Below are 144179 nucleotides of genomic sequence, written 5' to 3' on the forward strand. Positions count from 1 at the left end.
TCCATATAGCCCTCAAGACACATTTAGTGGTCACACCCTTATCCATGGGAATGTACATAATTTCTGTTTAAATTTGATGTACAAAATTTAGATATTTGTACCACTGATGTGGTTCTGCTATGGTACCCTTGAGCTAGTGCCTTGCTCAAGGGTACCATAGCAGTTCCCTCCTGAAAATAAATTCCTCAACCTTAGGGACACTGGGACATTCGGTCAATGCCCCTCAGTAATTGTATGTTGCCCCCGTCTTTCCTTATAAGTAGTGGCTTTGGGGGTGGGGAGTGGGTCTGCCGAGTCGAATCTGCTGGGACCGCATCCCACTCAGCATAGCTTAAGAGCCTCTGAAGGGACTGTGTTTGGATGTGACTGAACATGACAACCTTGCTGAGGCCTTCAAGCTCTGGGGGGTGTTTGAGGAGCCTTTCTTCCCTGTCTGTTTAGAAAGTCATTTGCTCAGGGACCAGAGCAATGCAGCACGGAATGCGTGTATGCTCACCTTTGTTAAACTGATGTTTGAGACGCTGACAAAAATCACATAATGAGACAAGCTGTACATTTCCTTGCTTGCTCATGAACAATGAGCTTTTGCTTCTTGCCCATCGGTTTGTGTTCAGATTGATGCTCAATAATGCCCTGCAAAAGGCAGGAATCCTGTTCTGGGGATGTGCTTTAAGGGGATTTCAAGGCCCAGAACCCAGGATAAGCTTCTACCCAATTGGCTCATACTTGTTGTGAAAACCCCCTCCAAATGATGGAACTAAGAGAAGACAAACAGAGCTCATTTAATTATTATTTTTCACCAAATAGGTTGGTTTGATGTGAGTGCCATTTACAGCACTGATTAGATGGACATTGTGATTACAGGGCAGCAGTGTAGCATAGTGGTTGAGGAGCAGGACTCCGAAAGGTTGCCAGTTCGATTCCCCTCTGGGGCAATGCTCCTGTACCCTCGCCTCAGTAAATATCTAGCTGTGTAAATGGATAACATTGGAAAAAAATGTAACTGATGTAAGTCGCACTGGATAAGAGCATCTACTAAATGCCAATATTGTAATGTAACGTACAGGTTTGAATGTTTGTTGATGCAATGCACCCAGCTGAGTTTGAGAGCCAACTTTGTGTGGGAGTCTGTGCTTTTCTCATGTAAGTATTGATGTAACATTAAGAACCTCCAACACAGCATATCAGTGTAATCCATGGAGTGCAATCAGTTGTTGTTGCTCTTGCCTGTAGCTACCTCAGGCTTAAGTGAAAAATACAATACAGTAGATGTCTTGTACAGTTCGTTAGGCCCCAGTAATGGTTATGCAACTATCGCTGAAAATTTTCAGTAAACCTTGGATTAAAACGGCACTGCCATATTGCCACAGTTTTTGTGAAAGTCCTGGGACTCCCTGGGTCCAAGTGCTGCTCCCTGCACTGCCGATGAGGCAGTCAGATCACGCGGTGGATTTGGGAGAATTACCTTTCTGGAATGTCCAGTTTCATTTTATTAATAAGACGTCAATTCTTTTAACATGCCCACCACAGTTTCAGCAAGGGTGCCTAATGTGATACGATTAAACGGAGGTAGTGACTTGAGAATGATGAATGGCTCAGTTTTATGAACAAAATGTGAGATTATATTTGTGAATTTATACAGTGAAATAGAGATATACTGCCTCAAGATATCACAGATCTATAACTTTTGACTGCAGACAGATGCAAGACAGAAAATGTGCTTTCTGGCATCTTAAAAGAATGGTGGTGAGAGAAAAACAGGATGTTATTTTAAATTGCCACAAAAATGTGAAACATGCCATTACAATTGTAATACATATCTGCATGCACTTGAGAACTACATTTACTTAAAGATTATATTAAAGATTTCAGAGGGAATTGATGTTTTCAAACAAGGTCATCAGTGACTTAAAATGCAAGACAGAGAACAAAAATCCACAGAGTTGACAAGTTATTTAGTATTCAGTTTGTATTCACTCAGTCTATGCAGTCCAAGGATAATATCACACTTGGTTCATTTTTTGCAGTTTTGTGTTTTTACTTTTTATTTTGATTTAACTCAGGTTGTTTAATTTTTCATACAGTGATACAGGCTCCAGATGCACTCACATCCTTCAGAATTTTAATTGAAACAAACTCTGATTATTCCCCTAGGAGGTCTTAGATGAACTCAGTGAGGGACCACACCCTTGTGTGAATTGCCTTTTTTCCAACAGCATGTGATAGTGGTTCATCCGCTGGTGTATGTAGTGATGCAGTCAGAGGAAAAACATTTTGGGTACAATAAAAGTATTTTATATAAGTGCAATACAACAAGAGGTTTGTGTTGTTGGTTTATTCAAAAAACATTATGGACACAAGGCTCTAAAACTGGAGTTTTGAGTGAGCATTCACAAGAAGACCTTAACAAAAAAATCACAAAAATAGTTCTCTATTGTTGATGGAAAATGCTGGTTTTGGCTTTTTTTTTTTCCACTGATGAGTGGTTCAATGTTTGCTTTTTATACCAGATATGTAGAAAGTCATTTCGGCAGAAGGATTACATCCACTACTTTTGATAATTCTGAATGAAATCTATTTGAACTGAAATGGCTTTCACTGAGAATGTGTGTCTTTTTTTATTACTTGAGATATACGCTTTCACTACATAGCTTGTGTTATAATTTTCTTCATTCATTTTCCTTCATTCTTCTTACTGGGTCCAGCAGATGACTAATAACCCTAATAATTAAACATCTGAGCTGTGTCAGTTAACCACGGCATGGATGTGATTTTGTGGTTGATTTCAGATAAAGCAAAAAGTACGTTCCCTCCACCCCCCACATGGTGAACATGGTGTGCTGCCTTTCCTGTCCCTTTTCCTATGTGGCAACATCAGCTTGGGATCAAAGATGAATGTTGTAACCAATGATTCTTCCCGTATTCCTCTGCCTCTTTGTCATTATGCAATTTACTTTTATTTGCCCATCTTAAACTACTAACTGGTTCTGGGATGTTAAATACATGTTGAGTCGATTGCCTTCAGATTATACTGTGGAACAGAAAGCCTTGTAATGCTTTTACTTCTTTCAGACAGTAGAATATAACTAATTTCACAGGCTGCTGTGTGCCATAGTCCAGTGAAAGTTATGCACAGTAAATGTATACCACATCAAATGCTAAATGTTATCAGCTATGTATAATACTATGTATTAATATACATTTACACATACATATGTCTGGATATGTGTATCTATATGGATATTTTATGTATAGAAACATGGACAAGATGGAAAAATGACAGAATGATCTTTTTTTCTTCTTTTTAAAATACTGTACTGTACTTAACTTTAAAATAGTGTGCTATGTTAATAGCATTGCACAGAGCAAAGTCATATCATTCATAGATAATATCTTTTTTATCCCAGAGAACATAGGGTCAAATATACTTATATCCCTCCTAGTAACAGACGTTTTTGTAAATTTTTCTCTGGATTACACTGACAGGATGTTTACTGTCAACTGTCATTGGGGGTCTGGCATTTTTTGATAATTGCTCTAGGCAGAATTGTTCCAGGTCCTTAAGATCTTCTAGTTTTCAATTATAAACTGCTTTCCTGAGTTTGAGCCACATATGATTTATTGGATTGAGTCCTAGAGACAGAGATGGCCAGTTCAGAACATTTATTTTGTCCTCAGGTATCATTGTTTCATAGATCATTTCCATGCTGGAATTGGTGGGGGGGTGGGGGGGGCAGAAAAAGCCCTTATACATGGTGAAGTTCATGGCTCCCTCTGTCTGGTTTTTTATACCAAACATAACCCAGATGAACGGTCAAAAAGCTACAATTCCATGTCATAGGAATATAAGATATACTTCCAATTATTGTTCAAATGCAGGGTGACAAATTCAAGTCACCTCTGTTGTGGCTTGGCTTCAGAAGAGGCATTTTCCTTGGAGCCTGTCCATGAATTTTATGTTCATGCATTCTGAAGATACCAGTTTGTTTTGTTTCCCTCAGACTTGCCTTTAGCATTACATTTGTCTCCTGAACCACCTCTTGGAGTCTGTGGTAGGAAAACACACTTACATCCTCCTCTTAGCAGTGGAGACCATTGGCACGGTCAAAGAGCATTTTTATGCAGTCTGACCTTAACCAGAGCTTTGATCTTTACCATGAGAAAGCATGCTACTAATCGATCTCTTTTACATTTTACATTTTTGTCATTTAGCAGACACTCTTACACAGAGTAACTTACAAGATGTGAACATATTTATATTGACTTCTAACATGCAGCAGATGTACAAGCTGTGAGAACATTTACATTTTGACATCCAAAACAACTGCCAAAGTTACAAACTGCACATCCAGCCCACCGCACAAGTGTGAGATATACTTGACCGAAGGAGTTACCATTCCAGTTTTCCTTGATGTAAAACTTCCACATATAATGGATGGGACTCATTGCACATAGTTAACTATGTTAATTAATAATTAACTTGTTAACTAACAATTAGATCCCTGCAACGGGATTGGGTTGCTGCAGATCCCACGGCATCCAACACAAATGCTGTGGGTGCCACGGGACATTTTTACTCTGTTGAGGGTAGGAGCCAGTGGTCAGAGATCAAGACCACAGGACAAGTTTCGGAAGAAATCAATCAATATGACATTTTATAGCTCTCAGAAAGACATAATCTTCTAGGCTGCAAACAGCATTTATCATGAAATCTGACCGCAAAAAATTCCAAATATTCATCCTTGTATTAAACGTTACATTCGTGTAAATGAGATTTTACCAGACATCAATAGAAAACATAGAGGTTCATAATCTCCACAGCAGCATGACAGAATGGTCACAGGAGTGTGGCTAGCCTTTGTCTGAAATGCAGGCAGGAGCTGGATTGCGAAAAAAACAGTCACATGCAGAGCATATACACATGCATATGAATGACAAAAGTATATTATTCCATCTTGTCAATGGTATTATTGTTGTAGTTATTATTATTTTGCAGTTTCTTAGGCGTATAGTCATTGATTCCACTTTTAAGGTGTTTTTTATGGTTTTGTTTGTCTAAGTGGGAATATAACTAGAACAATTTGCTCACAGCTTGTTAAAGTGTAGTATTGCACACACTGATGACTTGGGGATGTTTTTAATACTTATGTATTTTCTTCCCAATTTACATATTAATGCTCTTGTTATACCTACCTTCTATTTCCTTGTTTGTGTTGGTGCCCTTGTCTGCCACAGCTCTCCGAATGGATATGAGTTTTCGGCCCATTACTCAAATGAGGACAGGTCCAGAAGGACTTGACAGGCTGAAATGGATTTATTCAAAGCAGTGATTATTTTTCCAGTGAAAACCCCCCCATTTTCATGGAGTAATCTATTCCCAAAGAGTCCTGCAACTTTTGAAGGCTCTTCCATGGATATAATTGATTTTATGTAGAGAGAGGGTGCTCTTTTCATCAGCTTCCTGGAGAGAGGTGAGGAAAGATTACCCTCATTTTCCTTTTCCACTAGTGTGCCATGGGATACCCAGGCAATTTCAAGGCGAGCAGGAAACCAAGGAAAGCCTACCCTGTTTAGCACCGCAGGTACATGCGTCTCCTTTGTAGGTCTTAGGACCGAGGACCCGGGAGGAGTTAGGGAAATGAAGACTCAGACACAGAAAGTGCTCTGAACATAGAGGGCTTGGAAGCTTTTCACCATGTTTGTGCTTTTTGTTGGAAAAAAAAAACGTTGCTGCTTGTGTGGACTGCCATAGATCTGCATGGGGACACAGGAAAACATTCTGTTGTACGCTTGAATTTGTTGCAATGAGGGTTAGTTTAGTTGATTAGCTCCCTTCACAACATTGCCCCACAGACTATGATTGGCTGTCATGTTGCTGCTGCGACACACTGTGACATTGTTGATATGATTTGTTTTAATCATGTCAAGTTGTAGGAGGCCAGAATGTTGTTTGCGTCATTTTTTGGGCTATGATAAAACCTCAAACATTCAACAACGATGTAAAATGTTGTTTGTCATTTTTTTTTACTGGAGCATCTTCTCCATTGCTTTGCTTTATATTTGTAGAATTACATAATGTCCAACATCACATACACAGTGACACAGGGGCTTCAGATCAGGGCCAAAGGTCTGAAGCGTCATCTTTCCAAGTGTTTACGTTGACATTATTATTCTGCCCTCATTGCTGAATCCCCATCCTCAAGGTCAGATTAGCTTCCTATCAATAGCAAATTTGAATTTAGGGAACAACCAAGCACAGGAAGGACACCAAGCAAGGAGAAGCCAGTTGGTATACATCTGCAAGCTCTTTCAACCTCAGACTCGTTCCAGGCTCCCTTCCCATTGAGGATTTATATTTGCTTGATATTCAAGCATGACTAAAGTGATGTTGCTCTCTTCAATATTTTTCCTCATTAGCTAATATTTATTTTCAAAAAATGTGGTATTTTTCTGCATTCTAATGGAGCCCCCTAAGCTTTGTGTCTCTTTTAACCACCACGTGTTCCTCATAATTATTCCTGCCTTTATACTGCACCCCCACTCCCACCCCCACCCATAAAGCCTTTACTCCGTATGTGGTGGCCCCAATAAATCTCCACCACTTTAATTTGACCCCCATTAACCATATAGCCCCCTCTACTTTAAGTCACTGTGAACCAATTACCCTCCTCACTTTGACCCCCATTGAATCTCTATCCCCTTTATTTTGATTCCCCATTAACTCTCCTGCCCCCTTTTCTGTAAGGCAGCATTAATTGTTTATCCTGTCTGTTCTGACCCCCCCTGTCCACACTTTACTTTGAGCTTCCCTTCATCTGGAAGTTGTTGAAAGTCATTCATTGTGATTCCACAAACACAACCAGTTGCAGAGTGAAAAAACTTTTACACCCCATTTATAAGGGGTCAAGAATGGCCACTGCACAGTGGTTTCAGTAGGAAAATGTTTGCTCCTGAAAGCTAAATATGATGATCAACATGTATTAATCCTATACATGTGCCAGCTTTTGCAGAATCACCCTTAAAATAACAAATAGCTTATTGTCACTTTGTCATTTGTCATTTTCATTACTTACCCGTTTCAGCAACAAAATATAAATTTGTCTTGGAAACGTTGCTGTTACAGCTTTATTGCTTTATGTGTCAGCACAGAATTTGTCTATTTATCTATCTGCCGCACCTTTGATTTTTACACCAACAGTGCATATTTATGTACACTACTGTTGATGATACACCACAATATCACTTGTGAATTGAGATCTCCCATAAAGATCACAGTGGCGAGTGTGAATCTGGCGTCTGCAATACTTCCATTGCAGAGTATGACATACTTCTTTATACATTAATCGCTCATGTATTTTGCAATAGCATTCTGGCATGAGCAAGATTAAAGCATGTTAGCTTTCACTCTTCACATAAGTTACGCTCCACATGTCATCCCACTTTTAAGGTCATCAAGACCATGTCTTATTCAATTTGTCTTCAAGATCTGGAGTTTATTAGAAGGGACCACATTTACCTCCTACAAATGAATAAATCACAAATACAAATGTGTTACTTACAGTTAAATTATTCATTTGCTTTGCAAAAACCTTTTCTAGGGGTTCTCTCTCTCTCTCTCTCTCTCTCAGATTGTCCATATAAACATTACAGAACTATATATACTGAATCAATTATGATTAAGTGCCTCTCTTGGGGTCATGACAACAGTCACTTATGGATATAGATTTGAACCTTTCGGTAACTATCTTAGCATCCTACCTACCACTGACTGTAAATGTGTTGCCAATTATGCTCAATCACTAATAACCCTATTTAGTTAGATCTCTAAGTCACACACAAGAAGCAACAGATGTGTTCCTCCAAAAATTCTAACCTGTCATTGTTTTCATGCTTTAGTATCATTTTTTTTGCTGAGCAGTAACAGAGGGTTGTTGAAAGGGTTCACAATTTATAATTGCTCAGGCACTTTCAGCCATTGGGACAGTACTGTCATGTACTGGAACTGGAGTCAAATTCCTTGTATGTGTAAAAGTATGCTTGGACAATAAAGTCTGATTATGATTCTGATTCTGATGTAGACACCCCAAGATATCTGACAACTGTGACCAGTTCTTTCCTCTCAAAAAGACAATGAAAGGGCAAAGGCAAAACAAAATCTTCTGCTAAACATTGACTGAAAAGGAAATATCTGATGTCCCTTGTGTGAGCTCATGGCCAATACAAGGTGTGGTGTGACCACAAGCAAAACTAATATGTGTTTTAGAGCTTATGAGGGAACTGAGGAGAAAATGCAGCATAAATTCTACAGGTCCACTGAGTAAGCCCAGAGGCATAACTTTTTAACAAAACCTCTTTTACTTGTCTTATTTTGGCATTGCATTTAATGGCATGAATTACGGACTGTCTTCAACATTTTATTTTCATCTGAACTGTGTTAGATTCCCTAAAGATTAATTATATTTCAGATTTTTTTTTTTTATTTTGGAAAAGTAATATACAGAAAAAATACTTTCATTCTCATCTTCTGAGTTTGATTTACAGATTCGATTAAAAATTATATCTCAGTGCACAGTGTGAGCCAATCAATATGAATTTTCAATTTCTTTTTAGAAGTGGATTTTGGCAGAATTATCACAGAAAAGCACCTGTTCTAAATTATTTCTATATATTTAAGAGAGCACCTTTCTCGTTTCTTTATTGCCAGAATGACATACTTTGCTAAGTGGGTCTTTAGACTTCCGACTTAAATCCAAATCATCTCCCATAATGGAATTACTGTCATTCCAATGCATTTAATTTCCATAGTCCACAGAGTCATCAAACTAACATTGAGCAGAATGTGCAATTGAAATATTTCTTCTTGAAGAAGGACAATAATCATACTTCAGATAAATACCTAATGTACCATGCACATGTGTATATGTGAATATGTCTGGCTTTCTGGCTGTGCGACTGTGTGGTCGGTTGTTCGTCTAGCTGGCTGACTGGCAGTACAGCTGTCTTTCTAGAGGATCTACCTGCCTCTAAAAGGACAGTCACACCAGCTATATCAATTTAACAGAGCTGTACACCGACAGTATACCCCCTTCTCAGTGAAATACTAAAGGTCACACAAGATCTACCTAGGGCATGGACCGCTCGCATTTCCACAAATGATAGGCTAGCGCTGGTGAATCGCACCATCTAGTGGTTGGTAAGAGAAACATGCTATCGATAAAACAGAAAATGGGTCAGTTTGAATTGTGTGATCCATCAAAACACACCATCAACTTTTAAGATAAATTTGCATGAAAGTTTCACAGCAATACCGTTCGTAGAAAATTTTTACCTATAAACAGTGTATTATTTTGTATAAATTTCCATAAATGTTTTTCCGTTTAACAGTTTTCAATATGACGTGTATGTTTCAGTTTAACTAGAACAATCATGTTCAGTAAAAACACCATTACTTTACCCCTTAGGTCACTGGGCATCCGCAAAGTTACAGAAATAATAATAATAATGATAATAATAATAATGATAATAATAATAACGATAATAATAATAATAATAATAATCACTATCATCATCATCACCACCATATTAAAGAAAGGCAATGATCTGTACAACTAACTTCTCTTGCTCATTTACGGATTGGTACGCAGTCTGAGGTCGAGCTGTGAATTCAGCATGGTCATGTGATCAAAGGCGGAAGTGTCTCTCATGTGATTTAGTAGCCACTTCTGTTTTACCGAAGTCCTGCGTGCATCTTCTGTTCAATGAACATAGTAAAATATATGTGTGCATTTTTATAAACAAAATGGAGAGATATCCGAAAGACATTCCTGCGCCGGCCCCTGATTTTAGAGGGTAAGAAATAGGTTGGAGCAATTGAACCGCTCCTTAGCTAGACTAGACTAACAAACTATAATGTGTTATTCTGTCTTGACCAGGCCGTAATTCTTCGCTAGGTAATGCTAACTGCCAGTCTCCCTCTTCCTTTGCTGAATTACAAAGCAGGCTAACTAGCTAGCTACCAAGTAGTAGTTAGCAATTTTGCCACTCTGTGGGTAATTCACAGGCAGGCTGATGTCGCTGGAGAATGGTGACGTCGAAAGCGAGACGCTAGATAGCTAACGATAGCTAGTTAGCAACTTTTTAACTTGTTATGTAGCCTGAAGTGTGGTCTAGCTTGATGGCTTGGTCAGTATTTTATATGCTGGAACGTGTTAGTGAAAGGCACTGCTAAATCATTTTTTACTCTAAATTGTATGCACTGGTGTGCAAGTTGTGATGATGATGATAATGGTGATTATGAGATGATACGTTACTGAAATCCTTTTTCAAAGTCTTCCAAGCAAGGCGATACACTTCCATGTCTTCTCATCAACGTGAGAGTGATGGCTTTTTGGGATATAAAGACAGTAAAGTCTAACTGCAAAATTAACTAGTTGGATACGAAAATTGACATGCCGTTATATAGATCTAGCTAGCTAGATCTCTAGGCTGGGAGGAACGCTCCTCGTATTTGCACTTGGTTTAAATAAGCGTGCGTATTCAATGACTGTGGCTGTTTACTGAATGTAGGGAATGGTAAATGACGAGTAATGTTAGTAGGGGGAACTTGTAGTTGTGCAATCACGTAATGTGGCGAGACAATTACGATGAAGACGGTAAGGAAGAAAGCATAATATTCGTAGCAGTTCCGTGGTAATTCACTGTTACCTGGCTAGTCAGCTGAGTATGTGTTATAGCTTGTGATGTGGCTACCTAGGTATCATACCAGATATGACAGCATCTGTTAATCTAGTTACATCAGTCGTAGAAAATGAATATATTCAGAAGACATCATTATTTTTGACAGGATTGTTTCTGTTGTATTATTTATTTCTTAAAGGAATGAGGGGTCGTTGGTGTCAGCATTGAAGACTTTGTTGTTCTTCACTGTCCTGATGGTCACCTTACCAATTGGATTATACTTCGCATCAAAAGCATATGTTTTTGAAGGTAAAATCGCTGAGCCATCTCATGTAAAAAAACATATATAAGCTATATATAGTTTCTTTGTTTGCTTCTTTATTTTGTAATGCTGTGCCTCTGTCTCCAATGAATGGGCCATTGACTCTAAATGCTTCTGATGTGACAGTCCTGCACACAGCCGCTTGTCTATTTGCAAAAACTAGTTTAAGATTTCATGATTTTTTTATTCCAAAATAACTGCATTTCTGTCCACCATATATTTCTTCTAATTTCATAAGATTTTGCATTTGAACAATTCAGAATATTTGTGTGTGTTTTTAAGTTCAGTAAAATTGCTGTAAATATCTCAACAAAAACTGAGTTCAGAAACAATTTTTGAAAAAAGGCATACTTCTTTTTCTTAAAGCATATAGAGAAGTGTTGCTGGTTTATTTCGGTGAAACAATTTAAACATAACTTGAGCCATGCATGAATCAAACAGAAGCATGCGATAGTTATTATTATATATATGATAATATATCTTAATTGTGAATGTTCTGTCAACAGTAGGGTTTGTTTTTTCCAGCAGTGGTAGTGCCCCCTGTTTACTTCATTCAGGATAAAGCACAACACAGTGCATTACGTTATCTACATTATTGTCATTTGGCAGACACTCGTGTCCAGAGCAGTTGACAGAGTGCTCTTAATAAAGTGGTATGAAAGCCACACAAAGAAGACACCATTAACCCGACATGAATAATCATCCGTGCCAAACAGTGGATGTGTAGATCAATATGGAAGTGCAGTTCAGTATACATGACAAAGGGGCTATACCATTCCAAATACAATGCAACATAACAATGACAGGGTATGCTGGAATAGTGGCATTAACTCAGAACTAAAATGATGGAATGATGTTACAGCATCAACATGTGAAGTCAAGCTAATCCCTTTTTGCCACCTCTTTCTTTCCTAGCATCAATGGGGATGTCCAATAAGGACAGCTACTTCTATGCCGCCATTGTGGCTGTGGTGGCAGTCCATGTGGTGCTTGCGCTGTTTGTGTATGTTGCCTGGAATGAAGGCTCACGTCAGTACAGAGAAGGCAAGCAGGACTAGTTGCAGGCTTCTTGGCCTTGCAAGAGAGCGCAGGGGCAGGGTGACTGAGACCCACATAGCACCAGGGCACAACAGCAAAACAACGCCTCATGGGTAATCTCCCACAACCTGGCACTGCACAGAGCAGAGAACGAAGGATTAATGAAATTGATGGTACTGATTTGAATGGATAAAGGAAAGCAGAGGGAGATGTATATAAGAAGAAATATAACATTACCATTGTGCTGAACAAGATGAAAAGAGAACTTGTTTACACAGTACAACAGATTTCTATGGAAATTTTTATTGGATTGTTTTTTTAATAAATAGTTTAAAAGCCCTAGAGGACACAAATGCAAGAAGAATAGTACCTCTGGTGTTATTTATACTACTTATTAAAAAGTTAAAATTCGAAAAGTATTTTAAGTCTCAATGTTTTGTGTGGTTGTTGGGTTGCAGCCCAGCTCTTTTATTTATTAAATTTTTTTGCCTACAATGTGAGCCATCATGGATGAAACCGAACAAAAACACCTTGGCAATAAACTGGTTCACATGGAGAATCCCTAGAGCTGCCCATCACTGGCATTTCAGTGACAAATGATTTAACTGGCGAAAATCAGTGATATTCACAAAGATGTGCAGAAATTGGCCATCACTTCTGATGTTTCGTCCAAATGAATTCTCTTTGTTTGTTGCAAGGTTATGTGTTCAATTAAAGATGATGAATGTTTGTGGAGTAATCCAGGAAATACTGTATGATAAGGTTTTTTCTCTGAATGTGATGAAGCGATCTTTGTTTAAGGTATTTCTCTGTTAATATGATGAATAAAGGACTCAAACCTGTTACCTTTTGCGTTACTTTCAGTGTCAAATGTTTTCGTTGAAAAAGGCTGTACATTGTTGATGGTTAAGATTTATTACCACCCCCTTGCAGTGAAGTACTTGAAGAATGCTGTGTGAGTAGATTTGACGATGATCTGTTGCAACAGCAAGAATTAAAGTGCCAAATTTACATCTTCAACTTCGCCACAAACAGCAGACTCCAAAACCAGTTGCTGAAGAACTTGCTTGTACTGGTTAGCATTCAGATCTCAGGTTTCAAGTGTTCAGTGATCAGACTTGGCATTGGTAATATTAGGTTAAATTTATTGAACTGAAATAGTAATTAAACCACTGTCTCTGGAGCATACATAATTTTATGCCCCTTCTTTAGAGTGATTTAGAGGTAGTATATAAGTAACTAAGGGTTTGAGGGAAGACTATTCCTACAGGAATTCTTGTCATTTCTACTACACAAACCTGTCAGCTTGAAGCTAAGGGGGGAAACATCTGGTTAATGTTTTCCTCAGTGAATATCCCGCAGTTCTTGTTAATGTAAGATGTTTTAATTGTCACATGCCTTAATGTAGTGGGTAAAAGCAGAAGGGCAGAACAGTCACAGAGAGGTCCTTGTCTCCTTTCCATGTGTTTTCTAAAGGAAATCCCCACCCCCTTTCCCACCTCCCCTTTTTCTGGTGCTCAGTAAGGGGTAATCCAAATCAAATCATTAACAAATCCTTTACAGATAAATTTAAATAACCATTACATTGATGCGTTTCTTTCCATTCAAGACATTAAACTGATTTATAGTAAAACATACATAGAAAAGGGACAAAGCATCACATTGAATAGACTGAATGCCCCCACAGGGTTTTATACATGCCTATTATGCCTTTAACATTCTGAGCCTGTTGAGCAGAAGCCCAGCCATGAATTACAAATGAATTTGTTTCACTAATCAAACCTTGCAGATATTAAAGCAATCCCATCCAGCATTTTGCCTCTATTTGTGTATTACAGGTATGCCTGTCATATCGGTGAAAATAGATTTTCGCAGCATTAGTACTATGGCAGCACAAATCTTAAAACTGAATGACACTGCACTTACTAAGGCTGTCACAAGAGGGCAGGATAGGATCATTACTTTCATCGACAAAGACTATATGGCTGAAATTTCAGCTTTATGTAGATGACAATAAATACATGAATAAATAGCTGCAAGCATAGATTACAGGAATCAGGCACTGTGAGGAAATGACTTATCTCCATCCCATATCTCAAATCATTTCCTAAAGGTCTGTACAATAGAACATAATTCCACTGCTGTAGCTCAAACGATTTCCATTTCAAACCAGTTTCAAAACTTTGAAAATTGATTGTCTCATGGAGACCATAATCACCGTGGCCATTTTTAAAAAATATCTTTTGTAAAAGCTGTTACATGGATGTTGTTTTGAGTAAAAGTTTCCAGCCAGTCCTAACAATGGTATGGGAGAAGATACTGATTACATTTTATGGGTAATTTGGAGACAGGTTAGGACAGGTTGAAATTATCTTTCTTAATTTCAAAAATTACCATGAAATCAATATTGTGGCCATAATGTAAAGTAAACACTGAATTTGGTGTGATGACACTTCCTAAAGGTCTAAATTGTTTAGTTTTTAAATATTGAATGCTTTTAGTCAGAATGTCTGCCATCAAGATAAACCTGCATATTAATTGGTTTGTGATGGTAATTTCATATAGGAACTAGTCAAAATTACAGTAAAAATTTCAAGGCATTCCAACAAACAGCAAATAAGATTTTTACACCAACAAGAACAACAACAAGAACAATGATAAAATCAAGATTTCATTTTGTAATCTCTAAATAATTTATTCACTATAAATCATTTCATTTGGATTAATACTCTTGGATACCATAGTATTTGGCAGTACATTAATAATCAGATACCTGTACTGAGAGAAATTCTGACTACTGTCATTTGTGCCTTTTTGTTGCATATAGCATATTATCTTTTGTCTTATGTATTTCTTACAAGAAAATGGCTAAATTACGTTGCATGCAGTATCTTTAATCATACCATCATCTTGTCAAAAATTCAGGAAAATTGCACAATCAATCTACCATTTCATTTTCATACCAACAATACTGCACCTTTTAAATACTACAGAATGAGCAGACACCTCAAAGTAATGTGCTTGATTGCAGTCATTTCATACACCAAAAGCATTTGGTTCTTATTATTAAAAACATACATGACAGTGTGCTTTTGATGCTATTCACCCATCCGGGGAAAACCAATGCAAAATTCAACAACTGTTTTCTTCCTCATATGAGTCTCTGATTTTGCCTATGAAACTTTAAAGAGGACCTACATCCAGGGCATGTGTCACACATAAACAATTTTTAAATTTTCCCAGGTGAATTGAAGCACCCTAGAGTATGAATTCAATCCCCCAGGTCAGGGTTGCCAGTTGAAGAAATAAAGCAGGCATGCAATGATAGAAAATGTGTCACCTATTTGTTTGTTTTATTTGTACAGTTATACTACCATCTCTACATGTTTTTAGTACTGAACCACCTTCCACCTCACTGCCATTGTGAACCAATGTGATTCTTAGTATGTGATAATGTGTGATGTTTCAGACACATAAAAAGTGAAACACCAATAATCAGCATCTTGTTCTCACCAACATCTTTACTGTCAAGGTCCACAGGGGCCATAAACCCACTTCTCCTTCATCGAAGTGTGGAAAGTCATGATACATGAAGGTGATCTTGTCTGTGTGCATGTGTGCGTGTACGTGTACCTGTGTGTGTGTGTGTGTGTGTGTGTGTGTGTGTGTGCGCGATGGAGTACTTGGGTAATTCAGATGATTAATAAATGCTTGATTTGCGAACATCTGTAATTTTATTTGCCTGGCTTGTTTATGGGCAGCCCCCACTAGTAGGAGCTGTAGTCACATTTTCCTGCCCCCTGCCTTCTCATTCCTGGTTTGCATCTTTCAAATTTACTGTCTGCATTTTTTGACTCAAAGCACATGTTGTAGGACATGCTGAATGCATGACATACTGTAGAGTGGCCTGAAATGGTCAGGTGCTTTTCTTGGCTGTGACAGCATCTACAATTAGGGTCCTTAATATGACAAGCAAGCATGTCTGCTGCACATGGCAGTCCTGCAGCAGTGGTTGTAAGTGGGCTGATGGGTTTAGGCCTGGAACTATCTTGCACATTGGGCTGCACTGCATTCATAATGTATTGAATTGCACTATAATGATAACTTTGAGATGCTTTGCATCAGCACTGAAAACAATGTATAAAAACAATGTGAGCACTGTAGTTATCCACCAAATACTAAACACACTTAAAGAGGGTGTGTGAAATGTATGAATTTTCCCCATAAGGTGCTGTAGGGCTGCCATTCATGCCACATTGCTTTCCTGTATTAGTTGTGACCAGGAACTGGAAAGGAATTACAGCACAGGCACTGAAACAGTTTCCTAGAAGGTTGTGTAATTGTACCAGTGGCTTCATCATGTATTAAAATGGGAGTTCATTAAAAGATTTTGGGTTTCCAACATCTGTGCTGCGCTGTTGGGCCGCTATGTTCCTGATGTCTGTTTCGTATTTTAATTTTTGCAAGCACCATCTGTGTCATACTCAGAGCACCACCCCCACTCTCTCTCCCTCTCTCTTTCTCTCTCTCTCTCTCTCTCTCTCTCTCTCTCTCTCTCTCTCTCTCTCTCTCTCTCACCCTCTTCCTCTCCCTCTTTTTGAGAGATCTTGCAGCTTTTGCCGCTCGCTGAGGCAGAAATGTAGAGATTAACCCAGATTTTGCTTGGAGACTTGTCAGCAGGTCCCAGTGTCTCTAAGCCTTGCAGTTCCTTTGGTGTCAAGAAGATACCAAGACATTTCTACAACAGGACAAATTTGGGTAACAAGCTGTTCCTCAGTTGGAAATTATAGATAAACACGCACTCAATCATTGTCCAGTTTGTATCAATGAAGAAGTTAAAATATGCGAGTTTGTAGGCTACATAAGTCTCCACAGCTAAGCCAATAGATAAATAATGAACAGTTCGATGATAAAGATGTTTCTTCTTCCATGTGCAGCGGAAGTCTGTTTGCGGAGGCAGTGTGAGTGGAAAGCTGGCGTTCTGCCAGGCTGATAATAACACTTCTATTTGCAGGATCCTCCGTAGAGAGAAAATTTATTTAGGGTGTGTTTGAGACAGTCTAAGGCTGGGACAATCTTTTCTCCCTAATCAGTTGACACACTCAGGAGATGCTATCTGATACCTACTGCTCCTAAATTAAAGGAGACACCTGTAACACAGCCAGAACTTGGACTGACTGCTGGAATAACAGACTCTGCCACACCCAGCAAGATGCTCTCAGAGCTAGCTGTTCCAGAAGGGAACCAAATAGGTGAAGAGCAGCAGGATTCCAGTAGGCTCCCCTCAGGGACATCCTTCAGTATAATAGAGCAGCATTTCCCCCAGCCATTTCAACATGCCCCACTGAAAGTCTCAGAAGTTCACCCCTGTCATATTCAGAGCAGCAATTTCTAGGACTCCGTCCTCCAAGATACACAACACTCTAACCACTTAACACTAATGAATTGTAACTGCTCCTGCCTCCACACATTGAAATTTTAACAAGTCTTGCATTAGTTCTTCTCTAATGGGCATCCACACTGAAAGACCATTCACTTGTTTTACTTAATGAGAACTCTTGTAAGGTACACTAATAGCATCTGTCAGAATAAATGTAAATGAAATTAATTGCTCCACCTTTCCTCCTTTTCACATATTCAAAGTAAAAATTGCATTGTTACTTATGCATTACAGACTTGAAACACTAAGCTAAACAGTAGATATTGCTTCCCTACTGTACACTAAAGTGATGTATGTCTTATGTGACTCATTTGAATTTAAATGCATTTTGGCTTGTGCTGTCAGGCAGAGAGGGTACATCCACCTTCAGAGTGCATTCCGGGGACTTGAGGCAGAAATGAATTGAGATGATGTACATTCAGTTTCACCTAAAGCTTAACAAAATTTCATTTAAAGTAGGTTCTAGTGTTACAGAAGAGCTACCTGTACAAGCTTTAAAGGCTCATATGTAGATAAAAATTAAATCACGCGGGGCTCACAATACTTTGAGTATCTCCATGATAGTTACCATTATCATGATAATTACCATTATGTAGGCTTCAAATGATAACCTCAATCATAGATGCCTTGCTGGTTCACATTCACTTTCTTTTTCATTCTTCACAATGCTCTCCCTGCCTTTAAAACCATACTGTAGACAGTGTAGACAATGGAGTTCCAAGTTTCACAGGTTCACGTCTTTAGATGGTCACATTTTAAGTGTTTTTCACCTTCAGATTTTTTCCTGCCATGTTGGTCAGTACAAATGAATCTACCATGAATATATTTTACCTGCTAGGTGGTTTGGTAATTAATGGTGGATAATAAGTTTACTGTATTCACATTCAAAATGCTTTACTTTCACTTAGTTTGCACCACTGAATGATTTTCTGAATGAGCCCAAATTTATCATTATTAGCAGATTGCTTTATTATTATAAATGGATTTTTTAAACAGAATTAGTACAGAAATGACTCTTGGCAAGTGTGCCTGTCTATAATATGCAGTAAATTCTTATATCAGTAATTCTTTTTTGACTAAAGAGTGTATGTAATTAAATGAAGATTTGAAGCACATGGTGATGGCATATAGAATTGATAATTGAATTAAACTTAATACAAACATTGAATTATAAGCCATTGAAGTGCTCAAATCAGACAATTTGCTCATATTTTCTCTGTAGTTCTAAATTTTGTACAGCATATTAGTAAAGCTAACTCCAATGAATAGCCAAAGGGGAAAATGAAGCACTGGATAATATCTACTTACTAGTACACTGTGACATTGCATGTCTTGTTGGTTGGGAACCATCCTAACCAATTAACAGTGCAGTCTTTCTCCACAAAGCAAATTGCAATATTGAGCCCTGAGGATACAACAAGCATGTGTGGGTAATATACAGGTTGAGCTAATTCATCTTCCCTTTTGTGACTCAACTCAATCTCACACCCACAAGTCAAAAAGTGAATGTGAGTTACATAAAACACTTTGATTTCAGGAAAAAAAATTGCCTGTGTCTCATTCTCCATGTTCTGAAATATAGTTTGTTGGATGATAATTTGGGCAGCAGACGCATCTCTTTCCGAAGGAAGGGCATAGATTATGGTGGCGGCTGTATCACGATGCAAATTCTGTGCGATGAGTCAGTGACATGACATGACATGTGGTTCAGCCCTGTCCTGAAAGCACATGGGCCATTGCAAGCTCCAGTGAAAATGTCACTGCTGTTTCTCACTACTATGAATAAACCAAAAGATGCTTAGAATGTTACGAAATGAGCCCAAGACTTCATGATCTGTTTGAGGGGGAAGTGGTGGGTGGGAAAAAAATTCTACTGAGGAACAGTTTTGTGATATCACTCTCTCAGCCCAAATGAGTAACTCATTGGTCATGCAAAATAACATATGCAAAATATCTGTGATCTGCTTCAAAGGTGTGAGGTGAATGCGTAATGACTTTCACAGATGACTCGTGTAACATGAGACCAAGCTGCACACACACACTTAACACAGATACAGTATCCTTGTCAGCTGACCACTCACCTGGCTTTCATTAAGAGGATAAGTGGTGACAGGCTGACATGGATATTCTAGGTATATATTTTGCCATCATATACCACCTGTATACTCTCTTCCCCCACTTGTCTCTCTGAGAGTCTCTTCCTTTAAGGTGCATCAGGGGTATTTCTCCAGCAAATCCTAACTGGTTTACCCACCTTTTATCATTTTACATGTATGTGCTTGAGATTGTACTGAAAATTATCTGGAACTATTGAATAATAAGTAATAAGTATGAAATGAAATGAAATCCATGGAATGTCATTGTATCGATGTAGAGAATACAAGTACCTGTAGACGGCTTTAACAGGACTGATTTGTAAGTAGGAGGTATGTTATGTGACTTCAAATGCTCTTCCAAAAACATTTTTTTCCAGAGAGGTGCAGTAAAGTACATATCATGCAAGGTAATTTCCCACCACTCCCAAGACACCTCTGAGATATCAGCGAAGGCCCACCAGATATATGTGGGAAGTCAACCACTCTTTTTCTCTCATTAATCTTTTATACCAAATGTATTTATTATTTGTTTGGCAGGTACCTTTGTAAAGATGCAACTTATTTCTATTGTACATTTCACAAGCTGTCTGTTTGCACAGTGTGATATTTACTATTTTTTTGCTGTCTCTGTCTCACAGCAGTCAGATTTAGTGAAACTCCTTACCCTAGCCTGCGGCTGACAGAAAGCGAGTCTGTTCCGGTATACATTACAGTACCTGTGCAGTTTAGTTTAGCCCTGACCTACAGTAAGATTCTGAGGGAGTGGTAATAACGGCTCTCTCTCCACAGGCAATGCAGGTATTTCCTGGTTCTCTTTGATTGGACATTTAAATGTACAGTAGTCAATTGCAAACTAAGCTCTTGTTGGCCGTCTAATGCAGTCATAATTTTGATAGAAAAAGTCCCCCTGTAGAGTGTGGTGGCTATAATGTTCTGTGTATGTGCGTGCGTGTGTGTGTGTGTGTGTGTGTGTGTGTGTGTGTGTGTGTGTGTGTGTGTGTGTGAGTGTGTGTCTGTGTCTGTGTGTCTGTGGAGGGGTGGGTCATTGAACTGTATGCATGGTTATGTAAACCGCTGGGGCAAATTCTACTCACACTGTGCCATGGCACACTCCCTGTTCCTAGATAGAAATCTGTGTCACAGGGTAAACACTAACTGCTGTGCCGTGTAGATTGGAGCCAGATGGCAATGGGAACTGAAGGTAAATTTTAGAGGAACTCTTTGATGTCGGACGTCTTAGTTACTGCTATTTTTTATGCAGTCTTAATGAGTTTCCACCGGGCTTCTGTGCCAGAATTACCCCTGAGAGTGACTGCAGATTCCCCTGGGCCTGCTGTATATCTACAATAGAGGCTATTCTTTTACCAACAGTTAAAAGAACAGGCTCTCCAGGCCATCTCTTCTGTCTTTCTACATTTTACAAAATATATTTAAATGGGCCTTCTTATGCATTGGAAACAATATGAATGCACCATTTGCCATGCAGTGAAAACACTACAATATGACTTTTGTCATTACAAGAAAAACAACTGTAAAAATAATACACTGCCACTACTACTTCTAATACTACTACAACTACTACTAATAATATAAACACATTTTTAAGCCCTTTTGAGGTAATGGAAAGCAATTTAAGGTGACTATCTACACACTGATGTTTTTTTAAAAGCTATGTTTGCTGTATTTACTGTTTATCTATCCTTCCCTGTAAAAAGCCTATTTCATTCCACCAATAATTATTGCAGTACTGTGTAGTACTTGTAGTGTTTTATGAAATTAATGTAATTTCCTCTGTACGTAATGTAATGTTCCTCCTTTTACTCCTCCTGAGTAAAAATAAATTTTTGAAGATATTAGACATTAATACATTTGTAAGAAATAAAGGTGCATTCAGCAAACTGTGTTCGATGTGAAAAGTGCTCTCTCAGGATACATTATTAATGCCACATCTGCAAAGGTACATAAATAACTGCAATAATAATTCCCATCTCTATGATGCCCTAGTACAGTATCCTTACGGCAAGGCACAAAAAGGCTGTATAGTTTATTTTCAGACACACATTATTTAAGGAACAATGATCTTTGCCTCTCTAGCTAGCTGTGTTACACCTGTGATAGCAATGGTGAAAAAATACGCTTTTACTTGTGGCCAAGATGGTGGGCATTTTGTATTATACAATTAAAATTCCATGGCTGCTGAACCTACAGTTCCATCACTGAAACTCCCTTACAGCAGAACTCCCTAGGATCAACCAGGTCCAGGAAGTAATACCTAGGGCACAAAGAGCAACGGTCTCTGGTATGGACCAATAATGGAAAGGAACGGTGATTACCAGTAATAGTAGCAGTCAGGGGTGCTGGTAGGAATTTTGGGGCCCCTGAAAGGTTAATACATAATAATAATAATAAACAGCTTCTGAATCATGTTTAATTCCAAAAACTACACACCATGTGGTAAGTGCAGTATGCATGCTCTGTGAGCCATTCTCTCTCTCTATATATATATGATATTATGGGCATGTACAGTACACAGTGCATAGGTCACAAGCTTAAGTGAGCAGTGAGTGAGCAGAGTCTTTTCATCATGGAAAGACAAGACTGCAAGGTACTTCATTTGAGTACCTTATTCATTTCATGAATCTACTTTTTTATTGTTTTCTGATCAAAGATCTGATGGTGAGAGGAAATATCCCATTTACAAAATTAATTACTTTGTGAATTTGATCATATTAAATCAGAATTCATTGTCTCACCAAAAAGGCCGACTATGCATAAAATATGGGCTAACTAGAGCAAAACGCACTTTACATAATACTACACTCTTTGTTAAATGTTGCCACTCAAGCGGAGTTAAGACGTGACGCAATTTCACAGTTGAGGAACAATTGCACTAATGCACCGTAACATTAGTATGCAAAGACGCCTTACGAAACGGTTGGCGTTGTGTAACCCAATACCCGGCACACGCTGGGTCGCCAGACCTCAATCCAGCTACGATAAGCGCCCGTCACGCCGGAAAATCGGCAGCTGTCCTCGTTTCTTAATGAATATTTGACCCAGAGAGCACAGTCATTTATTAGTTTCTAATAATAAACCCTAGCTGCTTTGAAAGGCGTAGGTGGGATTTGAAACAACTTCTGCGAGCGCTCTTGATCACTAAACTGAGAAGAATCGACTTGCCAGACGCGTGCCTTTAAATTCGCAGACGACATATAACGACCCCTATTATTTCAGGTCAGAGGATTGTGACCTCTGTCATTCTTAGATCAAGTTAAAGTTACCGTTTCCGGATGCAAGGGTGTTCGCTTGCCCACGCCCCCCTTCGCTCCTTTCACTGAGCGATGACAGCTAGCCGGTGACGTAAAATGTGCGGCGTGTGGGCTGGGAGAGCGAACATCACTGAATGAAAAAGCAGTTGGAACTCACTCATTGCCCGCAGAAATTGTGCCAGTTATATAACAATATTCCATGCGAAAGAAACGGGGTGACAAGCTTCTCCGTTCCTCATATGAGATTGCCGCTCTTTATCGGAATCCGATTTTCGCTGCTTTAACTTAGGTAAGTGTGGATGTATGCTTTTTACTATCCTTTGCCGAACACCCTCATCAGCTGTGTTTCGCGCTAGGTGTCGGAGCATTAGCGTCTCCAAACTTTATTCAAGTCGTTGATACATCGAGTTGGGATAGTCCATTGATGATTTAGTATTTCATTGATGTAATGAAACGGTACGAGATCTGAAATATTCAGAGATATGTTTTCACGACAATATTTATTGCTTTAGCCTACTGTCATACGTTTGTGGGATTGCATGTTATATTTTGCTGTAAATTTTAAAATATGAACAAAGACATTGCTCTAAAGTGCATTGGGGTATTTTCTAACTATATGGAATACATCTGTATGTTTCAAGTCCAAGATACGCGTTTCTGAAAAACTTTTTTCTCTTCGGATCTTCTTGACATCTGTCGTTTTGAGGCTCGTAGAATTTCCTTACTACTTGACAATGAGAACTGATAGCTATTGAAAAAACATTGTCAACAGAGCTGAATTTTTAATAATGGGTTATTTGAAGTGACGCCATGCCTCGGATTACGTTCGAATGATTACGTTAACCATCAAGAATCGTGGTCACTCGGTGTGTGAAGTGGGTGTGTGAGTATACCCGAACCAGTATTAGGTGAGTTCCGAAATGCAAGGTGGTTTGTCATTTGTCAGTTTTCAGAATCTGTTTTCTTGTGCATAGTCTTTCTGGCTGATCATTGTATGATTTCACCAAAATGTAGACAGCAGGTGTCCCTCTGACTCTGAGTTATTGGCCTATTGCCAAGTATCATTAAGATACATTATAAATTTAGGTTATCCAGATCATTACCATTATGTGTAATAATCCTTGTGAACAGAATAAGTAGGGTTTAGATGAAAAATGATGTATTGAAAAACCTGTGCATGTTTGCTTAGATATTGTCAAGACTCTTTGAGACAGAATTACTTATAGCTAAGGACTGCCAATATGTAGACAATTTTAGAAGCTTTTTTCAATAGCATACAATGTAAATGTTGTCTATATAGGAAAGAAATCCAAGAATTGGGGAGACATGTTTTATGTGTTTTTGAAGATGAACCTAAACTTCATCTGAATAGACCTGGGGAATTATACCACAAGAGAAGGAAATGGGGCTTTCTGACTCTCTACACACCGGGTGGCATGTGCACTTTGCTCTCTGAAGTTAATTCCATTATCTGACGGAACTGCAGATTCCTTTTCTGAATGATGTCTATGCAGCTGGAATCACTGTGCATGTATAACACAGTGACTGTTCCCCTGCCTTGTCTTTTTCACTCATAGCAGGTAACAGTTTCATTGGTGTCCTCTGTCAAATCATGTGATGCCATTTGTCTGTGTGTATTTCAGTTCCACTATCTGTCCACTTCCTGTTGCACACACCTATAAATATACAGTCATATAGGAACCTGAAAACGGAATTAAGAAAATATTCGGCGCTCCATAATGCAAGGCAGCTGATATCAGTGTATGTTCATTCCATTCCAACAGTGTAAATGGAACTTGGTAAAGTCGTGTCAGCTGCGGCAACACTTGCATTCAACCACATGTTGACTCAGTAAAACCCTTTCTCATCTGGGAATCCTGCAAAGATTGGACATGCTATAGTAGTGGCCTTTTAGGATAGTCCACTCAGACATATACCAGATCACTGAAGTCAAAGACTGTTTCATTTTTATCTGTACATAATGGACTGCATGCATTCAAACTCTTTTACCAAAAGAGCATAAAAGCCCAGTGAGTATATTTTTATGTATTTTTCTAATATATTTTATATAAAATATTTATATTCTGCTGTTAACCTATCATCTTTTGAAAATTCTTGGAACCAGAAAGCATTGTTTATTATTGTATATTTATTTATTATTATATTTTATTTTTATCATTTTCGCTGTTGTGTAATTGTAGAGAATGTGCAACGGCAATAGATTGTTTAAAGGTAGTGTAAATAGCATTTACAAGCATTTTGTTTGTCAAATAACTATAATGGTTGCAGGGAAGCTTGGAATACTATTTTCAGCATTAAAGCAAAAGTAGAGTTTATATTTGGTATTTTGTAATGCAATGTTTTTTTAAACAAGTATGTACAGTCACAGAAGCACAACTTTAATTGCTATTAATGGTTTACTGTAACTTTAGTACCAGGGGAATTGTGGGTGCAGTAGCCTCAGACTCCAGAGGGCTAAACAGCAAAATCCTCAAATGTGTAAAACCAAGCCACCAATGTGCACTGTAGTTACACATAGGCAAAATCTGTTTTTCAAGAGGCAAAATACGTCCTGCACTCATGTTCTACTGCTCCATCTCCTTTTCAGCCACTGTTTTGGCCCACTGCCTGAGATGGTCAAGTCAAATTAGTGTGCGACATTGAGATGCTAAATATATCAGTATCGTGAGCTATATATTATCCACCCTACACCACAGTGGGGTCTCAAGATCAATGGAACTGAAAGAAACTTGATTTACACTCTCAAAACATGTACAGTATTCCATTCTAAAAAGCAGATAGAATTAATTCCAGTGGCTTTCTTCATGCAAATGCAGGAGTGTTTGTCAGGTATTTGTTTAAGGTTGCATCATAACTGAATACTCACATGTAAAACAGTGCTTCAGCAACAACAAAAATCGTGTGGGTCATTGCTGTGTTTTTGAGCAAGGCACACAACCCAGATTGTTTCAGTGCACATCCAGGTGTGTAAATGAAAATGTAGGGCATAGGATATCTGTATTGCGATAATACTGGGATGAGCCATAGGAAAGACCTCCTTTTATGAATGATGTCATATTATTACCCTGTGGAAGATTCCAATTATAGGCTGCCAAGTGAGCCTCCTGAAAAGTGTAGACAAGCGCAAGGTTTTTATGCTAGGAAGTACAATGGCCAATCAAAACTCCAAGACTTTACAACAGTGCAGGTCATGTCATGATCATTGCAGAAAAGCTCTTTTGAAGGGTTAGCTTACTGTGGACACAGAGATATGAGGAGACAAAAAAACATCCACAGTGTATACTCTTTGATATGAAAAATTCTACATCCATGCTATTGAAAAATCAGCTATAAAGTTAAAAAAAAAAAAAAAAAAAAAAAAAACTTGTTTAAATGACTAGGGTATAACATTCTTCAACACACCGTCAGCACATGTTGCTGATATGGTTTGACTCTACATATTCTGTTTTCATCTTTCTAGTTTCTATTTTAATGAACTGCTTTTTTTTCCTACAGTATTTTGCTTGTTGCTGGGATATTTCATGGTTGCGTATGACAGCACTTACGCACAATGTTATGTAAGTGTTCTGCTGAGCCGGAGTTATTCATTGTGTTTCCTATTAATGGAACCACACCTAACCAGCACTCCGCGGGTGTATTCTTCCTGCTGCTGGGCAGACGAAAGAGGCGTCATATCAGAGCAGAGTAGACGAGGCCCAGGGTGCTCCTAAAAATGCTGGGAATGCATTTCCTTACAGAAGAGTACAGTGAGTACACTCACCCAATCTCTGAAAGTCTGCTTTCAGTACTTCAGTGCTATCTGCAAACCTTTGCCAGGCCTACACTGCAAGATTAAACAAATACTAGAAAAGTGATTCCATACAGTGATGATGCCATGTCTGTTGGTGGCATTTTATTTAGCTGAATTGTAACTGGTTGTGTTTTCTGTGTATCTTCTTAAAACAAAAAAAAAATACTTAATGGTTACTACATTATGATACAATATGAATCGACAAGGGCTTCTTCAGTTTTCAGTAAGCAAAAGACTAAGCTTTTTGAAATTCTTATGACCAATGCTTTGGTAATTGAGGTTTCACACTAATCCAAGAATATAGTTCTTATTCAGATAGAAATAGGCTCAAACTACCTTGTCATGTCCACTGGGGATTTTGTCAATGTTAAAGGAATAACTGTCTGTTTCAGCTGAAATAGTACTAAACTTCCTTGTAAACATATAAATGAATCAGTGGTGAAACCAAAAGTAAAGTTCTATGGTTCACCGGGACACTTTAGTTCTTTTGAGGTCTGTTTCCCCTTTAAGAGAACACAAAGCATGCCTGGAAAGTAACCTTGCCTTAACCACACTAATCAACAACAAAAAATCAATTACCTAATTATCTTATGAAACAGCAGGTGTCTGTTTCTTCGCTGTATTCGATATGCTTGGTATGGGTTAATGCTCAGAGAGAAAGAGAAGGAGAGAGAGAAAGACAGTTGACCATGGTTCCATGATATCACGCATCTGTTATTGCTGCCAATCTTCCCTTCAGCAGCGCACTTCAAAGCCTGTTTATTTGGCTCTACTTGTTTAGACTGAGAAGGAAAAGGTGTATTTCCAGTCTAACCAAGCTAATGTATGGACGTCCCAGTCTTGTAATTCTGAGTCACATCTAAAGTGAAATGTTTATGTGAGAAAATGCCACATCCTACATGCCAGTCCTCTTCGAAGTTGTTATTGCAGCTGAAACCATGATACCGTGGGCTTTAAATCATAAACATTATGAATAAGCAGTGATTTGCAGGCAAAACATAGAAATCTAGAAAGTAGGGTAATGTGTCATTTGGGGAAAGAAAGCATCATTGCATGGATAGAGAAGAAATGTTATCCGTATAAGTCTGAATTCGACTTACTCACCGTGGCACATGTGTGCATATAATATATACTGCTATCTATCTATCTGTCTACCTATCTATCTATCTATCTGTCTATTTACTACATTACTATATGTTAATGTAATTGGACATTCTCCCCAATCTGGATTTAAGCAGTACAGAAAAGTTAGTAAAACATACATCTTACTCTGTGGAGGTAGCTATCCAGCTGATGAAAAGTTAAAATGCCACACAAACACCACAACAAACTCAGCTGAATGCCACACTCTCAGTACTTTCCCTTTTAAGTGCAGAAAAAGTGGTGTGGCATTAGCAAGATAGTTTTAGGTAGCTAGTTGCTAGCATCCCTTAAAAGAATGCAGGTCAAAGTGGAAATTCCTTGAAAGGTTTGTAGCAAAGCAATTAAGTATAGAATGAACTATAAACAGAAAACCAGGACTTCCTGCCCTAACAAATCTGAAGGCATGTTGTCCATCCCCCAATCCTAACCACAATCATTTAGTGTTATTTTTTCACTTCACCAAAATCACATACTAATGGCAGAAACCATACAGACACAAAGGGACTTAACCAAGGTGCCCACAGTCTGTGTTACAGATTTTGATGTAAAAAGTAATAAATATGTCAGTGTCAGCGTTTAGATGAATGCCACTGATTACATGATACACTGGGTTCTGTTCATGCTGTTTTATAAATAACAAACTCACCATCTGTCAACTTGCACGTATCCAGCACTCCAGTAAGATATGTTATTTGCTGCCAAGAGTTACTGGGGAAGTACTGGCCCAAGTGAGACCCAGTCTTGAGTGTGCTAAGTTAAAAATCTTATCAGAAGTCACCAATGAAAGGCCACACAAAGTGGATGTGGAAGGTCCATACAAGAATTTACCCTTGGATTTTTTACCTCACAGTATACCACATTAATGTAGGGCTCATCTGTTAATCAGCCTTTTCAAGAACAATCACAAGTTAATTGTTATTGTGCTGTTAAAAACCATTCTTCCCACTTTCACAGTGTCAGACACTGAGGCACTCAAATTATGTCATCCCTTGCGTAGACTTCTTTTCCTCAATGACAAAACAGAGCATGCCTTGAATTTTCATGTCAGTTTCAGTGCAACCTTCCATTTGCTTTACTTTTGAAAAATACACCATTGTAGAAGGATAACTTTAAAACCATGACGTCAGTATATTGAGGATTTTCATTTGGTATTATATCTTGCAGTTAAAGCTATTGTATGTTTGTTATAGACTGTGCATTTTTTTCCCCTCAAAGTGAGTATAGCGGGTTCTTCAGGCACAAGAAATGAGAGTCAGAGTACAGACATCACAGTGAAAGGATAGGTGCATTTTCTCTCACCCACAAGCAGAGTGCATCACTGTCGCGACTGGTGTACAGTTGGTGGAGATGAGAATCGATTTTGTCACATGTTTCCTTTCCATATCATTGTATTTAAGATAACTGCTACCAGATACAGTAGAATACTTGGTTTTAAAACAATATTTGCCTTAAAATGATCATGTTATCAGTTATCAAGTTATTGCAAACACTGTGTTCTGTGTGCTTCAGTACTGTGTGACACAGTCCAATCTGGTACCACCTTGGCTATTACAGGGTACAGCAGCTACCTGTCCCAACACTGTCCTGTTCTGTGACATGTGACAAAGGGACACAGATCCAGTGTCAGACCAACATGGACAAGACAAGTAGCACCAGCAGCACAGTCTCAGCGAAAGGTTTCTGCAGATCAGTCAAATCTGTCTTTGTTGAAGAAAAGGTTGCTATACAGTTTATTTCACAGTTCACTACCCTCACCCCATACATGCCTTTAAACAGACCAGCAGGAGGTGGGTTATGGCACCAAAGTTTCACAGTCAGTTCTCAATCAGATGAACAGAGAAATACAGTGGAATATTTGTGCAGAGCTGTACCTGGGCCAGCAAGACTAGTTTCAGCACAACAGAGGAAATTAAATTGAAATCTAACAGAGCTGGACTGGTTTAGCACCATAAAAATTCCATCTGCTGTTCCTACTGCTGTGTGTAAGGAAGCAGGTGACAGCATGACCAGGAGGGCTTGCTTGCTTATCATGCCTGGTTAAGTTTAATGGCTAAATGCAAAGATATGTTTTACCAAAGGTAATATGTCTTCCATGTGTCCCCAGAGACACAAAGTCCTCCCACAGTTTTCCTTACAGTGTTATATCAGTGGACTCGGAAGTAACTTGGCACCCTGCACACTCTGATGGAACAGGAATTGGCCTGCTTTTCACAGGGGCTTCTGATGTGGAAGCTGGCCTGCTCACCTTGAATCCAGCCTGAACTAAAAAGGCCTGTTCAGTCTGGAAGAGTCCATTCATGCCGGAATATACAGTAATAGAAACCTAACCTAACTAGGGATTAACATTAATTCAGATGTTGGTTCTTCAAATAAAAAGCTGTGGCTCCTTTTCTGTGAGAAGTCAGACCTGTACTCAGCAAAGAGCAAGCCAATGCAGGTTTGCACTCTCAAGTTTGGCAGTGGTCACTGTTACCGTAACATGAGCCACCAAGAGATGATTAGAATCTGCTTCCAGCATTACGTTTGGTTCTTGGAGCTCCCGCAGAAACTTATTTCACAGTGTGCTTTTACTTTTAGCCATGTGTCACATGGGGTTAAAGAGCCAGATTAATACCCTCAGCTCTTCAAGGGGTCAGAGTTCATGAGCTGTTGCTGTAAGTTGGTTCATTGTGAGAGGCAGGTTTCGAAGGTCAGGTTTCAGCTAAGCAGTTCTACTGTCCTCCTCCATTCTCCTGTCTCTCTCTGTCTCTCTTTCTGTCTCACTACCTTCCAATAAGAAAAGATATAGTTTTGTATATAGATATAGTAGTAATGTATTGTAACATTTATGTGTCACCTTAGCACATTAGTGTAAAACTGAACTGAGTTGGATTCTTAGCTGCAACCTGTTTTCAGGCAAGTTCTAGACATTATAAATCAGAGCAAACTAAAACCTTTTCTTTGTTAAAATATTCCCTGCACTGGCATGTGCAGAATTGATTCGGTTTCTCACGTATTCAGGATGCAGGAAAAACCTTAGGATAAAGCCTGGGTTTCCAAGGGATGGGTCCTCGATCAAAAGCCCTTCATTTGGTGGCAGGGTGTGGGATGGGTAACTCCGAATTTGTCCTCCCCCGTTCAGCAAAAAGCAGGCGTAATGTTGTTAGGTAACTGATGACACGGCAGCGCAGTCTTTAATGTTACAGAGCACAATGTTGAGAAAGTAGGTTACCAGGCCGTGTTCTGCAAGCTCCAACTGAATGCCAGGCGGAATAATTCTCCGGCAGCTCAGCGTGACTTTCCATGCAGAAATGGGAAGCACAGTGGTGCCTGGCTGGCCACAGTGCACTGTCTCTTTAAGAAAGCTCGAACATTTTTAAAGCTGACAAACTCATTGTGAATGTTCAAACACTGTAAGCTAATTCTCGTGCATATACCAGGACGCTGGTTTGCTAGAGCTTAATAGTGTAATATGAATTAAATTTGAATGAAAAACACGCATCATATTTTTCCTCTGAGATGCTGTACTTCACACTAAAAACATAAACCCTTCTAAAGCAAAAGACCAATTAAATAATTGCTATCAAAATAACTTGTTTTAAATACCCAAGTGAATGTTATAATATTTTTGCTGCTTGTTTTTGCTTTGCTTGCTTGAAAAAAATGTAAAATATTTTTGGCTTTTTAATCAATCCATGTTTATGCCAAACAGTTTTTTTTTCACTATGCATAAAGACCCCTTTTTTAAAGGGATTTTTTTTCTCTCGTGACATATGGAGGAGCCCATTGCAGAGGAACAGTGGTGATTAAATAACTGTGATTGCAGTGCCAATGCCTTTGGCTGCGCTGGAGCACCCCCTGGCAGAGCACACAGTTCAGCCAAGGTGAACCAAATCAGGCCACAGACCACTGGAGCGAACTGCTCTCGTGCGGATCAGCACTGTTCACAGCAGGGGGACATCAGTGCCCTCTACTGGAGAGAAATATACAAGTGGTTGACTTTCTTTGAAAATCAATTAAGCAACTAGGCCAGAGAACAAGCTGGAGATTCAGTGAAGATTGAAACAACTCTAAACTGTGTTTATTTTTTTATTTTTTTTTCTGATGAACAAATTGGCCCCTGCAAGGAACAAAGTAGTCCCTGTAAAAGGTTTTAACATATTTCAAAAAGAAAGCCCCGTGGCAATTGTATGAGCCTAGGCTACTTCAAAAGCTGTCCTGGTAACCATTAGAAACAGAAATGAGGAAAGTGGGCTTAGCAAGGGATTTCATGTCTCCTGGAAGGATGGTTTTTATTGGGGGTTCATACATTTATATTTTTATGTGCATCACCAAGTGGTTGTAATATTTCTCAGGACAAAGTGAAGAATGGTATCAGTATCAAGAGGGATTTAGAAAACAGTAGTGGACTATACCTGGGTACAGGGCACTGGATGCATGCCTTAAGATGTGAACTATAAATAATGTACTCAATCATATCTGACAACTAGATTCAAAGACTTCTAGGGTTTTAGATTTCTAGGTTTCAGGTTTTTAGCCTACAATAATCTGCACTGTATAATTATCCGGCATAGTTGCCAGTGTGTCTCACACACACACAGACACACACACATATACAGACTCTCAAAGCTCAGATGTCTACACCACATAAATGTGTGACAAGCAAGTCTAGTAGGCAATGCATGGTAAAAAGACAGTACAGTTGCAAAATGTTAGGCATTTGTTCATCAAGCTTTCTAGCACCATTCCAGTAATCACCTCAGGATGGTTTCGCTTGCTTGCCAAAACTGCATAACCCCTGATTGACATTTGTATGCCTGCTGTTCATGTCAACCTCTTTAACCTTATCCCTATGACAGATGATATGTTCCTCTGTAGTTACATAAGCAGGAGTATGCGCGTCATTTGTCCTGATGTCATCCTGCTTCAGGTCCTCAAGCTTTGTGCTCAACGGCCACAGACGCAAATCCACCAGGGCACGATTAAGACCCAGAATTGCTTTTCCCTTTTATATCAATTTTTTTTTTTTTTTACACAGTGTGAAAGGAAGATACATTTTTGTTCACTTGAGATTGTATATGGAGTAGACAGTGTTCAAAAGAAAGCCCATAGCTCCTTTTCCTGTAAACGCTCTGTACCAATTGTCTGTGAGGAAATGCATGTGGATCTGCATCTGCCCATTGGCCTATGCAAGTGATCACCAGACAAGAGCATGACATGCTGAAAGCACTGCTTCGTTGGCCCCTGTTGTGGTATGGGTAATGTTCTGTGAGATAGACTGATTAGTCCATCTCCTCCTGGTAGGTTAGTGTTATTATGCAGAAGTGCAACTGTAAAATTGAAGTCAACGTTAGGTGTTTCTCAAAAATATAAAATAAAAAACAGAATACAAGGGAAGTGTTTTGTTAGACATTCCAAGAAATTCAAATTATCTTACTTGGTGCATGTTTTGCTTTTCAAACCAAACACCTTCCATGGAGTGCACGTTCGAATCTATTCATTAGACTGGTCCATGAAAATTTATACTGTCCAGTGAATTGTATTGCCTTGATTGTTTGGTGGTGACAGGGTTAATAGAGTTAAAGCTTAAATTTTACTTCCTGTATATTGCTGATGTGTAGACGTGTCAGACAATATGTAAAACACATACCATTTTTTTGTATTTTCCTTATGGTTTTCCCCTTGTTACACAGTTTGAATTTGCCAGTTGGGCTACATTGGGCTCATCTCTTCACACACCCTGTATGAATGCTCATGCTGGAGCCTTGTATTGAGACAAATGCAATCCTCTGTGGCGTGCAGTCATTGCCTGTTTTTCCATGCTTCAAGTTCCACAGTGCACCACTGCAGAGTGAACACCGATTTGAGGATATCTGTATGTCTACTCATGTCATCTGAGGGAATCGCAGGCACCTCTTCAGCCCCTAGAGGGTGCCAAATCAGCAAGACAAACACACCCTGGACATCTAAACTCACCCTACCTAAGGGGGTAGAAGCCAAGCTGTGTTCATTCTTGGTGAATGACACAGCACAGATTTAGACAACGTGGAACAAGCGATTTAACTTACTGAGCCACTCAGGAATCCCCACAATCCCATACTTTATAGATTAAAACAATTCCTATTTGACTCATATTGTAACACTTGCCATGTATTATTTGCATGAATGCATTTCTGAGTACCATATTTTATTTGAAAAAGGAGGTCCAGTTGATGTCAGTCTGTCCTGCAATACTGTCAGCAATTTTGCTCTCACGGACAAGTAGAGACACTAATTGGGTGATGACCTTGACTTGTTAGCAAGGTGGCAAAGCAGTTGCTGTAGGCATTGTAAGGTTATCATGCTTGCCCCTGGACCCTATTGTTGCACATTTTGGCCAGCCTTTACAGTATAAAGTAGTAGTAAAAAGTTTTATAATATCCAATCTAAAACAAGGATCACCTTAGGCATTTAATCAGGAGTGTTCCCACCTGGTGGGAAAGGAGGGTTACTGCCCCCAAACCTACTGGTTTGAAAAGTACCATGAACTCCATCTGCTCTTCTTGTGAAAAGCTTGTGGCAGACACTGACAATTTCTGATTAGCTGGACTATTCTTTCTTTCTTTCTTCTTTTGTCCGCACCTGTCTTTCCCTGGGGCTTCAGGTCGGTAATGTTTTCTGTTCACGCTTTATCTGTGTCAACAACGGCAAAGGGCCTCATTGTGCCAGGGGCGCGGCTGCACCATTTGATCCAAGGATTTGAATTTCCTTGGTGTCAAGCAAGTCATGGCATGGTTTGGGTTTAGTGTGCAGAGTGTGCAGTGGTTTCCTCACATATCTGTAGTAATGAAAGGCCTATATACTCTCAATGAAAAATTATTTACAAAAAACTTGTGCAACTTGTTGAGGTGATGAGATTTATTTAAGGCACCTATTTAAGACTTAATACAGTTAAATAACTGCTCTTGATGGTAATAGATTAATCATTTAGCTGAGAATGGTGAGTTAGGTGTAGAGTTCTCTGTGCTTTAGACTTTGGTCTCATTGCTATAAAGCATAAGATGAAGCACAAGCTTTATTCTTCAACTGGAGTCTTTGCTGTACACCATTAAAGAGTAAACATGACAGATTTTTCAAGATAAATCATTTGTAATGCATGTAAGTATCCATACACATATGGGGTGACGTGGCTATAGTTACTGAAACAGTCAGTCATATTGTCAGTATAAATGATGCCTTGAGACTGACTAATCAACAGATCAACAGACGATATCAATCAACTGCCCCCGTCTGCCCCATGCGAGGGCAGAAAGATCTATGAATGACACACAGGCATGGCTAGTAGAGATGGCTCACTTGATGGATTTGCGCAAGAGGAAGGTATCAGAGCTAAGAACTTGCCGTCTTGTGGTTTCAACCTCACACCTTTCCTTTTTCAGTACCATGCAGTGATACCTCATACCTTCACACAGCTAATATTTGCTTAAACACACAAATAGAGGAAGCTAAAATATTTGCCCTTAAAAATGACATTGAAAACTCTTCCTATATGTATGCAGCTGTAAGGCGATCCATTAGGACATCATTTGAATTGTTTATATGAAATGTGATCAGTAGAGCATTCTGTGACAATTCTTTTGTAAAGCTCTCTGTATCTTCTCAAATACCTACATCAGCATCACTGCCAGCCCATTTTCCAGATAATAGAACTGTATTTTCTATTTAGAATTATATAGAATGAAATTTTGTACTGTTCTGAATGATAATTTCAGCAAAATATGCAGTTTTTTACTGTAGTATATGAAGTTTAATATCAAATGATAGAACTGAAACATGCAGGGTCATCTTCAGCCCCTGACCAGGAGGCTGCTTAGAATTTGGTTGTACAGTAGGTATTTAATGTAGCAAGTATTACTTTGCTTTAGATTCCTTCTACAAAAGGAATGAAGTAGGTACATCAAAAACAGATCTTTGCAAGAGAAAAAAAAAATTCATAAAACTTTGAAACCAATGGAATAATATCCAAATGTATAACATTGCTGATATATTCTGCCTAATATTTCCATTGAGTAAATGGGAAAACATTAAGTGTTTTTCTTGCTTTACATTTCATTAGAAAGAAGAAATTAAAATGCAACACCCAGTGGGCGGCAGTGTAGCATAGTGGTTAAGGAGCAGGACTCGTACCCGAAAGGTTGCCGGTTCGATCCCCGCTGGTACACTGCTGCTGTACCCTTGGGCAAGGTACTTAACCCACAATTGCCTCAGTAAATATCCAGCTGTATAAATGGATAACATTGTAAAGAACTGTAACCTATGTACGTCGCTTTGGATAAAAGCGTCTGATAAATGTAAATGTAAATATACTTGTAATTCCTCTGGCCATTTCACAAAATGGCAGCCATGGTAAGTCCTACATCACTGCAGATTCAATAGTTGTGTTTTTCTCTATAGACATAGAACCAGCTGTAAATTCCAGATCGAGGTATTCATGATTGAGTGTGTTTGAGCGTACAAAAGACTTTGTTGGTGTTGCACATTGATAATGCCCTCAGACCAATGCAGGGGAGCAGCAAGTGGATCATGTTCCTCATCTTAATAAAACGTTTGAGAGGGTATCCGTTATATTTCGATGACATTTTGAGTCTTGATGATGAAACCTAGTTCATCCTCAGTAATGCTACAAGGTGACCCCTGGTATCCTGGAATTTAAATGAAGTTCTGGGTTTAAGAGTGGGTGCCTATGGTGGCCAGCTTCATAGCCCTGATGTCACTGCCCCAGAATGGTGACCCATACATGTACAAACTCCCTCAGGCATAAAGGCACAGGCACACATTCACACGCAAGCAGGTACACACCCACCTACACAATCGGTAATAAGGTCCACTTCTCCCTCTCCTGGCCTTACCCACCCTTGCAAAGTGGTGTGTGTAACTAAGAGGACAAAAAACATTCAGATGCCTCACGCAGAATACAAGCACATGGTGCGGAAGACTGAATGTATCAGCATGACCCTTTACAGACAGAGTTGTCTTAACAAATGACATCAGCAGGGCAGGCTACTGGTGAACAAAAAATAACAGCTGTGCTTCATTGTTTTAATTTCACCACCCTGAGGGTGCGCCCTGACTTGAGATAGAATTACACCTATTTAAAATTTCTGTGAGCAATAATCGTAATTCTCATGTGAATAAGAATCTTTATGGTCTTGAGAAGATAATGTTATGACAAATGAATGATAAATCTGTTAAATCTGGGAGGTTTTTAGTTTTGTTGATTCAGACTGTATTACAGCTCTTGTTTGTGAAGTATGTTTAATTTCCAATAAAGAGCAGCTGAACTAAGGATTCTCATTGGATTAAGTGGAATCAGTCAAGCCAGATAAAAAAGGAGTGCACTTCAATCACAGTATTCATTCCTTTATGTATATACCCAAAGTAAGAAATGTTATGATCATCTGAGACAAATCTTCTGTTACTACTGAAATAATTAATCGTGCAGTCATGCTCAGCCAGTGATTGAACTGAAAAGGGCAAATCCATTAGGCTTTGTATTCTATTTTTTTTTTCCAGAGTCTTTGGCAGCATAGATTTGCTTCACAGGACTGATTCCACTTGAGAGGAAACAGGCACGTTCTCTGTGCAAGGCAGCTAAATTTGGCTGTAAGCCCCTTTTGTGCTGCTTGGTCAGGAGCCTGTACACTAAGGAGGCTGTTATTTGTGCATTACCTTAGGTGAATCATTACGGGTGCGAGCCATCATTTCAGGCAGACATAACAGGCCACTGACCTAGTAACACAATATGGCTCATACTGCTTTTTCAACTTCTCTCTCCCTCTCTCTCTTTCTTTCTCTTTCTATTCTGTCACTCACTCTTTCTGATGAAGGGGAACTAAATATTAATTTGTGGTCATGAGTGTTGTTATAACAGGTTGTTTAATTTGTGACAAATCCTTTAGAAGGAGAGATTTTGATATTTTTTACAACACATATTTTCCTGCAGTTTTTTTCACAGGTGCAAAGATGTTACATGTGAAAACTATAGTTATTCATGACGTGTTACTGCCTTTATTAATAGATTCCTGAAATCATTGCAGAACGGATGCAGGCTATGTGAATAGTAATGTATAGAAAAACTGTCACTCGAATAAGCTCCATATTCAGTATTTTTCCCCTTCCAAACACCTTTAATCCATTCATTATGCAACTGGATATTGCTTTTAGTAATTCCAGTCAGGTACTTTGCTCAAGGGTACAATATTGGTGCCATTGGGTCATTTCCCACTTTTTTCTCATGCCAGGCTTTTTGTAGTCCCTAAGACCACTCCCTTAAGACTGACTTCCACTGAATGGTGAATTACAGTAAGGGACATCTTTGTCTACAAACCCGCTTATGCCTTGCCTTCCCAGTACCACATGTTCACACAACACAGAACAAACAAATGTTTTTGTTCTGTTGTCTTGACACAGTGGTTTGTTCCTCCAACATTCCCTCATCATGCAGAACAAAACTGAATTTTTATACTTTTACTGGTGAATTCTGTGCTGAATTCTGTCTCAATGCTCCTAAGAGTGCTATGCAAATATATTTGGGTGACTGCTCTATCAATTGGTTGATTAATTTCTTGGTAATTGTTTCATAGGAATCAGATACCCTTTGGTTACAAATCCAGTCCCCATTTTCTACACCACACTGCTGCCCAATAATCACAAAGCTAGCTCCTATCCATTGGAGGACCATGACTGACTGAAGTTATGGAGGTTGTCTAATCATGGCTCTTTTATGCAGCCCAACTCATGAGCCATAAATCTAATGTCTCTGACTGCACACAGGACAACTATGGTGTTCCCTTCCTAAACCATTTGGATCCATAAAACATACAAAGAGGGTGCTTCATTTTTACTTCACCTTGTCTGAGACTCACCAGCTGAGGACTCATAAAAGCAGAAAATTCATGCCTCATAATAAAAGTTGGCCTCGAGCTTACCTCTGGATTGTTCCTTACGATGAAATATGGAAATGGCCCTTTTAATGTTTCATTTTGTTATCGGCTTTTTATTTATGCTTCCTGTAGAAGTGGTACTTAACGAAAAATGACAAATGATGAAGTAAAAACTGTAGAATTTATGAGGCTGATTTTTTTTCACCCATTTGCTGGAGGCTTTTTCATTTAAATAAACCACCCAGTTAATTAATTAATCCTGCGTATGATTAATCAAGCTTGATACATTCTACATTACCCAGGGGACAACACACACTGAACCATACTAGTGACTACAGCCACTACAGAGGATGTAACATTACAGACTAGTCACCTGCCTGCCTCTCTCCCTTTTTGGCAAAGTTGGCAACATCTTCTAGATTGTAATTAACCCAAAATGCATGTCTTTTTGAGTTAATTGAAAGTTAAAGTAAAATACTTTAATGAAAAGATATATAGACACATATATAGATGTATTAAGAAGTTATGATAGTATTCAACACTGGTTAAACAAGACCTGCAAAACATCCATGTTGCATTTGTTTTAAAATCTTGAACACACCTCCTCTGAAATGTCAGTTGAATTTGCGAACAGGAGAAACATTTGTTATCAGAATCAGTTGCAATGTTGCAATTTATGATAAAAGAATTGGTTTGCAGGCCAGGGAAGAAACTGAAACTGCTATTGTGCTCTCAGATGTCAGAGATCCCTGCAACAGATAGTGCTCATCAGCAAAGTCTACACAGTGTGCAAAAGCCGCTGCTCTGCTTCAAGCCATTGCTATCAGTACTTGTTATCATCGGACATATTAGGAAGTGGTGTGGCATAATAGTTAGGGAGCTTGACTTGAAACTAGAAGCTTCAGGTTCAGATCTTGAATGGAGTGCAGCATGTGTACCCTCTATCAAAATACACAGCCTTTGAAAGGCCCTTTAAACAGCAGTATAAATGCATAATATGTACAATATGTATAAATTGCCCCGGATTAAGGAACCTGCTAAACCAATGGACAGTAGATGCAGCTACTAGGCTAGTGTTCAAAAAATCATACACATGTCACACGCATCTCGATGCCGAAAAGATACACAAGATCAGTGGTTCCACTCTGGAATGGAAGGCAAACTTGGGGAAACTTGGGATTAGATGATAGTAGTTAGGTGGCAGCACGCTGTATCTCTGTCTCCGCTAGTGTACGCAGTGCTGTTAGCCCAAGTGGGCTGCTCAACAGTTACACCAACGCCGTGCTGGCATTTCACGGGCTCAAAAAAAAAAGAACACTCAAACTCACACGTCTTCATGAGAATAAATCCCTAAAATGACTCTAATGGGGGAAAAGGGGAAAAAAAAGGTTTCTTTCCTGATCTGACATTTGGGCTGGGAGAACGCAGCGCTCAGACGATCCCATTTTAATATGCAAATAGATCATTTATGAATGTGAGTGTCATGCCGTTATCGAGTTGCCTGACCTACATAAGGGAGAGGAGCTAATCTGCGTGTGGGTGGATGCTGAATAATGGAAGTAAATGCAGGGCTTCTTTATGAATCATACGCCATGCGTTGGACCGCTCTGAGTGAGGAGTGATTCCAGCAAGCCTGTTCTCTGTCGTTTATTTCCAAATGCCAGCGTTCTAGGAGCTTTTCCACCATGCAGTACGGAGGAATAAACGTGTAGCATAAAATATAATATGATATAAATAAAATATTACCATGTTTTCCACGTCATTCCAGGTGATTCCATGTGTAGAAAATGTATTATGTTTCTCTGCTCTTTTGTTTTTGAAGAGCAACTCGTTTATAAGATTTATTCACAAGATTTATTTATCAGATTTATATACAGTGTGTCATTACTGACTTGCCATTTTCTAGTAGTGACTTTCAGCTTTCCTATTCCTGCAGATAAATTCACTTATTATGAGCTGATGCATTATTGGCAGATGCATGATGCATGTGTGAAAGATTTTCTTTGATAAAGAACACCGTTGTGTTGTTTGCGTTCGTATCATTATGTGAACCACATAAGGACCTTTTTCATCAACGAACAATGCACTCTGAAACTGCAGTCATGAAGTGTATTCAGCATGCATAGAAAAAGTGGAATTGTGTATGTGAGCCCTAAAAAGATGCAGTGATTGGACTGGAGCCAGTCCTGAATGGACGTGAGCTTCTGTAGTGAAACAGCATGTAGAGAGAGCATGGAAAGCAGGTGGTCAGCAATGCCGAGCACTCAGGCTAACCCACTGCTCATCTGGTATCTCACAGTTCGGCGGACATCCCTTTGAGATGCTGTTGTCCTGGAGAGAAAGAGCTTCCTTTCTCTGGCAGTGGGGAGCATAATAACGCTGATATTTATAGCGTCATCATCAGAATGGAAAAAAATGATTCCATTAGGAATGGGTTTGAGTTCCAGCTGCTACTGTATGTGTGTGTGTGTGTGTGTGTGTGTGCGTGTGTGTGTGTGTGTGCGTGTGTGTGTGTGTGTTTGGAGGCAGGTTTCTAATTAAACGAGATCTCAATTGATATAATTTTTTTAAAGAGAGTATTCCAATGCTTAGTCTAAAAACTGGTCACTTCTGTTATAGTCACTGATGTTACTAAATTAGATTTAGCTGTTTGTTCCTTTGATAACACACAACAGATTATGAAGGGTCTTTAATGAACTGGATAACTTCAGCAAGCGTATAAATATGTCTGTTGCATGCAAAAAAATCAGTCCCTTGACGGGAGCTGCAGTGGAAAACACAATCCCAAAGTAATGCTCAGCATATTACAACATATTTACAACATATCCCATACATTCAAGCAAATTAGTGTACTAATAATAACACTAATAACCATTGCAATGATGATGATAACACTATTAACACATAATAATTAACTAATTAACAGTAATTAATAATAGTAGTAGTTTTATGTTAGTTCTTAAAATGAGGTTTGTATGGGTTCACCTCAGAGCTGAGTCTAAAGGAAGCAAATAATGCATGACCCTGTTTCCATGTGGATCCAGGTCAATGGGGCCAGCCCATTTTAACTCAATACATCTGTTCTCCACCTTGAATGCTACCTTGTACCCCAAGGGTTTCAGAGTAATCTCTTCCACTTACTACCTTATGAAACATGCTCTACTATATATTATGTACGAAACTATGGTTGTATGAAAAACTCATCTATGCAGCATTGACCACTGTGAAAATTAAATTGATTTACAATGAATTACAATTTACTGTTTAAATATGAGATAATTATTTCTAAAGACAGCCCTGCCAGCCATTCAAAGGAAACAAATGTGTGGACACACACACACACACACACACACACACACACACACACAGAGAGGTGGCACCATCTTTGCTACAGTGCTATATTTGTTGACTGTGTTGCCATAGAAACACAACGCAGCGAGTGTTTTTATTTTTTTCTGATCAGTCACATTTCAGTACTGCAGGGGTGATTCTGAGTTTATGTCAACAGGTCTTATTACAGTGCCTCCTGGGCAGTTTAGCAAATGCATCAATAAAGCAGCAGGCTTGTGAATAATTTATACTGGTGAATTAGGGAAACTGGTCCACCAGCAGTTCTAGTGTGTAAATCAAAGCTCCCAGTGCTTTGACTTATAGATGCTCATTTTTCTGTTCACATTTGTCGAGTTGGTGTTAAGACAATGGCATGTAAACATTTTGTGAGAATTCTACAGATACAAGCTTTTAAATGGATACAGATATGCCATGAAATTGTGAATTATGAATATTAATAACACCTTCATTAGCGGTCATTGACATTATGCTTGCTATTACTTGCGGCTTCTGTGTGACGCTGCACTGCTGGTTCCCGTCCGCAGGGCATCTGCATCCTTCTGCCATTCTTGTCTCTGTTTTGCTCAACAAGTGAATAAACGGAGACATGCACAGTGCTGGTGGGGGAGGACATGAGGGCAAGCGCAGGGCTTTTCACCCCAGGAGCTGGAAGAAGAGCCCATTCCACCAGCTCGAGTGACTTTTATGCTGACAGAATGTGACTGGCTGTGGTGGTGGTGGTGGGAGGGATTCAGGAGTGGCCTCACAGTGTTAAGGGATGAATGGATTTGTCTACCCTTATACCATAAAATAACTTCTCCGGTGTCCAGTCCATACATCAGTAACATGATCGTCTGACCAGCCAACTGAGGATTGGAGAATTGGGAATTTCACTTTGTGGTACTTTCTGCCTCTTCTCTGTCAGCTGATTAGGGTGCCTGTTCAATCTAACTGCAGTTTGCTTCATCCTTAACTTTGCACGACGGCAGAGAAAAGAGTATTTTTTTCATTGCTAAGCATTTTCATGTTCAATTCAGCATCAAGTAAACTCATGATGTCTGTGTAAGGAAGAACTAAAAATGATACTCACTTAATTTAATAAATTCAAACTTAAGGAAGAAAAGCCAAAATTGTAGCCATGCGTCTTGAAATGGAGTTAAACAAAATCATCGTCTGTTTCTGTTTTACCTCTGCTACAGGGTCTCTAGGGTCTCCTCTCCTCTCAGCACAAAAGCCAGAATGGGGCACTCCCACACCTCCACTCTAAACAAGCCGTGGGACCCCAGACTCTGGTGTTCAGAGTACAGTGCAAAATAACAACCCAGTACATGCTGGCTCATATATTTTATGTTGCATACCAACTGACGTGAACAAAACTACATTTAAAAAAACACCAAAAAAACCACCCAAGAAAACAATTAGTGTGGCCTGCAAGCATTTTACAGTGTATCCTCCCTAACCCTAATTTTGCAATGAAGAGGTTCTAAGATCTGTGAAGGACTTGAATGAGGCCCCTTCTGTGCTTTTCCTGCAGATTTATGGCTAATGGCCTGTCGGCGTGCAAACAGAAGTACCTCACACATCTGAACTATGGAGGAAGCAGTCTGAGAATGCAATACCCCGGCTTTCAGCAGTCATCCGGGTGCCTCACATCTTGCTAACTGAAGAGTAGAAGTGTGGAACTACAGGGGAGAGGCAGGGGGCAGAGTGACATGCATTCCACATTGTGTTTCAGATTTATCATTTTTGTATGACAGATTGGATGTGTCATTAATGTCTCCCATGAGACTGATGACTTACTGGGGCAGGAACCGAATATACATGAAGCAGACAGGAAGCATCATGAAGCATTCTTATATTTAACAGTGATTGCTGAATGTAATGATGAGTAGTGTGCTTTGTATTATTTAGGAGGGCTGGTTAAGCTTCAGGTTGTCAGATAGGCTTCATATTTTCCTGCCACTTTCGCCATTACTAATACAAGTGGCAGATTTACAAGGCATTTGGGCCTATCAACAAAAAAAATATATGTTGCTGGCCCTGTTCCTAGCCTTTGAGAAGTTGACTGGAAATACAGTAAGATTTAAACAAACACAGGCGTGAATATCCAGGATGGTGGATTTAGCATTTTCAGCCTAGTTTAGATGTGCCTGTGTAACCTTAAGCTGTTAAGTTTAATGTCTGGCTACTGCACACTTTAGGCAGCTACCATATAATGTTATCATGTCCAGTGTTGACATCTCGACATCCGTAGGACTGAATAACATTAATTATTTTGAATTCTATCTGCTTGGCTCTCTTAACTGTTTACTGCCTGTGCCACAGAAATACGTTACATTTCGCAGCAAAAAGAGGAAGTTTGATTGATATTTCATTTATGACCTCAGGCTGAAGTGATCTCATCATAAAGGTTTTTGCTCAAGGATTATAGCATGTCCTCTACTTTCAGAAGTTCAGGGCCTTTGCCCATTTCATTGCGGTTGATTTTGTAAATAGACTCATAGTCCTCCAGCATGTCCTTCCTCAGTCTGTCTTTGCATAGAAGATAAATGTATGCAAGTATGCCCAAATTGCTTGACTAGCAATGTTGCTGTGCATCTTGTGGGATTTGCTGGGGATAACACTGTGTGTGTCGTGCTCTGGTTAAAGTGGAATTTGTGTGCAGCAGTAGGATATGGGCTTGAAACCAGAAAATTTCAGGTTCAAAACCTTGATTAGGGCACTGCAGTTGTGTCCTTGAGTAAGTTACTTCACTATAAGTGCTCTTGTAAGTATCAAGCTTTAGAAGCTGATTATGTATAAAATGTAAACCATCTGTAAAACAAATATATAATGCAATGTAATGTGTTTGGGGGGAATATGTTAAGGTTTGAGATCTTGCCTGCCTTCTCTTATCCTCCTGTGTTTAAACTCTGCCAATTGATTCAACCCTGGTCCCTGTGACGATGCCATCATGCTGAGCCCTTCTGCCAGCCTAGTCCTGGTGCCAGTCAGCAAGCTTTTATCTCTCCTCTCCTCCACCCATTCTTTCCTCCTTCAGCTGCAGAGTCCTGCTACAGATTGATCCCACTGTCCTACTTTTTCTTTTGATATCAACAAATGTTATTTCGGAGAAAAAACCAGCTGTGAGAGCACCAGTAAACGGTTACCTAAAGCTCTGCTGACCTAGATTGCCTTTGTGTCAGAGGCTTGAAAGGGTTGTGATATGTTCAATAAAACATAAGAAATATAACATGATGCAAAGCAAGCAACAAGCAACTCCAGCAGCTCGATAATTCTCTTCTGCGTGTGTGCGTGTGTGTGCATCTTGCTGCTCTTTTGCAAAAGGTAGCAAGAGAAGGACAAATGTGCAATAACACATAAAGATGAAGCAATTCCTGAATGATACTGTTCAGAGACTGATTTCTAGTCACAGTGTAGACAATGTGAAAAGGGCAGCATTGCATCTAACTGTTGCATTCGAACTGTTTCTTTACCCCAGTGTTAAAAGAGTGCTTGCTACCATGTATTTGCATGAGAACTGTGTGCACAAACACCCTTAACCATTTTATTGTACCTGAACGGTGCCATGAGTCATATTGTTCAGTTATTGCTGCATGTTAGTGATTCTGTGTACTGAAATGGTCACATTAAAACTTGTTTGTCCCAAGAATCATTTTTCTTGCATATTTAGAGCCCCACAGCTCTTATAATAGATGGTAAAGGTGTAGTAGAGGGAGAGGAAAAGGGAAGGGTGTGACTCCCTGTTTACACAGGAGGAACAACACTGATATGAAGGACAAAGATATAGCCTCTCTCTCTGCAAAATTAAATCCTCTGTGTTTACATTAATGGCTCTGCCCCTTCAGTTTTCCTTCTACGTGAGAAACACAAAAGGTCCCTAATAAATAATATTACGGCTGTCTGCATTAATCCTGAGTCAATAATGTCTCTCTGTTACTTCACATGTATTTGAATAGCGGATACAATACCACAGCCCTGTATACTTTATAGTTTGTATAATTTATGTGTACTATTGTGTATACAGATGTTCCTATAATTTATTGTATTACACAGCATACTACCTATAAAAACAAACAAGACTCCAACACATTGTTGTACAAGCAATAGTTTGTACACACACAAACACACACATACATAGTGTGGTTTATATGGCAGGTTTATTTAAAGATTAAAAAGTCTGCAGCAGCTTGGAGTGTTTGGGTACAACAACATATTACAAAAAAAACCACGATCAGCTAATGTGTAAAAGTATATATTTTTAATGTGTTTGTGGGTGTATCTTGTCTTGTTCTTTATAAAAAGTAAGAAATGATGCTGGCTAGATGTTACTTTTTGCCGCTCGCCTCTAGGTACCTCCGGAAAAAGACACGATTGATATGTTTACAAAGTACTTGAAGTAGGTAAAATATAAGTACTTGTATTAATCAGTGAAACGGGGAACCTATCAAAACATATAAATGCAGCCGCTATAGTCCTAACATCAGTTTATTTCCACTTCGTGTTGATGTTCCTTGGAGATTTCAGCAGTCGTCAAAGGGGTTAAAAACTGAACAAAAACTGCTTGGACAGATAATGAAAAGGAAACAGAAAACACAATGGTTTATTAAATTATGACTCATAAGTAAAGTGTTTTTTTTTCTGCCTCTTCCTGTGTCTACAACTCTGAAGTGCGAGATGTAGCTACAGCCGGTTGCTAATGATCATGTCGTTAAGCAAAGAGCTGCCGAGTGACCTACTTTTCCCCAGTTCGCAGTAGCTCCAGTCAGTCCTGTTTACCAGGATCAGCAGCTGGAGAATGGTCGTGCCTAAGACAGGAGATAAGGAGAAGATACGACTGAAATACCATATATCTGAACGCATATGCATTAAAATACTTTCACTGCTACTGTCGCCGATAAATACTCAGGATCTTTTCTTCTAGCTGCCCTTTAAACCAGCTTCCTTCTGAATCGGTTGACAGATTTCTTATCGAATGTTCTTGGTGAGAAGTCAGGCTAACACTTGGTTTAATGTGGGCAGCATTACATTCTATGCTGGAAAAGGATAATCGATCAACAGTATGCGACTCAAAACCAACCAAAGAAATTAATTCAAGGTATGTCATGTTTTGTGTGTACACTGTCGTCATTTCGTAGTTTACCTGGATTGCTAAAATATGCGTTGCTAACTATTTTCCCTTTCTGGGCTAGCATGCCTGCATGCGCGGTGTCCTGCGCAACGTTAGCTAGCTTTCTAGCTAGCTCCTTGCCTTAGTTAGCTGTGTTAACTAGCTATATAGCTAACTAAATCTTGTTGAGTTCTTGCCATTTCGTTCCGTTGGCATGATGTGAAAACTCTTACAACTCTACGTTACGACGGTAAATTACTGGATAAAGTAAGCTATTGCAATGCTTCCAAGGCGGAAGGAAACTATGGAAAATTAGTTTGCTGTCATTGCAAGATAGCTGCCGTCGGGGAAAAGAATCTGCAGAAATAGAATCTGCAACGCATTCCTTTAATGCAGTTTGGCAAATTAAATGTATCATGTCTGCATTCACTAAAGGTGTAAAAAGTGTCAATTACAGTGCAGCATATTATTAGCCAAGTGAAAACTCACACAAATAGCCAATTAAAGGGGCACACGAGGTCAAAATGTTTTCTGTGTAGCTGGCTAGCTATTTATCTAATTTGCTAGTAAGCCCCTTGTTTTATAGTTAAGAAGAAACTAACATTGACGATGTGTGCCCCATAATTGCATATTGCCTATTTGGTATCTAATTAATTTTGAGTTGGAGTGCAATGACAATTATATTATTTTCTCAAAGTAACCTTATAGCCTTAACTGTCAAACGTATATAGGGTATGACCGCATTGCGTTTCAGTCTAAATTCGCTCAAAGAAAGATGCAAGCAATACAACCAGCAGAATGTTCGAAGCTGCAGATGTTTTATCTGAACGCTTATTGTGAAAGCGTTAAAAAACATAAATAATGTAAAATAAATATACATTTCAGTGCACAGTAATACTGTACACGTCTAGTAATTTTGACGATGTAAACATGTTTTTACTTTGGTCAGGTCTAATGGCAACTAAAGTAAGTGGTTAGACAAAGCAGTGTCGAGCAGTTGCGTTTTCCTTTTGTTTTAAATGCCACAGTAAGCGATGCATTAATAGGCTATACATAGTAGCTACAGTGGAAATGTATGAGTAATTACAGCTGTGACCTTCAAACGAATCTGCAGGAGGCCAAAATACAAACAATCGGAGAATAATCTGTCAGGGTCAGCTGGTTGGACTAGTTCATACACCACTGTTAGTTAGGCTATATGAGTCAAAGGTGGTCTTGAGTCTCTTTAAACTCACACCAGTAAGAGGTACTGAATACATTTTATTATTTTTTTATTTGTATATGGTGTGGTTTTAAGGTGCTTGTGTGTTGTTGGAAAGGCTACATAGCCTACATAGAGGACTGTCAAACTTTTTGTACTCTTACACTTTTCACTGTGTAAAACTATTATTTATGCTTACTTGCACAAACTAGAAAGCAAAATGTTGAATGGATTTATAAAAGTTGGGTGGAATTAACAATTCTGGTTAATCATCCAGGCAAAATTGATACATTTATATGTCCTTCTATGGTGAACCATAAAAACAGGGGACTGGCAATTTCTGTGCAATAATTTCATCATGCGGGGAGCTTTGAGAATGAAGTAAGCAGACCATGAGCCTGTTGGTAAAGGACCCAGGGTTGTTGCTCGGCATCCAGATCTGAATGAACATAGACAACATAGTTGTTTATGTTACAGTACAATGGGCCAAATGGAAGGACTTCTGTGATTTTAGTAAATAGTGGGTTAAAGACAGTGTTATTTACTGTACTGGATAGTTGATTTGGAATGTCTGCATGGTGTAGAAAAGTAGTTTTAATATATTTAGTTCAGTGTTCTTTTTCCCAAGAGGGAGGGCTGTTAAGAGTATGAGTAGAAATTACCTGACAAATGAAAAGTGTTGACATTGCACTGAGTGTGCTGAAAAGAGCTGAGGAAAATATTACAGTACTGAAAGGTTTCTGACACATTACTGCAATGCACTCACTGATGCTTGGAAATGGTTGGGGGTTTTAAAACCAGCATGCTTAAGGTATAGAGGAGTATCTGAAATGGGCTTTAGTCCCTATAATTCTGTCATCATGTCATGTTTTCGTCTGAGGAAGAAGTGAATAGAATGGAAATGAACTGCTGGGCATTGATTTAGCTTGAATTCCACTCTTCATTGTTAGTGCTTTGACTGCAGTATTTGTGTAATCGTGGTTTTAGCAGGAAATGTCAAGTTAAATGTTCTCTGCTAGACGTGATGTAGCACTGTCCTTGTACCCTGTAAGACCGGAATGAGCTCTAAGATAAGAGGGGAAGAGGAAATACACGACAACAGATAATTTGAGAAGCAAATTGCTTGAATGATGTGTCATTTCATGCTGTTTCACTTTTGTTTGAAGTCCTTCAATAAAGCCCAACTGGTAGATGCCTAGTTAAAGTGTATATTGTGTATTATATACCTAGGCTTCATGCTTAAGACCTATTTCAAAAGTCTGTGTATTCCACAAGTGAGTCATTTTCTTTTAGCAATGACTGGCCAGACACATTTGCTGCTGTAGAAGCATCTGGAATGAACTAATTATTAATCAAAATGTGACAAGTCTTGCCTCAGTATCAGTTTATCTACAGAAAAGTCATCACTTGGAACAGCCATGTTTAACTGGTGATTTGTGGAATGCTGTTTTTCCCTCAAAATCAGGTCTTGAGTTATTTAATTTGGGCCATTTATTGGATGGGAAACTGAGAGCACCTTTTGTCCCAGGTGTTAATCGGTGCTGCTTGAAAGTAATAATTTGGGGGGCTTCATGAACTCCAATATGTATAAAGCTATCATTTATCATCAATGACTTGCTGATTTAAGTAATTATTTTTTCCTTAAGATAGCAGTCTTTTGATTGGCTCGCTCTACCCAGTTTGGGGTTTATATAACGTCACTCTCCCATCAGTAATTCTAAGCAGTCCATAAAATCTTCAGTACTGGGGAACCCTAGGACCAGGAGTGGATAGCACTTAATTAAGATTACGTTCATTATTGGTTCTAAGCAGAACTCCCTGTTTCCATGAAAATTGGCAGCCAAGGAATCTTAAAAATGTTAGCGTTAAAATTGAATGGTGCCTTGAAGAATGCACACAAGTAACCTGTGATTGGATCATTTCTACATATATTCGAGTCAGCAGCCAATGCAGGTCATTGTCATGTTTTGTCACTGTCATGGGCGGCAGGGTAGCATAGTGGTAAGGTGCAGGGTTTGCAACCAAAAGGTTGCAGGTTTTGTTCCCCAGCGGGGCACTACTGCTGTACCCTTGGGCCAAATACTTAAGCCACAATTGCCTTAGTAAATATCCAGCTGTATAAGTGGATAACATGTAAAAATAGTGACATATGTAAGTTGCTCTGGATAAGAGCATCTGCTAAAAGAGAGTAATATAATGTAATATTTAGACAAGTGTTGGTAGTAGGGTCACACTCAGAAAAGGAGAAAAAAGTTCTTATTTCATTATAGGGCTGTTCAATTTATTGCAGCAACACAGGAGCAGGAGACAAAGGAAACTGACAATGAGGCTACAAAGCCTTCAATTTTCATCTTTTTTTGTTCTAAAAGGCTAGCCACTGTATGTTTCTCTTTGATTTAAGATGACACAATTGTCCCAGCGTAGGTGTATAATTGTTACTTGGCCCTTCAGTTGATCTCAGTTGACCCAAACAGGTATGTGGTTGACAATTAGCTCTATATGTCACTAGCAGCAATGAGTGAGTAGTCTCGGGCTGGGCGATATAGCCGTCGCGATATATCGAGTAGGTATTTTTAGCGCAATAACAGCTATCCCTGGTATGTGGTGTTTTTTCCCCCATTAGTCATACCTGATGCGGGAGCACACCTCCAAAGTTTAGTGAAATGCTTCCGGGGCAGAAAAATATCACTTGTATCTATATGTTAGTTAACTATTAACCAACGTATTAGCTTTGAAAAACACATAGCATATGTTTTCAGTAGGGTTGTCAAAATAATTTTAATTAATTGATTATAGAAAAAATAAGGCGTCAAAGAAATTAACACAGATTATTTGCACTCTATGATTCCCCTTGACCCCATACGTCACTATGCATTTAAGCATTTAACATACCCAACTGCAGGCTAGCTAGGTTCTTTTATATCATACACCGAAACGTAAAACCTAACGCCACACACCGGGGATAGCTGTTATTGCGCTAAAAATAGCCATTTGTTATATCGCGACTGCTATATTGCCCTGCCCTAGTGAGTACCGATACATGTCCCAAAGAGGTCCGTGACTGAAAACTTCATTCCTAACACAACTGCGCTATTAATTACAAATATAGTAGAAACCAGGGATTTGCACAGTGAAACATATTTGCATTTTTTATTGTCCTTTCCAGGATACAAACCAACCATTAGTTGTACTGATTTTTATGGTTATTCTCCCAAAAAGTTTTGAGCACAGTAGTACTTAAACCATTTTTAGTGTTGCAGTCAAATGTTTTGACCTGCTGTTAGCATTTTTATCCTTTTCTTCTTCAACATCTTTGTATCACATTTCGTTGAAAATAAAGGCCCAGCGTCAACAGTGTGTTCTCATCTGGTGGCTACTTTTCAGTAGTGTCTGTTCAGAGGAGAGGCCATTGTGCATTGTGACATGATATGTAGGGGGTTGTAATCCCGTGGAAATTGCATGCTTGAGAAGTTGAATGAGAGGTGCCACTTCAGGTTTCGTAACGGAGGGGGGATTATGGTTGCCAGATCCTTCTAGTTTTCATAACCTGATCCTGTTTGGGATAGCCTTAGCTTTTGTGAGCTTTTTAGTGACTCAACAATTAAGTCACTACTTTGTTTGTCTTTAACTGAATTGTGAGACTATACCATGTGTCAGCGGTCAGTGTAATTTAAGGAGCTGTGTAATCTTGCCTTTATGATTTTATTTTGTCAGAGGTATTGTAAGAAATTAGTGAAATAATACTGTATGTCAATGAAATACTGTTCAGTATTGTGCCATTGACAGGGACAGTTTGTCACACACTTCTGTTCCAAGAGCAGCAGAGAATTAATTCCAAGGAATTAAACTGTAAATTCACTTATTGACAAAGAGATAATTTTTTAATTTTATGGTGGGTTGTTAAATGTTTGATTTGAATACCGGAGATGTGGAAAGGCCACTGGGAGGGTTCATACCTCCTCCACTGTAATGTCTGAGGTTTTTTCAAATACCTGGAATCATTTTGGATTCAATCAGGGTGGTATTTCTCACCAAAAAGAGCTCTTTGGGCATGGCACTCAGAGCCTTATTTAACTAAAATACTGCTCTTCTTAAAATCACTCCACATTGCTCTCTTGAAGGCCCAAAAAAGGTTATGGCCTCCAGCTTACTGTTGATCAGATAAAAAAGGCTTCACTTCCAGCTCTGGTCTGATGCTGAAAGCATAGTTTTGGCCATATCGGTTTGTAGTCTCAGCATCTGAAAGCTTTCAGAATACAGGTAACCCATCAAGAAAGTTTTGAGTCTAAAGAGTGAGGCTTTGTCACGGCATTTAATGTACGTGGTCTTCTGAGACGACACAGCAAAATGTTGTGTTCTGCTTACATCTTCAGTCCCATTGAGAATGTAGCCAAAAGCAAAAGCAGATGTGGAAATCTCCCTTTAGACCTTCAAAGCTGGCACGCTTTTCGATTCATGTAAATATTTAGTACCCCTGTGCCACTTTCCCTTCCTGAATAAATGTGAATCACAGGCAGTAAATGAATCATGAGCAACTCTGGCATCAAGTACCAAGCTGGTTATGACAGATCCCCTCACAGGAGCCCAATAATGACAGCTGTAGTGTAATTTGCAAGAACTGAGTAGGTCTGTGGCCGAAACTATTACAAAGTCTAGTCGGCCTTTTCATTCATTCCTTTGATTTCACACTGTACTAATCCAAAAACAAAATCCAAATAGCCAAGGGTTTGTACTGTAGATGGTTAGATACCATCCTCAGGGTGACCCTTAACAGCAGATTAGCCTTCATAGACCACATAGTGGTAAGTTGGTAGCATGTACACATTCCCATGTATCAAAAGAATCTGCCTGTTCTTCTCTACCTACTCAACCCATCTCCTGGTCCCTGCCCTGGCCTTCTCCTGCTAAGAATCCTGCAACTCCCTCCTTGCTGGCCTCACTGCATGTGCGATGAGATCCCTGCAGTTCATCCAATATTTTGTTACTCTGTTGGTCCACAGTCTGCTCGTATTCGCCAGTGTCTCATTCCTCCTGATGGCTTGCATCCGTGTCAGAATCCTGGTATTGCCTTAGTTTCACTCCGTCATCAAAAGTTCTACACACTGGCTATGTCACCTCTTTCCACAACTCCAGGACACCTGACTATATCCTCCACTTCACAGCCACATGTTCTGGTCACATCCTCTGTTTGTCATGGCCCTGATCTGATGGAATCAGCCTTTTATTGCAGTTAGGACAGAGGAGTTGGTGGTTATCTTCCATCACAGACTGAAGACCCGCCCCTTCAGGCTGAACCTTGGCCCCCTACTCCAGCATAATGCACCTTCCTTAGTTTGTGTAGTTTCATAGTAACTCTGCTGACATTATACTGCCCTGTATGTCTAACTCTTGTGTAAGCAGTTATTACTGGCACCATGTAAGAGGTTGATGGATGTTCAAGCATGGTCAGTTGTTTTTCAGTGGTTTTTCATGCCACTTTATGAGATGCACTTTGTCCTTGCTCTTTGCACTGTGAGTTGCTCTGGATAAAACTGACCAGTCTGAAGGGGTGGGTCTTCAGTCTGTGATGGGAGATAACCACCAACTCCTCTGTCCTAACTGCAATAAAAGGCTGATTCCATCATATCAGGGCCATGACAAACAGAGGATGTGACCAGAACATGTGGCTGTGAAGTGGAGGATATAGTCAGGTGTCCTGGAGTATGTATTAACATTGACAAAATGTAAATGTGTCACAGAGTGACGATACAGTCAATAAAAATTGTTCACAGAAACAGTCAGCCAGCTTGAGTGCTTGTGTCATGACAATCATGTTCTTGGTCATTAGGAAGACCAATAACAACGTGTGTGCTCTCTGATTGGCCATCATTTTTGACATTTACACTGAAGTCCTTGTTCACTGTAGGTGTTCAGATCTTTTTTTTTTTTTTTTTTTTTGCACATAGTTGGTCCTTCCTGAATGGGGCACTTTCAGTTGATGCTGAAATTTAAACCAGCTTCATTCACAAGCTGAAAACAGAATGCCTGGCGGAGGTTGTCTCATTTTGCCAATTAATGCACCCAAATGAAAGACTGGTTATGAGCAGGTCGAAAATGATTTATTTCAGCAGAGCACACAGAAGACATTTCAGTCCAAGTTGGATGCAGATCAATACTGGTTCACAGTAGACAGGCATTGTGTGTGGAAAAATTATTCTGGATATATTCCTTTTGATCTGGCCCATTACTATTTACTGGAAAAAGATACCGGCTTACACAAAATAATTCACGTTATGCTGTTAGTAACATCTTCAAATAGAGACTTAAGAGGCTTGCACTCCTGGTTGGCATCAGCAGCAGGATGCACATGCACAAAATCATTTACAGTTTGATGCATACCTCACAATTTAGGTTATTGTTCTGTTCCTACCTCAGTACACTAAATTACAAGTTAAAAAGGTACACAGTCTGAAATCATTTTATTATAAAGACCATTATAAAATACGCCATACAGTAACTTTCATTCTTATAAAACCTCTAAAATTACATCTCCAAGCTAAATTTGAAAGGAAACTTAATGCATTTTACTGTAAGCTTCACAGCTGCAGCTTTCCAAAAATGTTTCATATAATGTTAGAAAAGTAAATGTGACCATACAGTACTCTCTTAAACGTACTCCTTTCCACTAAAAGCTACAGGGAACATTTCAAAATCAATGTTCGGTATACACTTTTGCCTAATCTATAGATTGATAGAAGGAAAGAGAATATTAAAACAATATTTTAAACAAAACAAATATCCCTGTGTTGGTATTCACATGGATAGAGATGTATTTTGCATTTGAGATAAAAAAATGCATTCACAATTAACTGTTTTCAAAAAGTCATGAATAAAGGAAAATGCAATTTTGGTATCCTAGACACTACCAGAGGCCTTAAAGGCATGGGAAAACATTTGTAGTGAAACTTGTTTGAGCCCTAAGTTATTTCTGATAATTATCTTGTTTGTTAATTTAAATACACTATCATGAGATCAAGAATTTTCTGCTTGAATTGTATTACCTCAGCACTTCATGTTTTTAATGGAAAAAAAAAGAGTATAGTATAGTATGTATTTCATTTTCACCACTGGCGTGGAACAAAGGCATAATAAAAGAAAGTGTGTTTCTGTGAAACTCTTTATGCATTGTTTGTGCTGATGGAACCAATTTAGCTACTCAGTGCTCTGAGAGTGCTAATCATAGAGCGATCTTGAAAACCTGATGGAGAGTAGCCCTTAAGCTGAGTTGGCCCAATATAGGCCATTAGGCTGTTCCAGATCTGTTTGAACTTGCAGTACAGTTGAGTGGACATGTATAGCTGCACTTGGCTCTTCCATTTCCTTAAGTGTTTTTTTCTTTTAAGCATGTGACCTGAGTATTGTATCCTGTGTGTTTTCAGGTATTGCATTGCCTGATCCTCATTACAGACAGGTTGTCCTTCAAAAAATTGTCTGTTTGCTCTGCATACCTCCAAAGTGGTTGTAATCAGGTTGGTGCAAAACATTCATGAAAACTCCTGATATCAATACACAATAGTCCAGTGTCTCTTACCAGTCTAGTAGATCAGAGAATGTTCTAGTAGATCAGGCTGTTAGTGATTACGGCACTCATCCACATCTTCTGTCCAAAAAGCACCATCTGGTAAGGTATCAACATGCCTTTTCTAATGTGAAACCATTCATTATATGAGATGGGAGTACACTTATTTGTGTCTGCTTTACTTAAGATTTTCAAAACTGTGTGAATCCTGACTTAAAATACAGTATACGTATCTATGGAAAGCACTCATAGGGCAATGTGCTGTTGCATAAAATATGCAAAGGAAACATGCAAAAAGGGCACATGTTCAAAAAGGTCACATAGGATGTCTTCCTTGCTTTGCCGCGATGCATCTGTGCCATGCGGTCTTTAGCTGCAAGTGAGCTTCCAGCTATTGATGTAATAGCAAAGTGGTATTTCAGTTGCGTTGGCAGCAAAGCCACTGTAGAACACTCTCCCTGGGTGAGAGCAGCAGTTTTTTTTTTTTTTGTCCCTTTTAGTTTGATCACTTCACACTTTGTGCAGCTAAGCTCATTATGGTAAAGATGCAGAGACTGTGGCCTCTAATCCCATGCACGATACTGTATTGTTTGTGACTAGCGCATGTCCAGCTCTCCTCCGTTGGCATGTTGGCGTTAGGCGATCCTCCATTGGAAACCTTATCAGCTCGCCCTTTCCAGCCCCATGCCAGTCAGAAAAACAAAGAGAAATATGTGGAAGACAAGCCTCACATTCGGGCCATCTGTGGCTGCTGAGTACATATAGGCGCCACCACCGCCAGTACAAAAAAAGAACCCGCCGCGGTTTTAGCCCAGTGGAAACTGGTGTAGAGACGTGATTCACCAGACATGAAACATGGAAAATGGTTACCAATTGGGCGTAATCATGTTGTCATGATTAAGGGGTTCAGGGAAATAATTCCACCACTCGAAGCGTGTCTTTTTTTTTTAAGGGGAATAATTTGGAGGTACTGTGCTGATGTTTATTTCCGTACCAATTGGAACATGTTTGGTAAAATTCCAGTATACTGCAGGACTGTTCTTGAGTCGTCATATTTTATTTATCGAATTTATCTGCACCAAAATGATTTTTTTTAAATTTAGCTAATTATGTACTGATGAAATTGAGGGGAAATACCTTGCTCAAGGGTACAGCATCAGTGCCCCCCCCCCGAACAGGAGACTGCTAACCAGCAGACTACTGCCTGTGTTCTGTATACGTGGTAATGCACCAGTGGCTGTGTGAGGCTGTACTACGATTAACGTACCTCACACCATAGTTTGTACCCTAGACAGGTCATCGATGGCTTGGACCCTGGATAATGTCACCCATATAGATTCTGTCTTGCCTTGAACCTTCTAAAAATGTTGTGAACTGAATGCGTTTGTGTTAGACCACGGCTTTCCTAGTAAGATATGGAGTGCACACAGAATAAAACTTGTATTGTGTGTCTAACTGCATGTATTAGTGAATAGCCTTGCTACACGGGAACTTTGAACACAGTTAAATTAATTCATGTGTCAATAGATACAGGAAAAGCTTATTCAATCAAGTATTCCAATCAAGTAAATGTTTGGAAAGGATGGATATGAAGTCATGAATGGAAGTGGAATTTTGAATGCAGATATGAACTGCTTTGCATATTTGTGTTCCTTGTTTGTTAGTTTGTTGTTGTGTGAATATTAAGTATATTAAAATCACATTGGTTACATGTATGATGTACCTGCTCATCCACCCACACTGTCACCTACTGATGAGATATAGTCAGATTCATTTTTGGGTCATTTAAAGACAGTCACTCATTGTGACATCTACAGGCCAGTGGAGTGTGTCACGGTTTCTGTTTGTCCTCTGCCTCTTCCACATATGTCCTGTTAAATGGATGCTGTCCTGTGAGGTACCATACGTAAATCTCTTTAAAAGGAAAATCAGTGAACTTTAAAGGTCACTATGTCAGTATGTAATTACTTAGCCATTGGGATGAGTACTTCCCTTTGATAGGATTATTAGAAAAATAGAAAGGCTTGTGTTTTGTGCTGTGCCATATTAATGGTCATGTTTGTTAGTCCTAAAGAAAGCGCACACATGTGAGGGCACTTTTTTTCTGAGGTCAATAAAATAATAAATGCAGTAATGCATAAAATATTACATTAACATTGCATCAGTGCTGATGTTGAACATGAAAGTTTACATTGTAGGGTCTGTGGAATTAAAAATTATCCTGCCTGTTAAATGATATCTTCCTGTCTCTAAGGTACATGACTGCTCTGTAGGTTTTCCAGGTCTGGACCCCCCCCCCCTCAGATACTCCACCCACTGGAGCTGGAATGCACTGTTTGTTAGGGGTGAAAGGGTTCACAGACTGGTAGCGCACATTACTCAGTTTATAGGTTAAGGTTAAGTATGTACTATGGCACACTAAGTAACAGTTGAACAACTGAAAAAAAGGTAATGAAAAATGTATTACAGTGCAAACCACTAAATAATCCATTGCTTGCCCAGGTTCTAAAACCTTGAAATAAAAAAAACTTTTAACCAAACCAGAATTGAGGTGTAATATAATAATTAATTCAAACAGACTAATTACAGATTGTTATTTTTTACTGCCATCTTCAAAATTGCAGCATCCCAAAAATGCTGTGATTTTACAGATTTTCCTGCAGAACCTGAAAGTCAACTTGAGTCCCACAAGTTAACTCCTGGGTGTGATATACTTTTGTGTGATATACAGGGTGTGACAATATATGTATTTATACAGAATAACCATACATGCCAGTTTGGCTGTTCAGCACAAAATAGTTTTCATGATCTCAAAGTGGTTTATTTCTCCTCTTTAGTGCATATTTCTGTTCTATTTCAAGATATACATACCTAGTTTACAGCTTACTTGTACTTCAAAGTTGGAAAACAATTCAAAAGACTCCGAATTCCTCAAGGTTTTGTTAATAGTTACTAACACATCCTCTGAAACAAGCCTTTGAGTGGTCCTTTGTTATACTGAAATGTAGAAGGGATATTTTGACTTTTCTTATCTGATTCCAGCAGCTTTCTAGGTCAGGTGTTTCTGCCTGGAAGATTTGCTTTGAATCAGCACTATCCCACTGGTAATTCAAGATGTTTAGCCTTGCACACTTTCTGCTTATTTTATCTTGTTCCATTTCAGAAAATGGAAATATATGAAAAACATTTTATTTGTCATTATTTGCATCTGTAATACAAGTCAACCCACGGAGTAACAAAAGTTTTGCAATCGTACATTTATGCCCAGTGTGTCACCATTCATGAATAAAGTAATTTTTCTGATAAAAAACATTATCTTTCTTTGGTCCAGATCAATGTATCACTGATAGCATTAGCTTCACTGCTTTTTCATCTGTCTTGTCTAGAGGCAAATTTATGTGCCTAATAAACTACAAATGGTCAGTTGTGTGTTAAAAAGAACTCTTTGACTTGGCTCCCCCATGCATTTTTCTTAATTGATGAAAACAGAAGCGCCTTGGTGAATTGATGTAGTCTGGGCACAGGAAATTAAATATAGGTTTTCCTAAAAATTGTGTGTGTTGTCTGCATCCATGTAACTAAGCTTAAAGCTGCTCATGCTTCTGTGACAGCAACACTGCACAAAAAGTGTTTGGTACGACTGCTTAAGAATGAATAAATCTGCCTGGCAAGGGTCATTGGTCATTGGTCATCTTTATTATATACTTGGTTTGCTCTTGGTAGGATAAATACTTTCCCTGGTTTCCTGGTTTCACTGGCACAAACACAAATGGGCTTTTTCCACCAAACGTTTGACTCATAGCATCATGATTAAGTTGGTTATTACACATTCTAGTATCAATAATTGTGTGGCAAAGCTGTTATTTTCCTTATTCAGAGAATTGTTGTAGTTGGCCTTAAAGAAGTTCCAGTCTTTACCATGCTGTGAAAAGCATACTTTCTTCAGTTGTTCGCTTGTGTCTGATCTGTGGCCGTCTCCTCTTTGCAGCTCCCGGTCTTTGTGTGTGTGGCCCGCTCCAGTGGAGGAGGTAGACCGAGGGTAGCCGCTTGGAAGCTTCGGAGGCGAGGGGGGCGGGGGCAGGCGGCCTGAATGGGACACGTCAGACTCCAGGGAGGGCCGGGACGGCAGCAGGAGTGAGGATGGACAACCTTGCCGAGTTTGAGACCCACTGCCCGTCCGGCCGGGGGGAGTGGGAGTGAGTTGTCTCCTGTGATAACCAGGAGGAATCATTACTTATTAGCAGAGGAGGTGCACCACAGAGATCCCAGTAACCATCCCTGTCTGCTCCCTGACTGATTGACCTGATTGATTTATAATTCAGAATAAACATTGGGCATCTATGTTACTTTAGATGTTTCTGTTTTTCTCCAGACATTTATGAATAAATACTCAGTTATTTGGTCATGAATATATTTGAGCATGTGTTTTTTCTACATATATTCACAGATAGTCATAAGGGCTATGTTGACAATGAGAAGATACTAATATGATTAGGCAGAGATTTTGTTTGCTTTTGTTTTAAACCTTCTAAAGCTAATGACATCCACTCTCTACTTCTCCCTGAAGCACCAGTAGCTGTGTGGACGACCTACTGGAGGAAGATGAGAAAGACCGGGCAAAAAGGTAACGCTCTCTTCAGATCTCCAGTCCAATTCATCTGATTTCATGTATATGTATGGAGTAGTCAAAGTCAAAGCATGTCAGCTTTGATGTGATGAAAAGTGACTCCTTAAGAGGTGAAAATACAGTCCATGCTTGCAAATGCAAATGTTAAGGGCTAGAGCTAAGATATGCTTACAAAAAAAAGACATCATGATAATTTACAGGGTGAGTCCTACTTTTGTAGTGAACAAGGCAGTGGTATTTACAGTAGTTATGTGTGTAAATTATGCAAGAAGGTCAGTGTTTTACTGGACATGAAACATATTATCCCAAATGGATGCTGCTCGCAGGCTTCCAGAGGAAATGTGTTCTCTGAATGGGAGGACCTTTAATCACAGTGCTGTGAATGAGGGAGGGGGGTTGAGATTCAGCCGTACCAGGTTTCCATGGCAATCACGGCTCGTGTCACAAATTGCCTCTCCTTTGCCTTTTGCCAAAAGGGCGTCGCGTAACAAATCTGAGAAGAAGAGGCGCGACCAGTTCAATGTCCTCATCAAGGAGCTGTGCACCATGCTGCAGGCCCAGGGCTACCCCCGCAAGATGGACAAGTCCACCATCCTGCAGCGGACCATCCACTTCCTGCAGAAACAGAGAGGTACAAACAGTGGAACTCCCAAAAGATGCGCAGCGGCCACACACTGTGGTCCTGCCCCAAGCGAATGCACTGGAGAGAGTCCTAGAATATTCATTTCGGTGTAAATAAGCGTTATAAGCAATGCTCTTGATTGAACCTAGCTCATTACATTACATCACATTACAGGCATTTAGCAGGCGCGCTTATCCAAAGTGACTTCCAGTACAGTAGAATGGCCTTTCCCAAACCTCTCCTGGAGGACCCCTTGTCCTGCATGTTTTAGATTTCTCCCTGCTCCAGCACAGCTGATTTAAATGATCAATGTGTTATTAAGCAGCTTCAGGAGTTCAACGGGTTGATCATTTGAATCAGCTGTGTTGGAGCAGGGAGAGATCTAAAACATGCAGGACAAGGGGTCCTCCAGGAGAGGTTTGGGAAATGCTTCAATAGAATATAAGTGTATCCATTCAAGTTAAATGAGCAACAGTGTCAGACTAGGCTAACAACACGCCAAAAGCAGAGAGTGTGAGCTTAACACCATTCAAGCCCTACCACAGTTGTGCAATCTGACAAGCCAACAGAAGCCAAGTAAACTAACATACATCAGTCACTAGAACACAGACTCCAAAATGCATCAGAATGCTACACGTAAAATAAACATCAAATGCTAGAATACTGGAGGTAGCAGGTGTTAGGGGGCGAAGACTGAGGTGGAACCGAGATGCAGTGTGAAGAAGTGAATGTAGGCACTGTAAAGTGTGCATAGGACTGTTCTCTGAAACAAATATCGTACATATAACTAGATCTTTTCTTAGAAAGATTGTCTGTGGGTAAAATGGAGAATTAACTCAAGGCAAAAGATGGCGTTGGAGGTCCCAAGTGCACAATACGTCAATGGGCATTGTCTTGTCTCTCACAGCCACGACAGAGGGTAGAGCTCTCAGCTGCCACTGGACAGTTTCACTGGCCTCTAGGGCCTGTGTCTCAGAATCTGCGGTGATTTTAACCAGTTATTCCTCTCCTCTCCTCTCCCTCCTTGTCTTTCGCAGAGATCTCAGCTCATACTGAGTCCTGTGAGATCCGACAGGACTGGAAGCCTTCCTTCCTCAGCAACGAGGAGTTCACCCAGCTGATGCTGGAGGTGCGTGAGGCTCAACATTGATACTCCCCTGCATATTATTTTTATCCTCAATCTATTTTTTATGTATTTCACAGTTTATGGTCTTGCGTCAATCAGTGTTGAAAAACTATACATTCAAATGGTCCTGTCAAAAAAAGTAATGTATGAAACATCTCTGCTGAGTGGGTGGAGCACTGAAGTTCTGACCTGTGGGTTGAGGGTTAGATGTGTGGGTGTGAAGCAGCTACTCTTAAGCAAGAAACTTAACATCACACTTCTCCAATAAATATCCATCTATAGCACATAAATAGTAATATAGGAACTTTTTGACAGTCTGTCTTGCCCATGGCTTTTGTTGTATTATGAGAATTTGTGTCATTGTGTTCCCCCCAAAGGCTTTAGATGGTTTCCTCATAGCACTTACCACGGATGGAAACATCATTTACGTATCAGACAGTGTTTCATCGCTGACTGGCCACTTGCCGGTGAGTGGGATTTTTGCCTGGTTGCTGTTAGGCGGGGTTTCGCCTCCCCTTAGAAAAGAAAGATTTGGACCTTGGACTGGATTAGGTCAATGCATAGTATGTCATAACATATCTATCACATGATTGCTGAAGTTGATGGAAATGTGTTTTTGTATCAGTCAGATATGGTGGACCAAAATATCCTCAACTTTCTCCCTGAACGTGAGCACGGGGAGATCTACAAGCTGCTGTCCTCCCACATGCTGATGACTGACCCCATCACTGCCGACTTCCTAGAGAGTGAGTGTCCACCTGGTCTCACACACACAAACACACACACGCACCTGTGATCCACCCCCAAACACCGACTGTCTCTGCAGAAGAGGGGGGCAACCTGAATCCTGCTCATATGGAAGTACTGTAATGCGAATTGATTTCAGTTTAACTGGTACTTTCTCCTGTGTTTCTTTGTAATGACAATAAATAAATAAAACGTTTGCAGTTGGAACTTTTTAGGAAATTTTCAGGATGCACATTTTCATTGGAGTAATGCGTTGCTACTTCAGGTTACCGTTGCAGTGTTACCACATTCCTACCCTATTATTGACAGTTTATGCCAAGGTTTAAAGCACAACCAGTTGGTCTTATGCAACAGTAATTACTCTGTAATTACCTCTCACTGGGCCTTCATAGCCTTGCTGTCCTTAGAAAACCCAAAAGCAGGCAACATCACTTATGAGGGCATCTAAGGCTGTTCTCTGCAGAAATGACCAGCGGTTGACCTCACAGTCTTCATTTCACATGTGTGTCTAATTGGATCTTAAACTGATTTTTATTTGGCCTTCAGTGACTGGTCACAATGGACTTTCACTGGGTTTTATTTTCACATAGAATAGCCCTAGGTGTCTCGACATTTTTGTCATGGCACACAACTCCAGAAGAATGTTAAAGGGGACTGTCAGATTGTATTAACACCTCACTTATTCAAAGGAAGGTTTTTTTTGTAAATGGCTGTGGTGTAGAAAATCACCCCCGCATAGTGATTTAGATTACTCATTTGATTTGTTTGAAGTTTACAGAAAGAGATGGGGGCATTATTCTCCAGACGATGCAGTATGTTACAGTGAAATACATTATTGCTGGTGTTAATAGGGATATTTTCCTTGTGCCGTGTTGTAGGGATTCTTTGCTTCTTTTTCTTGTTAAATGAAAAAATGTCACGAATGCGGCTGAGGTAGCCTTTTAATGCTTCTTTTGAAGCTGAATGAAGCTTTTCTTTTTTGAATTTCCTCCATGAATTATACATCAAACCCTGTAATGGCCCCAGGGAGGATACAATCCTTAAACGCAAGCCGAGATGATGTGCCAGCAAAGGGAGGAATAAATCCGCTCTGAGCCGAGGGAAATCACTTTGACGGTGTGCCACCCTCCAGAGCTATCCTGAAGTACCCTGGGCTTGTCCCAGGCGAAATTAGCTGCAATGCTCCCGCGCTACACACAAATGTCAGAGACACTAGATGGATGTCTTTTAAGGTGAAAGGCTTACGGCCTTATAAAAGCGAGCTGAATGCTCTTTTCAGGATTCCGCTGTGTGTGGTCCTGGCGGATTGCGGGCTTTCTGCACAGCTCCTATTATTAGTCCCTTAAGCTAATTGTGGTGACTTGGCATAGATGGTTCTGCCTTTTAATCACTGTTACGTTTGCTGCGGTAATCCAGAGAGGAATCTCGAGCTGTACACAGTGACCTTAATCCCGCTCCGCGGCCGAGTGCGTTTGCGGACTGTGCGCGCTATAATGCTTCCGGTAGGGTCTGTGTTCAAATCGTTCATGGGGGGCAGTTTAGGGGTAGGGGTCCTTTTCTTTCTCTTTCACTCTCTCCGCTGCATTAAAGTCCCTGCACTTTTCTTCCAAGTCTCAGTCTTAAAACTGGCACTTGCATTTTGTCTGTACTCTGCAGGTCAGGTGAGCTGAAGTGCAGCTTGAATTCATTCTGAAACCCAGGGAACAATGGGTCCAGGTGCATGAATAGGGAAGGAGCACTGTGTGTGTGTGTGTGTATGTGTGTGTGTGTGTGTGTGTGTTTAGAGAGGTAGTCAGGAGAAAACCCCAGCGGAATGTTTTATTCACGAGGCCCGAGCGGATGTGTGAGTAAACGCCTTTTTCGGCGCTGACCCTGGCCCACATCAGGGCCCTTTCATCAGGAGCCCATGCCGGCCGATGTCTCAGAGAGATGAGTCACATCCTCCCTTTAAAAATTGATCTCGTCATCTCTCGTTGGTTTAAATGCCACCGTACGGCAATTCTGCTGTTTTCCGCTCGGAAGGCCAAGACCAAAGTGGTACACGGATGTTCTGAGACGTCTCTGGAAATTGATGCAATTCTTTAGATTTTAAACTGCGGTGGACATCGCAATCCATGGTGCCTTGTTGCTAAATTTGAGATGCAAACACCGAAACAATTCTTACTATGTATGTATGTATTTATTTATTTATTTATACACTGCACTCTTCTCATGGCTTTGACAGTCCATTAATTGAACCAAAAAAATGTGCAAGAGTAAAAAATGGAAGTAATTGGATGCCTTCACTGGTTCATTTCATGCGCTCCCTCATTCACAATATTAGCCTTATTGACAGCAAATAATCATGCAGCATAAACAATGTGTTGACCTTCTCTTGCCACCACAGCCCTCTAGGTCTTTTCAGAACGTTATAGGAGCGTTAGTTCATTGTGAGCTGTTTGGAGGCGCACACTGACTAATTTTCCCTTACCCGGCCATCCTTTGTGCCTGTTCCACTGTGAGGGCGGGTCTTGCCGGTGGAAAGTTGTATGTGGAAATGGGGCGATGGAGTCCATGGTTAAGTATTCATGATGAGTGACGGCATTGGGAAGAAGGCCTGTCCCAGATTTCCTGCCGTGTAATTTTAGGCCAGAAACCTATCGGAGCCGACAGCAGGGGAAAAGGAGGAACAGAATTCATAATGGCCTAATGACTATGGTTATCTTTGTTCTTTTTGTTTACCCAGGCTAAGTGGTTTTTACTACGGCAGCAGATTTGTGGGTTTATTCAAAGAGGCTTGTTTCAATAAACACTCCGTTTTAAAAAATACAAGGCTTTTCTTAAACCTACCACTGCTTGACAACATTGACCCTGAACTCATCTACACTGTTGGGTAGGGGGTGGCATGGTTATTGTGCCCTATAAGTGTTTAGGTACAGAAATCAAAATGCAAAACAAATTAAGAAGCTTTCTTTTGTGCATTCAGTGTTGTTTTAGGTTCAGATTTGCCCTGTAAATTTAATTATTTTGCTCTTTCTTGGAATTCGTCAGATGAGACACACATTGAGTTCTGCTGCCACCTAGCCAGAGGGAACATCGACCCAAAGGAACCCCCTACATATGAATATGTGAAATTTGTTGGCGATTTCAAGTTTCATAACCATGGTAAGTGGTACTGTTGCATGTTCTTCCATATTAGAAATAAGGGGGAGAAACAGATGTATGTATGTGACAGGTTTAAAAAATAAATTGTGGTACATGTACAAGCCTTATTTTAAAATTGTGCTACGGTGAGAAATAAATAATATTCCAATATCTGGCACTCTGTGTTTCTGGAGGATACAGTCTTAGACACTAGTCATACTGACAACGTTAATTATATTTATAAACCACAATATTAATGGCTTTTTGCTTCTGGCTCACTTGTAAGTTGCTTTGGATAAAAGCATGTGCCAAATGAATAAATGTAAATGTGAATGTCAACTGCCTCATACTAGAGAAGGTTTTACATTTGTTAGTCAAAACCACCTGAACTGAGCCTGCCTGGTTCCAGTTTCACATTAAAAGCGGTGTATAGTGACCCAGCCTGGCTCCAGCTCTACAGCAGAAACAGGATATAGTGACCCAGCTTGGCTCCAGCCCAACAGTGGAAGCAGAGTATAGTGACCCAGCCTGACTCCAGCCCAACAGTGGAAACAGTATGGTGACCCAGTCTGACTCCAGTCCTACAGGGGAAACAGGGTATCGTGCTCCGTCCTGGTATTAGAAACTGACGGACAGGTACCTCTTTGTTGTTCAGTGCCTACATCCTCCTGCAATGGATTTGAACTGGCTCTACCGCGGACCCTCCAGTCTTCTCTAGAAGAACAGGTCTGCCTGGTCGCCACGGTTCGGCTCGCCACTCCACAGTTTCTAAAGGTAACTGGAAGGGGTTCACCTCTGCTATGAGTCTGCCCTATCAAGTGGAATCGTAGGATACCATACTGTTTAAAAAGCCATCAAAATACTGGCGTCATGTTACTGGAATCTCATATTTTGATTCTGTGTTTTTGCAAAAACGTTTCAAATAGAATCAAATTCAGATATTGCTAAATGCACTGTAGGTTTTTAATTTTAATCATCAAACAGCAGTAAAAAAAAAAGCATCTCTTGCTACAATGGACAAGCTCGGGAGGTGCCACCTGTGTAGTTGAGGTACTGATGAAAAGTAGAATATTTAAAGCAGTGGTGCTGAATACTAATGACACTGAAATGGAATCCCATCTGTCCACTATAAAATTAGATTAGCCACTCAACAGTGATGGTCATTGTTGAGTCCTTCAGCTGTAGTTAGCATTAGAAAAAGAACTATTTGAATAAATACACTCAGATACAGTTAATATTAAGTTGGAAAATATTTAATGTCATTATACAGTATGTTTGTTTTGTCCCTAACCCTGCTTTTCTTTTTTTCAGGATCTATGTAATATAGAAGATCCTTGTGATGAATTCACATCCAGGCACAGTCTAGAATGGAAGTTTCTGTTTTTAGATCATAGGTAAGAAATGGATCTGCAGCTTGGTGAATTCAGTCAAAGGGTTTCAGTTCTCAAACACTTTTCCTAAAGAATGTGAAATTCATTGAACTTGACACTTGTCAGTCCTTGCCGACACAGAAAAAACTTAAGTTGTTTAAAAAGTGTTCTCAAGTAACGAGTGTTTTTACTGTTACAGATCCAAAGTTCCTCTTAAAAGGACTCTTGATGTCTTTCACATTTTTGCCTGTTTGTTATTCATTCACAAAACATCTGAGCAATTTTCCTGGGTCTGTTAAAAGCTGCTCCAATAGGATATGGAATTTAGGGCCATAGGAGATAAATACATGCCTTGGGCATCAAGGGTGTGACAAGGCAATACATCTTTCAGACTTTGACAGACATTACGGGAATCATTTTCCCTCCCATTTAAGATGAGGTTGGTGAACACATAAAGCACAACAGTTTAGCTGGCACATAGACCCAAAATTTCCTTGAGGTGTGGGAGCACCTGTAAGTGTGTTTGTTCTGTGTTGTAGCATTTTGTTCATAAGTGTTCTGCTCTACTCTGTGGTGTACTCTACTCTTTCATTATATAAAATCTGGGCATTACAGCAGCTGTAAAAATGCACTCTTTGAACAGTAAAGTGTGTCACTCTTTCCGGGTGTCTTTATTTTACCGTGTTGTAAAGAGCGGCATGTCTTGCAAGCTGCTGCAGATCACATTAGGCCTTAATATAATCTTGACATTTCATGAAGAACGCAGAGTGCAGGTTCTGGTGACCTCTAAATGCGGGCATCTGTGATGCAAACGAATGTTACGGCGACTCCCTCAAGGGGCTCACCCGGTGTCTCCTGTATCTCGGACCTTTACCGTGTAACCTGATGCGTTGGAGCCGGGGCACAGCGCAAGTGTAAAGTTGGTTCATATGACAGTCAGCACCGTTCTTTGATTGCACTAACCCTTTTCCACACTCTGGTCCCTGCTACTTTTCACTGGGTCACTGGCACAGCACTTGTCACTGAGGCTTAGCCGCGGTAAAGTAGATTGCTTTTTAAGGTGTGGAAAGATGTCAGGGCTTTTCGCATGCCTTTTTGCCTCTCTGTAAATTTGTCAAGGGACAGATAATGTCTCATCTCTGTGTCATTCAAGGATGCTCCAAAGTCCACATATGCACATGCATTTCAACCACATTGCTACATAAAGATAGTCACATGAAAGAGTCTTCCAGAAGGGCCACAATCAAAGCGTGATTGCTGGTTATTCTCTGATGGCTGGGCCTGTTCACCAGTCAGATGGTCATATAATTAGTCAATCAGTAAAATTGTGTTTAGTTTTGTGCCCTTCACTATGAACCTCTTACAGTGTACTGTGCAACCTAAGTAAATGTTTCCATGGAACAAGTACACCACTGTCTCTAGATAATTAGAACAAGGAAAGCAATTTCTGAAATGAACTTACAGTCCGATGTGAAATTTGTAGTCTATGTGTGGTTTGCACATACCTCCTAACAGGCGCATAGTTACAACCCCTTTACCTACCTTTCTTATTTTACCTAGCTTTCTTATTTGCTCAATGAACTTCGTGTCACTTATTGCCATCATTTAAGATGCCTTAACCTTGGTATTGTGTGCATGTCAGGCTTGTACCTGCTTAGCTCAGCGAGAGTCATGGCTCCAGCTGTGTAAGTATGTGGAAAAGAACCTGGGCCTTTGAGATGTCCAGGAGGCCATTTGCCCAATCAGTACTCACATTTCGTGGGTCACCGTGTGTTTTTCCTTACAAGGAAGGAAGACTTGTGGTTTTGTCTTTTGTCCTGTTTTATTCTTTCTTTCATAAAGCATCTCTTATTAATGTATTACTCTGGTCAGTGGTCATTTGAAATACTGTTTTTCTTCTTGTGGGGTTGTGTTTCTGTGTTTAATTGATTATAATGAAAGAGGATATTGTATTTTTTGAAGGTGTTTATTTTCTCTCTGTGTTCCTGTCTTTTCAGAGCTTCACCTATTATAGGCTACTTGCCTTTTGAGGTCTTGGGAACATCAGGCTACGACTACTACCATGTCGATGACCTGGAGCTCATAGCACAGTGTCATAAGCAATGTGAGTGCGACTCTGTACTGACTCATGCGCTGGTAACAGCTCTCGCCTCAGACCTTGTGAGAACTGGAAGAGCGTTTCAGAAAGTGGGGCAGCCGAATCAATTTCTCTTTCTGTTCGCAAAGAAGCTGCAAAAAGGAACTGCATCTCTCAGGGAAACAGGCAGCGCTAGTTGGAAATAAAATGTGTGTTAGTTGTTAAACAGTTTCACACCACAGTAGGAAACAGACCACAGTAGGGAACAGGTTATGATGTGTTCATCTGTGGCCTCATAACTTGTTACTGTGTGTCCCTCAGTAATGCAGTTCGGGAAGGGGAAGTCCTGCTACTACCGCTTTCTCACCAAGGGCCAGCAGTGGATATGGCTACAGACCCATTACTACATCACCTACCACCAGTGGAACTCCAAGCCAGAGTTCATTGTGTGCACACACACCGTCGTCAGGTAGAGTCTCTGTCACCTTGCTGCAGCACCCCCCGCTGCTGAGAGTGTCCTGCCCAGTAACGTCCTCAGTGATTTCATACTGGCACGTGTGTGTGTGTGTGTGTGTGTGTGTGTGTGTGTGTGTGTGTGTGTGTGTGTGTGTGTGTGTGTGTGTGTGCGCATGTGTGTGTGTTCGTGTGTGCGCGCACGCGTGTGTGTGTGTGTGCATGTGAATGTTCTTGTGCATGTGTGTGAGATAATTGGGTACTAAAGATTTGAAGTTACTAATTAATCGACCCTTTCTGAAGTTTCATTCGTGAACAAACTGTGTTACTTTCTGATTAATAGTGGTCTTTCATTTACACTATAAAGCCAGCTGGTGGCAAGCTCTTTGTAATTGGCATTTGAGTCGTATGGCTTTGGGCCGGCTTATCTGGTGTATTTAGAGTCATATTACAGCTGTTTTCAGTATTCATGTGTGTGATGCTGCCCATTTGTGTGGTTCAGGCCTCATTGTCTGCATGTAGGTGTTCTGGTCGAATGGACATGACAGTCGCCCGAAGTGTACATTTACCGAGGTGGAGACTGTACTGTCCTGAGGAGAAAGGGAGCACAATGCTTAATGTCTTCCCCCCGATGCAGTTACGCAGAGGTGCGGGCGGAGAGGCGAAGAGAGCTGGGCCTGGAGGAGACGTCGTCTGAACTCGCACCTTCGTCCTCCATTAAGGTACATGCTCGCTATTCATTACATTACATTATGTCATTTAGCAGATGCTCTTACCCAGAGTGACTTCCAAATAAGGGGGGGTAGGGCTGCTTGGTGCAGTGAGAGCGCCCTACATAGTGAATGCTCCTCCGTGAGTCTGTGAGTGAGGAACTCCAGGCTCACTTAAATCAACAGTGCTGAAAACAGAATCTTTCTTTCATTCATGCCTGCTCTCTTGCTTTTTGTCATTTCTTCTTTCATTATTTCTTCCTTGTTTTATTGATTTTAATTTTTATTCTGTCTTCCCATCTCTTGTTTCTGTCTTTGTTACCACTTTGGGATTAGGTTAGGTCAGGGGAGAAGTGTCAGGGGAGATTGGGGGTAGGTGTAAATGTGGTGATGGGCATAGGGGGGAGGTACTTTAGACACCTCCAGCCATATTTAATGTTTATTGCTTTGAGATTTTATTCAGAGAGGACATTCCCTGTCATGAGCTATTTGTACCATGAGCTAACCAGCATCCTGCTGTCAGATTACTGGCTATGCCCTGAACTCTTTCTCTCTCTCCCTCTCCCTCTCTCTCTCTGTCGCTTCAGATTGACAAGGTGTACCTGGATATCTGTCAGGAGGCAGCCCAGGAAAGAATGAACGGGGCCCGGTCTGTCTCCTCCCACAGCTCCCGGAAGTCCTCCCACACTGCCATGTCTGACTCTGCGTGTAAGTGATCCCACTACACTTGTTCACTGGAAGATAATCCCTAGTTTACCTTGGTTTGCCTGTAACTTGTGTGTCTATGTGGAGCTGGAAATTCAATGTAACCGATCTTGTACAAATCGATAAATATTTGAAAATGAACACCAGGGAAATGGTTTATTTGTTCATACTGAGCTCATGACCAAGTCAGCTCTCCTTACGAGGCTGTCCTATATACAGTATGTGAGTTATGTCATAAGAAGCATGTTAGCTTGGGTTTTATCTTTCCATAGTGGCACCCTCGGTACCTTTAAAACATAGGCTTTTGATCTGAGGAAGAATCCTGCCTCTCAGGATTGGTGTAACAGGTCCTGTCTGTTAAAGTGTTTCCTCGCAGACTTGGGTGACTTCTGTCTCTGTGTCACTCCTATCTGTCCTCCAGCAAACTCCTCCATCAGATACACAGAACCCAGCACCCCGTCCCGCCAGTCCATGCCCGTGGTGCCAGAGAAGGCCCAGCCTAGGGTGCAGCCCAACAGCGCCTCCAAGGTCAGCTTACCGGCAGCTCCGCACAGTTTACACAAAACACGCTGCCGTGACGACTCATGACGGACAGAGTGACTGAGAGGAAGAGAGCGAGAGCGAGAGTGAGAGGCAGTTTGTGCAACCCGGCTGGAGACGGCTCAGAATGACCATGGCCTGTGCTCTTTTCCCTCTTCTTCCCTCCTTTAGACCCTGCTACAGAGTCCAACCTCCAGCAGCCTCCTCCCCCAGCCCAGCACCCCCATCTCTCCCCCCTCCAGCCAACAGTCCTCCATGGTTTGTTATTTCACTGTATTAATACCAAAAAGTTCAAGGTTCAGATCCCAGGAGGGGCACTTCTGTCATACTCTTGACTAAAGTTCTTAACCTGACTGGCTCATTGATCATAGATCAAGAATTATTATGGTCATGGAGATGTTTGTCGAGGTAAAGCAGATATGTAAGGGTGTATTGTATATAACATATGAAAGGCCAGTGGAAATATGATTAAACAGTTGTAGTGGGTTTATCATTATAATGTCCTAATCTAATTTTCAAAGAGGTTCTGAAATTACTTTTGTGGTTCAAATAAATGTCTTAGATGATTTTTTCTCCACTTAGAAGGCAGTTACATATGAATGTTTTTCCTTAAAGTACTCGTATGTGTGAATGTTGAGGGTGCGAAGATATTCTACCATGGAGAACTGTTTGGGTAACAGTGGTGTTTAATTGCGTAGCAGATGTGCCTGTCCACAGCGACTGATACGGTTTCTGTTTACATTGCTGGACATTTACTAAGGCAGTTAATTTGAAGTACCTTGCAAAAGAGTGCAGTGTGCAATGCCCCGATTGAGATTTCACCCTGTAACGAGTCACATCTCCAGTTATTGGAAAAAAAATCAGTGAGTTAAACAGCGAGGGAAATGAAACTCTCCTGTTGATCCTTTGTTAGGGCTGTAAGCATAAATTCAGTTCACTTTTTAACAGATAGGAATAAAGAGCTGTCTTTTAACACAGAGATTTGCAGTGGAATGGATTGGAATCATTTGCAGTTCTGAGAATCAGACTGTGGGTTCATTTTGGTATCATTCACAGAGCTCTAGCGAACATTGCTAGTCTGACTTTACTTTTAACTGGTTCTTTGATGTTAGACACTGTATTTTTCTTGAAGCCACCTCCTTAAATAAAAAAGGACATTGGGGGAAACAATTGAACAGAATGAGTCAGACGTGTTAGAGGCTGAACATCTTTGGGTGGCTGTGGAATATCTCATTCATGAATGAATGCATGTGTGTAGGTATGTACATGTGCATGCATGCATCTATATGTGTTTTACACACGCCCAGTGTTACGGGGTGCTTAGGGGTATATTGCGCTCCCAGATGGACCTCGGTGCACTCCCAGTTGTCTCCTTATATCCTGATGTCTGCATAGTATTTATTATGCTTTTTTAAGATATGACTTTTTGTGCCCCCCTACCTGTGGATTGCACCTGCACCCTTCTGTATTTTCTGGTGCCGGCCCTGGTGTGACATTTTCCCATAATGCCTTATGGCACCTTGTGTTTGAATTGCAGCCTCCTCTGTACCAGTTTCAGCAGCCACCACTGGGCGTGATGCACCAGTTGAAGGAGCAGTTGGAGGAGAGGACTCGAGTCTTGCAGGCTGACATTAAGACCCAACAACAAGGACTACACCATATCAAGGAACAGCTGCAACTCCTCCAGGTGCCTGCACCTTGATAAACCTTCACCAGAAAATACAGATCTGCTCCAACCTCCCTCACAGAGAACAGCCTCCATATTCTATCCCAGAGCACAGCTCCTTCACAGAGCGCACACATGTGTAACTTTGCTCAAACAGCACAGCTCCAACCATGCTTATAGCTCCAACCTCCATCCCAGAGCACAGCTAGCGGTATGTCCTTCATAGAACACAGAACACAAAACACAGCTCCAGTTCCGTCACAGAACACATCCTCAATCCAGGGCCGGCCCAAGCCTTTATGGGGCCCTTAGCAGAATTTGATTTGGGGGACCCCCACCGCCTCGGCACCACCAGTGCTATTGACTATTGTCAATGCTTGATCATTCGCACACCTACTGTAAATATAACACACCCATTATCAGTTTTATTGGTTGTAGCTGTGTTGCTGGCACAATGTCAGCCTGGCATGTTTTTACCCTGCTATGGTTTTTAATCTTAAAAGGTAGCAAACTCACAAGAATGGTCTGGTGTTAATTTGCACTTTAATATTCAAACTGATACCTTTATCTTGCTGTTTTTTCTCATCTTCTGTTTTCTTCTTCTTTCCTTTCTCTGCTCCAGAAGAATATTTCCTTTTTTGCTACATTACTTTTTTGCTGCTTTTTCCATCGACGCAGAGGAGAGGACTGTAACCTAACGTTAGTCTGACTGGCTGTGCTTGAATCAAAATGCAGTCAACGTTCGTTACCGTGCACCTGCGCATGAACGTGACACCAGCTCTGACAGAGGCAGCGGGAATTGATTAAACCAGTAGTAGTATTAGCTAGCCAGCCTGTTAACATAATATTGCGTTTTTGTATGATTACCATTGACATAATATAATATATAACAAAAAAAAAACATTTCAACCTCTCTTGTGGGACATTTCAAGCGCCCTTGGGGGCCCTCTGGTGGCCATCGGGGCCCAAAGCAGGCACTTAGTTCGCTTATTTGTCGGGCCGACCTTGCCTCAATCTCTTGTAAAGAACGCAGCTCCATCCCCCTTCACAGAACACGGCTCCAAGTCCTTCACAGCCCATAGCTCACTCCTTCACAGAACACAGTTCAAAACTCCTCTACAGAACACAGCTCAAACTCCATCACAATACACAGCTCTGATCTGCAGATAGTCTCTTCCACAGCCCCTACATCTCCCACAGCTCAATCTCCCACCTTCCTATGGGCTTCAGAGGGGCAGAGGATTCTGGAACCATGACCTCATTCCCCATCCATTTGAAGAGAGAGATCAAAGTGAATCAATACACTGAACAGGCCTTTAGATTTAATACGCTAAGATCCAGGGGACTGAAAAATCTCCCAGCTCTGCGCAGAGAGAGTATGGGGCCTCTCTGCTCTCCCTGCATTGGTGATGAAAAGGAAGAAAAAATACAAACTGATGACAAACAGATCAAGCGCAGTATGTGGAGTAGTGATGATGAGACTGGACTGGTAACCAGAAGGTTGCAGGTTTACATTAGCCTCAAATGTCTCAGTTGTATCCAGCTGTATAAATGGATAAAAATGTGAACCATGCAAGTCATCCTGGATGAAGGCATGGGTGTAAACATTGTGAGGGTGATATCTGACAAATGCGGTCAGGGTTTAAGACTTCGAAAGTCAAATAATGTTGTATGACTTGTCTGCTTTTGCTGTGTCTTTACTGTTCAAGATGTAGCAAAGAATCTTGGTTGACACTAATATCTGGGCTTACTTTTAAAATGGCCTGTTTGTGCTTGTCTCTACAGATGTTGTTGCAGAAGCCGGTTCCTCAGGGCTACAGCCAGGTCCAGCAGCAGCAGCAGCAGCAGCAGCCTCAGCCGGGCCCGAGCAGACCAGTGCAGCAGTCCCATTCCGGGGCCGTCCGGCAGGGGTCCGGTCAGGGGCAGGAGCATCTGTGTAGCCCCCATGGCTCCTCGCCCCTCTCTCTCAGCGCACCCTCTGCTCAGGTAATCTTCTTCTCAACACCTGTAGCATCTACTCACTGGGTATTATACACTGTCTCATCTGTCAGACAGGTGGGAGTGTGTGTGTGTGTCTGTATGGCCCTTGTGAAGCACACTGTCTCTCTCCCGTCATCAGGTGCAGCAGCGGTCTGTGCGGAATGTCCAGATGCAAGTGAGCAACCTGCCAATGCAGACCCACCCCGGCCTCACCACGCCCCTGTACAGCAGCTCCATGACCTTCCCCCAGACCTGCGCCCTCCCCCCACATCGCCCCACCAACCAGGACATCAGCCAAAGACACCCGGACCCCAACTTCAGCCAGGAGGGTCAGCTACGGTGAGACGCTTGCCCAAACCGTCTATTGCTTTTGTCTGCTAAGAGCGTACCAGCCATTTCAGAAAATAGAGGGGTTTTACAGATCAGGAAATGTGCTGTCACATTCAGAAACCCTGCTCTATTTTACTTTACCTCATATTGTGAGCTCCTCTGTAAGTAGTTCACTGTTCACGTGGAGCCTTGGACGCTTAGACACAGACTTTCATTGTGCATATACTGATTCATCGATCCAAGCTTCACTCAGTCTGGGGACCAGGAACTAAGAACTTACTCTTTTCTCCTGGAAAATTATAAGACTCTTCCGGCTCCAGTCAGTGATATTGTCTGTTTAAAGCAAGAGTACAAAAGAGGTCATGAGGGACAGCTCAATGTCCCCTTTAGGAGTACAGGCTAATCACCTGCCTTTTGTTCCCATGGTCTTTGTGAAAGAAGGATAGGCTAGTGTTACAGCACTAGTTAGGGCCTCCACAACGTGTGTGTGGGGTGACACTCATTGTCTTCGTTTGCCTTCGGCAGCATGCTGCTGAACCAGCCAATCCAGCCCCTGGTGCCAGAGAGCAGTGTGAATTCACAGGTCTCGCAGTGCGGCACGGCGTTACAGCAAACCAAGTAAGTACGGATCCGTCGTAACCGTTATTCCAGTGGGTGAGAGGGGTTAGGAATGGCTCACAGCGTTTCTCGTAGAGTTGGAGAGCTTCATCTCTCTCCCTCTCTCTCTCTGTCTCTCTTTCTCTCTCTCTCTCTCTCTCTCTCTCTCACACTCTCTCTCTCTCTCTCTCTCTCCCTCTCGCTCTCTCTCTCTCTCTCTCTCTCTCTCCCTCCCTCCCTCTCTCTCTCTTTCTCTCTCTCTCTCTCTCTCTCTCTCTCAGATACGCGGTGGAGCAGCAGGCGATGGCGGCTACGCTCCCCCAGCTCAACTGCAGCGCTCTCATTGTCCCTCCTCTCATGATCTCCCACAACGGCTTCATCGCCCCCCAAACACAGCCGTCCCAGTCCCCCCAGCACCTGCTCCAGCTGCAGCAGCACCAGCACTACTTTCAGGTAACCAGGTCCCCCAAAGCGCTCTCACGTGCACTCATAGACACACACACACACACACACATACACACAAATAGTGTGTCTGTTTGGTTGCAGGTTTAGTTAATGATTAAAAGTGTGCTTCAGTTTAGAGTTTTCTTTTTATTTAGAGTGTTTGGTTGATGGACAAGGGTGTAACAACACATTAATACAAAACATCACGATCATCTAATATGTCAGCTCTTTCTAATGTTTGTGTGTGTATCTTGCTCTTTACTAAAATTAAAAAATGACGCTAGCTTGACCTGTTACTTTTTGCTCACAGACACAGCCTCGCTCACACACACGCTCACACAAACACACGCAGAAGCACATTCAAGCTCAAACGCACACAGTCACACACACTCACCAAGCTTTCCCTCCTCCCGACAGCAGATGCAGGCTCCGGGGCTGCAGACCCAAGCTCTCTTTCATGCCGCTCAAGTCCCGCAGCAAAGCACCATGGGATACATCCAGCAGCAACCGCAGCAGCAGCAGCACCGGCATTCACAAAATCAGACTGGCAGCCTCTCAAACATGCAGCCCCCACGGTAGCGCTCCCTCCCCACTCAGGGTCCTGAGAAGCAGCGGGAAGCCGCTCTGTGACTGCATAGCCCAGCGGCAGGATGCAAAGGGATGCCCGGTGCGTGGCGCATTTCGCTCACCACAGCAAACCCCTCCGGAAATAATTTAGAACCTGTCAGGAGTGGCCTTACTTTGGATAAGGTACATGCTGTCTTTTTTTCTATTGTTTTATTTTTTTTTAAACAGAAACAAGTGTATTTTTGCACTTGATTTTGCGTGTTTGTGTGTGGAGGCAGGCAGGTGCATCCTGGACAGAGGGGAGTGGGGACCTTTGACCTGGGAGCCTGAGTGGAAGTGTGGAACTGCTTCCTGAGGTCACCTCTGTACCTATGACGAAGGCCACACCAAGTCACTTGCATTCCTGAAGGCTACCACCTCAAAGTAAAGAAAAAAAAGTAAAAAGAGAAACAAGCAGGAAAACACACTGGGGTTATGCTAGGCATGCTGGGTATTTTTTGGAGATTAGCATGATCAGATGCTGTGTTGTAACATTACAGCAAAGATTAACCATAGATATTCTGCCAGGGAGCCCCCCCCCCCCCCCCCCCAAAAAAAAACATGACTGTTGCTTGGATTACAGAAAAAAGAAGACTCGACTTCTACCATCTCTTACACAGTATTACATGACAACAGTATTGAGAGTTTGTTTTGTTTTAAATATATTGAAACACTATAAGCACAGTTGAGACTTTATGAATCTTTGCACTAGTGTACCTGAGATACAGGATCTGTGCCCCATTATTACCTGCTTCTAAACAAATAAAAACAGTCCAGTTTTTTGGGTCTTGAAAAGCCTGTCATTATATATGAATTAGTTGGTGGACCTCAGCATCCTGTTTTTCTTAAAGCCTTGATTAGCTTCTTCATCTCTGAAAATGGCAACAACACAAATGGAATCCATAATACAAGTCTCTCCCAGCTCACTGCAGTGCTACAAAACAGTGCAAAGTCAGGTCTGCTTGGCATGTTAGCGTTGTAGGGAAACAAATTTCATTCAAAACACTTAGGATTGTAGGACTGCTTAGGATTTTAGAGATCAAAGCAGTGTTGTGTGGTCAATGTACATGCATGGATTGATATTAAATATCCTCACGAGCTTTAAAGGAAGTAGGCAGTCATGGAAAAGTGGTGTATCACATTTCACTGATTTCAAATACTTTCAAAACACTCAGGTTATGTATAGAAACAAATTTCTCAGCAATTTCGCTTCACTGTTTTTGAAATGTTATTTTCTGGTCACTCGTGATATTTCATCAGTTCCTGGTTAGTCCAAGTACAGTACAGTATATAACCATGATGTAGTCATTGCTAGCTACATTAGTAGCTATTTGGCAAAAACTTACAGTGGAGGATGAAGGAAATTGAAGGCTGTTGTGGTGTGCACCCCTTTCTTTGTCTGCTTATCCAAGTTCTTTGAATAATATTAAATATTGTCTTTTGCTGTTCTAAATGATACTAAATCCAATTATACCTGAGTTTATCCAAAAGCAAGAACCAATATAACGCATCGGTTTTAGTCTGTCATTAGACTTATTCTGTATATTATGTGAGTTTATATGAAAATGATTTTATGATATTACAAAGGAAACATTTCCCTCTGAACTTGAGCACACAATAATTTATCACAACTTGAAATACCTGTTATTACAGAGACCCACAATGTTATAACATTTTTTCCCTTTTTGCATTTGCTATATTGCAACATTCAGATCAATCAGATGAAGCATGCTTTCTAAAATATAAATGTACATCAAAATATAAATGTTAACTTTTTCTTTCGGTGTCTTAAAAATATTTCCATAACAAATCACAGTTCCACAGTTGTCACTTTCTTATAGGGAATAATCATGTTAGGTTTTAATTGCTTTGGGCTGTGTTTATGAAATAACATGGAGGCTAAAGAACAATCATCATTAGTAATGAATTAAAAGTGTTACACAGGGCACTGTACAACATCAGTAATCACCATGATCTTAAAGAAGATTTCATATGTCTGATTTTTTTGTTGTTATTTTTGGGGTGGAGGAAGGGGTGGCGTTTAAACCTCTTCTGGAAATATCTCTCAATTTTTCTGGCCTTGTCCAGTACACCCACGTACATCTGTGTCGTACCCATGTCTCACCCATGTCTCCGCATGTGACCTGGCCCCCTCACAGTGAGTCCTGAGTGACTCATTCTGTCAGCCACCTGCTCCCGCCAAACCTCACTCTTCATGCAGCCGAGCATTGCTGTGTGTTTCTGATATAGCCGGGGTGACGCAAATGTATTCCCTGTGTGCGCCCTGTTAATAACCTGTTTCTGTCTGACTGTGTGCAATGTAGTGTATACACATATAAAAAGAATGTTTTAAATTATACTTTTAAAAACGTGTATTTAGGCAGATGTTAATGTATGAAAAAAGAGAGAATTATGTGATAGCCTGAACCAGGTACTGTGTAAATGAGATTTAAATATTTTTGTACAAACATTTCTGAAACATTCCTCTAACCCTGTGTGTATGTGTGTGTGCGTGTGTGTGCGTGTGTGTGTTTGTGTGTTTGTGTGAGAATCTGTCTGTGTTTGTCATATTTATGTATGGATGAATATATGTATGTATGTATTCAACTTTATACTGTTTCTTGGTATAGCAAGTGTATGTAGTCTGAGAATTCCTCATCAGTAATGCAGCAGATACATGCATGCAAAAAGGATGCTGACATATTCTCAGTATAACAGACCTTGCAATTGGCCCCTTGACCAAGTCACTATAATACAGAATGCAATCTCTCTGAAAAACAGAGTAATCTGGCCAGCAAATGTTTGGAATAATTTTTACTCTCAGGATTAGGATTAGATCAGATAGCTCTTCATTTAGGCCCATGATAATTCTTTACTGCGTTGCGCTTTGTCCATAACTTTAAGTTATTTTCTGTCTTATGCGTGCATATTCATGTACGGATGATGAAGCCTTATTTTCATAATCTTGAAACCTTGCTTCCCCAATCCCGCTTTAGCCCCTTGCAAACATGGTTTGTTACGTTTGATGAGTTTCTGTTGGCTTTCTCAGACACATTGATTTTATTGACCTGATAAGGTAAATACAGAATGCCGCTTATGGTCCACAGTTTTGACCCTAAACACTAAAAAAAAACAGTGCCTGCTTGAAAGTGGTAAAATAGTGCTTGTTTTCCCATTTTTTTACACATCATTTTTTATTTAATCATAAGAAATTAAAAAATGCCCATATCTGCTTAGATGTCCCTAATCAAAGTTAAGCAAAAAACATGCTATATTTAGAAGCTGGACAGTAATCAGATTTGATTATTATAATAATACAGTAATCAGACTGTAACTGCAGGCACAGCAATTTTGTAGTACATAGAATGAGGTGAGGTCTTCTTAGTGGAACGACCCTTGCTTTACAGATCCAGTTTTATGTCACAGCACACTGAGGCGAAATACCAGGCTGTCCTGGTAAAGGCTTTCCTTTGTCACAGACCTCAAAACCTCAGAGCATAGGGTGTAAATGGAATTTTCAACACTTGTGATTTGAGGTTGTTAAGGCTTTGTCAGGGCTTTTTTTTCAGGGCATTAAATGCACCATAGGCGCTGCCAAACTGACCTGAACTGTCCCATTACAGCAAACCCGATGGAAATGCCTTGCTGAGAGTTACTAGGTGGAACACGAGAGACGTGAAATTGCTTACCCGTTGTGATTGTCATCATGACCTTTTGCGTAACCCGCCAAAGCTAGGAAAGCTCACAACTCTGCTCCATTAGTTTAGCACTTCATTTTTTTTTTCAAGAGTTTGCTCCCTATGTGTAACATACTGACATCTACCTATTATTTTTGAAGAATTCATCTTTCATTAGCCACAGTGCAGGCTCTTTCCACATAATTCTCTTTGAGCGTGCAGAGAAATGAGCTGGCTGACAGCCGTCTCATGTTTGCTGTGTTTGGCTTCGATTTATTAGGTTTTTCTTTTTTGTTTTTTTTTTGTTGTTTTCCTTTTTGTGGTTGTTTGTGATTTTTATGCTAGATCAAATTGACACCAACATTTCCTTGGTCTTGTAAAAAAAAAAAAAACCCTGTAGCTTTAGGATATGCGCAGTTTTTGTATATCTGGTTTGAAGTCCACACCTGCCTGTTTTTAAAGGTGTACAGTAACTCAACAAAGCTCTTAGGCGACACTCAGTCATACTGCTATGGCACTCTGTCCTTAAAATTGAGTGAATTGATTTTGTCACATCAGTTTGGTCACTGAAATGTTAGTGAAAAATGTGTAGTAATGTAAGAAATGCAATACATAGTGGGTTACCTGAAGTTAAAGACAAAGCACCATGGCAGTTGCACATTGAAAATGGCACTTAGATGGAAAAAAGATTTATGACACAGGTACCAATGTACAGAAAGATGATTTTAAAAAAGGCCTGGTGCACAACAACAATATTCTGCATAAAACTTTGTAGATATTGTATGATAAAATGTACAAAGAATATTTAGTATAGTGGTTTATTTTATATGATGTTAAATAGATTAAAATACATTTATAAATGTTCTATGATTTAAAAGTAAAACATGTATTTTGTAACAGAATAATTATTAAAGTGTCTTATTTGGGGATTATATTCTTTCTTTTGAGTTCTGCACAAAGTCAATGACGGCCATTGTACGGCTTGTTTTCACTTTACAGGTACTGTCAGAATAAGCTTTAACATATTGTTTAAAATTTTTTGAAAAAAAGTTTACATTCTGAAACAGTTTGGATATTAACTCTGTGGCAGTGATATTTAAATCATTTTTTAAAAATTTAATCTGGATAATGTTGTAATATCTTTGAAATAAATATTTCAAGAAAAACAATGTTTTATGATTGTATTAATTTGCATTTCATTTTTAGTTTTTGTTAATCTGATTAAAGCAAGGTTAACCTTTTTACAAAATGCTGGCAAAAGCAGTTTACTAAAATCAAAATGTTCCATCTCTCCCTGATTACACATTGACCCATTCACATTCAGTCCCAGATTCACACAAACTTTAACATGCAAGTCATACTTTGTTCTTAACTTACAGTAAAAACTACTACATGAGAGTTACATTTACAATGGACATTTTCTATACCTGTCACTCACTCATAATGTACCATGAGGGGAAATTTACTTAAATAAAAGACAATTTTGAGTTCAGTTTGATTTGAGTATATGGGAGAAGGAATGGTGTACAGAATGTGTGAGACCTGAAAAAACCTGAAGCAAACATAAAATAATTTCATATTGTGTAACATGTTCTGTGGTTGCAACAAGCAATATTGTCACTGCTTTAATCTGGAATTTAATGGGCCATATGTACAGTGCTAACTTTCTGATTCAGTCCTTCAGGTTAGTTTTCTAAATCTAATTGAAATATTCTGAGTAAAAACTTTTCCAAGGTCAGTGTTGAATTACGGCTTCTTGATTTGAGACAGACTGATATAAGACTGCCATCCTGTGGTTACAGAGTGTAACTACACAACATGAGTAGGAGGGGTGACACATGTGAAGATGAAATTTGGAGGAAGGAAGGCGGTGGTCAGGCAGCCAAGTTCTGGATAATGGAGGTATGAATAGCCCAGTATATAGCCTGTACCAGCAGCTGGGTAGAGTAGTGTGGCAAACTAGGGAGAGTCGTCAGATGTTAGACATGAGATGCTGGCAAATTTTGGCTGGCGTCACAACGTTCCGAGTTAAGGTGAGAGTGTTTTTCAGGATTACTCCTTCAAGAGTAACGAAATGGTTCAGAACACTTTGTAGGCATTGCATTTTCCAAATATGCAAAGAGTATTTAAAATAAAGCTTTATTTCTTACAATGACAGGTAGAAGAATAAAACGTGCATGTAACAGAACTGGTGTTGCACAAAGTCTAAGATCGACATTGCATAGCTTGTTTGATCACTTTAACGGCACTGTCAAAATAAGCTTGGTCATATATCTAGTCTACAAGGCAAGTAGGCATCTCCAGAGAGACTGTGAAATTCTGGGCTGGTGAGGGGGCACAGCATGTACTCTGGTGTGCATTCTGGGTGACAGGATGGTGGTATGGTCAGGAGGCTGCAATCGTAACCAGGAAACAAATTCCAATGTAGGAGCTAGGAATTGTCACTAACATACACTGATTTCTGAAGAGGCCTGTAAGATGCCCTGAATAAGGACAGATGCCCACATATAAAAGTTGTAACAATTAATTATTATGAATATTATAAGTAATAAATTCCACAAACTACAATGTAAAATGACTTATTTGTGAGGGATAGTCTGTCTTTTTTCAGGGAAGGGAGGCAGCAGCACATTACCTGAGAGGCAGTTTCATGCAGAATAGAATCCTGGTTCTGTGATCTCTGAGTTTTTCATGTCCTGTCAGAGAGAGAGAGAGAGAGAGAGCCTTAGAGCTCTAGCTCAGAGCTTATATTCCAATGTTTTTACTTTTGGTAACACAGCCTTTGTATCTGTCAAAGTTTTCCATTGTTTCTATGCACTTCGTGAAGTTCAGTGGTCCTGAAGGGCATCGTGATAACATATAGCATTATTATATTTTGCAGATAAAAAAACATGGAATTACATTTATTTTTCTTTTTTGGTGAGTAAAGAAATCCTTTTGTTCCTTTTCTGTTGTCTTAGCTACTTCAATAACAGTTTTCAGACATTTTGTTGATTTTTTTGAAAAAATTTCATTACTTTTGTAGATCCATCATAAATAATACACATTAATTGAGTTTATTAAAAATGTTTATAAATATGAAACTTCTATGCATTTTAATGAACTCATTTATTATAATTATCTAGCTGTATCACAACACATTCCTACACACAAACATTCAATTTGTAAAACTACAAAGCAGTGTGATGTGTAGCAACAGCTGGCACCACAGTGGAAGCTGTGGCTAAAACACAATGGCAGGAAGGAACTTGTAGCTTTCCATCAATAGAGAGCTACAAATACAAACGTGCTCCATAAATACACAGTCTTCCTCTGCGGTCATTTCTCGTGCACGTTTGTATTTCCAGCAGACACTTTTTTAGTTATGTTCATTTTTCTTAGATTAAGGATATCTAAGAACCCCCCCCCCAGTTCCCACATCCACTAAGTGGGGAAAGGCTTGTTTGAGCTCAGTCAGGGGAGGGAGGTAGACTCCAGCTAGCGCGACAACTGACTTGAGAACCAATTTTGATTCGTGGCAGGGAGTGTTCCCCTTGGTTTGTGTGTACAGTGCTTGCTTTTGCCCTTTCGTCTGTCAATAGCTGTGGAATATTAAGGCAAGTGAGCAAGTGAGGGAAAGATGCGACCAGGCAAGCCAGCTGATGGTGATTCCAGAGAAGTCACCTGGATGAAGTGTTTCTGATGAAGCAGATCATCTGAGCGTAAAGTGAGTGATGTGTCACCATACAGATAAGGGAGGCATGTATTCGTGAAGCTGCGTGTGTGAGGTGAGTGGGTTGAGTGGTGAACTACAAATTCTGAGTCACTCACCTGCCAACAGTGGAGGGCAAGGTGGTGCTGCAGCATGGCAACCCCTGAGAGAAGCAGATGAGAGGGGCCATTAGCAGACATTAAGGCTTTCAAGTTTTTTTTTGGATGATGGTCTCAAACTTGCAGACTGGTAGTGCTACGTGGGCCAAGGCACCTTTCTCCTGTTTATGTATTATATTGCACGTTTGAGTGCATGAACTGCTTCAAACAGCTTTATGGGCTGTGTGCAGATAAAAGCTAAGTTTTTGTGCAAAGTGTTTAAACCTTAGACAAAGTGCCTGAACACAAGTGACTTAAAATGTATGCAGATGTAGTAGGAATTGGATGTTTACCTGTAGAGGGCAGTGTTGGGCCAGTACGGACCCATCAGGTGTATGACAACAGAGAAGAAACAACAGACAATGTTACTGATTACTGTGTGTGTGTGTGTGTGTGTGTGTGTGTCTGCCTGGCCTCACTTCTTATATGAAATATTAATTTTATTCATGCTCATCAAAGTTTTTATCTGGCAGGACTTTTATATGACAGCAAATAACTGCTTGGGGGGGAGGGGGGTTTCCAATAAATAGGTGCACCTGACTTCTGATGGATAGCAGCCATAAGGAGTTCAAATTCACAGTATCCAATAAAAATCATACCATAAACCTGAAAAAAATTTGCTGACTCATTTACCGTCAATCAACAACTCACAAGCTGTTGTAAACAGCACCATTAAGGGCGCAGAACACCCACCTACAAACATTATCAAAATACTGAGAGTAATACTTGTCTAGTACTGCCTTCCAAAAGGAAGTGTAATGTTAGGTGTGGTACTTTTATAGATAGGGAACTTGTGGAAATATACATTTATGCAGAGTAAACGGTTATGTCTGACTAAATGTTTGAGCATTAAGAGCTCATACAGCACAATCCAGCAGGAATCCATCGATTCATTGATGATTTACACAGTCTTGCTTTACCAGAGCAAACACACAATCCTCAACATCATAAAATCCCCAAAAACTTTATATTACAGTCTCTTATGACTGCCCATTTTTCATAGACAACCACCTGATTTTTCCATGGTGTGCTTCTGAGCACAGCTACTACCTTTTGATGGCTTCAGGACTGTTCATTTGGTAAGCAAACACAGGACCAACAAACTGGCTTATTCAGTTTTTTTACGCTGTTCAATGTGTGCCATTTTGTTTTCACAGTAGCAGGTGTTGGTGATATGCAGCTCTTTGCCATAGGTCTAAGACAGCAATTCCCCAGCCTGGTACTGTATGTTGGTCTTCCTTCCAGAAAATCTGGAGGTCATTTAAAGTTTGATATGATTGATTGAGCTATAAATTGAATACGAATCTGGATTTCACATGGCTTAGTACATATTTGCTTCCAGGCCAATTCCAGGCACTCTGATCCAAACTCCACGATCATCTAGATGCAGTTTTAGAGACTCAGCTCTTCAACACTCCTGTTTCGGTTTCCCTCATCAATAAAATTGCTTGATCCAAAAATCCCTGCTTGCTTTTGTTGAGCAATCAACTCTGGATCAGGCAAAACGTCACTGAAAAATGCTTCACTCTTGTTCATATATTTTTATTTCTCCTTTCTGAGTTAATATCCTGCCTGCGCACTGATTGTGTGATTGTGTCCCATCTTTGCATAATTTTACTGTTTTATCTTTTTGCGGTCAAATACATTCCTTACATGTTTTATTCATTCATACAGGTTGATATTGTCTGAACCTTTTCAGTTCAGCACCTTGCACAACCCTTCAACAACAGTGCCCCACACGGGGTTTAAACCCGCAACTTTCTGCAAAGTTGCGGGTTTTGTGCAACTTTCCATACCGCAAGGTATGGAAGAGAAGGTGGTGCGGGTCTTTATTAATGGAGCCTATTAAATGGCAGACATTGGTATAGATTTTTGGTGAACTGAAGCCATGGTGGAATATTCGCATTTACTTTTACAAATTTAATTTCTTGATTACTTTGTGGCTAATGATTAACCATAACTCTGCATCACATACTTCTTCTGAACAGTTAGTCTTATAAAGCACATACTGTACTCTTCGACAATGTGTGAACAGGCTATATTTAAAGCTTGGGTTCAGCCTTTGTGGGTGGCTCCTTTTTTGGTATCTCTTAGATTAAAGAGAGATAAAATACCTTGCATTTCTTATAATGTTCATAGACAGGAGAGATGAGGTAGTTTTAAATAAACAGGGCTTTGCATCACTTAAGCTCTATTGGTACGTCTGTGGTGAGACCCCTGCTGTAGGCACTGATGACAAAATATTCAAGGCCTGTCCTGGAAAAAAAAAGGAAAAAATTCATTTCTATAATCAATTGAACACATGTGTGCCCCAACAAACAAAATCATTTATTACATAACTTCTCCAACATTCTGAAAGTGTCAGTTCTTTGTGAAGTTCCAGTAAAACAGTCAGTCAGAAGCCATCTAGAAAGCTCCTAATAGATCTCCTAATCCAAGGGAAATGCTGATCTTTGGTCAACTATTTGTCATTGTGACTGCCATAAAAACTGATCACAAAGCCTCGCCTTAAAGCCTTTAAAAATGATGTCTGAACAGTTCAAGAAATCAACAGTCACTTCTTGCTCTCTGACAGCATGTATTCACCACAAGGTGGTTATACTCTATTTATAGTGAATTGTATAATATTAGTGATGAAAAAAAAATGGATGTCTGCATGTTCAATAGCTCACTGTATCTACTACTGTACCTTGTACACTCATGATCACTGCACCTAATCACTGATATTGGTTATCTTTTAAACACACCCAAGCCCGCATAGTGTTATCTATTTTTACTCCTCCTGGAAGAAGAACTGTAAGGACACTTATTTCAATGTCACGTTTGCTTCAGAGAATTGTGGCCTGTCAATTCAGTGCAGGAGTTCTGGAAAGCCATTCCCTCCCCACGAACTGTGACGCGTTAAGTGTAAAGCCATATCTCACTTAGGATCTGTTCACACAGCCAAGCCCTCTTAGACCAACGAGCCAGCGATCAAGGTCCAGCCAGATAACAGGAACTACAGCGGGTGTTAAAGCAAGGTATGATTACCAAAGAGACGTAGCTATCAGTTCACCTTCAGCGGCAGTCCGCGAGTATTGCGTCGAAGGGGCCCAAAAGCAGTATACAGTCCGGAGCTAAGTGGCTCTTTTAGAGGAAAATGGGAAGGAGAGGTATGCGCGTCTCCTCGTGGCTCTGGATGCCCCTGCTGCTCCTGTCAGCTGCTCACCATGCTGGGGCAGCGACAATGTTTTGGTCAGCCTTTGTGGAGATAGTGTACCCGATGGACAACCAGACGATTTCCCGGAAGTGTGAGTGCGGGGTGTACGGGTCCGACTCACCTCTGGGGAACGCGATTGGGCAGGTGGTGCTCCCCGTCTCCAACTCCATGGCCTGTCGTCCCGGCTCGGCCTTCGCCAACGTCTCTGAGAAGCCTTGGGTGGCCCTGATCGAGAGAGGGAACTGCACCTTCACCGAGAAGATAAACAACGCCGCCAGTCAGGGAGCTTCTGCTGTGGTCATCTACAACCTCCCCGGCACCGGGAACGAGAGCAGCCCAATGGGTCATGAAGGTATGAAGGGCTTTGTGTTTTTCCCAGTGTTTCTCTGACATTCCACTCACTGGTCCAGGTCTTTAAAGATGGAAAGCTTCCAGGCATCATAAATCTATATATATATATATATATATATATATATATATATATATATATATATATATATATATATATATAATCTAGAATAACAAAGTATAATATTTCATTTAAAGTAAACCAGGAAGACCCAACTATTGTTGTTGTTGCTGAAGTATTGTTTCTGCACAAAATATGAAAGTGACACAGTTGTTACCTTGTCATACTTAGGAAAAGTTTTACTTGTAATTTTCTTTTAAAAAGACATCCTCTTATTAGGGTTTTCCCCCCCTTTGTCACTGTAGGTATTTGTATATTTATGTAAGTCATACTCAAGGCCTAGAATACAAAGGACTGTTATGTAATACAAGGTACAGACTGACTCAGTACAGTGTTCTTTTATTTTATAATCACAGATATTTTCACATGGAACCTTGACCTTAACATATAATAAGTGTTTACTTTGAACTTTGATTTAATTTTACAGTCAGGCTTCATTTCACATTGAAACTTGATTTTGTTATATATTATTAGGGATAGTTTTATAATTTTTCCTTCTCTAATTTAACATTTCTGGGTATTGTTACAATCAACTTTGATTTCATTTTACATTTGTGGGATGTTTTGAGTACCACACAAGCCCAAGCCTTATTCATTTCAAAATGACAGCACTGTGCTTGAAGTATTATTGTTATAGAATCAAATCAATCATCAATTGAGATGAATTGTATAGTGGACATCTGTTTCCTTATTTTTTGATTGTGTAATCAACTGATCCTGTCCAAACACCATATTGTAAATGGAGTGCCAGTGTTGCCTAGTGTATGAATTGTACGGAAGTTGTTTCTTTTTCCAGGGTACCCTGGTATTTCATGTCTCTTCATATGGGTCGTTAGATCAGAGAGTTGGAATAACACAGGGAAAACAGCAACCTTCTCTTACTCATGTGCCAATTCTGTTACATGTGAGAAACAATTATTCATGTATAATATTCCCTCCAGTTCACAAAAAAAAAATTCTGATCTGTCCATGAAATTACACTATATATCTTATTTGCTCAGCCTTGGTTCTGGGAACACTGGTGAATTTAGTGTAGTTCCTATTTGGCCCAACTGATGAGGAATTTAGATTCCTAGATGGAGCGTTACTATCATACTTTTAATTGCTTCAGTAAATATCCAATGGAGCAGGTTTATTGTCTGCAAAATGTATACTATGTTAGCTGCCCTGGTTTATGAAATGGATTGGGAAAGGATTGTGAGAATGATTACATTCATGGTCTACATTCCTGGTGTTGGAGATCCACAATTCTATGGGTTTTTAAACTGTCTTTTACCAAACAGTAACTCACCTATAGTGTCTCTATCATAGTGATGTTCAACTGTAGTCCTCTCTGTTTTCAAACAGCTGATCAGACATTGGTAGAAACCACTATGTCTTTCCAGAACCAAAGACTTGCACAGAATCTGTCTTGTCATTGTTCAACAGTTTCTGTCAACTAATATGGCGTGATAACACAGCAAAAAATTTTTCCCCCCATCTGACACTCCAGCAAATACACTTCTCTACACCTGCCTGTAGGTGGCAAAATATACCCTTGAGGACATTTGTGTGAGACAGATAAAAGTTGATCTCACTTTTCAACAGACAAGCAAAAAAAAAAAAAAAAAGCTGTCTGCTGTATTTCTGTTATTGATGGAGTACCTGTAACTATTAATGTGTGTTCATGCTGCATTTTCTTTGACCAAAATCCTATTTCCCTCTATGTAATCTGGTACCAGCTTCGTATTCGTATGTAATCTTATGAACAGACATTGGTTGAAATAACGTTTCAAAACATGCAGATTCGATAAGAAGCAGAAAATTTATAAAGGTACAATAATGCGTCATAACATGCGGTTTTCTATGAATTGATGGGTAGCCTACATTTCGCACCAAAAAATAGTTACACGTGATTGTAAAAAAATTCACTTAAGAGCGTTGGGATACTTATGAAGTGGTTATGAACTTGATAGATTTTTTTTCTTCTTAATATAGTTCCCTTCACTATTTGAAATTTGTCTTTGACGCTGGCGCCTAGGAAATGCTTTATGACCTCTGTCTCTTTAAGGACTACATGGGTGTGTTCAAATTCGATTTGACCTCATTGAGGCGGAGATAGTGCGGCGATACTTTCTGTCCCAAACAGGCGATCCAGGATCAGTGTATGTACCATTAATCTTAACCTCGTCCTTTTCGGGTAAAAGATAGACGCTGATTCAAGATCAGTGAGTGGACGGCACACCAATCCAAGAGGACGCGGCTTTGTCGACCGAAACTTGCATTTAAATGCGCAAATATCTATTCGTCTAACTTTTTCCGCTGCCTCGAACGTGTTTCTTAACGGTAGCTACAGGTAGCATACCTAACTTTATTCTGGACGTGGCGCATAAGGATAATCAAGAAAAGTAATGGGACTCCAAAGAAAACATATGTTTTCATGGTTGTTTGTGGCTTCTACTCTGCAGGTATCGAGTTTACACTTGGCGCAGGCAGCTTATCTTTATACCGCCTTTGTGAACGTATCTTATGTTGACCCTGAAAACACAACTGTGTGGCAACGCAGGGAAAGTGGACTTTATGGACAAGATTCACCCAAAGCTTCAGTGTCGGGGGACGTGGTTTTACCTGAACCGATCCATGGCTGTGAAACGAATACTTTTTATGACGCACCTAGCAGTAGTAGGGGTTGGATCGCACTCATACAACGCGGACATGGATGCACTTTTTCAGAGAAGATCAATATTGCGGCTAGCAACGGAGCTATCGCCGTAGCAATCTTCAATGAAGCAGACACGGGCAATAGCGTTATTCAGATGGCTCACCCAGGTATGTATAACTTAACGCAACTGAATGTGGAATGACTGTCGGAAGGTGATAGAACACCACAGTTTATACTCTCTTTCACGTCCGTACGTGACATAACAAAACAGTTTGTGTCCTGCTAGGTACGAAAGCTGACGCTGCTACATTCGCGATAACTAGTTTTACCTGTCCGTTTAAAATTCACACCACAGTTGAAAGAGCGTGCTACGTAACTGTTTACTCTCACGGCTGCAGTGCAGTCTAAGTCAAATTTGCTCCATAACAATCAAATGAACACCTCTCCGATTGAATACACTTAACTACTTTGGACAAAAGAAATTTTGTGGGATGTTTTTGCACACAAAACAATGTTTACGGTTTATATAAGACTTTGGTCAAGTTTTTACTATTTGTATTGCATTAGTTTATTTAAATGTTAAGGATGAAGACCTTGAGTAATGACAGTGAGATATTGTGTCCTTGCGTAACTTTGCAAACGGCAGTGGTCACACGGGTAAAGTTTATAGTTGCAGTAGCAGGAGTATTACTTTTAGTTCAGTGTCAGCCGTAGTGTAATAATGTGCAGAATTATTAATTGGTGTAGAAGTACCCAAGTGTTGCCCTCTCCCCAAAAAGTAAAAGGACAGTACTGCCCTGACACATTCAGTTCCCACTCTTTTACAACTCACTGTCACCATCTGATAACCCTTTTCCCAGGATTGTGCTGTGGCGTACCCAGGTAATTTCAAGATGCGTAAGAAATGCAGAAAAGCTCCATGTGTAGCATTACCTAAGTCCCCACCATAGAATCTATGATCAGGGAGGAGATATTACTTAGTGAAATGACCACAAAACCTTACCATTGTCACCAAAAAACCAGTGGTATTCTGTAGAGAATGACATAAACAGAAAGGGTTGGGAAGCATTTCCCTGCAGTCATGCAAAGAAAGTAATGCAGTTTCTGCGCATCATTGTAGGTATTTAAAATGTGAAGACAGTTGTGTTGTATGATCAGTGCCATCTCATGACAAATGCAGGGTGTTCGGTTATGGAAAGAAACGCAGAGAAAGCACCTTTTTGGTCATTGGGACATGGACCCATCTGTTTCAGAGAATCTACGCATTGAAGTGCTTTCTGTTCAGTAATGGGATTGAGATCATAGACATGGAAATCCTAATATTCTCAATTATTGTCAGGGGACAAGGCCCAGACAGGTGAAAGTCAGCTGAGTAGCCGTGTTGCAGTGTTGTTCAGAGAAAGATACACTTGGACTGACAAAAAGGCCAAACATGGGCCCCACTGCGATGTGTCACCATGTTAACACCCTGTGTGTATCAGGAGTACAACACTAGCCATTACTTTCCAGCTGAATTAGCTGTGGGTCTAAGAAGAAAGACAATGTGTTTCCATCAGTGAAATTTGGGTTTGCAGTCCTTCCCTCTGTCCTCAAGAATGAAAGCAATCAAACCAGTCAACATTTCACTCCCTTATGTAAAAGTGTATGCAAGTAGTTGGGAGAAGGAGGATGGCAGAATAGGTCATGTCAACCACCGATGTGAAATGGCTCACCTGTGTTTATTGCACTGTGGCAGCACTGCCCATTCATTTTGGTGGTCAGTCGTCTGAGCTCTCGTGTGCTTTGGCTCCTGCAGGAACCTTCGACACAGTGGCCATCATGATCGGGAACAGCTGGGGCATGGAGATTGTCGGGCTGGTCAAGAGCGGCATCCCCGTCATAATGAGCATCTCTGTGGGCAAGCCCCACGGCCCATGGATGAGCCAGTACTCCCTCATCCTGGTGTCTGTCTCCTTCTTCGTGGTGACCGCCGCCACAGTGGGCTACTTCATCTTCCACTCAGCCCGCAGGCTGTACAGAGCCCGGGCCATGATCCGCAGACAGGTAAGGGGCCGGAAAAAGACCGGAACAGTGGCATTAAACACTGATCTAATCCTGATCCTGTGTCTAAGAGCTGCTTAATCCTTCTGTTTCGGTAATTTGAGTAGATGTAGTGGCTTTTTAATGGATTTGTTGAATTGGTGTGAATTGTGATGCATTAATATTAGACCAGTGCACGATTTAAAATATGGGGCTCTTTGCCTTTAATGGTATTACATTTCCTCACAATTAATGGCGTGAAAATGCGGCAGGTCTGGTTAAGTAGCTAATTAGCCCGCCGGGCCTGCCTGTTGACCGCTCAGATTTTGTTTTGCAGCAGAACTGTCACTCTGTGGGGGAGTAATTCGATTCTTGTTTAGAACTCACTCTCGGAACAAAATGTCACGGTTGCGCACAGTTGCCTTTGTTCAGGAGCAAAATGCGGACGCTGGGAATTGCACAGCCAGCAAAAAATGCCCTAAACCTTTCGTTTCCACAATCAACCATGGGGGTGTCATTAAAAAGGTGTTTTGTGTTTTGAAAAGGTAATCAGAAATCATTCAGTTGTAACAGTAGTAATTGTAGTTCAGTCTTAATGGTTTGTCAGCAGTATGTGAATAATGGAATAATAATAATAAAATTGTTCATTTCAAAGGGCTCATGTGAAATGAACAATCAAACTTCTGCTTACTGCAGTATGTTGATATTGATAATCACTTGCCTTTTATATAGCACCATTCATTCAAAGATTCAGTGCTCCAGCTGCTGCTTGTGTACTATAAACGTAAGTGAAGGCTTGCAGTGTTTTAGCAACTGAACACTCACTACTGTTAGTGGATATTTCCTGTGATAACATTATGTCTGTTGTCCACTGCTATAGTTCAGAAGCCTCTTACACTCAGATGGCTGCATCTAAAGACATTGAGCTTGAAAATCTCATTCAGTGTATAGGACATCTTAACCAGTCAGGCAACCTGTTTTTAAGTCTAAGGACACTGTCAAATCAAAACTTACAGGTGAGAGGGACTTCATTCCCCTAATTGAAATGTTGACTCATTCATTACCTTGTCTGGTTACTGTTTGGGACGTAATTACACAGTCATTAGGAAAATACAGTTAAGTTTTCCCCTCAAGCCAGAGACTGTTTCCCACTGTGTGTAAACTGTGGGTTTTTAGCAGCGTGCGGTCCTTCTTCCTTTACCCTCTGAAATCGGAGCTGAGGGACCGGGAGGTAACTGGCCCTTCTCATGAAATATTCAGATATAACAGCATTTCTGGTTTTCATGAGGGGAAACCGTGACATGTTAAAGAACTGCTCAGGACCTAGGTGGTTTGTTTCCCTTTTCTATTTTGTGAAATGCTCTCTCAAAAGGTCTTGTTCACATATACATTTTAGCATTGATTGGTATCTTGGCTCCAAACTTTACATGGGAACAACAACCAGCATTTGCTTTGAAAGAAAGTGGAGCAGTTTGCTTTGATCCAAAAGGTGGCTTACAATTCGATCTCAGCTGTGCAAGCTCTGCCACCCCACTGCATAATGGATCGAGGAGGGCACGTGTTCTCGTGAGAAAACCAGTGAGATCATGAGCTCTGCATGCGCTTATGTTGAACAAGAAGATGGACTCAGTTTTCTATTTTGCACCATTTCTTAAATGTATTTTTAAAAAATCAGCTTTGCCTCCTCTTGAGGCACTGTCTTCATGTATAGTGTCTGAATTTTAAGTGGACTTGATAGAGGATGATAGAGGGTGTGCCTATTAAAAAGGCAATGTATCAACTGTGGTTGTGTAAATACACAAAAGAGTACACAATAGTAGAGAGCCTTGAGCCGCTGCGTCCGTACGCGCCGCCATATTGTGGTGTAGATTCTTCTTTTTAAATTTGTATTTTATTGTATTTATTGTATTTTATTGTATATTTTGTATATTTTTTCTGTCGTGTGCCTTATTTGTATTGTGTTTATATAAATGTTCCACAGTGCGCTGTTGTTGCAGACCACCCACAACTTCGTTGTACCCCCACCGTGCAATGACAATAAAGTCTATTCTGATTCTGATTCTGGTTTTGTGCACCAGAATCATTCAGAGTTCAAAATAATCTCTGTTTGCTGCCGCTGAAATGAAAGGCAGTGTCAAAGTGTGAATATCAAATATCAAAGTGTCTGAGTTTTGAGATTTGAATATGTGATCATACCCTACAGTTGATTCCTTATGGCTACATATAGAAAGATGTTGACCCTCTATTGCAAAAATTTTCAATGTAAGGCACATCATTCACTATCTGTTCTCTGCCTTATGCCATTTCCTCTTTAGAGAATTCCTTAGAAGGCTACTGGCATTTCAAGTGTCATTCATAAATACACACAAACACTGTTTTAGTTACTGTATTGACAGTTTTTTAATAAAGTATCAAAATCATAAAAATGTTTGGTAACCTAATGACATGGTGTAGAACCCCCTACTGACAGCTTTGACCCTTTGTGTATCCCCTCAACAGGGCCACAGTTGACAGCATAGTCATTATACCCGTAGGCAAACATTTGGCCAGTGTTGTTAAAATCAATATTGCTAAGTTCAACTAGAGGTTGATTTTCATCAGTAATGGCCTGTTCTTCAGAGACAGAGATCAGTCAGTAAACATAAAGTTGGCAATTTGTTGGTTAAATGAAAGCCTAGTGGCAGCTGGTTATCCCAGCTTACTGAGCCGTTAGCACCAGTATAGGTTAGACATGCTGCTACAAAGGCATATAAATTGACGTTTCTTGGACACAGAACATTTTTAACAAAGAATTTATGAGAGGATACATACACAAAAGAACAAGGACATTGTCAGGGCTCAAATAAACAGCTGTACCAGGTTTTCAGAGAAGGAACTGAAGAAAATGAAGCTAAAACCAAATGAGACCATCTCAGTGTTCCTATGAAGCATATAAAGTTTGATATGGTAAAGGAAAACTTCCCTGTAGCAAAGCAATAAAGAAGAAGCCATAACAGAAAATAGTTTAGGTGGGAAAGCCCATTCTCTTTTAGTATTTATCATGTCATGATAAATGTGAAGGATGTTATAACTCAATTGATTAGGCGACTGTTGGAAAGTCACTATTAAAGGTCCAAAGGTAACATGCAGAGTAGGTTGCTTATTGGTTTAATGGAGATACTGTTCAGGGTCAGGATCCACTGCAGTCCAGAGTGGCATCTACAGTTAATTGTTGGTCATGGGAGGGTAGATCCTTGGAGGTCGACTGGTATGGGGAGCACAGTCGGTGGCCGTGGTAAGTTTCCTGGATACTGATGAAGGTTCACAGGGCTCCAGGGGCAAGTGGGGGCACAAGGCACACTGTACATCCTCAGTGGTAGAGCAGGTTTTGGTAAACAACATTATGTACAGAAGTTCATCTGACTAGAAACTTGAAGTTGCTAGATCACTTGATCTTGGCAAAAACAGATGGTGCTGTGAACCGTTGAACCAGTGTGGAGTTAGAACAATCTCACTGGCCCCAGTGGCCTCTTAAAGGGCATAGTCAAGAACTGCATCTTATCTGTCCGGGAATGATCACGCAATTGTACCCTGATGGACTTTAAACCCTGCAAGGATCCTTGCAGGCTCTTTGGTTGCAGTTTCTTCAACTCTGATTTGATGTCTAAAGTGGCAATAACAAGTGGAGACTTTTATTGCAAGCGTACATCAGTCATATAGTTTCCATTTGAAAAGGAAGTGATGTTTACATCAATCTAAAAGGGCCTCCTAACAGCTTGATGGCATCTGTGATAATAAAAGCTGTGTTTTTGCACTGTCCGTTTAAAGTCTGAAGGCAAATGAAAACCTGTGATTTTAAATGTTTTTTCTTTTTTCAGTTAGCAGTCTTCCACTCACAATACAAGCAGCAATTGCTGTAAAACCGGGTCATTTCTCTCTCTTCTAAAACTAGTCCACGAGCTGCAAAGCAGTTCTCTCCTTAGTTACGGTTACGTTAAAATGTCACTACTGTCACTTTAACAGGAGCCATGGTCTCCCGTTGACCAAACTTGAATTTGGTGTTTAGAGGTCTTCCCTTCCATTGTAGTGCCGCCGCTGCAGAGGCTGATGTAATGTTTCCAGTTAGCGTTCCCCCCGGACGTCTCTAATGACACAAACATTGTTGTGAAATCTCCTGATGAGGCTGATCCTCAGTGCTGTTGGTTATGTAGTTATGAGAGAAACATGCCTAGGGCCCCACACAAGGGGCTGCCTACCGCCATGAAATTGTCTCAGGTGTGTTTTAATTACTGGGGGAGCCTTGTGGTGTATTGCTTAAGGAGCTAGGTTAGTAAGCGAAAGGTTGCAGGTTTGGTTATGTAGTGTTGTGTTATGAGTAGCAGCATCCAGTTAGTGGGTTGTTATAGTACAAAAATTGTGATTGTGGACCAAACATGTATGTCAAAGCATTTGTGGTCAGTGGTTTCCTAACCTAAGAGGCTTGTGCTTCTTAAGCTCTGTGCTGGCCAGTGCCCAGTGGTGCTATGCCTTCCTGCATTTCTTTTACCCCAGAATTCCTAGCTCAGAGTCCATAGGTTGTGTTTATGAGAGGTCCACACTCACCCATCAGGCAGCAGGAAGCTAATCCTCCACATTGTCCCTTGTACCTTTTTTCCAGAAACAGCTCAAAGCAGAGGCCAAAAAGGCCATTAGTCAGCTCCAGGTGCGGACCTTGAACCAAGGCGACCAGGTAAACTCCCCTTGGGCATCATTCTAGCTGTGTCTGTTTATTGTGTCCATGTGTTTCTCATTGTTGGAGTGTACAGTGTTAAATACGTTTGTGAGGTCAGTCTGTCCATTTTTTCCACCTCTGCTGTTTTGTTTTTGTTACTAGGAGACGGGCCCTGAGGCAGACACCTGCGCCGTGTGCATCGAGGCCTACAAGCCAGGTGACGTGGTGTCCATACTGACCTGCAGGTATGCACTTCATTACCCTGTCGAGATGATAAACATGATCTGTCACAGTACTGTTTCTTTTAAGTGATATCAATCTCTGTCAACTGCTACGTAGCACAGTAGATTCTTCAGAGAGATTGGTTTGAATGCAGTTGAATGTTTCTGCTTATATCAATCATTTCTGTGATTTATGAAAGGTAACAGAATGTTCTTCAGGTTATAGAAGCTTCCAACTCCTGTGTTACAGGGTATGAATTTGGTTATGCATAGAAGCCGCCCACTAGTAGTATTTATCATTATTAGTAGCTGGCAAATTTCAGTCACATTTGTACAACTTTAAACAAACATTCAAACCCCTTTCAGGGTCAGATGATGGCTGTTAATATACTCAAATGAAGCTTAACTTGCCAGTTTCCATCCTGCCAGTGTTGCTAGATGGAAGTGAGGAGTGGCAGAAAGGAACACTTTGGAGCAGCGGTCAGGATGCTTGGCGTAGCAGTTTCAATGGTCTACAGAATGTATTTGCTGTAAAGCCAAAAGGACAAATACATTCAGAACTCAATTAATATAATGCTATAAGCATTAGTAATGAACATGTCTTCTGTTTAATGTTTTCAGAACAAAAGTAGAGGTACCATACAACTTTTTCTGAATAATTATAATTTTGGTGAGTACAGGCATTTATAAACCCAAAAAAAACTTGGAAACAACTGAATATATGTAATTCTTTCTAAAATTCATTATTTAAAGCTAACAACAGTTCATCGTAGTGGTTGGATTAAATGCACCTTTCAGTCAGTGTTCCAATCATGGACGTCCAACCCTTCAGTCAAGGAATTAACTCAAATATGAATTTTGATGGTGAGGTTATGTAATCAGATGCCATGCACTTTGGGCCCTAAGGCTGTGATCTGGTGACACCCTTCTCAGAGTGGCACAGTGACCCTGGAGAGTCGTGTAACTGGTAGGAAAGGTACACATTGTGCGCTGTCCTTCGGAGTTTTGTTTGTCCAAGCAAGGGCAAACCTGTCTAAAACTGCTGCCTGAAAGGGGATTAGCCTGTGCATGGTACGGGGAATCCAGGTGCGGCCCCCTGTTAAATTATTTGCTTAGCAGACATCCTTATCCAGGTTAACTTGTGGTGATGGAATTTTATTGTATTGAAGTTGTAAATGGAAGTGAACCAGGTTAAGAGTCGTATCTGAGGATGAAAAAGCAGTGGCCCACTTCGTCGTTATGAAAGCAGCATTGTTATCCTTGCTTCCTAATACCTCTTCTGGGCTTCAGTGTGGACTGCATATGCAGCCACTGATTATCATGTCTAAAGCCCCGATCACACTGAAAATGATAATGATAATGATCTGTTGGCTGCCAGCGATCAGTCCTTTTTTTTTTTTTTTTTTTTTTTACATCACCACACCTGTTGGTCTGTCAGAGAATTACAGTTTCAGAGAAGTACTGTCAGAACCTCTGAATTATTTTTTGAATGGCACTGATTGTTTTGACACATTTTATTATTATAACACTGGAGAAAATCAGTCTTCTTCCCAACAATAGTGGTTCTTAATGTGCAAGGTTATTTTTAACATTATCTCTCTGGACAGACTAGCACCATTCATTTGAACTTTAGCAATGTGTAGGTGAAGGCCTAGTATATTTTATTATAGATCATAAAGTGAAGTATACAGGGATGAAAGCATTATTAATGTGACTTGAGTGACTGGAGGTCCTCAGAGCCTTTATTCATTGATTATTATCACTTTTACAAAGGTGGATAAAAATCCATCCATGACAATTTTAGCTTGGTGACATTTCCACTAACCCGCAAAAATGTTCTTATTTCCTTCCAGCCATTTCTTCCACAAAGTCTGTATCGAACCCTGGCTCCTGGAGCACAGGACCTGCCCCATGTGTAAATGTGACATCCTGAAGTCCCTGGGGGTTGAGGTGAGTCCCTGGCCAACCCCTGACCCCTGTTTGAACATGTGGCATAATGTCCTTAGTGCATTGGCATTGTGGGGAACTGTTTACTGAAAAGCAGAGAGAATGATGTGTTGCTTGGGTGGAACTAAAACATCTTGGAGTATGTGACATATTCATGGAGAATCTGGCTTGAAGCAGAGCTACAGTGGTCCAAAGGTACAGATTTGATGTTCCTGCCATTACTGCCATTTTTTTGGCTGATACTCTTATCCAGACTGGCCGTCATAGCGAGAAACACTGAATGCAAATCACAGGAGAGACAAGAGCATAGGAACAGAGCGGCGAGTAATAGAGAATGGCCTACAGAATGTATTGACTATAAAGCTGACACATGGTGTCTAACAGTTATTTTTTGGGGCAGTGTTTTAAGTGACTCTCTTCCTGTGTTCCTCTTCTACTGCTGCAGCCTGAAACAGAGGAGGCTGGCTCCCAGGTTAACAGTCCCCAAGTAGCTGTGGTGCCAGATTTGAATTTCTATCCTACTCTCCCACCAATGACAGAAGAAGACTCAAGGAGTGAGGCGGCATCATCAGGTTACGCCTCTGTACAGGGCTCCGAGGACAATGTCCAACAGCTTGCACAGACCCCAATATATGAGACAGGTATTATTATTATTATTTATAATATTAATATTAAAATTATTATAGAATGTCATTATTAAGAAATGGATTTATGAAGGGGTTCCTGAAGGAGCTCAGAGTACTTTGTTGTGAAGTGGTGGTCCCCTCGACCATTGCCAATGTGTACTGCGCACCTGGCGGACGTACAGCCGCCATTTAGCATCAGAATCCTTCCTTACACATCAGCTCAAGCAGAGAGGGTGGGAGTTATTAACACAATTAAAAAGGGGGATCATTACAATTACTGATCAGGAGGTCATCCTGGTTCACTGTTACAGCCTGACATGCTGTTTACAGTTATTTCCATGGGATCTTTAATGTCCACAGGGAGTCAGGACTTTGGTATCCTTTAGTCTGGCCTGGTTCTGACAGAGCTCTAGTTCAGAGCTCTCCCCTTCTGGTTCGACTGATTTTCAACATATTATTGTCTTGTGTGAAGGTTACCATCTCTAAACCAGGTTTCTAAGGTCTCACACTTAATGTAATGTCACAGATCAAATACATTATTAACTATTCTTTACTTCCTTACTTTTGGCATAATTTCCCTCACAATTTAAACTCATCAAAGACAGACCTGAATCAAATACAATTTAGTATGCAGTTGAAAGTAATGCACCACATACCAGCACCTAAACAGTGGATAAACCAGACATATTTAACAAAAATTGAGCCTCTGTAGATCAGAACACACTTTGAATTAAGGTCATTGTTACAATGTACTGACGCACCTTTCAGTTCCATCCCATCTGGGGTCTTTACTAAAGAGAGAATATATGCTTAAACCCCTGATACACACATCTGTGATTTATGTCTTGAACTCTTGCTGAAGAGTGAATATAAAATTATCAGATGATCTTGGCTGTCGAAGGAGAATAATCTAATTGCCTTAATTCTCACTCTACTCTGCAGTGGCCGACCAGAATGCGCAGAACGCTGACGTGCCAGTGGTCCGGGTGGATGTCCAGCCGCACTATGACAACCTGGGCTTTGAGGGAGACTCACAGGTCCCCCGACAGACAAGGACATGAACATCCACACACAAGCATGTGCCCCATAACTTCGCAAGTCCCAGTATTGTTTCTGTTTGTGTTCATGAAGAGGTACTTTTAGAGGAAGAAAACAAATGCAGCCTATACTGCAATTTTGAGATTAATTAGTTACTTGCAGGTAAAATGTACTATTGTGGCCTGTAATTTGAAGAGTGATGGTGCCTGATTTCCCTACTGTACATCAACTCTTATAGTATACCTGAACATATAGAGTAGCAGAAAGAATATTTTATCTTAATGCTAAATTTGTATCACAGATTTTTCAGCATGGAAAAAACATCACGGTGGGAAAATATTTTTAAAATCATAATAGTAAGCTGTGCTGTACATTTGAGTGGCGGTTGGTTAAACTGTATTTTTTTTAAAGTATGTTTTAGTTATGAAGGAATACTTTTGGACAGCAAATCAGCAATAGTCTATGTGTACCCAAGGATGATTTTATCAAAACAAATTAAGTAAATAAAAATGACTTTATTGAATCACACATCAATTTGTTTGTCTTTAAGCACAACCATTTTTTGTATAGGTAGCCTGAAATTACAGCCATGTTTTGTTCTTTATGATTTTGATTCTTATCAGATAAACTGAATCATTCTCAATACTTCACAAAACCCTGTAAATCACTGACATTGTAAACATATATTTTAAGTTTATTGAACCCTCTCTGCTTAACCTAAACCTAGCTGGCTGAGCCTTCTGCAGTATTTACATTAGTGACATTAGTGAAATTAATTCCAAAGAAATGTATTGCCCATCACATAATCTTGAGGGATTCTTTGCTCTGAAACTGAGGTTAACACTAAAGTTCAAGGTGCCCATTCTGTTATGTATTTTTATTTTTCCCTTTCCCGTGTCTGCTAGTCTATGGCGGTTTAGAGGGTTGTTTGGCATCTTTACTTTACACAAATGCACCAGCTACAATATGTTTTTTGTTTCTTCTTGTTCACCATTATCACAAATTCCAAGGTAAAATGCATCAGAGGGTACTGTTGCCTGTGGGGAGTTCAGTGCAGTGCAGCTGAATACCTGCTCTACTTCATTTGTTAAATTCTCCCTCTTTTTAGTGCTATCTGTAGTGCTGCCATAGTTCTGGAAACGTAACATGGATATATCCATTCTTTAACACACCATTTGTGTGCGTTTTTGCACTCACATTTATCAAGCTCTTGATCTGTTTACCATTTACCATTTTAATATGGGACTAGGCGTGTAAATGGTCATTATTCAGACTTTTATTTTCCCCTCGATCTAATGTACTTTACATTTTCTATAGAGAAGCTTTAACTGGTGTGTTTTTTCCCATCTTGGAAAAGGTTTTAGTTTTTTTTTGTCCACTGCAAGGTATGTTGACTAATCCAACTTAGAAAACAAATCCTTTTGTAGAGAATTTTCAACCCTGTTTTGAGTGCACTTTACTGTAAGTATTTTACTGTACTGTCAAAAGATTTATTTTTTTTTTATCTGTGTTTTGTCTTAATTGTTTCCTATTCAAAGCAATATTGTCTGTCTTTGGCTTTGTATTTAAATAAGGGACTAATTGTATTGGTTCTTTTTCCTTGAGCTTGTGTATGTGGTAAATTTGATAAAGGGTCTATTTATGATTAAAGTGTACATACAGTTGGAAACAAATTGTAAATAAATTTAATGTGATATCACACTATTGCATCTTATTTTCATTCTCATGGAAGACTAGATATATGAAAGCAACCTAAACTCCCATTTTAACAGGAGTGAAAATGAAGCTTTCTTAGTTAGCCCTATGAGAATCTGTGTAGTGCTGTAAGAATAGGTTCAATGGTACCTTTGATGTGTATGTTTCTACCTCTGTATTTCAGTGACTCTCTTAATTCAGGACATACTCTCATGAGAATTAAGTCTTGTTTGATAGAACTAACCTACCATCTCAGGACACCAGAAGATGTGGTCAATATGGAAAAATTGGAGGAGCCACCAGAAGGGGGCAGTGTGAGAGCAGCTATATGAGTAGCTCAGAATTATTACAGTATGCTGTGTGGATGAGACAGGTGTGGTTCAAAACTCACCAGCCTACCACTGTTACATTGGTAAGATGGATGTATTGACCTGAACCTTTCTCTGGATCTCTCTGTGCCATGGTACATGTGCAAAAAACTTAATACAAATATTAATACAAATATAACAGAAATCCATTCAAATACCATGTAGTTATTCTTGCCTTGCCAGTGAAGTGCTTTGCTTTTGCTGACTTGTCATTGTCTGTGGATTTTTATTTAACGTAGATTGATGACAATATTGGTGATAGTCCCCAACTGAGCAACATACCCACACGTACGTAGCAAGGCCAGTCATTGTTCTTTTTTCCACCCTCAGTCATTCCATGACCTGAATGAAAAGTTTACTGGCCATGAGAAGTTGGTGTCTTATACATGATGTATAATTATAAGGGAAGGTGTCATGTCATTAGTGGGATTCAATTGGTCACACAGTGTGTGTGTGTGTGCGCGCCTGTGTGTGTGTGGGCTGAGGGGGATGGAAGGTCAGGTGGGAGGGGAACGTGGCTGGTTAGCTGACGTGGCAGGTGTGCATGTCAAAGGTGAAATATCTTTAAAATAGGTCATTTGTCATTCATCCCCACCTGTCATCAAAATGGACCACCATACAGGACTTCCTCAAGTGGCAGTCATAGTGTCACATTTTTCTACCTCTAGTGTTACAGATTGGCACATGGTTTTAAGTGGGACTTGCATTATTGCATTAAAAGCAGTTTGAAAGGATATTTTTTTTTTACAAAAAAATGTCTGTTGCCTTTTCATAGTTTTTACAGAGTTTTTAGAGATCAGTGATGAAATGTCAGGTTTGATTATGGTATGTGTTTGACTCTGTACAACTTATAACTAGACTTAGAACCAGAGACATGCAGGTTGAAGTAGTTGGCATGGTCTTGCTGTTGTGTCTCTAAAAAAAGTATTCAAAAGGCATACACAGAGATTTTCCATAGCATAAGAAGGTGTTTGTTTCACAACTGTCGTTCACAACGCCTGCCTAACTGGATCATGTAATGAGCTTAATGTATTGTGAAAAGTAATTGAAAATACCCACATTGAGAGTGTTACTTAGTCCTATAGAACTCAAACCAAGTAAATGTTCCTTATAGGATGGATTTGTAAATGCTTGGCACATCCAATATCATAATATTTACCAATTGTGATTTTCTGTAACAGCTTGTCTACTCCATTCTTTCCAAAATACACAAGCTTACTTTTCTTGCAAGAAATAGAATTATCATCTTTGATATAGCATAAAGTTGATCTCATCTTTTGTTGTTAGGCAGTATGTACACATTAATATAGTATGATATACAGTGTTGATGTAGCTTTTAAGAGAAATTAACGTTCTTGTGAAGGGCATTTTGCATTTCTGTCCAAAATGTACTGATGTCAAGCAGCAGCTGATGTTGAAGGACTTCATACAACAGATGGAATATTCTAGTGTGCTGAACCAAGCACATTTCTAAACCAATTAATAGAATGCTGAGCTGACCCTGAATTGACCTTTGATCCTGGGAGTAACAGCAGTAGGAAGCTGACCAATCACATAATTCACATGGTAAGTAGGTTGGTTTCAATACATCAGGATCTGTCTGCTTTATTTTTATTTTTATTTTGTTTTAAGCAGGGTTTACACTTGTAACTTGCTTGTCACACAGTATAGCATTTTGCAATTTTGGTAATGTTCACTGTTCATATGCTAACTTATTGTTTTGCTTTTGAGTCTGTCTTAAGCTAGCTATTTGTGATTATATTTTACAGGTTTTGTTCCTTGAATGACCAGTACTTCCTAGTTGACAAAACCGTCAACCAGAATTTAGTCTGAACATCATCTTATGTCAAACTATCTTGGTAGGTGGCTAGCAAGTGGGCTTTCTTAGCTGAAGCGTAGCTAGCTAATGTTTGACATGCCCAGCCCATAACCCTTCCAGGTAATTGTTCACTAATTGTGCACCTCTGATCATAGCATATGGGTCACATCAGTGAAACAACATATGAACTCCTGTTGAGCCCTGATACTCAGGCTGTTATGTGTGCAAAACTGTCTGTCTGTGTAATATAAGTGTAAGCGCAAGTGTGTCTTGCAGGTGACTGGCTGTTGTGGACAGAGGAGGGAACATGCATGTCTGAAACGGAAGATTCTTATGGCGCCCTTCGCCCTACAAAACACCTTTGCCTTCCAACATGACAAGTGACACTGCATGAAGACACAATCAAACTCTCCCATTCTGTCCCCAATTGGGGCGATGCCCTAATTCCAGAGGAACTCCCTTGTCATGTCCCTGCTTACAGAGCTGAGTTTTTGCTGCTGCCCTACCCTGCCACTCAGGAATATCAGAGGTACCATGTCTGTGAGGTCTGGAGGACAGTGTATGTGGGACAGCTGTCTGCACATGATATTGCACGTATGTATGTTCTGTATGTGGGGAGAAATATGGTTGTGTCATACGTATGTAACTGACTGTGTCTGCACAGCTCAATCTTAGCATGTTGTAAATCAACATCAACATTTCTGTTTGTGTCTTTAAGCTTCTGGCATAGTAAGGATGTTACACTTTAAAAAAAAAAAAGCCTAATTCAGCAAGAGAGTATGCTTTTTGCTAAGACACCAATTACATTTAGGTAAAGATAATATTCAAAGCAAATAGAACAAAAATATTACCCTACCTGTATTTTCAGCTAGTCTCTCAAATGAATCCATTACATTTCAATTACATGTTGAATGGATAATTAGAAAGAATTATGTCAACAAAGCTTATGCTGTCTGTTAACCATAATTACAGGGAGACAGAGGAGACTGTTAAACCAATCACCCATGAGAATTGTGTCAGCCTTCCTGGAATTATCTTAGTGCAACATGTGTTTATTTAGAGCGTATAGGTTTACATCTAAAACATGCCTGCATGTTTACTAGGCTGGCGGTGGCCCTGAAAGCTGACCCGGGAGAACACTTATTTTAAACCCGATTGGGCGTCTTTCGTATATCCGTGTCACTACATTATCCCTCTGCCGCATGACAGAAGTTCCCAGCGCCACCCCAGACCCCAGGAGTTACGGATCATTTTATGACCCCTCAATGCGTTGCAGTGGAGAAACAGGTCTTAACTTCAGTAAAATGCTGAAGGGTCTGCAGAACTTCTCTGTGAGTCTGCACGTCTGACTTTCGCACTGATGGGGTGGCTGTCTGGCTACGGCGGAAAGGAAATGCTCCCAAGCATCCGCTCCCCGCCACGTTCAGATGTGATGCTTTCCTGGGGGCTATTTATAACCTCGCAGTGAGGATTTTTGAAGTGCGGCTCCGTGCGGGAGGTGTAAGGTGGTATGTGGCTTAGGAATGGGTGTGGAGGCGGCTAATTTTAACCCCTATTGGCCCACTGGCTGATTCCAAGGAGGGAAGCGTGACTCCGTGAGGGGGCAACGACTAAAAAGAGCACTGCAACAGGACACCGGGGCCACTTTTACTCCCCCCAATAAATGATTGGCACAGATTTCACCCATCTTTCTTTCACTGAGCACATGATGAAACATTCCAGAAGGCTTTGATCATTCTTGTCAAGTTGTCCAAACCTGTCAAACTTCTGATGTGAATGTCAGCTCACTCACTTCACTACCTTTCAGTGCTTTGATGTTTGTGCAGGAATGACTATGAATAAAACTCGCTGCAGGCGCAGTGTATAGTGTTACAATCCTGATCGCAGGCTGGGTATAAATTTGAATGTTTTACAACAGGTAAAATTAAATTGAGATAAATGTATATATTTATAACATAAATATGTATATATTTAAATATATTTACACATGAAGCGTAGTATAAAAAGTCAGTAATTCAGTTTAGTAGCATGTAGTGCAAGAAAGGTTGGGCATTACAGGACATGGAGAACAGCCAGGCACAAATCACAGTCTTTGGACAGGTGTTTATTCTGACACGTGTGTGAGACAGCACGCACACCCAAAAGATAAGAATAATAAATCTTTGTCAGTTCCTGCTTACAAGCACACTGAATGAGAACAATAAACCTAAGTAAGAAAGACAACATAATCAACATAACATAAATCAACTATTTATTTATTTATTTATTTATTTATTTCCCATGGCTCCTTCTCTCACTCTTGCTATTACTCCCTAGCAAAACTGGATTTTGCCATGTCGTGAAATTAATGATCGATCATCACAAACAATACAGTACTAAAAAGGGGACTTCCATTTCAGCACCTGATTAACCCACTCTGGCACAGATTCTTGGTTCCATTCAGACAATGGCTGAATGTAGTGAACGGTGAGAGCAGTCACCCCACCCGGCCTCAAACCCGGGTTTACAGAGTACCAAACATGCGACTTTGACCGCCAAAGAGCCAGGCTCGTTGGTATGGCAGTCAGAGCGCATACTCAACTGTAGTGACAGCACTCTGTCACACTGCCCTCCCCTTCGGGAAGCACATACTCAACCATAGTGACAGCACTCTGTCACACTGCCTTCCCCTTCGGGAAGCGCGCCCGAGGCGTCCCTCACACATTCCCCTGCCATACTTCTCCCATCCCAGGGTGCCCCGCTCACTAGTGCTTCACCCATCTCTGGGGTCCCTCACACCAGGGTCAACCTAACCTGGGGGTCCCTCATACGGCTCACACACCAGGCACGCCTCCGATGGCCTCGCGGCAAGCCATCCCAGGCTCTTTGGTGTCGTGGTCAAAGTCGTGTGTTTGGTACCTCGTAGACCCCGGGTTCGAGGCCGGGTGGGGTGACTGCTCTCGCCCTTCGCTACACTGAAAGTCTCTGGACATTGATGTAACATGTCCTCCTGCATCCACGACCACCTTGCTCCATGTGAGCTGGCATGATTTCAGCAGATGCTGCATGGCAGCAGGTCAGTGGTGTCTTTGCTTCTTCAGAACTGGAAAGCACATTGCATGCACAGCTGAAGTCAGTGTCCATACAAGCTATGATCATGCAGTAAATCAGATGACAGGTTAAAAGTCAATCAATCAATCCTGGTCAATTGATTTGATCAAAAAACATGATTGAATTAATTGAAAGAAGAGAGCTGTTCAGCATATATATATATATATATACATATATATATATATATATATATATATATATATATATATATATATATATATATATATATATGTATATATATGAGGAAGTTGATAAGAGGTAAATAAAAGGAAGTTGTACTAGTTTGGAGTCAGTAATAAGCCAGTCTGGTATTGTAATCTGTGTATTCAAAGTGTAAAGTAAAAGTGAGAACTGTACATAGCAGATAAAGGCAGTAAAGAGGAACTGTCATGGGTAAGCCAACTCATCCTGATTATTCTCATTGTGAAAGGCTTCCTTCAGGCCAGGGCCTTAGGGTGTGCATGGTCAGGAAAGATGTGTATAAGATGTATATAAGTCCTTTGCTCCTGGTTTCCTGTTTACTGTAGGTGTACAGCTATTAAGCCTCTGATTTTTATTCAGGTTATTTTATTATCTTTTACTATTTTAATACTTGTTTCCTTTTTAACAGTTTGACATTAATTTAAATTTTCACAATAAGGTTTTTAACATATTAAGATCAATATATTCTGTCTGATAGCATGTCCTTTCTATTGACATCGGTTTCCACTCACATTTTTTACTTCTGTATTTATTTTAAAACACTGTCCCCATGTTCTCCACTAAAATAGGTCTGGGTATAGAGGCCTTAGAGTTCTAAATAAGTTTAGCGAGAAGAAGAAGTGTAAGGCAGCCAATGAGAGCACAGTGTCCAGCTGTCCTGGTAGCTTTTCTGAGGGTTAAATGGAGGTGGGGGTCACTTACAGTTGCTTAAAGTCAAGAAGACATACTTCCCCATGAAAATTCTGCTCCCTGACTCCTCTCTCCACCTGGCACCTCCCTCTGAATCCACATCCATTTTAATCATTTTACGAGACTTCTGTATGTATTCTCTCAATTATCGACAAATAATAGCTAACAAATAATCTCCACTGCTTTATTAAAAGAAAGAAAATACCCCAAAACCATGTAGTCACATGCAGAATTTATCAAAAAGTACATTATTTTTATTTTAATGCCTCTCCAAATACACGTTAAGCTCTCAAATCAAATGCATTAAGAGCATGAAAATAAAATTCTAATCTCAACAGTTTACTATATTTTTTTCTAGATCATGCTGCTCCCCAGTTTACTAAATGTATTGAATTGCTTGGTTGGCATGCAGTGCTGAATGAGAAATGAATTTTGCCTTTGCGTAAAATACCTGGTACCACAACCAATGATGTCCACCTGGCAAGTTTGCATCACTGTTCTCTGTGACCTACTTCAGTTTTGAAAACCCCAGGGATTCCCAGGCTCTTATACAACACTTTGAGAGAGTGTCAGTGATGTGCAGATGTGTGCGCGAAGGGTTAGAGTGGAGGAAGTCTTTTTTTCAGGCGCCGTCGTAGGTGTGAGCGTGAGAGAGAGGTTGAGTCACAGACTGGAGCGTCGTCCCAGGCTAATCTATATCTGTGTGTCAGTTAGGTGGTGGTCCAAGAGCAAGAAATAGGAGAGGCAGACGATTAAGAAAATCTCGGGTTTGGGCGTGTTTTGACTGTTTTTCATGATTTGCAAGCTTGTTACTTTGAATAATAATCACCTACTCATCAGTTCCTTTTTTTGACTGTGTCTAATGAAACATTGTAGAACCTTTGCGCACTCAAGTTAATTACTGCATAACAGAGAAATTGGGTCTCATTACAATTTTTATTTAAGAAAAAGACATGAGATTGAGATGAGCTGGAACTTAAACCCATTTTATCACTATAAATATCAAATTGAAAGTTTACATAACATAATGTCTAAAATTGACATTAGATGCTACAAAGCAAATTTAGTTGTCAACTAATGACTTTTTTATTTCCATGCTGTCTAATTGTATAGAATAATTACAAACACATTCATTTTGGCTATAAGATATCAAGTTCTCTGACTCTGCTATTTGAAGTTCACCATCCTCCATTAATCTGTGTGTAAAATTATATGTATTAAGCATGAGGTATGCTCAGATGACAGAAATGACGTCGCTGTCAACAACATCATTTCTGTTAACACATTGTGACAGAGCATTGAGTAAAATGCAAACAGTTCCTGAAGAGGTTGTGTATTTCCATATCAGAGACCATCTTTCACAAGAGAGGCTACAACCTGTGTGCTTCTTCCTGGTTCAACCAAGGAGCTCCAGTTGTTACTTAGGTTGCTCGGGAATTAAGGGGTTTTGGTGTTACTGTATTTCAATGACTAAACATTTGGTTGCTGGCAGTTTTTTGAAAGTGAAAAAAAGCATGCAAGTACTACTACTGCTACAGAACTTTTGGCAATAAAAATAGCAGCCTCTTCTAGAACATCAAAAAATGAGTCTGACAGTATTCTGGCTTTGTCAGGTAAGAATACAAGACATTTGTTTGTCTTTCCAAATTATTAAAAAGTAAAATCATTTAATAGTCAGATGGAACCAGCCACAAAACAAATACCGGGGTTCAAAAATGAAACAAAACGCCTTTTTGCTCCTTGCCAACAGTACAGGTGGTTTCTAACCACAATGTCTGTAATGTAAAGCATACATCCTGCATTGTACCAGGACTGAGATAAACAGAGGGCTCTCAAGTGCCAGACATTGTAGATCCCTCAAGAAAAAAGCCCGTAAGGAAGGGTAAGCAACTCCGGCTTTTCAGTGTGCCCTTGGTGAAACTCCAGCTCTCAGATCCTCAGATCATCTACTCTGGTCCTGTTGTTGCTATGCCTGCTTGACCGGCTGGGCCTTCGCTGTTTCTCGGCCGGGGAACCTGGAGTTGAACCCGGGGTCGAACCCGGCGTCGAGCTTGACCCCTTTGTGGGTTTTGAGTCGCTCTCCTCTGGCTTGCCGTTCCTCTCCACGGCGAAGTTGTCCCGGTTCTGCTTGGACACCGCCTTACTGCTGTAAGGGTGACACGTGGAGTCGGGCTCATTGAGAGGGGAGAGGTTGTAGCTAGGGCTGGGCTGGTACATGGCGTGGCCAGGATGGTGCTGGGGGAAGTAGTTGTAGCTGGGTACGAACGGCACGGCGGCCTCGCTGGGTGCCTTGGAGCCCGCCTCGGACGCGAGCTGCGCCCTCCGGTACCTGATCCCCTCCCGGCACTTTTTGAACCCCAGGTGGTACATCTCCACCAAGTTGAGCAGCAGCGAGACGCAGGCCACCGCCAGCATGAACAAGATGAAGATGGTCTTCTCCGTGGGCCGCGAGATGTAGCAGTTCACCACGTTGGGGCACGGCGGCCGGTCGCAGGTGTAGAGCGGCTTGAGCTCGAAGCCGTACAGGAAGTACTGCCCCACGATGAAGGCCACCTCGAACAGGGTCTTGAAGATGATGTTGAACACGTAGGTGCGCAGGAGCACCCCCCGCAGCTGGATTCGGCCCTGCTCGTCCCGGACGGAGGCCTTCTTGGCCTTGCCCTCGGGCAGCAGGGCGTGCCCATGTTGCGCCAACTGCGCCATCTCCTTCTCCCGCTGCTTGTGCTTCTCCTCCATGCGCACCAGGTGTAGGATGTGGCCCAGGTAGATGAGGGTGGGCGTGGAGATGAAGATGATCTGCAGCACCCAGAAGCGGATGTGCGAGATGGGGAAGGTCTTGTCGTAGCAGACGTTCTGGCAACCGGGCTGCTTGGTGTCGCAGGTGAAGCCCGACAGTTCATCGCCCCACACCTTTTCGGCGGCGGCTCCTAGCACCAGGATGCGAAAGATGAAGAGGACGGTCAGCCAGACTTTGCCAACCACGGTGGAATGCTCCTGGGCCTTCTCCAGGAGCTTTCCCAGCAGGTTCCAATCTGCCATTGTGACTCCGATTCAGGCTTGCCTCTGCAGGGAGAGGGAGACACGATCCAGAAACCTTAGGCATTACTGTACAGTAACAGGCAATGCAAAAGTGCTGTCCTCTGAAAACAAATCAATGACGTTTACTCTTCCATTTAATATGTGTGTCTAACTGGAGATTGTAAGTAATTGTCGGTTTATGAACTAGCAATTGCATTTCTCTGACAGTCTTGGAAAGACTTTCCTGTAAATCAATCCCAGGGGTAAGTGTTAGGATGGACAATAAAAAGGTGATTTATAAATGCTTGGTTCATCCAATCGAGCACTCTCTCTTTATTTCTGATGGCAAAAATCAGATTTTTCTTATGGTGAACTTTGACTATGCACAAAACTTTGCACAAAACCTTTGCACAAAAAGTTCTGCATAACTATGGGAACAAGTAATATTGTCATAGGATATTTATACTGCATAAATACTTGTATATTTGAACATAATTAAACATGAATTACAACATAAATATTCTGTTTTGTGGCCCACACTGATTTTTATTATTGACAGGACACCAAGAATACCAAGAAGCAAATCTTGGCTTTGGACAGGTGTTTATTTTAGTGACAGGGTGTCAAGGCAGGGTACACATTCAACATAAGGCAACATCTTTTGCTCACCCCCATGAGTTTACTAAATGAAACCAACAATACAACAAATGAAAACAATGTGAAGAAAACAATATTTTCTATCAATCCATTTTTTACTCTTTCATCTGTTCTCACTTTCAGCCGCTTGCTCCTTGACAATATGGACTTTGCATAATCCAACAATTTACGGCAGTACTGTAATGAAAGGGAGTGCCAGAAACAGGACCTGCCTCCTTGTTAGAACATGAAATTGAACTTCATCTTACTTGTTGTGTCATTTTGTCACCACAAGGCAGAAAGGCACATCTTTTGAAGGAACAGGAACAGCACTTGTAGATTTTTAAATATATGCAGTTTTAGAATTACGCACAAGATTACACCACATTATAGCTAATTCACAGCAAATTGTCCTTGGCCAGAAACATGTTGATCAGCTAGCATATACAATAGTAGGCTGTCCTTAAACTCACATGAGTCAAGCAGAAGTAAGCATATTTGTCCACATATAAGCAAAAGTTGCAACCAAAACCACTGTACACACTGTGCTGGATGTTAATAGATGTGTGCATAATTTTAAGTGTCTGCTGTGAAACCTGACTTTTTCCACTGTATCCTAGGTTTTGCCCACCTTGTTCTCTCTTTTTATCCTATAAACAAGGGAACCATAACCCAGAATAGGATTATGACTGGCTGGATGTTTTGAGTTCTGGTACCTCTTTAACTATGAAAATATTAGGCCTGTGATGGCCTGTGTATACTGTGTCCTCACAGACACAGACTGAATGACATGTAATGGGGTTTCAATTAAAGTAATTTATGCTTAGTGCAGTATCCTTTACACCTCCCAGATTTAGATCTTAATGACATTCACACATTTCTGTTGAAGTTTATATAGCAAGCGATCATCGTTTATGTTTTTAGCACTGTGAAGAAGGAACGCGCACCAGTATGCTTTATTTTTGATATATGTCTGGTGTTGTGGTCTACTTTGGTAAATGAAATGACAGTATAGGCATTCCATCACTGAGGTCCAGAACCCCTATTTCTGTTTGAAATTAGATTCAAGAAGTCTGAAATCATAAGTGTGGTTTGAGAGCAAAACAAAGAGGAAGATTACATGAGCGCAAATTGATTGAGACAGTCACCAAAATACCCTTTTTTAATTTAGGGTATATAGGCTGTACAGTGTACCAGTGATGCTAGTTTCTTGAAATGTTCAAGATGCACCCACATGCAGACTGTATTTGTGAACGTATGGTGACAGCTCCCTATCTGATGGTGTCAGACATAAGACCCATGCATGTGTATGTTACACAATTTATCCAGCAGGGAGCAGTATTGGATTAGTTGGGTGCATTCCCCTAGAGTGAGAAGCCTTGGGTTTCAAAAAAATATTAGCTTCCACAATCATAATCCAGACAAAACAAGCATGTGAAAAAAATCTGAAATTTATCTAGGGTGATTGATAAGGGACATACTATACAGGTATGCACACCAGGTGTAGTAAACACAGGTGTCTCATACATTCATAACTAATAACAAACCCTCTTTATATAATTATAAAGAGGTGCGGCAGTGTCACATAGTGGAAAGGAGCAGAGCTTGTAACCAAAAAGTTGCTGGTTTGATTCCTAGATGGGGCACTGCTGCTGAACCCTTGGGCAAGCTACTTAACCCACAATCGCCTCAGTAAATATCCAGCTGTATAAATGGATAACATGTAAAAATTGCAATATATGTAAGTTGCTCTGGATAACAGCGTCTGTTAAATGACATAATGCAAAATATATAAAGTATACAAAGTATATAAATAGTAAAAGTATATAAAGTATACAAAGTATATAAATATCAAATATCAAAGTATTATAATGAAATAATGCAAAGTAATGTAAATATAAATTCCAAAAATGAACAAAATAAACATACAACAAGCAACAGATTAAATGTGTGTCCACCTTATGTTATGAGAGTAGTCTCCACATTTCACATGAGACTGTAACAATATAATGATGAGAAAAGGTGATTCGGCCCATCCTAACATTTCATTCATAATCTAGTGTGAATCTACTGGCAGTTACAGCTGCAGTGACGACAGTGATTTTATTAAGTCTTTTTTAAATAGACTGCATTTTTGGTAGTAGAGTGAACCAGGTACAGAAGCATTTTGCTGTGGGCTACGTTCTTAATCTTTGGGTAATAAATATAAATAAAGGTCTTATCAGAAGCTTTAGGTAACACTTAAATTTGTCACCTATATTAAAGCACATGGCGGTTAGGCTGAATCAGTTCAAGGTACCTGTACTAATAGTATGTGTGAGGGATATCATTGGTTGACACACTGCCCTAAGGTAACTCTTTACTGGGCCCTCTCAATGAAAAGAAACTGGTTCTGTCTGACAGGTCTCTGTCAGAATCTATACACGGTGTGTTTGTGTGTGTGTGTGTGTGTGTGTGTGTGTAAAACATTTAACTCACAAACAAATGAAATTGATAGTTCTTTCTGTAGTGAATAAAGGCTAACAGCCTCTTTACTGTTAAAATCTACCAAGGAATTCCCAACAGCTGCACACGTTAAGAAGTAAATACCCCACTGTAACTCCGACCATGAAGGTGTAGGCCGCTGATCTGCAATGGAATCCAAGTCTATGATCAGCCCATTGGTTTTCAATACAGGACAAATGCAAGGGGAAGGACTGGCTTTATGGCTGTAAAGCAATACCTCCAACACTGTGCTCTACTTATTCAACAGCTGATTATACTTGTAAAAAAAAGTTAACGTCCACTTTCCACTGATTTACATAAGACTAATTATGTATGTATGTATATATATATGGGCGAGGGAGGTGTAGTGTCAGTAATCTCTCATCTATACTAACTGTGCTCCATTGGTCTAAATGGAGACTTATGGCAAAGTTGGACCTTGGATCAGACACTTGCTCAGCAAACAAACTTGCTTCTCTCCCAGCTTACAGTTGATCGAGTAGCCCCTGCCCCCACGTGCAGCAACAGTCTTTGGAGAGCAGTAAACGACTTAAGGAGAAGACCCACCTCGTCACAGGGCTCATCTCCAGCAGCGGCTCTCCCCCAAGCAGGTCGCCTACAGTGGGGACAGGGCCAGGCTGCACCCTCCCGGTGAGGCCATGTCCTTGAATGGGAATGAAACCGGGCCCGTTTCTGGTCACAGCGTCCCTTCGCGCGAATGATCTCAGCTTTCAGTAGTTTTGACTTAGTTATCCAGCGCAGGAGAGAGTGAGAGTCTTCCTTCACCCCACAGAGCTTCAGTGCTGCTGAAGTACTGCCAGCGGAGACCTGTGTTGACAATCCCCCTCCCTGCTCCCCCCGCTGCCTACCCTTCTCCTGTGGGGTTAAATTTGGCTAGAGACACGCTCGGCCCAATGTGAGCTATAAAGACCACTGCTGACTCGTTGAGGGACAGGGGCGATGTCCAATGGGGTGGTTTCTTCTTGGCAGGAGAAGTGAGTTTCTAAATATATACAGTCCAACAGAGCGGTTTCTGCAGTCACGTGGGGGATGGGGGGGGGGGTGCACAGGACTTGACATAGAATTTCAGTGACTGGAAGCTGTGGTGTTACTGGAAGGTAGATTTAAATGCAGCTATCCGGTAAAAGTAGTGACATGTAACGATTAAAGAACTCAGCCTGTAGTTGAAAGGTTGCTGGTTCAAATCCCAAGTGTGGCATAGTGGCTGTGCACTAAAACAACGGTTCTTAATGTACATGTCCAGCAGTATAAATTAATGGCTGAGAGAACAAATTAAATTAATGAAAGCTGCCCTAGGTAACCTTAACTATCTTACTAGTAGATTCTATAAAAACATATTCACTCATAAGTAATTAAAGCTCATTGCCAGAGATGGATTGACACTTACTGTGTATCTTTGCTGACAAGTAGAAATTTTGCACTTAGAAGTGACTGTAAATATAAGACAGAAAATCCTTCCTGACAGACCACACATAGGTAAAACACCATTCTTATTCATTTCCTTTATGAAATGTGTTAAAGAGCTTTAGTTAAGCACTCCATACCACGTAATCACTTTTCATTGACAAAATGGACTGGTAAACCAGAGTCAATTCAATGAATTAGCTAAGACACCCCCCTCTTCTCCCACCAACAATTTTTGGGTGCATGGCAGTACACAGCTGTCCCTCAGCTGAGTATTTTGGGTTGGGAGAGGTTGAAAGGTTGACAAGTCTGAATGACGCATTGCTGATAACCTGGATGACTGTGATGCACAATGATGTCAGGACATTACCATTTGATACCTGCAGGAGTCACTGACATTTCCGCACAGGTGGCCCGACAGCATGTTAGAGACAGACTGATCCGTCACCGACATCCTTATGGAGAGACGCTGGTGGTGACAGGACGTCTCACCACAGGCTTTTGCTTTATACGTGTATTCATAAGATATGGTGCTTATCACATCAAACATGGACCAAGCCAAAATGGCTATAGTTTCACAGTTTACATTGATTTTGGTAACATGACACAATTTTAGGTACAGGCACATAACCAGGAAGGAATGCCTGTCTGTTTCATAACACTTGTGCCCAGACCGTCTCTTAGTTAGACTCAGTTAAGTGCCAAACAGAGTAGCAGCAGGTGGTGCTTTTTAAAGCCATTGGTATAATGACTTGGCCATGGACTGAACCCACAACCCTCTGGTGTCAGGGCAGATGCTTCAACCACAAGACCACTGATCTTTTTTAAGTGAATAGGCCCAGTTGTCCGCCGGTAAATGAAACATTTCCTTGGATATTTGGCTCTGTACTGACACCGACGACAAGCCCAGTCTAACGGATACAGTTTGTGCTGCCCCCTTGTGGTGTCTCAGGTTGCATCAGGGAAACAAGATGGCACTTATAATTCTAGCCTCTTCTATTGCACCCCAACTCCAACCTCCCTAAAAGTAGCCTTGCTTTTAAAATTTAATGGTGTGGGATATCACAAAGAATGATTCTGCCTGAATATCTGATAAGAAGTAACATGATATTCAAAGACGTTTTAATAATAATAGTTAATGTTAAACAAGTTATCCTGGATAGTGCTCCGCCAGGTACAACAGTTTTAACCATCAGAAGCAAACCACTTATACAGATACTTAATATAAAATAAGACAGGGTAGAACATTATCATACAGAAAAAAAAAAAAAAAACGTTTCTTTGCAAAATATATCAAAAAATGGTTTTTGGTTTTGAAATTTTACAATCTGACTTGCATAGAGTCAAAACCTGTATGATTCTGAAATACACTCTATAATATATTATTTATGCAATATTATATTTATTGCATATATTATGTATATCTTTGAACAAACACTGTGTGGTTTACTCAAGTGAGCAGAGTATTAATATATAACATCAATACTAAATGATTCTAAGAGTATATTCCGGTAATCAGTTATTTGTACATTACCTGTCAATTGGTAGTATGAAAGAGTAATAGTGTGTTAAATGGTTAAGCACATTAATCATTAATCGGGATCAAGATATGCATACTAAGAAATAAAGAGCTAACAATGTACATTTGAAAGTCAATGATATACAGTATTTTGAAACAGAAGTGGGAAATGCCTAGTTTCAGGTAACAGGGTTAAAATATCCCCTGTGATATTTCCCTGGTAATACTTCCAAAGAAGTACGATCATGTGTTAATGCTATCACATTCAGACAAACAAAATCCTCACATAAAACATTCTGAGACACTCCATGTCAGACAATGAACAAGCATTTTAAACAATAATAAAAATTCAAAGATTCCTCCTTTCTGCTTTCACAAACAGTTCCATGGTTCTCTACGGAGTGACACTGCATTAGGGAAATGTTGACTAGAATAATGGCATTTTAACAGAACAATGAAATGTGTTTGACTAAAATAATACAACTAATAATTAAAAAAAACTGGTACATTGACCACAGGCCAAACAAGCACGGGCCTGTAAATTAAAGGAAACAGGTTTGTGTTCATAACTTTGCATGCAGATTAGTTTTTTAAGCAAAAGCTGCTGTTAACACTGTACTTTGAATTCCCTTAATCAGAAGAAAAAAATGTTCAACATTATTTGATAATTCACTCTTGATACTCGGTATATTCATAATATGCAATCATTCCTATGGTGTTTGTTACAAGCAATTTATTTTTCATGAGTTATTGTTCTAAAGGGAGTACAGTTTACAGGTCACATACTACTTTGTTTCTTCCCTCTTTTGTCAAAATTTAACCTCCAAGATATTATGTTACTTTTACAGGCCTCCTGAGAGAGCTGTAATCTCTCCATTAAATATTTGTTTCTATTTGTCAGATATTTCAGTAAAGCTCTGTGGACAGAAGTCTTAGTAAATCTGTCTCTTGGTTGGCGGATTCAAGATGAAGTTTTACAGCATTTCTACATGCAACATTTGAACTGGTTTGTATAGAGCCTTGTGCAGTCCACACTTTCAGGAAAATCCTTCTGTACTGTACCTCACAGTTTGCAAGACGTCCAATGAACCTGGGGATCACTATTGTAGAGCACATAGCACTTCAGAGTCCTCTTCAAAAGATTGTTTTCATAGTTTAATAACCTCATGCTTGGTCTGCATTGTGAATCATCATTCCTGCAGATCACACTGGGGTCTGTGAATCCTTGTAACCCAGGGAAAACCTGTCCTTTCTCTGGCAACAGTTTTCATTTTTGTAAATGTGTGGTCCATTTTTACTCCTCCACACACCCTAGGAATGTTTGTTTAGGAACAATGGCAAAATACACCAGTGTTGCCTGTTGCCACCATGATCCTGTCAGTAGAACGGACCTTTGAGATTACTGCCACTCTTCCATGAGCTGTAATGTTGCAAGCTGGTTAGCCTGATTAGCTAAGTGGGTCGGGCGCAGCATGCTGACTAAAATGCTGCACACCTCTCCTCCTTGTCAGGAGGGTTCCTGCGGCTGCTGTTGAGCTTGGGCCGGAAGGCGTGGTCGGCGATGAGCTGGTTGATTTCATTCTGCTTGTAGGAGGAGAGCTTCTGTGAGAGCCACGCTCCCTTGGGGGCCCCCTCTGAGTCCCGGACGTGCCTGGCACAGGCCCGTGCCACCAGGTAGACAAGCTCCGCAAAGTTGAGCAGAATGCAGACCCCCGAGACGGTCAGCATGAAGATAGTGAAAATGGTCTTCTCCGTGGGCCGGGAGACAAAGCAGTCGACGGTGTTGGGGCATGGGTACGAGTCGCACTTGACGAGCCGGAGCATCTTGTAGCCCGGGTAGATCATGTAGAAGATGTACGTGAAGGCGGCTTCGAATATGATGCGGAAGATGATGCTGATCATGTAGGTCCACCAGAGGGCGCCGGTGATCTTGAACTTCTGAGTCTTGATCTGCTCCAGGTCCTTGGCGCTGCCCCGGCCGGACATCTTGAGGAGCTTCTTGTCGATGTGGCGCCGGTGGGCCACGTGCATGGCCACCAGCAGGGCCGGGGTGGACACCAGGATGAGCTGCAGGGCCCACAGCCGGATGTGGGAGATGGGGAAGAACTGGTCGTAGCAGACGCTGTTGCAACCGGGCTGCTGGGTGTTGCAGGTGAAGCCGGATTTCTCGTCTCCCCACACGCTCTCCGCCGCCACCACTAGGACCAGGATGCGGAAGATGAAGAGGACAGACAGCCAGATGCGGCCGATGCCGGTGGAGTGCCTGTTTACACCGCTTATGACGGCATAAAAGGACGCCCAATTCATTTTCGGTTCCGGGTCTGAAACAACAAGTAAACAGAACAATCTTTGTGTGTATGTACGCACTCACATGCATACACATGAGTATAAACATCAGCAATTTGTTAGTTTAAGATGTCTTTCAGTAATCATAAATCTGGGACACACACCCTAAAGCAATCTGAAGTCATGCTAAGGAATCATGCTAAGGAATCAACAGTGCTCTGAGCAGATTAATCATATCTTGCCATAAGATATGACCTTCATTAAGTAATTACAGTGGTGCTGGTTTCGAGAATTCACTAGGCAATATTTATAGTCATAATCTTTGCTAATCCTCATCAATACATCACTTTTATGTCTGATCTCTGGATTAAATAAGATTAGACTCATTTAGCATGAAAATCTTTACTTTATATGTCATAGCAGGTTAAGTAGGTTTTAGTGTGTTAGCAAGAGCTATTGATTCTGCAGATGACAGCATTGTCCAGTACTTCCTCCTGTTCACACCATCCTGTGGTTTTGATCTCTCAGTAATGTAGGCTACATAATGGCCACATAATGCAGGCTACTCAATAGCCAATTCTACAGTGTAGGCTACTGAAAAGCCAATCCAACACAAAATTGTCAGTAGAGGCCCACTATTAATTAAATTAAATAAATGTATGATGTGAACTAATAAATGTTGCATGGAAATGAATACGATTTGTTTGTTAATAATAAACAAATCTAATTAAAATGTTTTAATATGAATAATATGCCATATCTTGAAATTGCAAATATACAGACAAATGCAAGGAAAGCTTTTAAGTGCTGCCCAAATCTCATTTGGGCATGAGAAAACTGAATTTCGGTATCCAAGTGTGGTAAGTTTGAGCTATTTCAAAACTCAGATTTTGTAAGCCTAACAGCTGTGAGAACATCCAGACTCTTCTTACACGATCAGAGGTCACCCCCACTTTTGTCATAGAGAGGGATTTTTTGGATGCTTCAATGCCGCTGTTTCGAACCGTTTACTCTTCAGTGTCCAAGAGGTCCACATCTATTAGGAATAGGAAAACAGTCAGCATTCCTATAAAGGAAATAATTTCAACATCTCATTATCCCCAAAAAAGCATGTCGCTCAGGAAGAGTAGTCTCTGCTTGTTGATTTCCAAGTCCCCAGAAAAGAAATCCTCTTATTCCCAGAACAGATTACCAGGTGCATTATGCAAGGTAAGTGACATAAGCCTTCTCCAGGTTCAAGGATAACATTGACCCGCCGGCGTAGCCTTGACATTGAGCCCTGTCTCACAAGGAAATCCAATCGAGAGTATGAGATTTTGAGAAAACAAGAGTATTACAGAACAACAGAAAAATATCTCTCCCAAAGCTCAGCGCACTGCTTAAGAGTGTGGGGCAATGGCTTGGCAAAATGTGGGGTCACCTGACCCAACACCCTTGAGCCAATGGCAGGGGTGTATCTGGGCCACATGACCACCATGTCACATGGCCTGCTCGGCGCCGACCCGCACCATGGACCTGAATTGCACTGAGCCACCTGGGCGCAGTCCAAAACCATGAGGCCTAATTTTCCGAAATCTAGCTCCACTAACATGATTGTCCTGTTTTGTTTGAAATGAAGACACTTGCCTATTGGCTTATCCAGATCCAAAAGGGATTTTATGAGCCCTCAGCCTTTGACCAGATTTCCAGTCTCTGTAATTTAATTTACCAAGAACAAGCTTGCATAGTAACATAGATAGACACTGTCAGCCTCATCATATTATCTCCCTTTCTCAATCATAAGGAATTGGTAATGGAATATTATTTATGAGTTAGACAACAAGTGCTATAGTTGAAATATTTCAGGTATCTTATTCAGGACCACGCATATTCTAGGAGCATCAACAGTTTCCTGGACATTCATAGCTGAGTTTAAGTGTATCAGTTATATGAGACAACATAACCCACCTAACCCTCTCTGATCAGTTTCATTAAGCTTAAAGATATGAATGCAAAGATGTACATGTTTAAAGTCCAAGAAAAAATACCACATCACAACAACGCTGACAGATCCATTCACAAATCTAATCAGAAAGTCATCCTAAAAATCTGGTTCATTACAAATCCATAATTATGTTCCCTGCACTTGAACCTTTAACTGTGACAACAAAAGCTTTTCCAGCACAAAACACAATCAGCAATTGATTCCCTTTCCTGGCTGTATTTTCAACACATTTAAAAAGCCTTTTACCTTCAGGTAAGGTGTTTCACAATCACGTCCATAAATGGGTGGATCAGCATCCGAATAGTGGGCCTATTTTTACTGAAAGGCTCAGTTGACAAGAACACCATGCTTTTGAAAACTGCAAATGAATTCCCTGACACTAGCCACTACCCTGCACTGTAGAAGTCATATGCTCTTATATAAACTATTTACATACAATGGTGCCCTTTATCAGGCTAAACAAGACTCTTTAGAATTCAGATCAAATGCCTCGATTTCCGCCTACCCTCAGCCAAAGAAAGAATCTGTGTGGACACAAAAAAAGTCTTTCCCGCATTATTTATTGTGTTGGGAAAGACAAGGGAAGCGAAGGGTGTTTTTGAAGCAAAGCCAAAACGGCGTCCAAAAAATCCATGAGTTATTGTGCACCGCCCTTTTGCTTGTGTCATGGTACAAGCCTAGATGTGGCTCCAGTAATGCAGTAAAACTAAAATGCATTTGTGATGTACAGTAATATCTTTACAGTAGAATTTGCATTTAACAAAGCAACAGCTCTGTGTATTATATTGTTTCGGTACACATTAAGACTTGCACAAGATTATAGTATTTACATGAGTACATTAAGAACAAATTAGACACAAAAAGTATAAAATGTTTTACATTCAGATTAGTATTTTTATTTTGATTTTGGGAAACCTCTTTGGAAGGACACAATTGACATAACTGGTGTTGGTTAATATAATTTATCAATTATTGGTTCTTACATGACTGTGAGAACCAATAAGTGATAAATTGTATTAAATCAGTTCTTGTGAATGTATTAGGCTTAAATGTGGTATTGAAAAGAATGGTTGTATGATTTAAATGAGATTCTTGTTCAGATTGTCACCATATCCCTCAGTGGAAAGTATGGAGTGGGGGGGCAGGGGGCGAGGTCTGACACGGTGATGTACAACAGCATCTCTTTCTGTGGGATGCAGTTACCATAGAAATATGACAGGGTGAATGGGTCACTGGGACTGCACATCACCCATTACTAACATTCATCAGAGCCCTGAGAGAATGCTCGCTTTCTCTGTCGAGCTCAGCGAAACACGTCACACTGCCATCACAAACGTGGTGAAAATTCTGAACATTACAAAACGCACACACGCATACGCAAAACGAGCGCCTTCTGATCCAGTCCGGCCTTCCAGTGATTGCAATCATGTGTCCGCCAGGGTCACGGTTCCTTCCATGGTCGTCAGCTAGCCCACCTCCTTGGCCTCAAGTATTTTCTGAGTTTGTTCAAGTGACCAGTTTGACTCCCCCGTTTGGGAAAGATGAAACAAAGATGTACAGTCTGTGCAGAACTAGTGAGGCAGCAGTAGAGCAAGCATGCAACAAGGCACCCATTTGTTTACTGTCATTTCTTGTGTTTACTGTAATTTCTCCTGATGCAGAATCAGCTGTCTGTGACAAACCTTTCTATTGCACTACTTTGTTGAATAAGACCAAGGCTTATCACTAATCCCAAGATATCTTTACTAAAACAAGAACTAAGGTGCCCCAGCGTTATGTCAGATAAGTCAAGGTTAAGCTAACTTGGGTATGCTACATTTACATTTACACTTATTCATCAGGCAGACATTTTTCTCCTAAGCGACATACAAGCGAGGCAGAGTACAACACATGCAAAAAGCCACAAAAGGAGTCAACAATATTAGAAGCAGAGTATCATTTTATGTGTCAGAAGGAGAACATTTAATCTGATGGCTCCTGTTAAAAAACGTCATGATAACGTTCATGTGACTGTGTGACTGCTGTCTCTGGCAGTTTATGCAGTAACGGAGTTAGGGTTTCTGGCTCTTTACTGAGTGTCACATTTACCATTGCTGTCCCTGCATAGTGACAGAGCAACAAGGTTGCTCTCTCTGCCCACTCACAAAGTGATAGTGTGTTAATTGAACCAAAATACTGATTTTGTAAAAAAAAGCCCAGATCTTAGGAAGGCAGATGCTTTGTCACTCCAGGCAACACTACATTACAGCACACTAAGTTAACACAAGTTATAATTACCTTGGCCTCAAAATCATTGCTTTGGTCAACTTCAGTCAGGGAATAAAGGCATTAATAGAGAAAACCTCTCGGAATGCATTCCGAGCTATGTTTGTAAACAGTGTAACAATCATAATTTAGTTTTCTCCGACTGCCAAAGTTTTCCATTGTATTATACCACTATTACAAGTGTTAAAGCTTGTACTCACAGTAAAAGCAATCCACACGGGTCAGATCTTGAGCAGAGGGAAATGAATGCCCTTCTCTGGTGAGACTCACATTTCTTACTGACACAAATGATCATTACACAACCATTACACTTTCACAAGGACTGCCTTCAACTTTGTCCACTTCAGATGGCCTGTATATTTGTTCTTAACACATTGGAACATAGCCTTTTCAGTCAGTGCCAAGGAACAGGGAAGGAATATACTGTAGTCATAGATGTTTCCACACTTTGACTCCAAACGTCTTATCTAATGTCAACATGCCCTGCTATATTTTGTGTACTGAACTTCAGAGAGTATTTTTTTCCATGCCTCCACAAAAATCTTAAGTTTGGCTGTCATCAAATTTAATTTAAAAAATATGCTAAAACTGAACAAACTTAAGCCCTTAATTCAGTTACTGTAGGTTACAATTATAAATACAATTTCTGTATATTGAATTGAGACAATTTTTTCCCAGATGGGTTACAATACATTGTAAACATGTGATCTTAGAGAAAGCACTTTTAAACTTCTTTCCACATTGATGCAAAATTATAGTCTGATATCTTAGTGACAAAAAGAATATAACAACTGAGTTGTGTTTAACAGAAATTTTATTAATTCAACAGAAAACATAAAATTGCAATAATATTCAATAGATAATGTCATTAGATTTATATCTATAGTTAACTTCACAGCTAAGCAATAAAAGGCCAAACTCAGAGCATTTTACACTTTCTTCTTACTTTCCTCTCCATCTTAATTTTCTTGCCACATTAAATCACTACAAATCCCCCAGTACCCCAAATAACTTTTCATCTTTCATCTCTCCCATATTCACCCGATTGTAAGTCATAAGAAAACACTGACACTCTGCATCCAAATCCAAGTCCCTCCAAGTGTATGACCAATGAAAATGATGATCACATTATATTTATAGATGATGGTATTCAAGCCAATAGAAAATGTGAAAAAACAAGGACGTTTACCTCAACCAGATAGGCTAGGAGGATTGTTGAGATTTTTAAACCCACTAGATACAAAACATATGGATTTCATATGGATAAATACGCCATCATATGTTCCCATGGAAATGAGCCTGGCTAGTTATCAAAGCAAAACTTTGAGGAGTAAGCTTGAAGGACAATCAACTAACTTCATCCACCTTGGCAAAATATAACACGATACAATTTCCCCTGATTATTAAGCAAGCATTACAGAACAAAGAAAGAATAAGCATCTAAAAACAGGAAAACAAGAAAAGCAATGAATCTTCATTAACAAGCTGATCCAGCTAAACACAAAGGCTTCTTAACAAGAATCATCAAAGAACAGAAGGCAACTAGTTCAACAAGCCTTTTCCACACTAGGTCTGTTGTACAGTATAGTGAGCACTGTGTTCCACACATTCACACTGAAATCACTGTCACTTATACCCATCTGCTGGTCAAAACTAAATGGCCCGGTATGTTCTTGTGTTTTTCCACAAAATTAATTAAAAACAAACAAAAAAAATCAGCTTGTTTGTCACAGGCAATGACTAGAATGTTTTGCTAACATATTATGTATGTTCTCAGGTTTATTAAATCATTCAACACTTAATTAGGAAAAGGTTATAAAAGGGCTGCAATCATACAGTGTTTAATTACAATCCTTAATATCAATTGTGTCCAAAGCATGTCCAAAGCACAATTTTCATATAACCACAAGGTAAATTTACATTACACAGAAATTCTGAAATGCTGAGCAAGACCTTTGTATATGTTGGGAATTGAAATTCAAAAAAGAAAATATTTCCATAACATTAGTAAAGCAGCAATGTTGACATACTGTCATACACTCTGTAGCTGTACCATATCCTAGAGCCTTCTGCTCCGATTTGCACTTTGCCATTTATTTCTGCACTTTCCCTTCTTTGTGTGCCTGCTTCCAAACCAAAGAGAGGTGCTGTCAACTTATGTTACCATCACCTATTGTCTAGGACTGCAGGTGAATTTCCCAACAGAAAATGGAGAGTGAATTAAAATGTACAACACTAAATGCATTTGTTTATTCTGTCATTTTCTGTATCTAGTAACAGCCCGTTGTCTTCATTTGCAATTCCAAATGATTTCCATGACATGCTGGAAGGTCTTGGATTGATCCATCAGTGCCTTCACATTGCAGCAAAACTGTGAGAGTGTGTTAGATAAGTTGATCCCTAGGTAGGAGTTTGCACAGTAGATGATTTGAATTCCCCATTAACAACTTTACTAGATAACCAGAAAGTGAAGAACACCGTCACCTTATAATATAACTGTCTCTGGATGACAGATACAATTCATCTCCGCAAAGACTCTGCTACATATTTGTCAGGTTGGTGCTTAAACGCGATGGAACTGACGGAAGGTCAACAATGCAAAGAAATACAAAGTCCAAAATATTCCTGATTGCTCTTCATATAGTATCTTTTGTGTTTGCAGATGGGTTCACTGACTTCCAATGAGGATGCCAGATGACTTTCCAGAGCAAAAGTTAAGAGCCACAGGAAGTCAGCCAAATTAATCCAGCTTTAACACAGTTATAAACAAAAAATTCTAGACAGACTATTTTTACTTCCAGTATTGAGTAGAAAACTCATTCTTGTGAAAAAATGTGGAAAAACATTTAACTTTAAGGAGGCCTCCCCCTTTTCAGTCAAGAACAATTAACTCAAATGCCAACAGATCAGGTGGCTTCAAAACACACAAACCAAAAATCAGATACTTCAGTCTGTTTGGGGAAAAAAAGAACTGACAACCTATTTAGACATATTTTAAGAAATATTCCACTTGTGTCTAACTATATTACTCTCGATGAAGAATGTTTATGCATAGTTTTGCTCCAACCAATTCAAGACCTAATTGGTCCAAATAGCTAAAAAGCTGAAAACATTTACACCTGTGGATTTCCCCCAATGTGCTGCACTGAAATATTTCATAGATAATTGCACAAAGTGAAATCTTAAGACAAGATGTACTATTTAGAAAATGTTTGGGGCAAAACCAAGCATAAACACATCAATTAATATTGGAAAATGAACCTCAGGAAAAGCTGTAAGTTGGACAAATGAACACACACCAGGTAAATAGACCTTACATGGATGGTTTATAAATGCTTTGAATGTCCAAACACTGTCCCTGGATTTTCTTTTTCTCATAAATCCAACCTTTGTGCCATATAAGAACTGAAAGATCTGGGCAGGACAACTCCATAACTCTATTCCATTTAAGTTTGAGTATTTACAATTTGTCAATTTCCACATGCCAAATTACACACTCAATGTGTATTAAAGACCGTCTGACACAGCATAAGTGAGTAATTGAGTAGCAGCCTAATGTCACAGACAGGGCTAACTGAATAAAACTGCAACATGTTTACATAAAGTTCTTAAGCTTGAGTAACATCCAATCTACAGTTTTTCATAAAGAATTTTTATATTCATCTCATTGGCCCATTAACTATTTTTTCCCTAATTCTTCCCCCCCCCCCCCCCCCCCCCATAAATTCTACCCCAACTTCGAATTGACATTTGTATATGAAGCTTGTCTCACCATGACAACCTGAGGTGAAGCAAATGGTCTCAAACAAACTCAAATTCAAGGACAAAGTATATTCCACATAGACTAAAACAAGTCCTTCGGTCTGAACAATCAAAGCAGAGAGAATCAGAGGAAATCAGAGAGAATCGGACTAAAAAAAATCTAAAAAGAATCTATGGCTGATCTATCATTTCCTATTCTGAGAAAAACATGAAACAAGGTATTTCTCCCATTCCCAAGACTGCCCTCTGGTTTGTTTCGGGAGACTGCCTAGAAAAAAAGTGTAGTACATTAGTTAAGCACAGTATGTAACTTGACTTCTTACCAAAAGTCTGCAGGTTCAAGTCACAAGCAGTAAATAATATTTTCTGCCTTATCTTCTTATACCTTTTCTGCCTTACCTTATTATACCTGCCTTAAAGATCCTATACCTGAATGGTTCCAGTAAAAAATATCCAGCAAAATGAAGACATAATATGTGAAATTTAAGCTATACAATTCACACTAGGCAAGCCTGTCTGGTGTGCAGATAAATAACATGCATTTATTACTGCAATTTTTTTTTTTTACATTAAGAGAATATTGCCCTCTACTGGCTACTCTCAGACAGCACCAAGATCACTGTGCTACACTTACCTCTGTGCCAGTTTCTGTGTCTCAGTTTGTCATGCCTTGCATGCCCATTTTGGGCCAGTCTCAAAGACAACGAGGGGCCTCTCCTAAGAGAGTGTTAAATACTGCATTAATTTGGCACAGAAAATCTTTTTATTGCATTTGACAAAAGCTGAACATGGTACATGTTCAAAATGTGGTCTAACTAAAGTAATGTAAATAAAACTGTTGTAAAATTATATAATGCTTTAGACAGAATTTAGAATATGGTGTTCGGTTTAGGACAGCTCACTATAAAAAGGTATAAAAGTTCAAAAAAAAAAAAAAAAAAAGGTGCAGAGAAGAACACCCACACTGGTGCAAGGAAGCTATTTCAGACTGCACTGTTGACCAAACCACAGGCAAATTACAAATGATACATTGACAGTTTGTTCTGTGTGATATTTTATTTAATAACATTGAAACTCAAATGAAATTATTTTAAGGTGACATCGTTTTATGTTATAAAAAATAAAAATGTTTTAATGTATTAAAAATATACTGCTGTCTCTGTAACTTGTAACTGTTTCAATTGTTTTAATCTGATAAGCACCAGATGTAAAATGTGTTCTTCTTACCTATATTTAAAACATATTTAAAACAAATGATTTCTAAATATCACATATTCAGAAGTTGCACTTGTCAAAACAAGATTACACTGTAACACTTCATTCTCATATTCCTACTTTGACAATTTCATACATTCATCACCCTTTAATTTTCCCTTTGACCAAACAGCAAAAGGCTCGTTCCACATGGAGACACATGCCTCTCATGGCAAACTAACCTCATTGCACCGATTTTCCCTTTCTCCACAAACAGCTCCACCCTCACTTCCTTCTCCTGTGGGAACAGCCGGGCATAGAGGGTCTTGCCATCCACTTTGTCTTTGAACCAACTGACCGCTTCTGGGGCCCAGTCCTGTCCATTCACTGGAGAAACCTGCAGTCACAATGGGTGAGCTAAACTGGGTTAGAGACACCACCCCAGTTGAATGTAATGGCACCTATTGTAATTGCTCCAATTATTATTTAGTCAAATAATTTTGTAATTCAAGAAAAAGGAGGCAAGGGTTCAACTGTAGCCCTAAACCTCACTAATCTCAGACCTGCCAACATGTTAAAACCTGAATGAGTACCACCCTGTTTCTGAAGAACCACCCCCCAAACCCCACCACCACCACCCTGTAAAGATGTTCTTTTTAAATACTTAACATCTCATTTTTACATATTAGAGCCACAGATGTTTCTGTAGGCACTCATGTCTATTATTATTATTATGGTGAAAAGAAAGGAGTTCTGGACAAGTGGAAATATAGATGTAAGCACACCTCTATCTTAGTGTTTGTTACTCACGTTTGTAAGCGAGACCTGCAGGGCTTGCTCAGGCAAAGCAGCCATCTCTCCATCCAGCTCTTTGATATCACACAGAGCAAGGCAGGCTATGTCTCCAAAGTCAATTCTCCTCACCTCCACCTGAACATGACTAACACCACCTGGACTTCCAGGATGTGGGACAGCCTCTAAAATGGAGGTAAAGGGGTGGTCCATTGGGGCACTTTCCATGTTTTGTGCACATATTTAATCAAAAGCATTGGGCACAAAGGTCTCACCTTCTTGCACCCCACAGATTTTGACCACCTGAGCACGGCACCACAGCTTTCGTTCTGGAAACCAGCCCATGACATAGGCGCCAATGTCTGGGACACAGTTCATCTGAGCAAAAGAACTACAGTGTGACAAACTGCTGCTGTAGAACATAAAGATCAGAACACATAGTTAGCCACCGTAACACATCTGCGCTCAGACCTTACATGCAGACCATTCCCTTCAATCCCAAGAAGACCACCAAGGCATCTTAAGGGAGAAAAGTGTGACTCGAAGGAGAGAAAAAAGATACTTCAACCCCATTGTCACATTACAATAAACTGACCCCTAGTTTCAATCAAAACCAACAAGTTGTCTTAAAGGAAAGTGCTATTCAATTAAAGCAAAGACTAATTCAGCACAGTATTAAAATAAAGTGGACCCTTGATTCAAACAGAAGTTTAAGGGGAAAGTCACTTTGCTGGGGTAATTTATGTATGAAATTTAGAATTCAATCCATAACCAAGTTTTGTGATTCAGAACTAAAGGAAATTGAAGACCTAAGAAAGCATGGTAAAATTCCAATTACAGACTGCCTGTTTTGATTTAAATTTCTCTTCAACTTCAACTCATTTCAGTTATAGACAGAATGACATTCTGTAGGCCTGTGGAAACTAGTAAGTTTTGACATCTGGATACTGGAACTATGTGGGCTTTCCATATTTGAAATAAAGGGGTCCAATCGTGGAAAAAAATTCCCTCTGCTCAAGTGAACAGGAAGGCAGTAACTCAAAGCTGTGTTTTTACTGTTAAGTTAGTACTTAGAACCAAAAAGATAAGTCAAAAATGTAAAAAAAAAAAAAAAAAAAAACCCACTTACTTCATCTTCTGAGACAGCTTCTGCAGCTCTGAGCTAACATGCTGGATGTAGAATTTGCTGGGGCTGACCACATGGGAGACAGTCACTTCCATCTCCTCAAACTTACGAATCTGAAACTCTGGGATTCTTACACCAGTGTCCACCTTGCCTACAGAACAGTTCTTCCTTCTCTCTGGATGACCGGTGCTGTCCTGCGATGACACAACTCTCTGTGTGGCCGGGGGTCTCTGAGCTGGGGTGCAGTGGCTGTTTTGGTATAGCCCAAGGACTTCAAAGTAAGACTCCCTGCTGTTTTCATGAGCCAACTTTGTGTCTTGTCCCAAAGAGCGCTCAGAAACAAAATGGCCGTCATCAGTGAGGATATTACTGACGTCCCACAGCTCAGACTTTGTCGCTACCATGCAGCTGTAGATAAGAGAGTTGCCAGTGCCATTTTGCTTCACCTTGAAGACAGAGGTAGCATTATCCATGGTGGATAAGGGCTGCATCTCCATACCAGCCATGGCAGCATACTCCCTATCTGTAATCACCTGCTGGCACGGTGGAGTATGGACAGAAGTCTCCAGTACACCTTTCCCTTTAAAGAATGTGATCGGAGTAACAGTGTCACTCTTGCTGCTCGCTCTCAGGAAGCGCATCAACTGTGAGCACGTTTGCTTCTGATGTTGCACTCGGAGGTCATTTCCCTTCCCCTGATTCAGCAATTCCATGGCTACATGTTGAATTATCGGAAGGATTTTCTCTGCTGGCGGTGCACACGGATTTTCGGAAATGGCCTTCATGCTTGGGGAATGTGGCTGTATCTGATGTGTGCCCTCCCTGCCTTTTACGTTTGAGGCTTGCACTCCTTCTCTTTGACCTCCAGAGGGTGGATCATATACTTTGACCTTAAGGTTACAACTTGACGATGGTGGGCATGCAATGGTCTCTGAGACAAGGCATATCTGTTGAAGGGCCTGCATTGCTCCAACAGTCTGCACTGCATTAGTTATGGATGTGGCCATTAGAACATTCTGCAACATGGGTCCAAACTTAAGCACATTGGAAACCACAATATCTGTGTCCCCAAACAGCCTGGATATAGGAAAATCTTTTCCTTTTGCATGTGTTCCTGCAAAAGTGCATTGCAGGTCTGTACCTAGAAACAGAAAAAGTCATTCAGGTTATTGTCTGATGCATCAAAATATTTAGTTCTTTAGAAACCAAATATGTTATTACACACAAGCAGAATTCACCTGCTTTTAGCTCCTTAAAAACTGTAGTAAGCTGCTGCATTGTGTCGCATTTTGATTCCAGTGTTTTCATAATCTTACTCCAGTCATGTGCGTTAAGTCCATCAGAGGCATTCAGAAGGCCCTGAACATCCTCGCTTGCCTATTGAAAAAATCAATACAACTTGAATGCTTGTACAGAGATATACAACGTTTAACATTACAAATTAATTGAAATAAACAACTAAGCATATACATTTTTGCAGTTTGCTGCGGCTACAGTCGCAGAAAACGGCACAAACATTTCCACATTTTGAATAACTGGTTAGCTAGCTAAGTAGTTAGCATAGGCAACTATGTTACCTTTCGCGTAAAAATCCGCAGCTCTTTATCCAGCATGCTCCTTGTATGTTCCAGGATCAACAGCTTGTAAATAAGAGCCCTTCTGGAAACGTTGATGTTAACGCAACCTTGACACTGGCGCTCCCCTGTCATTTTTCCGATCAGGTCACCTAAACGTCACCTGTAGCTTAGGAAACTTATTAAGATAGTTCGGTGGTTCATTCAACAATATTTAAATATCTTGCCAATAACGTTCGTTGTCTCCTGACATGCTGCTACGGCTCCCTCCTTAAAAAACGATCACAACACGTGACATCCAACGCGTCAGACATCCTTTATTGGTTGACGCCAAAATAACGTTTGTTAACACTCAGTATTGCCTTCGGTGAATAGTGGACCCACTCGATCACGAAGAAAAGACATATCAGTATATAAAAGTTTGCAAGTTTAGCGATGGCTTAAAAGTGTATTGAATAATTGGTCATTTTTCCAAGAACCATGATTAGGCTCGTGGTCAACATGTAAAACAGCAGGAGCCTGGTACACAGGCAGTGTGTATTCTCACGCCAATCACTGCTGGGCAAATCTGATGGAGAGATGTGTGCTGTTCATCAGGGACACTAATGATGAGCAAAAAACTGTATATTTACATCAAGGTTCCACTGTCATTCTCCGCCTCATGAATAGTATACCCAAAAAGGTCAGTCTTGTAAAATGCATATATTTGCCGCATGACTATTGTAAAACTGAGGATGTCCTACCAGATCTCTGTGGGTTTCTCTGGTTAGGAAGTACTCCATATATTACTGTACAAGATACCCTGTACAAATATTGTAAAACTTTAATTGCAATTATGTCAGGAGTGAACTGGATTGCAGAAACTTTTGACGACAATTCTAATTCTATTTTTAGAAATGATTTTTATTCTTAAGACATTTTCATCCATAATCTCCACTTAATATTTAAAGTAAAACATCTAAAAACGTTTATTACATCTATTCAAATCAATTTCATCTTAATTTCCTCCTGGGTGAAAACAATCGACTTTCTTATACCATGAATGCAGAAGTCCTACCTTCCAGCTTTCAACCCTCCACAAAAGACTGACAGCTTTGCCTCAGCTCTGTGACCCGCTTTTTCATTTCTGCCAAAGAAATTGGGTCACGTAACATGCAAACACGCCCTTTTTAGTGCGTAGTTATTACAAATGAAACACTGGCATAGCGCCCAATTTCCAAACTCAGTGATTATCCACAATTGAGTGTCGTGGAACTAGCATGTTGGACGAACGGGAAAAATTGCATAGCTTGAAGAGTTCTGTGCATACGAAAACACGCATCGATGATTTTACAGATACAAAAATCCTGTTACGCTTAAAGGAGTCAGTCTGGTGGTGGATAAACTAGGACCAGCGCCGACATGATGAGTGATGGACAGCCTCAGATATACCGATTTTAATCGCTTTATGAATTGGGTCTGTTGCCACCGGTCTGGAGCTTTAACAAAGTGGTGATACAGACTGTGTAGTTCCGCTTTCAACTTCCTGTGGAGCGGTGGCAGTTGCCCAGTTTGAGTTAATTTTGATTTGGAAAGCATACGTATTAGTTGCAGAACAATCGTTAAAAGAAGTCCAAAACTCCATAAGCCCCTGAACATAATGCAAACACTATGGCAGATTCTCTCTGTAACGGCTGCGAGAAGTCCATGAAAACATAACATCAGGTAATGCAATTTGAGATCAAGCTGTTCTTTATTTCGACAGTGAAAAACCAAATGCTTAGCAGTTACCTAAGGCTGGCTCTACGAGTTCAGTTACAATTGTTCTAAAATAATAGCCAGCGTTAACAAACTAGCAGCACTCATATTTGCAGATGTATCCATGGCAGCCTAGCGCAACAAGCACCTGTCACAACAAACTACCATGTTTGGTACTAAGCTAACTAGCGAAGGCAACCAGGAATCAGTCATGTAGCTCGCTAGCCAAAACCTTTCATGCTAACAAGCTAGCCTGCTAACTATTTACACGACGACTGATGTGGTGAATCGAAATTCAGTGCTAGCTTCCGTGTTATGAGTATTTTGAGTTTTGAAAGCCTTGATGACGCTTTAGCTAACATCTTCAAACATACTACAGTCAAGGGACCGTTACTACGCTGAAATCACAATGCTAGTGTGATAAATGGTATCAAGGTCACATTAGCAAGCAAACATTCAGGGGTACGTAGAATTGTCCATAAACGGCATTGCTAAGTTCGGGTTATTGTGCGTTAAATGTCTAAATGTCGAATGAAAAAACGTATAAATACCACAGGGTGGCAGTGTTTAATAACGTATAGCTGTCGCCGGAATAAAATACAGGTGCAGTGACATTCCCTTGTAATAGATGTAATGTCCAACACCGGACTAGAATTCAAGACACCTGAGTTGCATCGGACAAACTCTATTAAAGATATGAGGTATCTTAGTTCCTTCAAGGATAAAAAGACAATCAATCAATCAATAAATAAATACACACACACACACACACACACACACACACACACACACTATGGCATAATGTAGTTATGTGTTCCAGGTATACAAATGACGGTTAGGCTTACATCACATAAATTGCATTACTGCACAGTACAAAATATTCAGTCAAAGCATCTCTGATGGGAGACCTACCTGGTGACCATATTGTTTTCTTGCTTTCGTTTACTTGATGCTATAAAATGTTATTTACTGAAATCAAAAGTTGAGCTATTTCAACAACGTTGGAATGTTAAGTCATTTATAAGCATATGAACTACTAACAGGCATTTGTAGTAAGCTACTGTTGATAGATTCTGTCAGCCTTCTCATGTAGAAAATTGTTTTAATGCTTCTGGGTGGCTCAGTCAGTGGGGCATTTGTATTAGGTGTAGGCAGAGCCCTACAGGTTTGAAACTATCTCTCACCAGGGACAGGGACGAGTTGGTTGGCCAAGGCTCCCTTGTCTTACTGCCCTCAAGAGTCCCTGGAATTTACTCTAATGGCATCAGTGGAGTAGTGTCTCTCCCTCAAAACTGGTATCCGCTGTGTTGCACTGTGTGACTCATGCTGTGAAAAATACCCATTTTGCACTGTGAGGGTATTGGAATATTGCATCTACTGCTCCTTGCAGGAGTGCAAAGGTTGTTGTGGTAAGACGAGCTTAATGTACAGTTGGTGATTCCAGTACAGAGTTGCACAATGGGGAAACATTTGAAAGCATAGAAATCTTTTAAATAATATACAATAATACTATACAAGATTACATAATATAAAAGATTAAAGACATTTAAATAAATGACAAAAATACCATAAATGACAAAATTACATTTCAAGTTCTGCCCTACATGTCATGGATATTGATATTCAAGACAATTTTATGGCTTTGAAACACATTCTCTGAAGAAAAAAACAAAAAACAAAAAAACAATAAAATTACTGATGTTTAATGTGATACTAATGGCCTGCTTTTTAGTTTTGGACCAGAGAGACATTTTAGGGGCTTGATGCTCATATGGGCCATAAGGGGGATTTGCATCCACTGGAAATCCCCTAAAATTTGATCTCAAAGTTCATTTTTTATTTCAAGCGGCATGATTTTTGATAGAAGACTTCCTCACATAAAATAAAATGTGTATATATTTTTAGTGTCAATTTATAGATCATGATATAGGTAACTGCCTCCAGATTAGAAAAAAATATGAATTTATTAATTTTATGGTATTCAATAAAGTATTGTGTGCTGTAGAAAACATAATTTATTGGGGGGGGGGGGGGGGGTGTCATTCCATTATAAAGCTTATAATATGCACTGCAACTAAGTATGCAGCCTCTCAATTCTAAAAATATTGAAGTGTCTCATATATTCAGTCAGGTTTGCAAGTACCTTGGTGACAAATTTGCCACTTCACTCAATGAGTGCAAATTGGACTATGCACAGCAAGCAAGAGAGGTAACCTCTCAATGTTAGGTAATGGGAGTCTTTGGCTAGGAACAGACCTGTATATGTCAACCATACTACACAGACTGTTAAATGGATATGGTGTTTTAAAAAACTTTATATATTATTGTTTGTTGTAATATATCACAAAAAATAGGTTGAATAGCTATGAATTACTGGCCAGAAGCCGAATACAACAAGGTACATGTCTGTAAAATATTTTCATAATAAAATAGGGGCATAATGGTAGTCCTAATTACAGCTCAGCCTCACACATGTATACATCATTTTAGGCTTTTATTTTCTGTGGCTCTATATACATCCAGGCAAGTTTTACATTCCCTTATATAATATACAGTGCTAATTTATATTTGCTGCTTTTACATAAGCATTCACAAGATACAGTGACATTCATTTTCTTAAATATGAGAGTTATCTATGTCTCTTAACTAACTTCCAATAGTGTCGGGAACAAAACCAATAAACTTTTTTTTTTTACTCATAACTTTTCCTTTAAATAGCCTATCAAATAAAAACAGACATATTTGTGGGTAGCCCTGCTAACAGGAAGGAAGTAGAGTGATGTAGGAAGTGCATCTATCACTGACAGCTTGTCACCACTCAAGAGATTATATATTATTATTGGAAAAAACCTCCACGCAAACTTTATTTAGCCTACTAATCCATGACTCAACACAATGTATTAAGCTTAATATATACAGTCACTGTGGAAAATGATGTGTGTGACTGAAGTCTGGACACAAAATAGGTACACGATTCCTGACTTGCCTCCGTCAAGCATTTATTTGTTTGAGGTCTGTTTCAAATATGTTGATTTTAGCAACTCGAGTGGCTAACTGATCATCATTACAGTACTGAAATGATGCGACTTTATTAGATTTTAAAGTGAGTGAGGAACCTTTTCTGTAAACAACCTTTTTTACCAGTATTACAGTAATCATCAAGGACAGAACAACTATAACAAAAATAACAACAGGAATAAGTAGGTTCAGTCCAGTAGACTTTGTAGTGGGTTCAAGAGGACACTGTATGGCATAGTTGCTTAGTAACTCAGTGTATATGCTGTCATTGAGTCTGTAGAGACATGTTGCTTGATGTAGGTCGAGAATATTCACTCTTGTTTCATTTAAGATCTTAAGCCACCCGGTGGTGCAACAGTTGAAGGGGTTCCCTCCAATAAGCATGACATTAAGATGCAATAAGAGATCATCAACAATCCACTCATCCAAAGAGGTAAAACTGTTGTTTCTTAAATCAAGCTCTCTCAAAGGTGAGCAGCCAATGGTGCTGGGGAGAATATCCATTTGATTGTCAGACAGGTTGAGCCTTTTCAACGCTCCCAAACAGTGTAGGGACAGATCCGAACCCTCCATGTCATTCCCAACAATGCTGAGTGTTTCAAGGGTGTTCTGAAGTCCTGCAAGAGCCTCTTTAGCTATTCTCATGTCCTTATTACCAGACAGGTCGAGAGACACCAAAGGGGTATGCTGAAATGTGTAGGGGAACAGTGTTTTGATACCATTTTCTCTAAGATCGAGATATTTCAGAGATCTGATACCAGCAAAAGAGACACACAGGGTGTCATTGGTGATGTTCTGTCTCATGGGATCAGGCAGGTTTCCAGCAGCACAAGGGTTCACCATGTTGTTCCTGAGATTTATTGTTTCTATCTTTGGTAGGGCCTCAAAAAAATCAGGGGAAAGGTGTTGGATTTGATTGCGTTGCAAGTCCAAGTAGCGTACTGATAGGAAAGGCTGTGAGTGTGGGAGTCCTCGGCTGTCATTTCCAGTGTCACCAAGGCTGAGATTGAACAGGCAGTTGTCACTCATATTTAGGGCCTCCAGAGACTGCAGGTGGTGTAATGTTTTTAAAGGAAATGATGTAAAATGATTATTACTCAAGTCCAAATGCACTAATGGCATCAGCTTCCAGTTAGAGTACATATCATAGTATGACATATCATCATACTCCTTCCTATATATTTCTGAATGTATTTCTGTGTACAGAGAGCTTACTTCTAAAATTGACATTTCCATTCCAAAGGCACCCACTTTGTTGTTTTGTAAATGGAGATATTTCAGGTGACTTATTTTGGGGACTATTGGAAAGTATAGAATACTGTTGTAGCTCAGATCTAATGTTTCCAGCTGATACACATCATCATTCTGGTGAGTAATGAAGAACTCGATGGAGTTTCTGCTTAGGTTCAAGAACTGCAGTCCATGAAGTTTAAAATCACAGATGCAGGCCAGATTATTCATGGCCAGGTTCAGTACCGTTAGTTTCCTCAAGGGCTCAAATGTGCCCTCTTCTATATCTAAAATCAAGTTGTTTTCTAAGTCAATGCTCCTCAGGTTCCAGCTTTCTTTGAATAGCCTGGATGAGAGCTTTGTCAGAGTGTTTCCCGCTAGCTTCAGGTGCTCTAGACAGGACATGTTCCTCAGGTAGAGTTCCACGGCGTTGTGATCTAGACCATTCAAGGACATGTCCAAAATCTGGAGCCTGTGGAGAGCTTGGAAGGCTTTGCTATTGTTTGCGGTGTTATCATTCAGCTTGTTTGCTGCAAGGTTCAGGTTATATAGCTGGACCAGGTTCTGGAAAGCCTTCTCATGTATGAATTGCAAGTGATTGTAACTCACATCAAGCTCTTCAAGAAATCTTAGGTTCACCACACCCATGCCACTGATCATATTGTTGGACACATCCAGTCTTCTCAGCCTTGGGTCCAGTCCAGTGGGAACAGAGGATAGATTCAGGTGACAGCAGGACAGCTTCTCAAAACTCAACTATCAAAAAAAAAACATCAATGATGCACAGTATAGTAGCTTCTGGGAGTGTTTACTCTGTGAGATGCTAATATAAAATGAAATGTTTAAAGAGTCAAGTAGTACACCCTTTTTTCACAGTATATCATGACATTATGTTCGTGTATAAAGTGTGCTAACCTGCATCCAACCCATTCAGTCATTCAGTCAAGTTATAAACCCAAGGGATGTCTGGGATACTGTAACATGTCAAAGCAGATACAATCTGTGGTGTCATCTGCTCAGTGAAGATTTTCTAGCATTGGCTATTAGATCTGGCTCCACTTAAAGTGTTCTTTATGGGTAAAAGAAGTCACTTTATTGAAATATACCACCAGAATAATCTTAGAGTGTTTGTTTTTTATTTAATTACATTTTCCTAAAGATCACACAGTGGTTTTGACTGGCTTTCATCTCAGAGGTTTTCAGGGGATGGGGATTTCATTCAGGATGCAAAATTTTTGAAAGGGATTCCTGAAGTGCACCATAGAAGCTATACACAATTATACATAGAAAAAATAAGATGACACAAAGTGCTGACCATTCATTAAGATTACAACGTGGAAATTATCAGACACAAATATAATTGGTTGATAATATATTTAATTTTCAGCCATAACTGGATTTTTAAGTAATCAGGAAATGGTCCCGGTTAGGTTCTTATGAAGAGCTGCAGACACTGCATTTGCACTTGAATTTTGAGCAGTTTCAACAGAGATAGTTTCCAGACAACCAATCCAAGCATGCCTGCACCACCTGTGTGTTAGTTACTCCCCCCTCTTCCCCATCACCAACACTACTTAATCCTTCTTCCTCCTCCTATTCACCTAGTCAAGATGTGATCCCTTGAATGGACTGCTTTCCAGGTTCTAGATGATGTACATGTCATCTAGCCTTCACATATCCTGAAAAGATAGGACTTTGTGTGGCAACCTCTTTCCACTAAAATTGTTACAAGATCACAAGAGAATGATGCTCTTCCTTGCCTTCCACTGAATCATTATAATATTACAAGATGATGAGTAGCTACATGAAGCTCTACCTTTTGGCAGCGGCGTGGTGTCCAGGGTGGGCCAGGTGGACTCGCTGTCTCGGGGATGGCGCTGAAACCGGCACTCGAGTGACACGAACAAACCAGGGCGATGCAGAGGAGAGTGGGTGCGATCATCCTCTCTCTGCTGCTGTGACGATGTTACATGTGTTGGATTTTGAGCTCAACAGCACACATGTCCATTTATAGCTCTGATAATATAAACAGGGAAAAAAACCCGAGCGTGGGAGCGACAGGAGGAAGTTATTGTCGACGCCCCTTCATTTACTCCACTGATACAGAATTAGGATTTTAGTTAAACAGAATTATTAGTCATTGTTACCCCTTTAACTGTCTTATGACTTTGTGGGTGTAACTCAAAAAACCTGAGTTTATTGATGGAGATTTTTCCACCTGGTCATGTTTTATTTTGGTTTGTTTGTAACTCATTTGGCAATACTGTTCAGTTTTTGAAGGCAGGAAATATTTCCCTCACCGGGCAAATTCATTCATCTCTTGTTTGTTCCGGCTATGATCCTGTGAAAACAGAGCCTACCCCTCTCCCCCTCCCTCCTCACCAGTCCAAAATAGAAGGGAAGAACAAATAAAAAAATAGGTTACAGACAGGGCAGACAGCAGGGTAATCCCTGACAGAGCAATAAATAGAGAGACAGAAATTGACCTTGATGAAAGCATTTGTGGGCAAACAAACAACAAATACACTGGCACAGGGAGACACACATGCACAGTATATAACACATGCACACACGAATAGCATGTAAAGGCGTGTGAGCAGACAAACCACATAATGTGTATTATTCTTTATTATTAATTTTACAAACCCAGGACATCCCCTAATGAACAAGTACATTATGCAAATGATGGAAACTACCAAAGAAACATCTGACAATGAGGCTGGCTTGGGACTCTATAGCAGCTGTTCCCTTTAGTGGTTTTCCCCTGTGGGGAGTGACCACCAGGCCATAACTGAAGGCATTGGGAGACAGGCCCCATCCTGACAAAGGGTGGTTTTGACAGTTCACAATCAGAGGGATAAGTAGACTTCCTGTTGTGACATCCTCTGGCACTTGTCAGTGACAATATCCTCAGCCATATATTGTTGGTCCTGCTGTTATTGGAAATGGCATCTCCGCTCTAACGATTGAAAATATCTGACCTCCAGTGTAAGTTGGACAAAACCTCAAGTTGTTTGAGTCTTGAACAGTTGTGGGTTGAGCTTTCTATGAGGGATTATACTGTGCAAAGGTCCACAACCTGTAGTCTATGATATTCATTCCCACATTTGCAAAGCACACATATGAAATGACAGAAGTTGCTCATTTGTTAGGAGCTACTGTTTCTTCCTGGCTTGTTATAAGCACAGTCAGTACCGGGCTGAAAGGGAAAATAGCTAGCCTAACTTAAGTGAGTGTTGTGTGTGGGACAGAAGAAACAAACAAACCAAAATCTGCAAACAAAACTCTCTAACCTGAGACACAAAGGAAAACTTTCAGGACTCTCAGTATCTTGTCTTACACTGGCACTGTCCTGCAGACTCCAGCAACCACTGGAGGTATGGCAGTGGCTGGAGAACAGTTCCTTTCTGGCAGTCATCCTCTTGACAATGCCACTTGCAATGGAGCAAATTGGAGGTAGAGCTGCAACAAATAACTGAGCAGGAAGAGCAAAGGGCCAGAGTGGTAACAGTGGAAAAGAGAGCTAAGGAAGAGACACAGAGGTTATGTTTAATTCAGAAACAAGAAGCTGTTTCTACTGGTGATTGTGACAGCCCTATTACTATTTTTGTGACTCTGATGCAACACAATTTTTAGCTATGGAAAATGCAGCTGACCTTTATGAACCTAGCTCTCTGAGAACAAACATTCACTTTCAGAGTTGGTGGACATTTTGTTTTTGTGCCAGTCAACGGAGTCACATATATTTTGGTAATGATCAGACTGGGGACGAAGTGTGTGTAATCCCTCTGATGACTGAAACTCTAGCTTCTTCTGAAACTGAGGCGCTACCAGATGACCTCTGTGGTATTTTCCCAACACGTGTTGTCACAAGCTCCCAAGCCTTTGCTGCATGTCAGGATGAGGGAGAGTGCAAAGTGGTACATTAGATTGTTTTGCCTGTGTGTTATCAGGAGGAAATCCTTCTTAACTCTTGAGGTAACCACTGCACATCAACTCGGCATTAAGAAAACCAAAGCTAAGATTTTTTAGAATTTTTACTGGAGAAATGTCTAAAAATGCACTACTGTAGAACATGTGGTACTTAGGTTTTACTCCTTCGATTCCTTTGCCACTGCCATTTGCCAAGAACAGGGTTGCAAGCTCATTCTTAACTCAATTTTTTGGTACTTCCCATCAATAATGAGCAATAAAACATCACATGGGTTTTGATAAAAACTGAACACGGACATTGCCTGTTATTACTGTGTGTACCATTGTCGTCTCTTTAA

General features: G+C 40.3%; 6 protein-coding genes across 9 annotated transcripts; 3 read left to right on the forward strand and 3 right to left on the reverse strand.

Annotated features, from left to right (window-relative positions):
- The first annotated feature begins 9710 nt into the window (after positions 1–9710).
- On the forward strand, positions 9711–12271 carry LOC118791560 (vacuolar ATPase assembly integral membrane protein vma21-like). Its single transcript, XM_036548959.1, has 3 exons — positions 9711–9849; positions 10877–10986; positions 11915–12271. Exons 1-3 carry the CDS (start codon positions 9800–9802, stop codon positions 12055–12057), a joined length of 303 nt encoding a protein of 100 aa, XP_036404852.1. The 5' UTR covers positions 9711–9799; the 3' UTR covers positions 12058–12271.
- Positions 12272–22964: 10693 nt separating this feature from the next.
- On the forward strand, positions 22965–78159 carry LOC118790893 (neuronal PAS domain-containing protein 2-like). 3 transcript variants are annotated; one of them, XM_036548020.1, is made up of 22 exons: positions 22965–23131; positions 59885–60092; positions 60464–60520; positions 61000–61154; positions 62183–62274; positions 62649–62738; positions 62897–63017; positions 66049–66162; positions 66797–66915; positions 67453–67535; positions 69509–69615; positions 69910–70057; positions 70679–70763; positions 71339–71459; positions 71878–71984; positions 72168–72254; positions 73534–73683; positions 75448–75648; positions 75782–75981; positions 76498–76590; positions 76851–77022; positions 77431–78159. In XM_036548020.1, exons 2-22 carry the CDS (start codon positions 60037–60039, stop codon positions 77590–77592), a joined length of 2520 nt encoding a protein of 839 aa, XP_036403913.1. In that variant the 5' UTR covers positions 22965–23131; positions 59885–60036; the 3' UTR covers positions 77593–78159. The 3 variants fall into 3 exon arrangements, with proteins under 3 accessions (XP_036403913.1, XP_036403912.1, XP_036403914.1); XM_036548019.1 differs by lacking the exon at positions 22965–23131 and adding an exon at positions 46813–47125; XM_036548021.1 differs by lacking the exon at positions 22965–23131 and adding an exon at positions 46813–47125 and having other exon boundaries at positions 77434–78159.
- Positions 78160–88193: 10034 nt separating this feature from the next.
- LOC118790950 (E3 ubiquitin-protein ligase RNF128-like) lies at positions 88194–102566 on the forward strand. 2 transcript variants are annotated; one of them, XM_036548105.1, is made up of 7 exons: positions 88194–88696; positions 93250–93497; positions 98110–98181; positions 98326–98408; positions 100238–100334; positions 100777–100972; positions 101900–102566. In XM_036548105.1, exons 1-7 carry the CDS (start codon positions 88285–88287, stop codon positions 102016–102018), a joined length of 1227 nt encoding a protein of 408 aa, XP_036403998.1. In that variant the 5' UTR covers positions 88194–88284; the 3' UTR covers positions 102019–102566. The 2 variants fall into 2 exon arrangements, with proteins under 2 accessions (XP_036403998.1, XP_036403997.1); XM_036548104.1 differs by lacking the exon at positions 88194–88696 and adding an exon at positions 90954–91621.
- A 9202-nt stretch (positions 102567–111768) lies between these two features.
- Positions 111769–112897, reverse strand: LOC118790859 (gap junction alpha-3 protein-like). Its single transcript, XM_036547959.1, has one exon. It carries the CDS (start codon positions 112895–112897, stop codon positions 111788–111790), a length of 1110 nt encoding a protein of 369 aa, XP_036403852.1. The 3' UTR covers positions 111769–111787.
- A 6896-nt stretch (positions 112898–119793) lies between these two features.
- On the reverse strand, positions 119794–123546 carry LOC118790968 (gap junction beta-1 protein-like). Its single transcript, XM_036548141.1, has 3 exons — positions 123457–123546; positions 122159–122262; positions 119794–121261 (listed from the first exon to the last, which is right to left on the reverse strand). Exon 3 carries the CDS (start codon positions 121245–121247, stop codon positions 120420–120422), a length of 828 nt encoding a protein of 275 aa, XP_036404034.1. The 5' UTR covers positions 121248–121261; positions 122159–122262; positions 123457–123546; the 3' UTR covers positions 119794–120419.
- A 13347-nt stretch (positions 123547–136893) lies between these two features.
- LOC118791221 (transforming growth factor beta activator LRRC32-like) lies at positions 136894–141872 on the reverse strand. The gene is made up of 3 exons (XM_036548516.1): positions 141725–141872; positions 138802–140664; positions 136894–136986 (listed from the first exon to the last, which is right to left on the reverse strand). The coding sequence occupies exons 1-3, from the start codon at positions 141848–141850 to the stop codon at positions 136894–136896; spliced, it is 2082 nt and encodes a 693-aa protein (XP_036404409.1). The 5' UTR covers positions 141851–141872.
- Positions 141873–144179: the final 2307 nt, after the last annotated feature.

Source organism: Megalops cyprinoides, chromosome 16 (genome assembly GCF_013368585.1).
Source record: "Megalops cyprinoides isolate fMegCyp1 chromosome 16, fMegCyp1.pri, whole genome shotgun sequence".
Taxonomy (NCBI): Eukaryota; Metazoa; Chordata; class Actinopteri; order Elopiformes; family Megalopidae; genus Megalops; species Megalops cyprinoides.

Coding starts and splice junctions, on each gene's coding strand:
- LOC118790859 (XM_036547959.1), bottom strand. CDS start 112,897: ATGGCAGATTGGAACCTGCTGGGAAAGCTCCTGGAGAAGGCCCAGGAG.
- LOC118791560 (XM_036548959.1), top strand. CDS start 9,800: ATGGAGAGATATCCGAAAGACATTCCTGCGCCGGCCCCTGATTTTAGA. Junction 9,850..10,876: donor CCGGCCCCTGATTTTAGAGG/GTAAGAAATAGG, acceptor TATTTCTTAAAG/GAATGAGGGGTCGTTGGTGT. Junction 10,987..11,914: donor AAAAGCATATGTTTTTGAAG/GTAAAATCGCTG, acceptor TTTCTTTCCTAG/CATCAATGGGGATGTCCAAT.
- LOC118790950 (XM_036548104.1), top strand. CDS start 91,204: ATGGGACTCCAAAGAAAACATATGTTTTCATGGTTGTTTGTGGCTTCT. Junction 91,622..93,249: donor TATTCAGATGGCTCACCCAG/GTATGTATAACT, acceptor TGGCTCCTGCAG/GAACCTTCGACACAGTGGCC. Junction 100,335..100,776: donor TGAAGTCCCTGGGGGTTGAG/GTGAGTCCCTGG, acceptor CTACTGCTGCAG/CCTGAAACAGAGGAGGCTGG.
- LOC118790893 (XM_036548020.1), top strand. CDS start 60,037: ATGGACAACCTTGCCGAGTTTGAGACCCACTGCCCGTCCGGCCGGGGG. Junction 66,163..66,796: donor TTTCAAGTTTCATAACCATG/GTAAGTGGTACT, acceptor TTTGTTGTTCAG/TGCCTACATCCTCCTGCAAT. Junction 70,764..71,338: donor CACCTTCGTCCTCCATTAAG/GTACATGCTCGC, acceptor CTGTCGCTTCAG/ATTGACAAGGTGTACCTGGA.
- LOC118790968 (XM_036548141.1), bottom strand. CDS start 121,247: ATGAATTGGGCGTCCTTTTATGCCGTCATAAGCGGTGTAAACAGGCAC.
- LOC118791221 (XM_036548516.1), bottom strand. CDS start 141,850: ATGATCGCACCCACTCTCCTCTGCATCGCCCTGGTTTGTTCGTGTCAC. Junction 140,665..141,724: donor CACCACGCCGCTGCCAAAAG/GTAGAGCTTCAT, acceptor TTTTTTTGATAG/TTGAGTTTTGAGAAGCTGTC. Junction 136,987..138,801: donor TGATGATTACTGTAATACTG/GTAAAAAAGGTT, acceptor TATTTTTCACAG/CATGAGTCACACAGTGCAAC.